Here is a 144179-nt window from a genome sequence, read left to right on the forward strand (position 1 = left end):
GCAAAACACTTTTGAAATTCATGCAGTTTTTTCATCATATGTATTTTCAATAACTTTTTGAAAATCTCTCATATGAATAGATTTCAAAATTTTGAACCAAAAATAAGCTTATTTTTCAATTCCATTTTCCACAAACTTCTTGAAGTTCTCATGTATCTCTCTCCTATTCTCTTTTTCCAGAACTGTGAAAATCCTTTGGTAACAGAAAAAGTGTCTCCTGCATCGATCTATTTCTTTCTTTCTTTTTTTTTTTGACAGGCAGAGTGGACAGTGAGAGAGAGAGACAGAGAGAAAGGTCTTCCTTTCCGTTGGTTCACCCTACAATGGCCGCCACGGCCGGCGCACTGCGCTGATCCGATGGCAGGAGCCAGGTACGTATCCTGGTCTCCCATGGGGTGCAGGGCCCAAGGACTTGGGCCATCCTCCACTGCACTCTCTGACCACAGCAGAGAGCTGACCTGGAAGAGGGGCAACCGGGACAGAATCCAGTGCCCCGACCGGGACTAGAACCCTGTGTGCCAGTGCCGCTAGGTGGAGGATTAGCCTAGTGAGCCGCGGCGCCAGCTTATCTATTTCCAATATACAAAATATTGTGTGGGACATAGTAGTTTTCCAATAAAATTTACAGAAGAGTGAGTACATTTTAATATTTATTTATACTCCATGTAATCAGCTGTAGGTTGACTAGGCAAGTTCAAATTGAATTTTGACTGGTAAACTGATATTTAAAAGTTTAAGCTTCCGTTTTCAGGTGAATTCGTTATTTTTGAGAAAATAAGTTTTTTTGAGAGGGAGTTTGAGATTTCTAAAACTCTTCATAGTTAGATTCCCTCCTGACCAGTCCTGGAAGTTATCTGAATATTCCCCAAAGGACAGGGCTATTTTTAAAAGTTGCTGGAGAGGCTGGTGCTGTGGCTCACTTGGCTAATCCTCCGCCTGAGGTGCCGGCACCCCATATGGGCACCAGGTTCTAGTCCCGGTTGCTCCTCTTCCAGTCTAGCTCTCTGCTGTAGCCCGGGAAGGCAGTAGAGGATGGCCCAAGTGCTTGGGCACCTGCACCCACGTGGGAGACCAGGAGGAAGAACTGGCTCCTGGCTTCAGATCGGTATGGTTCCAGCGGCCATTTGTGGGGTGAACCAATGGAAGGAAGGCCTTTCTCTCTGTCTCTCTTTCTCACTGTCTCTCTAACTGTCAAATAAAAAAAAAGTTGCTGGAGAAATGGAATTAAAAGATAAATTCATTTTGGTGCAAAAATTTCTGAAATCCAAGCATAGTTTTTTCATTTTATACACTTTCCATGAACTTTTTAAAGATCCCCTCTCGTATTTATAATTCTAACACTTGCAACTAAATAGAAAGGTCTGAAAACCACTTAGAAATGTGAAAATCTACAGATTCTTCAATTTCATCTCACAGATGAAAACAAGATCTGTTTGAGACGATTAAAATAAGATCGGCAGAGAGCTTTGTGGATCTCCAGTGACCCTCCAGTTCCCGTGATTCTGATGGCATGACCTCTCTTGATTCACTGGATCCCTTCCCATTCTCCAAGATGCTGCCCATAGGTTGCCAGGCAATGCTAACAAGACTGGTCTTTACTCTGCATTTAGGCATCAGCTGCTGTCATCACATTTTAAGTTATTATTACTATTTAACAAAACAATGGGCAAGCCTTGTGTAGCTCTCAGTGGGGTACCTTCTCTGGAGAAAATGCTCATGTAGATTTCCTGGGAAACTAATTTATTTTCTTTTCTTAAAACAGATCTCAGTTAAGTCTGCAAAAGATAGAAAGGTCCAGGATGGGGTTTAGGGTAGTGTGGTGCTGGACTGATGAAAAGACATAACACAGGCAGTCTTGAGCAGATAAATAATCAGGATGTGCAAATTATACATAGGAATGGAGCAGAAGACACGTTTATTTTCTGACAGTTGCTAAGACTACTAATGTTTTGGTAAATTCCTGGGTGAGACTGAACTTGAATGGACTGAACTTGAATCATAGAAACCATGTATCCAGGAACCAACCTTTTACTGTTGAGTGTGGGCTCAACAAGTAGTGCTTCAATTCTTAGAGTTTTAGGGGGTATTTTTGTATTTTTGCATTTAACTACTTACCTATATTTGGCCAACAGAATCACTGGCACATTTTCTTGATCATAGTCCCTACTTGAAAAATATTTGTGGATTTGAGTTGTTAATGTAACAAACATGTCCCATTGTGTTTAGAGCTTGAGCTCCTCAATCAGCCAAGTTCTCACTATTTGTCCTTCAATGCGCCAGAGACTCTGAGATACATGAAGAAGTAAAAGACATGGCGGGTGCTCCTGAGTGCATAATTTATTTGAGACCATAATTAAAACAATAGTTGACACTTAATTGAGTACTTCCTAAGGACTAGGCACTGTGGTAAACCTTTTTAGACTGTGTCTCTAGAACAGCCCAGCATGGTAGGGGTTTGTTGCCTGTGTCTTCGTGTCCAAAGTCATACAACTTGTTATGGGGGAGGAGGAGGATCAAGTTCTATACCAGATTGGCCTGGCTTGAAAACCCTCATATGGGCCGGCGCTGTGGCTCAATAGGCTAATCCTCTGCTTTGTGGCGACGGCACACCGGGTTCTAGTCCTGGTTGGGGCGCCGGATTCTGTCCCAGTTGCCCCTCTTCCAGGCCAGCTCTCTGCTGTGGCCAGGGAGTGCAGTGGAGGATGGCCCAGGTCCTTGGGCCCTGCACCCGCATGGAGACCAGGAGAAGCACCTGGCTCCTGGCTTCAGATCAGTGCGCTACGCCGGCCACAGCGCGCCAGCCGCAGCGGCCATTGGAGGCTGAACCAACCGCAAAAGGAAGACCTTTCTCTCTGTCTCTCTCTCTCACTGTCCACTCTGCCTGTCAAAAAAAAAAAAAATTAAAAAAAAGACCTATTGGACAGCACAAAGTCCTTGCCTCAGTGGAGCTTACATTACAGTAACCAAGAAAACTAGCACACACATGAGCAAGAAACTAGCCACCTATAATTTTTGAATATTTTCTGTGATTTCTGAGGCAGAGTGAAAAAAAAAAAAAAAAGAGTGGCTTCCTCCAGTTGGCCTATTATAGACCCAGAATGGCTGCCTTGTAGTACAGGGTACTTTCTATTTCATGATATCCTAGGAAAGTAAGAAATTTGCTAATGTTGTTAGCTGTGGTAATAGCGGTAATGAAACAATAAACATTTTTGAGTTCAAAATATGATAGGTTATGTGCTACTAGTAAACACAACAATAAGTAAAAAAAAAATCTTGCTTTCTCCCACTGTCTTGTGACTCTGAGGAGAGAAGAGTTACTAATGAAAGTCTTTCAATTCCATCGCCTATCACCCTAGCTCTCCTACCCCGCCAAGTAATGCAAAATTGAAAGTAGAAAGGCAGACAAACATTGCTGCAAATATAAAGAGTAATTCTCACATTAAAGAAGAACAACCCAGGAAGATACAACCACTAACAAGCATTAAAAACAGGCAGAACAAACCCTTGTATAGAATCTTGCTGACAAGTGCTATTAAATATTAATTCTATAGACCGTGGAGACATCATTAAACAAACATATATACCCTGATGCTGAATGTGCACTGGCCCAGGCATTTGTTTTACATGTGGTTGTTGACTAGGTGTAGTCTTTTGTGTTGCTTTACCAGGCAGAAGACAATTTTCTTCTGTTTCCATTAATTGTATCCTCACACATCACTGAAATTCTCATTGCCTTTTTGGTTATTTGTCTTGTCCTTGCCTTTCATTTAATTGGAAAGACAATTTTTAGGGAGAATGAAAAGAGGTACCTGTTTTAAGGCTGTCAGGCATGAATAAAAATGCATGTTTAGAGAGTGGTCTCTGAGATTTAAAAAAAAAAATGGGACTACATGCAGGGTATTTAGAGATTTGAGAGCACTGGGTGAACTTTGCCCAATTTAATTCCGCTTTCAAACTTCTTTTCCCTAAGATTCTTTAAAGACCTAAAAATAAGGAAAAGGAAATTCTTGTAAACAGATTCTAACCAAGTTTATCTCTTCTGTTTATTCCTAAAGTGTGGATATTCACTCATCCCTCCCTCATTATCATGAAGTCTGTGTATGCTTAAATAAAATGGCATAGTATTTATATGTAATCTATATATGTTCTTCTGCACACTTTAAATCATCTCCTTGATTACTTTTAATACTTAATACAATGTAAATGCTATGTAAATAGTTGTTATACTGCATTGTTTAGGGAATAATAACAAGATTAAAATGGCTGTACATGTTCACTACAGATGCAAGTTTTTTTTTTTTTTTCAAATATTTTCCATGTTCAGTTGGTTGAATCCATAGACAACAAACTTACAGCTACGAAGGGATGACTATAAATTCTAAAAATGTTAAGAAATAGCTGCATCAAATTTGAAATCATAGTCATGGAGCTACGGAGTGTTTTAGTGAGCATCCAGGCCAGTGTTCCTCAAACTTCAGGGACATCGGAGCATCCTTGGTAAAGCACAGGCTGCCATTTCCCACTCTTGGAGTCTCCCATCTGCTGGGTTGGGGCAAAGGCCCCAGAACCTGTGTTTCCCACAAGCTCCCAGGTGACACCGAGGCTGCTGGTTTGGGGCCAGAATTTGAGAGCCACTTATCTAGTGTGACCCACATGTTTTATAGATCAGGGAACTGAGATTTGGAAAATTTGTCCAACTTTATATCTTTGATGAAAAACTGATTTTTTTTTTTTCTGGAGCATGTCTCCAGCCTAGACCACATCTTTTTCACTGTATCATGCAGAATTTAGATACTCTAGGAAAACTTCAATCCTGTGACTGTCTCAGGAAATCACAATTTGACTTGTTCCATCTATGGAGACATCTGAGAGCCACTCAGTGGAACAGTTGGAGGGGTGTGGCTAAGGGATCTACAGGCCAACTGCCCTCTTGCAGGGCGGTGGCCCAGCCTGGAATGTCACATGTCCAGGGCTACCTCACTACCAGCAATGGGGATGGAATCAGAACTCAGCTCTCCAGAATCCTGGGGTGGGCCTTCTCTCACCTCACCAGACAAGACAACTGCCCTGCCTTCTCTGCAGGATGTGGGGCTCAACTAGAGAGCCAGTGGCCAGTGTTTGCCTACTTTGAAGGAAGAGTGGGTTTCAACAGAATTGCTTGATTTGTGTTTTCTAGCCTCTCAGAGTGTGCATCAGGTATAGGAGCTTTCCAGGGCTGCCTTATGGCTTCAGGAGCTTTTTGTCATTGTCCATTTCTCTTCCATTTAAGAAGTCACAAATACCATCTTTTAAGACTGCCTTGGTGACCAGTGCTATGGTGCAGCAGGTTAATGCCCCGGCCTGAAGTGCTGGCATCCCATATGGGCGCCGGTTCTAGTCCCGGCTGCTCCTCTTCTGATCCAGCTCTCTGCTATGGCCTGGGAAAGCAGTGGAAGATGGCCCAAGTCCTTGGGCCCCTGCACCCACGTGGGAGACCTGGAAGAAGCTCGTGAACCATCGGACGGAAGACCTCTCTCTCTGCCTCTCCTCTCTAGGTGTAACTCTATAAGAAAAAAACTGTCTTGGACAGGCCTGTCTCATAGCAGGGTGCCTGACTTCAAGTCCCAACTCTTCCACCTCCATCAGTCTCACCCAGGATGGAGTTCTTGGATCTTGGCCGGTCTCAGCTGTTGAAAGCATTTTGGGCAGTGAACCAGTGGGATGGACAATCAGTGCCTCTATCACTTTCTGACTTTCAAATAAATAACAACAAAGCAAAAATTGAAGAAAAAAGAGAATGATATCATATCATATATCCGTTATTATTTCTCAGGGTTTCAGGAGAAAGAAACTAAAATGGAAACATTTTCGTGGGTGCTAGGCAACCCCTGGGTTGTCCATTCGGCTTCCAGTCCTGCACTGGAGACAATGGGGAGGGCCTTTGGGCCCTAATCTGGGGACAGCGACAGCCCTCAGCCGGCACTCCGCAGCTGTCAGGTGGACCAGCCCGGGCGCCGGCGGACTCCGCGAGGGCTCCGCGAGATGGCGCGCGGGGAGGCCTGGGCTCGCGATGCTGCAGGCTGCGGGCTGCGGAGCGCGGCCCCCGCACGGAGCGGGCGGCGGCCCGGGCGACCCGCGAGCGCCTAGGAGGCGCGGCCGGGCTCCCCGGACGCGGCGCACACAACAGAGGCGAACGCGGCGCAGTTTTTTTGCATACAATTATAGTGATGGCATCATTTTTTTTGAAACAAACTGTCCATAAATGTCACTGAAAATCCGGGTCTCCTTTTATTAAAACTGAAAAATGTGTATAAATGTAAATAACAAATGACTGATACAGGGATAAGAACACCACAGCGGCTGCTGGCGTCTCTCTCTTTCTCTCTTTTTTTCTCTCCTCCTCATGTAATTTGCATTAATAAAGAGGCTGTTCCTTGTCGGAATGTGTTTCATCCGGTTTAAAATCCCAGGGCGATCCACTAGGAAGAGCTCTGGGAGAATCCAACTGTCAGAGCCGACAAGACAAATGAATCCCGGTGTCAGGAGCTTGTGGTTCAACGATGACAGATTGAGAAGAACTGTCCCCCTCTCGACAGGCGGGCTTCATTTTCAAATTAATAAATCTGAATAAAATATTTTTCCTTTCATTACGAGCGGAGCCTGTTTGACAGTTCCAGTGACAGCAGGGAGTAGCAGTGTTGATGAGAACAGTTTGCATGAATTCCACCTGGGCTTTTTCTGTTTTATTTTTACCTGCAATCTCTTCCCCGTTTGCCTCTCTCCTTACCCCTCCCGCACCTCCCAGGCTTTCCTTCTCCCCTTCCTTTCCATCTTGGGTGCCCCCTCCCCATGTTCTTCTCTCGCGATTCTTCCTTAGGCTCCATTCTTCCCTTTGCTGTTCTCTGAAATGTCACCGGCTCCTATTTTCTGCTATTCTTGTTATTCACCTTCGGGCTATTACCTTGAACGAAAGACCAGAGCATTGTTTCACTTTTAAAAAGTCCACAGCTAATTATTATAAAATGTTTTCCTGATTCATGAGGTCACTGATCACCAATCATATCAGGACAGCAGCCCAGGCCGAGGCTAGAGGAAATAGTGGATTTCTCCCATTTATATGACTTCTCCTTAGGAAACCATCCTCCTCCTCTCTCTTCACAGAAACATAAAAGCAAAGCTCCCAAGCAAACAGATAAACAAAAAGAAAAACGCTTTGTTGTTCATTTCCCTCCATAAGCCGAAAGAATGAAATGGAGTGCACCTTAGGAACTGGATATGCACAGACAAATCTTAATGCACGCGGTGACAGGCTGTTCCTCTTAAATAATTGAGGAGCACTTTCGGGGAAACAATATGGGATCATTAGAGACTTACTATTGAGAAAAGTGACTTCTTGATAACAGAGGGCGTTTTGATTTTGCATTTGGTAAAGAAGTCAGCCAGAGCCGGCAACTTTCAACGCCCGGGTTCTGCAGCCTGACATCCACAGAGTCGAACAGAAAATAATCTGACTTCAGCAGTCAGTGCCTTTCCAGTCCCCGAATTCTCCTTTTCCTCTCTCCTCAACCTGGGAGGAAAGAAGGAGACCTGCAGAGCTGCCTGGATGAAGCGGTGTGGGTGTCAGAGGGCTATAGCCCAGGGTCGCTGGCCAGGGTCTCCACCCCCGCTTTGTTGCTGTCTGCCCATCTGTTGATCCTACTCCTCTTCATCGCTCCACAAGCCTATGACTCCTCAATGTCTGTTTTGCCATCTTATAGAACTTACTGAGGTCCTACAATTTTACATCCAACCTACAATCTTGAAAAAGCTACCACCCTTCTCAATATTCTTGGAGAACACAGCATAAAGATGAGATCTTACAGGTGTAGAGGCAAAAAATACATACAGGGTGCCCACTTGGCCCTGCAGTTAAGGCACTGCTTAAGACACCCACATGCCATAGCAGAGTGTCTGGGCTGAGTCCCACTCCTCCACTTCTAATCCAGCCTCCTGCTGTTGTGCCCCTCGGGAGGCAGCAGGTGATGGCTCAAGTGCTTGGGCACAACTACCCACATGGGAGCCCTGGACTGAGCTTTAGGCTTCTGGCTTTAGCCTGGCCCAGCCTTGCTTATTGCAGGCATTTGGGGGTGAACTAGTGGATGTGGGATTTCTCTAGTTAGTTTTTCTTTCAAATAAAAGGAAAATAAAAGTATTTTTCAAAATTAAAAAATATATTTGTATTATGTTTATCATAAGTATACACATATATTCATGTTACATATATAAATGTATGACAATTAGGAACTGATACTTGAAGTAAGTGATTTAAGTGATAGAAATTAAAACAAAGGAAAAAACAGAAAGATATTTAGAAAGGTATTTCTAAATATCTACATTTAAGTGTGCCAAATTGTACTAAAGAGAACAACAGAGTGTACTACTCGTATTTCTCAGGGAGGTGACTTCCAACTTTAATTTTGCTGAAATTGCAGGGTACTTACTATGATAAATGAAAGTGACATCTACTAAAATGTTCAAAGCAAGACATCACTGGGTGGATGGGAGGAAGTTTGATGGTCAGTGTCAAGATTATAGAAGTTTTTGCCTACATTGTTATGACTGTCTTATCATACTTTTATCCATTTGTGCATTTTCTTTATAGAGCAAAAATATCCTGCTATGACTTTCCACTACTGATTCTAAAACTCAGTTTCCTATAATCTAGATTTTAATGCTTAAGTAGCTATTGTGAACGTATAGAAATATTAGAAAACAAAATGTGCATCTTCCAAGATTTTTACATGTGTTAATTCATTTAATTTTTATAAACAACTCTAGTAGACAAGAAGGGTTTTGTAATTTTGACTTAAAAGAGTTCACAGTTCATAGGAATTGGAGTGTCAGGATTGGGTGACTTAAAGATCTTCTGGTTCACAAATAGATCACTAAATGATAAATAATACTATACTCTCTCTGTGTAGAGAGATAATCAGGTAAAACACACAGTAGTTAATTATTATTTCCCATGTAAATTATTGTTCTTGAATTTTATCATTTCACTTCCAGTTTGCTGACTGATTTGTAACTATATATATATTTTTTTAAGATTCTCTCTTCTGGGGCCAGCGCTGTGGTGTAGCTGGTAAAGCCACCGCCTGCAGTGCCAGCATCACATACGGGCTCCAATTTGAGATCCGGCTGCTCCACTTTTGATCCAGCTCTCTGCTATGGCCTGGGAAAGCAGTGGAAGATGGCCCAAGTCCTTGGGCCCCTGCACCCACGTGGGAGACCTGGAAGAAGCTCCTGGCTCCTGGCTTCGGATCAGCATAGCTCTGGCTGTTGCGGCCATTTGGGAAGTGAACCAGTGGATGGAAGACCTCTCTCTCTCTCTCTCTCTGCCTCTCTTTCTCTTTATGTGTAACTCTGACTTTCAAATAAAGAAATAAATTAAAAAAAAGATTCTCTCTTCTGTCCTATTTCTGGAGAATAATCGGAAGGTTAAGAAATAGTACCATCAAGACCATCAGTGGTTATTATTGATTATTAAATGAAAAAGGTCTACAAAAATTGAGATTCTTCTTTTGAAAGAAAAGACAGTCTAAATATATAAGATAATTTACATATTAATTTTTTAAAATTGTAGTTAACTTTCAAAGTATGTGAGGATAGCGAGTTGAGTTGTGTCATCATGACTCAGCAGTCTGGTTACTTATAGAGTATTAGATTTTTGACAATCTCACTTCCTTGAGATCAACAAAAACAGAAAGTAATTGTTTTTAAAGGAATACTTTGAAGTCATTTGAGGATAATATAAGATCTTATGTGTACAACTTACAATTTTCAAATAAACACAAAAATATTCAACATTTTTCTTTCATGACCAGATAGACACTGAAAGAATGAGTAAATAAAAAGGTAAATAAATTCCTTTGTCGTTATGACAGCCCTGTAAAGTGTACATGATCATCACTATTAAATGCTAAATGAGAATAGGGAAAAATTTAATTGTTTAGAGTAGCCATAGACTAAATATGAGGCAGAATCAAATTCAAATCCAGGTTGTCCCAGTTTAAGATTCTTTCTACTTATACTGTTAATACTTTATGAAATAAATTTCTGAAATGGGAGAAAAACCTTTTACTCTGAGGTTGGGTCTTTTATGTTACTAGAGCAATCAGCTTGACTTCCTAGGAAATGAACTAAAGTAGCAAATTGTATTTGGCACTAAAACATACCAGGTAACAGGGAAGTATGGAAAAGACAGAGTGGATCACCTTATTCCATAGGTCACTGTTCCCATTTAGAATCCGTTAAGTACAACTCCAGGATTTATTCATCAGGTCTGGCTACAGGTTTAATTTAGTTGTAACTCCCTGAGCCCAAGGCCACTGGGAATAGCAAAGACACTGGGAATATGAGAATCCATGGCATAAATCAGCTCAGTCCAGGACATGACCTTCATCCTGCCACGTCTCCGAAGTGGTGCTGTGGAGAGTCAAACCATAATGACTTTTTTTTTTTTTAAAGATTTACTTTATTTATTTGAAAGAGTTACAGACACATAGAGCCAGAGAGAAAGAGAGAGAGAGAGAGAGAGAGAGAGAGAGAGATACTCTTTCATCCATTGGTTCACTCCCCAAATGGCTGCAACAGCCAGAGCTGAGCTGATCTGAAGCCAGGAGCCAGGAGATTTTTCCAGGTCTCTCTCCTGGGTGCAAGGGCCCAAGTCCTTGGGCCATCTTTTACTGTATTCCCAGGCCATAGCAGAGAGCTGAATTGAAAGTAGAGCAGCCGGCACTGGAACCAGCATCCCTCTGGAATGCTGGCAGTGCAGGCTGGGGCTTTAACCCACTGCGCTACAGCGCCAGCCCCCACAATGACTTCTTTTGCCTGCTTGCATCAGAGAGGGAAAGCAGCCAAGCTCAGTAGACCCATGCCTGTCCTCAGGTAGCTGACGGTCACACAAATCTTTGTTGTTGTGCTCTGTTATTTAACAGAGGTCTGTTTCTTATGCTCCAAGTCTAAAGGCTAGAAAGTTAACTCTGTGTGGAGGTCATCAAGCTTTGCTATTTTGGTTGATGATGAACAATAGGAGAATTTTGTCGTTAGGCCCATGTATTGTATGGAGGGATGTGAAGGACTTTCTGAGCTGCCTTTCTGTTATTCTTTTACATATGAGAGCACTTCAAAATTGTTTTGGAGAAAAGGGAATTAAAACACAAGTATTTTAATGTAGTTTTTAAAAAATTTTGCATATGTTTTTCATAATATGCATATTTCCGTGAAATTCTTATATTCAATTTCCATTTAAATTGAATCACTTTTTTAAAAGATATACTTACTCGTATTGGTATTATCAGTGTGTTATTTATTAGGCACCCTCTGTGGGCCTGCCACTGTGTTCTGTCTCTTGCTTACTACTCATTAAGCCTGGAAATAGCTTTGTGAAAACACGTTTAATTTTTTTTTCCTCATTATATCAGGAAATCAAGGCTTAGAAGCCAAGCAACTTGTCCTACATCATGTGACTTGTGAGGTGCAGAGCTGGCATCAAATCACAGAATTAGTAACTATGAAATCTAAATCATTTATTACAAGGTGAAGTTATCACTTCATGTTTTCATTCCATCTGTGTAGAATTGTCTTTCCCAAGATTTCTACTCGTTAAAATCTCATTCAGGAATCAGTTCAGATGCCAGTTTCACTGTGAAATCATTCCTGATTTTGTACCACCAGCATGATGTCTCCACATCAGGGAGATCCTTGAACTTGGCCGTCAAGGCCATCATTTTAAGGTAACTAAAATCATGACCTGACAGCCCAGGGTCCTGCTGTTAGACGGATTTGAGTTAGCGCTTGTGTTTCTCCCAGGAGATTTGATTCTCCCTTCTTTAAGCATCTCCAGGGATGGAATTTTTAGCCATTCTAAGTTGTCTGTTTCTTTTGGCAGATCAACATTTCCCCCACTTAATCCAAATGCATTCTCTCTGGTTTGATATTCTGCAGCGTTAGAGGCTACCTGCTCATAGATAATGCACCATCTGAAAACCGTCCCTAGGCTGGAAAACAGTAACCAAGCAACCCTTTTGCCTTCCTTTCTCTGACTAACCTTTCGTAATTCTTGTGACCTTTCTTCCAAAGTCTATTTTTCATCCCTTTAATCTTTTTGTCACTGCCCTTTCTCACCTCCAGCATCAACAGCAAGGAGACCAGGTTCTGACACAAAAATGCTACGAGCAGGTGGCAAGCAAATTGGCATGCTTAGCACAGCTCCGTGTACCCTCCAGGGATTAATAATAAATACTATTTGATGATGAAATCTGAGTGCATTTTCTTTTCAATGAGACAGTGTCAACTGTTTTCTTCTGAAATAGAAATGAGCAGAATACAAAATTGAACAGCCTTCATTTCTCCCCACTCAGGAGGCTGTTGCTACTGATCTGGTTGGCGTTCCTCCTGGGTCAGCTCAGACGGGAAGAACCATAGCGGGTGCTTTTGCACCTTCCCTTGATAACTAGCTATTATTTATGAAAAATTGGAGATGAGTACTTTGAATGCTTTTTTTCTTTAGATCCTAGTCTGACTCGTGTACCTTGAATTATTAAAGTAGATGATTTTAACTGTAAACCAGAGCTCTAAAGCAAACTTTTAAAATCATATATGGCTGTGTGTGTATGTTTTTATATATATACATATATATATATATGATTTATACCAAAGTTGGCAATATTCATTCCTTTGATATGTAATGAATGAGCACTTTCTGTTTTCTGGGTTTGGCATGGTTTTGGGAGATGGGTGTGATGAGGAAAAGGAGGGTGGATATCTCCAAGAAAAACAGATCCAAATCATTTATTTCCCAAATAAGAAATTCAATGCTCTCGTAGGGTACTGGATGGGGTGGGGGTTGAATGACATATACCTACATAGCATAACAGAGAGGCAAAGCAGAGAGAAAGAGAAGTCTTCCATCTGCAGGTTCACTCCTCAAATGGCTGCAATGGCCAGGGCTGGGCCGATCCAAAGCCAGGAGCCAGGAGCTTCTTCCAGGTCTCCCACACGGGTGCAGGGACTCAAGGACTTGGTCTATCTTCTACTACTTTCCCAGGCCACAGCAGAGAGCTGGATTGGAAGTGGAGGAGCCGGGACTTAAACTGGCACTCATATAGGATGATGACACTGCAGGCAGCAGCTTTACTTGCTACACCACAGTGCCAGCCCAATGTATATTTTAATTCTGCTTTTCCATGAATATTTTGAAGCCATTTTGTGTTATTATGCTAGGTCTGTTTTTGCTCAAAAAGCACTAGGTCAGTGATATGTCAAAAAAAGGGCGTAAAGTTATGGTTATGACACTCAAGAAACATCTACTCCAAAATATAGATAGGGCCAGTGCAGTGCTCACTTGGTTAATCCTCCGCCTCTGGCACTGGCATCCCATATGGACACCGGGTTCTAGTCCCGGTTGCTCCTCTTCCAGTCCAGCTCTCTGCTGTGGCCCAGGAAGGCAGTAGAGGATGGCCCAGGTGCTTGGGCTCCTGCACTCACATGGGAGACCAGGAGGAAGCACCTGGCTCCTGGTTTCGGATTGGCGGAGCGCCGGTCATGGCAGCCATTTTGGGAGTGAACCAACTGAAGGAAGACCTTTCTCTCTGTCTCTCTCTCTCATTGTCTATAACTCTACCTCTGAAATAAATATAAAAAATAGATAAAGTGAACTTGGCATTAATCTGCTTGAATGTGGAATGGCGGACTGGATACCTGCCTACCTCATCTCCCTGTGCCTCTTCCTCCTATAATCTAGAGCTTTGGAGAGCACATAACAAAATCTTTTTTTTTAAAATTAATTAATTTATTTGAATTGCATTGTTACAAAAAGAAGGGGAGTGAAAGAGAGCAAGAGAGATCTTTCATCTACTGATTCACTCTCTAAATGGTCAGAACACCGTGGGCTGGGCCAGTTAGAAGCCAGGAGCCAGGAGCTTCATCTAGATCTCTCACATGGGTGCAGAGGCCCAAGCATTTGGTCATCCTCTGCTGCTTTCTCAGGCGCAATAGCAGGGAGGTGGCTCAGAAGTGGAGCAGTTGAGACCTAACAGGAGCACACATGGGATGCTGGTATTGCAGGTGGCATTTTAACCTGCTACGTCACAACACCGGCACCAGCTGAATTCTTTTTACATTGAGGTGCAAAGACAAGTACAAAACTCATCTTGTGTCAAGGAGGGTCTACAGTGGTTAATGGTGAATACCATAAAATGAGTTAAATAACACTGCCAGAGGTAAACAAACAAGTCTTTAAATTGTATAAGGGTCCGGCGCTGTGGTGCAGCAGGTTAACGCCCTGGCCTGAAGCGCCAGCATCCCATATGGGAGCCGGTTCGAGACTCGGCTGCTCCACTTCCTATCCAGTTCTCTGCTATGGCCCAGGATAGCAGAAGATCGCCCAAGTCCTTGGGCCCCTGCACCCACGTGGGAGACCTGGAAGAAGCTCTTGGCTTCGGATTGGCACAGCCGTGGCTGCTGCAGCCAACTGGGGAGTGAACCATTGGACGAAATACCTCTCTCTCTCTGCCTCTCCCCTCTCTTTGTAACTCTGATTTTCAAATAAACAAATAAACAAATATTTTTTAAAAATAAAATGTATAAAAAAGTATGAATTCCTGATTAATTGCCACATTAGTGATATTATATATGCTGTAAGAATTGAAATGTTGGAGAAAAAGTATGGGAACAATTTTAGCCATAGCTGTGAGAATGCATATAATCTCAATTTATAAAAAGGGAAGGGAAGAACCTTTAGGCTGATGTGGGAAGGGCTTTGAACCTAGAACATGTGAAGTGTGTTCGGATAATAACGAACAAATCATTTATTATACTGAAGTGTTCGATAAAGTGAGGTGTTAGTGATACTATTGGAAAGGCAGGTTTGGGGCAGATGGTGAAACATACTGAAAGTCAAGCCAAGGAAAATGGAATTTATGTAAATTCTTTAGTAAAAGATTGCTGCAGTATGACCCAAAGAGACAACCTATAGGAACAAATCCATAAAAGCTCCCTAGATAATTTTTTCAATGATTTTCATATGGTTTTTAATTTATGAGCCTTTATGACGTCTACCCATTTTCCTAGTTCAATATGATGGGTATTCCAAGGTATGCCCGCATCTCAATTTTGTGCTGCAACAGACATTGTTCTCCAATTCTGTCACAAGAACAAATGCTTCTTTATAATCTGCTGCTTCTAGTCACAAAGGAATGACACAAGGAGTGAAACCAGTCTGCTGGTCTAACTCTAGCTGTTAAGCCATAATGTGACTTCTCGAGCAACACAGCTACTTCTTCCTATCCTTATGATGAAACTGGGGGCCTAACGTTTAGCACTGGTTAAGATGGCTGCCTTCCATTTCCACAAGAGTGCCTGGGTTCCAACCCGGGCTTTTGACTCCATGTTCCTGCTAATGTGCACTGTAGCAGGCTGTGGTGATGGCTCAAATAGTTGGGTCCCGGCCACCCACTGGGAGACTTAGATTGTGTTCCCAACACCTGGCTTCAGACTCTGGTCCTGGGGTGTTGTGAGCATTTGGAGAGTGAGCCAGTATGTGAGATATCTCTCTACTCTCTCCTTATCCTCCTCTTAAATAAATAAATCAAAAAAAGTGATGCTCTGATTGCATTCTTATTGTCAAGCATGTGACTGTTTTAATTCATAATAATTAAATGTTAGTACATATATAAAATGATCAATGAAGATATAGAATGTTTAAAAAATCTAGAGCCTATTGGCAATGTGAAAGGAGATTAAGAAAACACACATCATTTATCATGGGATGTGGTAAACAGAAATAGCAGACATGAAAACATCAGAATTTCTTGGGATTTAGTTGTAAATGGGGTACTGAGAAGAAAGATACAAATCTAGGTTGGAGAATTGTGTGGTTGAGAATATATGATTATATTGAATAGCCTATGCAATGCTTTTGATTGTACTATTTGCCTGTGGTCAAAGACAAAAAATGTTGTCAAGTAGTAGCTACAGTAAAATATTTTCATAACAAACATCAGAACCTAATAAGTGAGATGTAAAATATTAGCAGGAACATATACAGTGGACTACAGGGAAAATAGAGTTAGTAGCAACCACTGCATTTTGGTAGTGGTGAATCTTTAAGAGGAATAATTTAGGAGTTTCCCTTATACACTGATAGGAAATTTAAAAGGCACTGGAAAAATTATTGACTGCCCATGTGAGAGAGACGGAGTTCTGTTAAAAAATGTATGCTTTGTAGTTAGTCACTTTAAGGGAACCAGGTGATTTTCTGGAGATCATACAACATGTATTCTAAGAGAACTGTCTACTCAGTTTACCACACAACACTAAAAAGCTGTGAAGCGCTTGAGACTAATTTTCAGCTCAAACTCTCAAATTTTGTTGCTTTGCTAATTCCTGTCATGCAAACCTGAATAATTTTTTCCTCCATAGAAGATTTACAAGATGGCTTTTGGGAACACTTTTATGTGGTTCTGATTTTCTACCGCTTTTTAAAAAAGACATATCAGCAGTTTGTCAATATAGTATACGCATATATTTTAAGTAATAGAGTCTAAACAGTAACAACTGAAAAATATTTGGATTATTTTATCATTTATCAAAACTTTTATATACATTTTGTTGAATCCTTATGAAATAACAATAATAAAAATAAAAATTTATGTCTTAAGGTGAGGAGTCTAAAGCTCAAATTATTAGATCCAGAGTCCATAACTTTCAGAGGTCATAGAATTTTAACCCAAGTCTGGGCTCAAATTCTATGTACTCTCCAATCTGTGACCATTCCATGTATCATATATACTTTACAGTCCAATGCTAGAAACCTGAAAGTTTAGTTGAGATTTTCAGGTTATTTCTCTGCCTGGCATTATCAATATCTAAGTAGAATCCATAATATTTATATTCAGAGTAAATGTCAGAAGATGCCAGAAAAATGAAATATTAAAGTCTACAAGAATTCAGTGATGACAAATCAAAATCAATGATTCCTAAGAACAAATTTGTTAACTAAAAGTAATCTCTTTTTTAAAAAAGATGTATTTATTTATTTGAAAGTCAGAGTTACACATAGAGAGAAGGAGAGGCAAAGAGAGAGAAAGAGGTCTCCCATCCGTTGGTTCAGCCCCAGTTGGCCGCAATGGCCAGAGCTTTGTCGATCCGAAGCAAGGAGCCAGGAGTTTCTTCCAGATCTCCCACGTGGGTGCAAGGAGCCTAAGGACTTGGACCATCTTCTACTGCTTTCCCAAGCCACAGCAGAGAGCTGGATTGGACGTGGAGCTGCTGGGCTCGAACTGGTGCCACTATGGGATCCTGACACTGCAGGCAGCAGCTTTACCTGCTATGCCATGGTGCCAGCCCCCAAATAATCTCTTCTTTTTAAATTCCTGGAATCCTTTCTTTTTTAAAATCAGCATCACTTATGATTTTTAAGTTGGTTGGGTGACAGACCATAGACAAGATTCTGTCTCGCCTTTCCCATCTGTGAAATGGAACAGGGTGATGGAGCCTAACATCTCATTCTATTTGCAGGGCCGTTGTGAAGGTAAGTGAAACAGTGGATGCAGCACTGCTCCTTGGAGTACAGAAGCCATATAAATCTAAAGTGTAATCATCAAAATGCTGACTGATATTTGCATAGCTCTATTTTCCAGGGCACAGCAGTCTTTTATTGCTTCACAAAGCTCTAGGAGGTAGAGCAGTAATGTGCTCTCTGAAAGGAAAGCTGACCAATAGAGTGGATAAGTGACTGCCCTCCACATGGCATAGTGAGGTGATAGCCTCATTGCTGAGTGATGTTGATTGATGCTTGTCTGACCTACAATTAGCTCAGTTAGTACAACTTGCTGCTGGCTCTCACTACCCTAATAAAAACCCTCCTGTTACAGAAAAGTCCATGGTTCCCAAAATGGGATTTCAACTGAACTTTAATGTTTTTCCTGTGGCTCTTAAATTCTCAGATCACTTTCCCCTACTTACTTTCTGGTTTCAACAGAAATAGCACAAAAATGCTGACTGTGAAATTCTTGGCCGTTAGAACGGGAGAGGGTTTGAATGTCGCAAGAAATATTGGTTTCCTTGAGGCCTTCAGACATTTTTTTTCCAAGCTACATAAATAGCTTGGGGATGCAAGAAAGACAAGCAAGTGATGGGGAAAGAGTTGACAAGAGGGTTAAAAATGGTACCTTTTCAAATGAGACGTGGGTAGCACATCTGCTTTGTCTCATATAAAATAATGTGTGTGAGGATTAGGTTAAGTTGTGATGGTAGGATTGGCAATGGAAACTTGTGTTAGGAAATGACTGCTCATGATTAACTCTTAGAGCAAAGTCTTTATTTTGAAGTTTATTTATTTATTTTTATTTGTTTTAAAAGCAGAATGGCAGAGAGAGAGAGAGAGAGAGAGAGAAAGAGAAAGAAAGAGAGAGAGGCGGATAGATAATTAGATGATAGATATCTCCCTTGTGCTTATTCACTCCCCAAATGCCCCCACAGTCAGAGCTGGACCAGGATGAAGCCTTGAGCTGTCCATCTAGTGCTTGCATGTGAGTGACAGGGATCCAAATGCCTGAGCCATCACCAGATGCCTCCCAGAGGCATTAGCAGGAAGCTGGATTGGGAGCAGAGGCAGGACTTGATTCCAGGTACTCCAGTATGGTACATGTGTGTCCCAAGCCGCAGCTTAACCCATTGCACCACAATGACTGCTCCCTTATATAATATTCCTTTTTTAAATGATTTATTTGAACAGAAGAATTACAGAAAGAGAGAGAGAGAGAGAGAGAGAGATCTTTCATCTGCTGGTTCACTACCCAAATGGCTGCAACTGCTAGAGCTGAGCCAGACCGAAGTCAGGTGCCAGAGCTTCATCCAAATCTTCTAAATGGGTTCAGGGGCCCAAGGACTTGGGCCAATCTTCTGCTGCTTTCCCATGCACCTTAGCAGGGAACTGGATTGGAAGTTTTGCAGCCAGAACTCAAACTGTCACCCGAATGGGATTCTGGTGTTGCAGGCAGTGGCTTAATCCACTACACCAGAGTGCTGGTCCCATCCTTTATATATTATTCTTTTTTTCTTTACTTACTTTTAGTTTTTTTTAGCTTTTAACACAATAAATATAGTCCTTGGATACAATCTAAGACTATAATATTTTCTTTCTCTTCCTTTCCCTTCCACTGTCCCTCCACTATCTTTCTTGCATTTGTTTTGTAATTGCTTTAGCTGTACAGGAACTGTTATATTTTCATATAAAGCAATCTTAAACAACAAAAACAAAACTGGAGGCATTACAAAACCAGTTTTCAAGACTTACTACTAAGCAGTTATAATCAAAACAGCCTGCTACTGGCATGGAAACCCCATGAACAGTACATGAACAGAATAGAAACCCCAGAAATTGATCTATTCATCTACAAGAAACTAATCTTTGACAAATGAGCTAAAGTCAATCCCTGTAGAAAAGGTGGTCTCTTCAAAAAACGATGCTGGGAAAATGGGAAAATTGGATCTTCATGTACAGAAATATGAAACAAGACCCCAACCTTACACCTTACACAAAAATCAACTCACAATGAACCAAGGATCTAAATCTATGATATAGCATCAAAATACTAGAGGAGAATATTGGCAAAACTCTGAAGACATTTATATGGACCAAACCTTCATAGAAAAGACCCCAGAAACACAGGCAATAAAAGCAAAATAAGACAAATGAGTTTACATCAAGCTAATTAGCTTCTGCACTGCAAAGGAAAACTCAACAACGTGAAGACACAATCGACAGAATGGCAGAAAATATTTTCAAGCTATGCAACTGATAAAATGTTAATATCTAGGTTCTATTTAGAGCTCAAGAAACTCAACAACAACAAACAATTCAATTAAGGAATGGATAAAGGACATGAACAGACATTTCTCAAAGGATGAAATACAAATGGCCATCAGAAAAATGCAAATAAAAAACACAATGAAGTTTCACCTCACCCCAGTTAGGATGGCAATTAACTAAAAATCAAAAAAACATAAATGATGATTAGAATATGGGGAAAAAGGACGGAACCCAGTATACTATTGATGGGAATGTAAACTTCTACAACCATTACGGAATATAGTATTAAGATTTCTCAGAAATCTGAAAATTAATCTAAGACCCATCCATTCTACTCCTGGGAATTTACCCAAATGAAATGAAATCAACATTTGAAGGAATCATTTTACCCCCATGTTTACTGAATCTCAATTCATGGTAGCTACAATAAACCCAGATGTCCATCAACAGATGACTGGATAAAGAACATGTGTAATATTTGCACTATGGAATATCACTAAGCCATAAAAAGAATGAAATCCTGTCTTTTGCAACAAAATGGATGAAATGGAAACCATTTGCTTGGTGAAATAAGCCAGTCTGAAAAATACAGATTCATATGTTTTCTTTATATTTGGCAGTTAATATAAAATTCAAAAATTGTATAGGAATGAAATGAACATTCTGTGATATGATTGTCATTTTTAGCCTTTGTTTATACTCTTGGGGAATTGTGGTCCTCCTACATTTTACTTTTTGAATATTATGGTTAGTGGCAAATTAATCCTGTGAATATAGATTTGATCAAAATTATGTCTTTGCAGGGGCCAGCACTGTGGCATAGTGGGTATAGTCACTGCCTATAGTGCCAGCATCCTATATGGGAGTCAATTTGAGACCTGGCTGCTCCACTTCCGATCCAGCTCTCTCCTGTAGTCTGGGAAAGCAGTGGAAGGTGGCCCAAGTGCTTGGGCCCCTGTACCTGCATGGGAGACCTGGAAGAAATTCCTGAGTCCTGGCTTCAGATTGGCCCAGCTCTGGCTGTTGTGGCCATTTAGGGAGTGAACCAGTGAATGGACAATCTCTCTCTCTACCTCTACCTCTACCTCTCTGTAACTCTGCCTTTCAAATAAATAAACAGATCTTTTAAAAAAATTATGTGTTTGCAAAAACTTGTGAGAGAAAGAGGGGAGGTAGGGAGGACGATTGGGAAAGTGGGGAGGAAGGGATGTGTGGTTGTCTTCTTGGAACTGTACCTATGGAATGCATAAAGGTTGTTCTCTTTATATTAATTAAAAAAAAACTTTGCTAGGCTTTAATGCAGAAACCTACAAAATTCTATACCTTTTGATGTTTTATGCCAACAACAACAGAAATATAAGGAACAACACTTCTACAAACAGAAATTCTATGAGAATACGGAACAGAATAGATATTTACAGTACTTTCTGCTTCCTAGATGAGATTTCAAGACTCCTGTGTGAATGGGAGCATAGTGTCTTCTGAACTGCAATTATGAAAACATTTAATAACCCCTATAGCCTTAGAGAGGAAAAAGAACAATTCTGGGAGCATCTAAAGATATTTGCCTCAATAATTGAAATGTGCCGGTGCCCTGTAAATTTTTTCTTGCCTCTATGTGCCTCTATGGCTGTTTTGCATAGAATGTTTAATTCATTTTGAAAGGGAAGAAAACCTACTAGTTATACAGACAATCCTTAAAATTCAGTATCAGGTGGCAGGTGTTTAGTACCACATTAAGTTGCCGCTGTGACACTCAAATTCCAAATCAGAGTGTCAAGGTTTGAGTCCTTGCTCCACTACCTATTTCAGTTTCCCGCTAACGTATACCCTGGGAAGCAGCAAGAGACGGCTTAAATGAAGTCCTTGCCACACATGTGGGAGACCCAGATGGAGTTCTGGGCTCCTGATTTTGATCTAGCCTGGTACTGGCTGTTGAAGTCGTTTGGGTAGGAAATCAATAGATGGAGGCTCTCTGCCTGTCTCTATTTTCTCCTTCCCTGTCTCTCTGGTTTTCAAATAAATTAAACAACCAAACAGACAAAAAACCAAAAATACCAGCATTAGAATAAGTGTGATAAAGGAGTTATGCAAACAGTGGAGAGGACAGCAGAGTTGGCAACCCAGCTTGGATTCTGTCTTTCTGAAGCACAGTGAGAATGTTTTTGGAGAGCAGAGCGACAGATTCTCAACGACTTTATCCTTGCCTGTATTTTCACACCTCAGCCACCATATCCAAGGCTCTTATCCTGAGTTGTTTTCTTTCTGTTCCTGGGACACAGACAGTTTTAAGGTCACTGGTTGCATTTTTATAACACTTAGAGTTGTACAAGAAAGATTCTGCCATATTTCTTTTAATGATACCACACTTTTGTAAGGAAAAAGAGAAACTATTCACCTCATTTTAAGAAAGCATTTTTAAAACAGTGGTGGAGGTAGGGCTTTGGTCAAAATTATCCTGACTCTGAGTCAAAAGTTTTTCCAATAAATTGTGGATTTACCTCTGTCCTGAATAACCCTGATTTTCAATGTGAGAATGGTTAATCCAATTTTCAGTAACGTGAGGTTGTATAATTAACAGATGCGTATAAAGAGATTTCTCCTTCTCTTCCCTCCTGAATCACAGTGAAGCCATTTGTGTTTGGTATAATCAGCTCTCACCATCTTTACGATGGAGGGAAAGGCAGAGACCTAGGAAGAATTTTGTCTTCTCCTCTTGCACAGATTACTCTGTGGCAATGTACATACACGAGATAATAATTATCAGATAAGCAATTGGAACTTTGAATAGAAAGCATTATATAAATCTAAAGCATTATTATTTTTATTGCCTGGATTAATTGAATCTTAACATAATAAAACAACAAAGATCTTGTCTGGGTATAATTTTGTTATCTGTTTTGAGGTGAAAATATGTCAAGTATGCAAAAGTATAATTTGATGCTCGGGTCTGACAATTGTGCAGCTGCACAGCATATATGGAATCTCTAATACTAATACTAATACTAACAGAGTTTAATACTCTGTTATTTCTATTTTAATCTCAACTTCTGTAATTATAAGTAATATATTCTTTTTTTTTTGACAGGCAGAGTGGACAGTGAGAGAGAGAGAGAGACAGAGAGAAAGGTCTTCCTTTGCCGTTGGTTCACCCTCCAATGGCTGCCGTGGCTGGTACGCTGTGGCCAGCGCACTGCGGCTGGCGCACTGTGCCGATCTGAAGGCAGGAGCCAGGTGCTTCTCCTGGTCTCCCATGGGGTGCAGGGCCCAAGCACTTGGGCCATCCTCCACTGCACTCTCAGGTCACAGCAGAGAGCTGGCCTGGAAGAGGGGCAACCGGGACAGAATCAGGAGCCCCAACCTGGACTAGAACCCGGTGTGCCGGCGCCGCAAGGTGGAGGATTAGCCTATTGAGCCATGGCGTCGGCCTAGTAATATATTCTTATTAGGTATCTTCGCATATGTTATTGGGATATTCAACTTTAAAAAAATCCCTCCATTGTTAATTCAGTAGTTTCAAACTATCTATCTATGTCTGGCTTGGTTCTCCTCCCAGATAAACACTGCACCTGCTACAGGCTGCCAGACTCCCTCTCCCTGTATCCCTGGCTCAATAATCAGAGGGGATGAAGACAGTTTCCTGGATTTGAATACCAGTTCCAGTACTTATTTTTTTATACCGAGTTATCATATTGCTGATTTGCCTTCTGAAATCTCAGCTTTTTCTTTTCTGCCAGCAACATTAATAGTTTTGCTGTGCACTCTCAAAAGGGTCATGGCCACCCTGCACATGGGGCACCCAGGAAATTAAACCTTATTTAATCTTTATATTTTTCATTGGAAAATACTGAAAATTTTAAACTCCTAGCACAAAGCAAGTGCTCAGGAAATATTAACCTTTCTCTCAGATACTGTAGCTAATATAAAAACTTCTTCCTTCATGGCAATAATTTTCATACCTGCATATCTTATCATAACATATTATAATAAATACTGGGCACCATCACAACACTGCTCTTCTGTTAATGCTCTGGTTGTCATTGACAGGCAAAACCATTTTGGAGTATCATACTTTGGAAAGGTCTACTTTCTCCAGAAACATAGTTGGTTCTTCTCAGCTAGGTCAAATGCTATAAGAAATAGGAAGATAAACTATTATCCTTTAATGATTTTAGGAGTTGGTTCCCAGAAAAGTGGCCTATATCTGCTATGAGGATGTACTGACTTGAGCATGAGTATGTTAGGGAAGGGGCTGATATATTGTGACAGTTTTTGACTAATTGAATGGATGGTCCTTTTAATGATTTGTTAAGTGCACAATTAAGAAGCCTATAAATTCTTAGCTATGAGCCATATAAGCAACCTTGCCATTGAGCTAGTTTTAGGATATGTAGAGAAATAATGATTAAAGCAACTTTTGGTGAGCAAACATTTTCGGCAAAGGACCAAACAGTAAATTTGGATTGTTGTCTGGACCATAGATATCTACAAAAACTATTCAACTGTGCCATTGTTCTGTGGAAGTAGCCATACATAATAAGTAACTTACAGGCATTGCCATGTTCTAGTAAAACTTTATTTGCAAAATGGGTGTCAGGTTGAGTTTGACCTGTGGATTTCCCAGTCCTGTCTGTAGAAACAAAATATCTATATTTGCATATGTTTATCTACGTAGTTATAACATGCTAGGATAGGGTTTCAAAAACAGGTTTTTGGCTTGAATTTGGTCTTAAAAAGAAAATATAAAGTTTTATTCCAGGCGTTAACCACCTGAAATGCTATTGTAATTTCCTATTTCTTTTCTTTTTCTTCCAATGTATAGGCCATTTGAAAGATTTTACTATCAATGTCCTGACTTTCTATGCCTGAAATGCTCTCATGGGCTTTTTAGCCATATCCGAATGCCTTAAGAGCTGATTCTGAGGTCAAAGTGCTGTTTAAGGTGATTGCCATTCTGTGAGTCTGCTGTGTGGATTGCTTCCTTGTTGGAACATTCTCTACTTTTTAATTCTATCTATTGTTATTACCAGACACTTGGTCTTATTTATGTGATCCCTTTGACACTTAATCCTATCTATATGATCAATAACTCACTTAATATGATCACTTTCATACATAAGATGGCATTAGTACCACCCAACTTAATGGGATTTGGAGTCCAATGGCAAGTTTTTAGCTTTTCCCTTAGGGGTAAGTCTGTGGGAATGTGTGCCAAGCTGTACAGCTCCTCCCTCTAATATACCTACTCTTATTTTTTTTTACTGGGATCTATTTTCAATTGAATTTATACACTTATGATTAATTCTGTGTTAAGTAAATACTTCAACCACTGGTATTAAGTAGTAGAAAAAATAATAAAAAATAAAATAATAAACTGTTCCTTGACAGTCAAGACAAGGGCTGCTCAAGTCATTGTTTCTCATAGTGTCAACTTGTACAGGTTTCATTTTAGGTGCTCTGTTAGTTATCACAGATCAGGGAGAACATATGGAATTTGTCTATTTGGGACTGGCTTATGATATTTTCTAGATTCATCCATTTTGCGGCAAATGACTGGATTTCATTGTCTCTTTTCCCTTTTACCACTGTGTAGTATTCCATAGAATGCATATTCTATAATTTCTTCATCCAGTCTTCCGTTGATGGGCATTTAGGTTGACTCCATGTCTTAGCTATTTTGAATTGAGCTTCAATAAACATGGATGTGCAGATAACTCTTATTTGCTGATTTCATTTCCCTTGGGTAAATTTTGAGGAGTGGGATGGCTAGATGGATTGGTAGGACTATATTCAGATTTCTGAGGAATCTACAAACTGTCTTCCATAGTGGTTTTACCAGTTTGCATTCCCATCAACAGCGGATTAGGGTACCTTTTCCCTACATCCTCGCCAGCGTTCGCTGTTTGTTGATTTCTTTATGAAAGCCATTCTAACTGGGGTGAGGTGAAAAAAACAGACACTTCAAGGAGCAGCCACATGTGCCAGAACCAGCCCTCTCTTAGATCATAGCTCTCTACACTGTAGTGTTGAACCTGGATCACCTTCCTTCATGATGGATTCATCTGGGCACCAATCTCTAGGTCCCATGCATCTTGACCAAATCAATGTCAGTTTGTCAGAGACATTCTAATAATATGGAAGTCACCAGGACTCCCAGCTTTTCCCTTCCACTTGGCTCACTATTCCCTATATAAAACATAAACATCTTCTCCTTGGAGAGGACTTATGTACATTTGAGATCAATATTTCTTAATGCAAAATGGTTTCTTTACATCCTTCAAGACAGCATTGGTAGCCAGATTAGCTTACACTTACATAATGAAGACTGGAAATACATACATGTAACAGATCAGTAGCATTTGCTGTGAAATGGCTTTCTGCCTATTCATAGAGGAGCACTGAGCAACTTTCACACAATTTGTTTCTCTCTGAAGTTTCACTTAGTCTGGTCATTTGTTAAATCGTTTGGCTATTCAGCTAAAAGGTAATCCAGTTTCTTGAAATTCTCACTAAATTATATTCTTTTCAGTAAATGTGTATAATTGTCATTTCATTTGCCTATAGCTTAATACCCTTGCATGTGGTTATGACTAATTTCAACTTATTACCTAAAAGCTGAAACAGTTGTCGATAACAAAGCTTTCATGCAAGTTTTTGAAAGGGCTATGAGATCTTCAGCTTGACAGGATAATAGAAATCCAAAAGACTATTTCTTGTATGGTTTTGAAAATGCCTACACATTCCATTTATTTTTATTTAATTGACAAGGTAAAGGGCATTGCTTCTGTGGTCAGTGAATACTTCTCTGGGAAATTTGAACAAATATTCAGGTTGTGACTGTTTGACTCTTTTCACTGTAAATTCCATTAACTCTCAAGGCAACAGTATTTCTCTCCTCTAACTTCCTAGGACATTACAGTAAGAAAGAAAAAGTGGGAGGATGTGAAAACAATGGGATATATGACTCACAAAACTAAAATCCGCTTACTTTATAGGATGAAAGGGAAGGAAATAAATGAAATCTCACCAAAAGTTAAAACAGTAATCACAGAGCAGCTGTTCAGAAGGAAGAGATAAAAGCAAATGGAAGAAAGGCCAGGGGAAGCCGAAAACCAGAGCTGAGGGGCTACGTAGGCTTTGAGTGATTGGCTCAAAGAGAGCGAGACATTAAAGAAGGCTTTGAAAACACCTCAAACACAGCATAAAAAAGGCTAGTTAGGCAGGGATTACTTTACCTTGAAGAAGTCCATGTTTTATGTATGTATACAGAAACGGAAGTAAAATGTTGATTCACTTTGCTGATTTCTTTTTCTTGCTAGAAACAGTGCTGTTTTGTAAAGAAGGTCCCTTGGCTTGACTGGAGATCAGATATGATATGACCCTGATTTAGTCTGGAGGAATCCCTGAAGCTCAAAGCAGGAAAGATCGTCATCAGGGTGCTCTGTAGAGAATGGAGTGAATCCATTGTCCTGTGTAGTATGGGAAAATGATAACAGCTAAATGCACCCAGAACTGGAGGTACAAAGTGGGTGCCTTGGGAAGAAAGGAATAATGGAATTAAATGTGAGACTCTCTCCCCCTCTCCCAACTTAATGTTTTTAAAGATCTCTTGCATGCTTCCAAGGATGCTTCCAAGAAATGCAGCTCCCTGAGGGGAACAACTCTCCAGATTCTTCCTGCTCTTGGCTCTACTGCAGGAAGAATGAAGTATTAGTCTTGAAAATATACCTTCCCCAATTCCTATCCTCAAGCAAAAGTCCTCAGAACACTGGGTATGAATGTGTATGTGCGTGCGTGTGTGTGAATTTACTTTAGCCTAAAAGTACCAGCCAGCAGCAATTTTAAAAATAAGGGTCTGTTTTCCCCAAGGGTCAGTTGGAGCTTTATTTTTTTAACTTCATGAGTTCTTGTAGAGAATCAACTCATAAATTAATACAATTACCACAATCACTACTACTATTTCTACTATTATGACAACCACTATAGTTAGCTGAAACTTATCAAGAACTGACTAAGTGTCAAGGACTATACCACACTCTTTCTGTGTGTCATGCAAGGGGACCTCAAAAAGAGCATGGAACAATGGAAGTAAGAGAAGTCCATTTTGGTTCAAAAAATCTTCAAAGTCCATGCCTTTTTTCATAATATGTATTTTCCAAGAATTTTTCAAGTGATCTCATAAGTCTTAACAATCTTTTAAAATAGCAAGGCTACACTCAACAACAATAAACTTTCAGAGCTGAGCCTCAAACAGTGATACACTTTTTCATTATTGACTTTGCTTTGTTATTTGATGCCTTTTCCAATCAATGTGGGTGTTTGGTTTGGTGTCTGTTGGCACTGCCTTGTCCATGGTTCTCCTGTACCATCACTCCCTTGTTCGTCTGTCACAGATTACCTTCCTCAAAATCCTGGGGCCTTGGGTATATAGGTTTTTATTTAGCTGATGGGGTTTGCCTTCACGGCTGAAAGATAACTGTTTTGAGTCATTTGTGCAATGCTTGTAGTCCTCTTGAAAGTCTTGCTGTTCTTATCCAATTATGGCATGCTAATAAGGATCACAGTCTATCTGATGGAGTTTGGTGACTCTGGTGGGTTCCACAACAGGGCTTGGCTAAGTGTGTCTGTCTCTAAACCCCTTCTGTGCTAGGTAGGTCAGCATTTCCTAGAGAACCGTCATGTCACTTGATTTGTTGAAATAAAATTATATTCCCGCTGATGTTACTTCCTGTTAAGAAGTTAGCAGTTTCTTCCTACGTTCTTCACCCCAATTCCACCTCACTAAAGAGCCTGGACTCTGTTTTCCAGTTTTGGAAATGTGGCAATTGGAGGATGTGGAAGGCAGGAATGGATCGCTGAACTTAAGATGTGCCTGATGGAATTGGGTACTGCCACTGCTACACTGGCACCCCAACCTCACTAGGGTATTTTTCAGAGGAAGTGATTTCTTCTCCTCCTTCTCTTGCCCATTCTCGGTAGAAGCTAGGGATAGAGTAACTTAATCAACATCACTAGTCACTGGTATTAACTGCCACTGAATCTGACACAGTCACTCATGATCTTTGGATAGAGGACAAAGTTACCCACCTGAATATTCCTGATAGTATCTCGTATTCCTCGCACTCATATATGACCATGGGATTTCCCTCAAGGCAAACAATCACGCTACATTTGCTTTTTTTTTTTTTAATAAAGATTCATTTTATTTATTTATTTGAGAGGTAGAATTACAGACAGTGAGAGAGAGAGAGAGAGAGAGAGGGAGAGAGAGAGAGAGGTCTTCCTTCCATTGGCTCACTCCCCAAATGGCCGCAATGACCAGAGCTGTGCCGATCAGAAGCCAGGAGCCAGGTGCTTCTTCCTGGTCTCCCATGCGGTGCAGGGGCCCAAGGACTTGGGTCATCTTCTACTGCTTTCCCAGGCCACAGCAGACAGCTGGATTGGAAGAGGAGCAGCCGGGACTAGAACCGGTGCCCATATGGGATGCCGGCACCACAGGCGGAGGATTAACCTACTGCGCCACAGCGCCAGCCACTACATTTGCTTTTAAATACGTGAAATTCCAGTTCTCAGCAATTGTAGCTGTGATTGGCATCAAATTAAGTTCCCTTTCTCTGGGGGACAAGACTAGACCGACTTTTTTAGCCTCCCTTACTGTTAGGTTGAATTCTAGTGAATTCAGTGAAGGCAAAAGTGATGTTTGCCATTTCCAGACACATCCATAAATCCCCATTGCTATCCCCTTCCAGATGTAAGGGCTCCAGGGAAAAGCCCTGAGGCCTTAGGAATGGCGGAGTCATTAGATATGAAAAATCTGCATTGTTAAGTGAACTCCTTCATTCCCACCTGTTTACTGTGTCAGATGACAATAGAAAGAAGTGAATCTTCATTTTGTTAAATTACTGAGCCTGTTTTTTTTTTTGTAATTGTAGCTGGTATTATTTATTTAACTAATGTATCTGGATCTTTATTTTATTTTCACATATTTAATAAAAGCTTTGGATTTCACCAGGATAGAAATAATATAAGGGAAGGAAAGAGGAGATATAAGGAAATGAGAGAAGAAGCAAAGAGGAGAGAAGAGAAAGGGCTGAATAAAAGAAAGAGAGAGGAAAAAGGAAGATTGGTGTTGAGATAAGTCATTTCAACAGGAAAAAAAGAACTGTAGCATTTGTATCGGTGCCAATCATGGTTACTTTATCCAGATCTTGTATACATTCTGGTTTGGGGCTCACAGGTAGGGACATCAGCCAGTTGACAGATAAATACTACTAGGGATAATTGGAGACCAGCATTGAGAGAACCTTTTCTAAAATATGTTACTGTGACTTTTGAGTCCTTATCCCTCCTGGGAACTATCACTCCTCTCCATGTTACTCTGGAAAAATATTTTCTCTTGCTCTTTTTAGTTTACACTGATGTTATCTTTTTTATTTTTATTTTTATTTTTGACAGGCAGAATGGACAGTGAGAGAGAGAGACAGAGAGAAAGGTCTTCCTTTACCATTGGTTCGCCCTCCAATGGCTGCTGCGGCTGGTGCGCTGCAGCCGATGCACCGTGCTGATCCGATGGCAGGAGCCAGGTGTTTCTCCTGGTCTCCCATGCAGGTGCAGGGCCCAAGCATTTGGGCCATCCTCCACTGCACTCCCTGGCCACAGCAGAGAGCTGGCCTGGAAGAGGGGCAATCGGGACAGAATCCGGTGCCCCGACCGGGACTAGAACTCGGGGTGCCAGCGCTGCAGGCAGAAGATTAGCCTAGTGAGCCACGGCGCCAGCCTAATGTTATCTTTAGTGCCCAAATCAAACTGAATCTGTTTTATGATGTCTTTGATTTCAATGTACATTGAACTTTTATTTATATTTGACAACACACTTTGTTTATACCTATTTGTGATTTAGTTATTTACTCTGTTGCTTGATATTCTCAACTGAATGCATTTAGTTTCTGTACCTCAATCAGAAGCTCTTTGAGGACTGAGAGGGTGTCTTGTTCTTCATTCATTGCATTCTCTGACATCATATAGGTTTTGGATACCTAATTGGTTGCTTTATTAGCTTACAGGATTCCTATCTACTGTGATTATATAAAACCTTGCCACATTTACATGTTGATGAAAATTAAATAGTAGGCAATGTACTATAATAGGAAAAGAGCTCATTAGGAAATTCATGAATCATGGTCCTAGAGACAAGATTTCTATTATTTTAGGAAAGATCTAATATTGAGATCACAACTTTCACTTTGTTAAAATTTTAATAATTCTAGACATCTGTGGGCTTTTTAAAGACATTAATAGTCACAAAAAAGGACGTTAACTTTAGTTCAAATAAGTAAATGATTAGTGATGACAATAGAAATGGAAAAAGAATTCTCATGAATGTAGTCACAGCTCTGGATATTGTTCTCTGTTCTATTATCTGTAACGTTTACACATTCATACACTTCCATTCACAAAGCTCTAAACATTATATTCTAAGGGATATTGTGGGTAGATATAGAAGAGGTCTCTGAAAATCTCCTACAAAAATCATCTTAATCATACAAAAATAAAATTTTCTAGCTCTCTTTGCACCCTGCTTTATCAGCCCTGCAATGGAAGTTTTTAGGAAAGACAAAAGTTAGGAGCAAAGGAAGCCCAAGCACAGAGATACTGGGGCAAGTCCAGGAGCGTCTGGGGAGCCAGAGTGTGTCTAGGGAAAGGAGATGATGACAAGAGATTGCAGTTCTCTCTGCACTCTGGAGAAATAGGTCGAGAGAGTTATAGGCTTCCAGAAGCCTCTGACGATTCTAAGGGCTCTTTACTTAAAAGCAGAAACCAATGCCTGGCCCAAAGTGCTGTTTCAATTTAATCGTGTGAATGGGAGGCATTATGTCTGCATCATATTAATTTGGGTAGTACCATGTAAAGAAGATCTGAAAGAGTCCTATTTTCTCTTCTCATGTGTCCGAGTTTCTTGATCTATTTTTAGCTTTTGTCCTTTCAGCTCAGCCAGGAGCTACCCTGAGACTCAGCCTATGGAAATGTGCCGGGCTCTGAACTGAGCTGTAAAGAATGAAGGTGAAGCTTTGAGCTGCTAGATTCATGGCTGGGGTTTTTACACACACATAAAATATGAATCTCAGTTGTATACAAAGCTGAACCCATCGTGCCAAAAGGATCCCAGTCAAGCAGGCCTGTAAAATGAAATCCTCTTGGACTAATTTAAGGAGACTTTAGTGATATAAATTGTGGCCTGCTCAAATGTAGGAAATAAAAAAAAATTCCAACCTGAATCCTTGCTTCTCTCTTGGTGCGGTTGGCAGCTTTGGCGTATGAGAAATGGGAACAAAAGGCAGTCTGAGAAGTTAGCTCCCGATTCATTTTCCAAATAACTCTGCAGCTCTCTGTTTATACCGGTCTTGTGGGCCTAATGAAAAACTCCTCAGTAAGAATTTAATACAGAGATAAACTTTTCAATAAATAAATGGCTCTGAGTTGGCTGAACTCTAATGCCTTTCATTCTGGTATGGCTGCTTTTCTGGAATTGATATGCATAGAAGGGAAAGGCTCATAAAACCATTCCTGATAAAAGAATTAATTCACACAGAACACTGAACTGGAACCTCTGCCTATCAGATGTGAAGATTTCTCTATTTCATTCGATTTTTCACTAACCATCTTATAGGTCTTTTGTTATCTTACTGAATACAAACGATGAAGGTCTCTCTGACCTTCTTAGGCAAGCATTTAAATGGCTATTAGAGCAATTAAATACAGTTGTAAGTAAAAACCTTTCAATACCTTGTTTAGGAAATTTCAGGCAATAGAAGTTAAACTACAAATAACAGGTATGACCTTGAGGATGAATTTTACTTGGAACAACACTCAAATTCTTATCTGTTGTAAGAAATTAACTTGTTAGGACTTGAGGAGTGAAGTGCACACTTTTCAGTATGCCATTAGATGTTTTCTATGGAATATAGAAAATAATTTCTGTAAGTATCACTTAGGCAAATTTCTAGAGAAAGGTACTTCCGTCATGTCATTGACTTACTAATTTAAGGAATATTTTCCTATTAAAATTATTTTACAAATACTGCTTGAGCATTAGATAGTGTTATGGATATTGATAATATTCAGGAGTTAATCCTTTACTGTGTAAGTCAACGAATACAGAGAGAAGACAGAATTGTTATGGATATTTTGGAGAAAATTATATCTCCACTTTCTTTTGGTACATTTGAGAATATTAGAAGTCAAAATGTGCAGGCTTTATTGTTTCAAAAATAACAGAAAATATGACTTTATGTAAATTATCACGGCTTACAAACTGCTTTTGTTTCTTGAAATGCTGGGTAAATTGTTTTCTTTGAACTTCATCTGATTACAAAAAAGTAGCATAGTTAGTATTGCAATCAATTATATAAATGGGTCATAAGTATTTAACCAGAAGTGTAAGAGTAAGTAGTCATTGTTTCAAGAAGCCACAATGAAAACTATATTTTATATAAATACTGTATGTGGGATCTGTCCTTAATGTGTTGTCCAATGTGAAGTAATGCTATAACTAGTACTTAAACAGTATTTTACACTTTGTGTTTCTGTGTGTGCGCAAACTGATGAAATCTTTACTTAATATATACTGAATTGATCTTCTGTATATAAAGATAATTGAAAATGCATTTTGATGTGAATGGAATGGGAGAGGGAGCGGGAGATGGGAGGGATGTGAGTGGGAGGGAAATTATGGGGGGGGAGCCATTGTAATCCATTAACTGTGCTTTGAAAATTTATATTTACTAAATAAAAAAAAAATAAATAAATAAACAAAAACATTCAAAAAAATAAATACTGTAAAAGACATATAATTATTGAACACAATATATAAACACCTGACCATGAATTTCTTTGTGTCTAAGAAGTTAATTTCCCAAAAGAAAATGTGCATCTAAATGTATAATCACAATATTAAGTACTAAAGGTGGTTAAGTACACCAAATAAGATTTTTCAGGAGATATTTGCTATTGAGTCATGTGCTACATACATTAAAAAAGGCATATGGAAAGATCTAAAGTAGAATATATTTCTTTTAATTTGAATATCTATCTCAAATGTCAAAATTTCTGACCCTCCCTTGGGGAGAGTTTCTGTTGTTTATAATCTCTATAAGAGAAGATTTTATTTACTAATACATTTAATCAAAACTTTAGTAGTTATTATTGGTAGACCATTTTCATAATGCCTTTTACAAAAGTGATAGGTGTGAACTCTGAAGTGCAGGTGTGTCAGGCCTGTCAAGTTGTATGGCTTCAGGGCAAAGTCACCCTCGTTCTGGTGTAACATGTGCCTGCCTGCCTATGATGAGAAGCATACGCAAATCTTACTACCCGGTCCACTCCCATCAAGCTCCTGTTACTACAGAGTTTGAAATTTGCTGTTAATGACTTCTTTTTCTGCTTTAGCCAGAGATGACACTAGATTTCATTCCTTCTTCCAATGTTAATAGTGGCTACAAGGACTGCCTTTTTAAGATTACTTGCTAACAAGAGCATTTGAAAAGAATAATGCAATTATCTAATAGTGTCTGCCATGGGCCAGGGCTAGGATGTGTCTTACAACCTTGTGGGTTATTAATTTGATCATATAAAGCACAAATCCTCTGCTTGCCTTAGAAAGGCACTACATCTATCATTTGATCTGTGACAGCCTTTTCATTTGGGTAGGTATGCACATACCTATGCTCGTATACATAGGCAAACACACATATATGGTATACGTTTACTTATATAGGAAATAATTCCACATAATGTGAACATATTAATAAATGTATAATATAGTGTATAAGACTTCTAGATGCTCCAAATCCTGGCTAACACTCTGTACTGTCATCTTCTAAGATTGTAGTAATTCAAATAGATGTGTAATCTCATTGTGGTTTTAATTTAGGTGTCTCTAATGATTAACAATGGTGAGCACATTTATATATACTTACTTATACTTTGATATTCTTCTTTAGTGAAGTATTTGTCTAAGGCTGTTGCCCAGTTTTCTGTTATTTTTCCCTTATCGATCAGGGGAAATGAAAAATATGTTCCTGGTATAAGTTATTTGATAGATACATGAATTTAAAAAAATCTTCCAGTTTGTGCCTTCATTTCACTGTTAATGAAGGCATTTGGAAAATAAAGTTCTTGCTTTAATAAGGTTCCATTTATCAATCTTTACTTAATAATGTACAGCTTGGATCTGATTAAGAAAATCTTTTCTTACTCTCAGGTCCTGAAGATATTCACATTTAGATCCATAAACACCTAGAATTGTGGTTGTGGTCTATGTTGTGTGGTGGAGGGGGAAAGATCTGTACATAAAAATCCATTTCACTGAATGTAATTACTGAAAATCTGTCCTTTCTCAGTGCAAACAGTGGTTGGCACTTTTGTTAAGTGGTCAGAAGTAATTGAGTCTCTTTCTGTTTCTTTCATATTCTCCTTGCTCATTATTAGTCTGTCTCTCTCCACCAATACTACAGTCTTATGTACAAAGTCTCATCATGTCTTGATTTCTTGTAGGTTTAAGTCCTCAATCTTTTTAATATATTATTAACTCTATTTTTAATATACTTTTAAGAGTCACCTTGTCAATTTCCCTATTAACATCTTAACCATGTATAAACACCACACATTCTGTGAGAAATTTTATTTGGATTACATTGACTGTATACTTAAATTTGGGGATATCAATGTTCCTATAATACTGATTTTTTTTTTTTGACAGGCAGAATGGACAGTGAGAGAGAGAGAGAGAGAGACAGAGAGAAAGGCCTTCTTTGCCGTTGGTTCACCCTCCAATGGCTGCCGCAGCCGGCGCACCGCGCTGATCCAAAGCCAGAAGCCATATGCTTCTCCTGGTCTCCCATGCGGGTGCAGGACCCAAGGACTTGGGCCATCCTCCACTGCCTTCCTGGTCCACAACAGAGAGCTGGACTGGAAGAGGAGCAACCGGGACAGAATCCGGCACCCTGACCGGGACTAGAACCCGGTGTGCCGGTGCCGCAAGGTGGAGGATTAGCCTATTGAGCCACGGCGCGGGCCAATAATACTGAATTTTTAAACCCATGGATAAGATATATCTTATCATTAATTTGCATATCTTTTAATTTATTAGAATAATGTTTTAGCTTTCCATGTGGAGATTTTACTTATCTTTTATTAAGACATTTCAGGATTTTTGATGGTTTTTGATGCTATTACAAATAGTAATTTTATAGTATCATTTTCTAACTTTTTCATAGAGACAAAATTAATGATTTTATTGATCTTGTACCCAAAGAATGTGCTAAATTATTAATTTTCATAATTTTCCTATAGACCTTTTAGTATCTTTGCATATACAAGAATGCTGTCTTTAGATAATGATGTTTCCTCTCCACTCATTATTTTTTCTTACCTTATGGGATTGAAAGAAATTTCCACTACAATGATAAATAGAAGAGATTGGTATCCCTACCTTAAAATATTTTCAATATTTCATCATTACATAGGTGTTTATAGTAAACTTTTAATGCAAACAAAAGTTACCTACCATTTCCATTTTGCAAAACTTCTTAAAAATTATGCATGAGTGTTATAGTTTATTAAGTGCACATTTTCTATCTACTAAAAAGTCATGTGAATTTTTTCTCCTTTATTCTGATGATGTGGTGAATTATATTAATTGATTCTTTTTAAAAGTTTAGTTTATATTGTACTCCTATAATAGGTGAAGCTTGGTCCAAATGCATTTTCCTTTCATATATTTTTTGATTTTTATAGGGTATTTTATGTCTATTTCCATAAAAGATTTTGGCCTATCTTGTGTTTGAAATTTTCCTTTCCTGTAATGTTCTTATCTAGTTTTTGTGTCAAGAAACTTTAGAATAAATTAGAAAGTATTCCTTTTTTTACCTTTTTTTAGTTGCTAGGGGTTTATAAATTATATTAACATTTGTTTAAAATAATTAACTTGATCCTTTGAGTTTTCTCAGTTGTATACTTTTTCTATGTTATTGACTTACACCTTCCTTTTTTTGTTTTTACAGATTTTTGTTTAATGTGCTTTATTCTCTCCTAACTCCTAGAGATTGATATTTAGACCAGAATATTTTTCTTACATATGTGTTTAAGAACTTAAATTTCCTTCTAAGCTTAACTCTAACTTCATCCCATAAAATTTGATTTGTTATGGTTTTATTTTCACTCAGTTGAAAATATTTTTTAATTTCCTTTAGGATTTCTGTTTGACCTAAGGGTTAAGTAGGAATATATTGCCTAGTTTACAAACATTTGGGAAGTTTCCCCTTATATTTTGGTTAGTTTCATTCCACTATTTCCAGAGAACACACTGTGTATGATTTCAATACTTTGAAATGGTTTGAGACTTGCTTTATAGCCCCACATATGGTCAGTTCAGGTAAATGTTCAGTTTACATTGGAAGCAATGTGTTTCATGCAGGTGTTGTGTGTGAGAATCTACCAGTGTCAATTAGGTCAAGTTTGTTAATAGTGTTTTCAAATCCTTTAATTCACTACTGATTTTTGGTCTGCTTTTTAAATGTTACTAAAAGAAATGTACTACAACCTCCAAATGTGAGTGCATTTTATCATTTTTTCTTATATTTCTACCTTTTTTGAGTCCTATTTCAATATTTCCCTCACATCATTTCTCATGTGTTTTAACATAGCTTTTTTATTACATTAGATAGTTTGCTTATTAAATTAAGATTTATTTTATTTATTTGAAAGGCAGAGTTATAGAGAGAAAGAGAGGAAAGGAGATAGAGATAGAGATAGAGATAGAGATAGAGATAGAGATAGAGATAGAGATAGAGATAGAGATAGAGATATCTTTCATTTGTTGGTTCACTCCCCAAATGGCCGCAAGGGTCATGGATGGGCCAGATTGAAGCCAGGAGACAGGACATTCTTTCAGGTCTCCCATGTGGGTATAGGTGCACAAGCACCTTGATCATGTTCCATTCTTTTTCCAAGGCATGTTGGCAGGTAGCTGGATTGGAAGTGAAGCAGCCGGGACTGCAACTGGTGCCCACATGGGATGCCAGTATCTAGACAGCGGCTTAACCTGCTGTGTTGCAATGCCGATCTCTATTTTATTAAACTTTAAAAATCAAGATTTTTGTTAAGATTTGCTATTTTTCTATGATATGTACATTTCTTATTAATTCTGCTTCTCTTTACTAGTTTCTCTCATGTGGCGTGTATGTGTGTATATGTGTTTAGTTTATTTTGCTGCTCTTTTTCTGATTTTCAAGCTGAGGATTTAATTAGTCTATTTTTATTTTTTCATTTATATTGATAAATATATTTAAGGTTATATATTTTTCTCTGAGTACTAATTAAAATATATCCTGGCCAGCACCGCGGCTCACTAGGCTAATCCTCCACCTTGCGGCGCCGGCACACCGGGTTCTAGTCCCAGTCGGGGCGCTGGATTCTGTCCTGGTTGCCCCTCTTCCAGGCCAGCTCTCTGCTGTGGCCAGGGAGTGCAGTGGAGGATGGCCCAAGTGCTTGGGCCCTGCACCCCATGGGAGACCAGGATAAGTACCTGGCTCCTGCCATCAGATCAGCACGGTGCGCCGGCCGCAGTGCGCCGGCAGCGGCGGCCATTGGAGGGTGAACCAACGGTAAAGGAAGACCTTTCTCTCTGTCTCTCTTTCTCACTGTCCACTCTGCCTGTCAAAAAAAAAAAAACAAAAAAAAACTTAAAAAAATATATCCTATAAATTCTGTTATGTAGTGCTTTCATTATCATTATTTTTAGGTATTTTATAATTTCTGTTTGTATTTTTGCTTTTATCCAAGAATTATTTAATGGAAGGCTTTAAATAGGAAATTTAAAAAATTCTGTTAATGATTCCCAGTTTTACTGCACTGTGATAAGATACCATGAATTGTAATGCTTCTGATATTTGAAACATACTTTGGGTTGTGACTTCATATATAAGTTTTTGTGAATATTCCATGTGCATTTTAGAAAACAGTGAATTCTTCATTATCAGGGTAAAAATTCTGATGTATATATATATATATATACAATAGATATGTATATATAAATATATGTTGTACTATATGTATATGTCATTTGAAGCATATTTTAATTTTGATGTTCAATTTAGTCATATTTATTTTTATTGCTAATGTTTTTTACCATGTATAAGAAATCATTACTTACTCCAAGATCACAAAGAAATATTCTTCTACTGAACCCTATATTTTCTTGAAAGAATTTTGTAATTTTAAAACTTACTAGCCTGCAATCCATTTTGAGTTAATTTTTGTTTGTGATATAGAACAAGGAATTCACATTAATATTCTTGCATGTGGGTAACCAATTGTTTCATCACCATCATCTTAAAAGGCTTGGGAAAGCAGTGGGAGATGACCCAAGTGCTTGGGCCTCCCCACCCCCACCCCTATGAGAGACACAGATGCTCATGGCTCCTGGTTTTGGATTGACCTGGCTTCTGCCATTGTGGCCATTTAGGGAGTGAACCAGCAGATGGAAGATCTCTCTTTCTGTGCCTTTGCCTTTCAAATAAATAAGTAAATTTTTTACAAAAAGGCTATTCTTTCATCATTGAATTGATTTGGCACTCTTGTCAAAAATCATTTCATCCTAAACATAAGGATGGATTTTGGAGTTCTCAATTGTATTACATTTTTTTTTAAGCCAGTACAATGTTGTCTTGCTAACTATTGCCATGTGATAGATTTTGGAATGAAGAAGTGTGATTCCTCCAACTTTCTTTTTCAAAATTGTTTTACATATGGTAGATTCCTTGCTTTTCAGTATGAATTTGAGGATCAGTATTGCCATCTCTATGAAAGAGGCATTTGAAAATAGTTTTACATTTACAGAAGAAAAATTGTGAGGCAGTAAAACAAAGAGTTCCCATATACTCCTCATTGCACTTCCCCTGTTGTTAATATCTTATGATTCTTTTTTTAAAGATTTATTTATTTATTTATTTGAAAGTGTTACACAGAGAGAGGAGAGGCAGACAGAGAGAGAGAGAGAGAGAGAGAGATCTTCCATCCGCTGGTTCACTACCCAATTGGCTGCAACGGTTGGAGCTGCTCCGATCTGAAGCCAGGAGCCAGGAGATTCCTCTGGATCTCCCATGTAGATGCAGGGGCCCAAGCACTTGGGCCATCTTCTACTGCTTTCCCAGGCCATAGCAGAGAGCAGCTGGACGGGAAGTGGAGCAGCCGGGTCTGGAACCGGCACCCATATGGGATGCCGGTGCTTCAGGCCAGGGCGTTAACCCACTGCGCCACAGCTCTGGCCCCAACATCTTATGATTTTATTTGTCACAGTTAATGAACCACATCCAGCTTCCCCTCTATTTTTTAATCCAAACTCCTTTTATTTTTGACAGGCAGAGTGGACAGTGAGAGAGAGAGACAGAGAGAAAGGTCTTCCTTTTGCCGTTGGTTCCCCCTCCAATGGCCACCGCGCTATGGCCGGCACATCACGCTGATCCGAAGCCAGGTGCCAGGTGCTTCTCCTGGTCTCCCATGCGGGTGCAGGGCCCAAGCACTTGGGTCATCCACCACTGCACTCCCTGGCCACAGCAGAGAGCTGGCCTGCAAGAGGGGCAATCGGGACAGAATCCGGCATCCCGACCGGGACTAGAACCCCGTGTGCCAGCGCCGCAGGCAGAGGACTAGCCTATTGAGCCGCAGCGCCGGCCTCCTTTTTTTTTTTAACATTTATTTTTTTTATCTGAAAGTCAGAGTCACAGAGAGAGAAAGAGAGCAAGAATGAGAGAGAGAGAGAGAGGTCTTTCATCCGCCGGGTCACTCCCCAATTAGCCGCAAACGCCTGAGCTGTGCGATCCAAAGCCAGGAGCCAGGAGATTTCTCCAGGTTTTCCCATGAAGGTGCAGGGGTGCAAGGACTTCGTCCATCTTCTACTCCTTTCCCAGGCCACAGCAGAAAGCTGCATCAGAAGTGGAACAGCCAGGATTTGATCCAGCACCCATATGGGATGCTGGCACTGCAAGCGGCAGCTTCACCCGCTATGACACAGCACCGGCCCCATATCTAAATTCCTTTTATTCCTCCTACCACTTCAATTTCTAGTAATCAACATTTTGTGTTCAGATTGAGCTATTTTTTTTTTTTAATTTTAGCTACCACATATAAGGGACAATACATTTTTGTCTTTGTATGTCTGGCTTATTTAACTCAATATGATGTCTTCCTTTCCATTCATTTTGATGCAAATGATTAAATTTCATTCTATTTTCTTCATTACTGAATATTGTTCTATTATGTATATATTCTCACATTTTCTTTTTTTTAACTTTAATTTAATGAATATAAATTTTCAAAGTACAGCTTATGGATTACAATGGCTCCCCCCCCCATAACTTCCCTCCCACCCGCAACCCTCCCCTTTCCCTCTCCCTCCCCCCTTCCATTCACATCAAGATTCATTTTCAATTCTCTTTATATACAGAAGATCAGTTTAGCATATATTAAGTAAAGATTTCAACAGTTTGCACCCACACAGAAATACAAAGTGAAAAATACTGTTTGAGTACTAGTTATAGCGTTAAATCACAATATACAGCACATTAAGGACCGAGATCCTACATGAGGAGTAAGTGCATAAGGACTCCTGTTGTTGACTTAACAAATTGACACTCTTGTTTATGGCATCAGTAATCACCCTAGGCTCTTGTCATGAGCTGCCAAGGCTATGGAAGCCTTTTGAGTTCACCAACTCTGATCATATTTAGACAAGGTCGTAGTCAGAGTGGAAGTTCTCTCCTCCCTTCAGAGAAAGGTACCTCCTTCTTTGATGACCTGTTCTTTTCACTGGGATCTCACTCGCGGAGATCTTTCTTTTTTTTTTTTTTTTCTCGAGTGTTTTGGCTTTCCATGCCTGTGATACTCTCATGGGCTTTTCAGCTGGATCCGTGTGACTTAATGGCTGATTCTGAGGCCAGAGTACTGTTTAGAACATCTGCCATTCTATGGGTCTGCTGTGTATCTCACTTCCCATGTTGGATCATTCTCTCCCTTTTTTATTCTATCAGCTAGTATTTGCAGACACTAGTCTTGTTTATGTGCTCCGTTTGGCTCTTAGTCCTATCATTATGATCAATTGTGAACAGAAATTGATCACCGGGACTAGTGAGATGGCATTGGTACATGCCACCTTGATGGGATTGAATTGGAATCCCATGGTATGTTTCTAACTCTACCGTTTGGGGTAAGTCAGTTCAAGCATGTCCCGAATTGCACATATCTTCCCTCTCTTATTCCCACTCTTATATTTAACAGCGATCACTTTTCAGTTAACACTTGAGAATAACTGTGTATTGATTACAGTATTCAACCAAACGTATTAAGTAGAACAAACAAAAAAAAATACTAACAGGGATAACGTATTAAGTTGTTCATCAACAGTCAGGGAAAGCGCTGATCAAGTCACCGTCCTCATAGTGTTCATTTCATTTTAACAGGTTTCCTTTTTTGTGCTCAGTTAGTTGTCACCGATCAGGGAGAACATATGGAATTTGTCCCTTTGGGACTGGCTTATTTCACTCAGCATAATGTTTTCCAAATTCCTAACAGGGATCACTTTTCAGTTAAAATTGAAACACCTAAGAATAATTGTGTGTTAATTACAGAGTTCAACCAATAGTGCTAGGACAAAAAAAATACTAAAGTGGATAAAGTATTACATTGTACATCAACAGTCAGGACAAGAGCTGATCAAGTCACTGTTTCTCATAGTGTCCATTTCACTTCAACAAGTTTCCCCTCTGGTGCTCAGTTAGTTGTTGCCGATCAGGGAGAACATATATTTGTCCCTTTGCGAATGGCTTAATTCACTCAGCATGATGTTTTCCAGATTCCTCCATCTTGTTGCAAATGACCAGGTTTCATTGTTTTTGACTGCTGTATAGTATTCTATAGAGTCCATGTCCCATAATTTCTTTATCCAGTCTACTGTTGATGGGCATTTGGGTTGGTTCCAGGTCTTAGCTATTGTGAATTGAGCTGCAATAAACATTAAGGTGCAGACAGCTTGTTTGTTTGCCAATTTAATTTCCTTTGGGTAAATTCCAAGGAGTGGGATGGCTGGGTTGAATGGTAGGGTTATCTTCAGGTTTCTGAGGAATCTCCAGACTGCCTTCCATAGTGGTTTGACCAGTTTGCATTCCCACCAACAGTGGGTTAGTGTCCCTTTTTCCCCACATCCTCTTCAGCATCTGTTGTTGGTAGATTTGTGTATGTGAGCCATTCTAACCGGGGTGAGGTGAAACCTCATTGTGGTTTTGATTTGCATTTCCCTAATTGCTAGTGATCTTGAACAGTTTTTCATGTGTCTGTTGGCCATTTGGATTTCTTCTTTTGAAAAATGTCTATTCAGGTCCTTGGCCCATCTCTTGAGCGGGTTGTTTGTTTTGATGTTGTGGAGTTTCTTGCTTTCTTTGTAGATCTGGTTATCGACCCTTTATCTGTTGTGTAGTTTGCAAATATTTTTTCCCATTCTGTTGGTTGCCTCTTCACTTTCCTGACTGTTTCTTTTGAAGTACAGAAACTTCTCAACTTGATGCAATCCCAAATGTTAATTTTGGTTTTGACTGCCTGTGCTTCTGGGGTATTTTCCAAGAAGTCTATGCCTGTACCTATATCTTGCAGGGTTTTTCCAGTACTCTCTAGTACTTTTATGGTGTCAGGTTGTAGATTTAAGGCTTTAATCCATGTTGAGTAATTTTTGTGTACGGTGAAAGGTGGGGGTCTTGCTTCATGATTCTGCACGTGGAAATAAAGTTTTCCCAGCACCATTTATTGAATAGACTGTCCTTACTCCAGGGATTGGTTTTGGATCCTTGATCAAATATGAGTTGGCTGTAGATGTTTGGATCGATTTCTGGTGTTTGAATTCTGTTCCATTGGTCTATCCATCTGTTTCTGTACCAATGCCATGCTGTGTTGATAACAACTGCCCTGTAGTATGTCCTGAAATCTGGTATTGTGATGCCTCCACCTTTGTTTTTGTTGTACAAGATTGCTTTAGCTATTCGAGGTCTCCTGTGTTTCCATATGAATTTCAGCATCATTTTTTCCAGATCTGAGAAGAAGGTCTTCGGTATCTTGATTGGTATCACATAGAATCTGTAAATTGCTTTGGGGAGAATGGACATTTTGAGGATATTGATTCTTCCAATCCATGAACATGGAAGATTTTTCCATTTTTTGGTATCCTCTTCTATTTCTTTAAGGTTTTGTAATTTTCATTGTAGAGATCTTTAACGTCCTTGGTTAAGTTTATTCCAAGGTATTTGATTGTTTTTGTAGCTATTGTGAATGGGATTGATCTTAGAAGTTCTTCCTCAGCCATGGCATTGCCTGTGTATACAAAGGCTATTGATTTTTGTGCATTGATTTTATATCCTCCTACTTTGCCAAACTCTTCTGTGAGTTCCAATAGTGTCTTAGTAGAGTTCTTTGGATCCCCTACATAAAGAATCATATCATCTGCAAAGAGGGATAGTTTGAGTTCTTCATTCCCAATTTGTATCCCTTTAATTTCTTTTGCTTGCCTAATAGCTCTGGCTAGAACTTCCAGAACTATATTGAATAGCAGTGGTGAGAGTGGGCATCCCTGTCTGGTACCAGATCTCAGTGGAAATGCTTCCAACATTTTCCTATTCAATATGATGTTGGTCGTGGGTTTTTCATAAATTGCTTTGATTGTATTGAGGAATGTTCCTTCCATACCCAGTTTGCTTAGAGTTTTCATCATGAAAGGGTGTTGTATTTTATCAAGAGTTTTCTTTGCATCTATTGAGATAATCATATGGTTTTTCTTCTGCAGTCTGTTAATGTGATGTATCACGTTGATTGTTTTGCGCACATTGAACCATCCCTGTATACCAGGGATAAATCCCACTTGGTCTGGGTGGATGATCTTTCTGATGTGTTGTTGCATTCTATTGGCGAGAATTTTATTGAGGATTTTTGCATCTATGTTCATCAGGGATATTGGTCTGTAATTTTCTTTCAATGCCACATCTTTTTCCGGCTTAGGAATTAAGGTGATGCTGGCTTCATAGAAAGAATTTGGGAGGATTCCATCTTTTTCGATTGTTCTGAATAGTTTGAGAAGAATTGGAGTTAGTTCTTCTTTAAATGTCTGGTAGAATTCAGCAGTGAATCCGTCTGGTCCTGGGCTTTTGTTGTTGGGAGGGCCTTTATTACTGTTTCAATTTCTGTCTCAGTTATGGGTCTGTTTAGGTTTTCTATATCTTCCTGGTTCAATTTAGTTAGGTTGCATGTGTCCAGGAATCTATCCATTTCTGATAGGTTTCCCTGTTTGCTGGCATACAGGTCCTTGTAGTAATTTCTGATGATTCTTTTTATTTCTGTGGTGTCTATTGTTATGTTTCCTTTTTCATCTCTGATTTTATTGATTCGGGTCTTTTCTCTTCTTTTTTTTAGTTAGTTGGGCCAATGGGGTGTCAATTTTGTTTATTTTTTCAAAAAACCAGCTCCTCGTTTGGTTGATTTTTTGTAATGTTTTTCTTGATTCAATCCTGTTGATTTCTTCTCTGATTTTAATTATTTCTCTTCTCCTACTAGATTTGGGTCTGGTTTGTTGCAGATTTTCTAGATCCTTGAGGTGCAGTGAAAGCTCATCTGTTTGGTGTCTGTCCACTTTCTTGATGTACACACCTATTGATATAAACTTTTCTCTTAACACTGCTTTTGCTGTATCCCATAAGTTTTGGTATGTGGTGCTGTTATCCTTATTTACTTCCAGAAAATTTTTGATTTCTCTTTTAATTTCTTCTATGACCCATTGTTCATTCAGGAGCATGTTGTTCAATCTCCATTTCATTTGCATATGCTCTAGGGATTCCTGAGTTGCTAATTTCCAACTTCATTCCTTTATGGTCTGAGAAGCTGCATGGTATGATTCTAATTCTTTTGAATTTGCTGAGACTTGCTTTATGGCCTAGTATGTGGTCAATCCTAGAGAAGGTTCCATGTACTGCTGAGAAGAATGGAAATGCTTTCTGTGTAGGGTGAAAAGTTCTGTAAATATCTGTTAGATCCATTTGGGCTATAGTGTCGTTTAATCTACTGTCTCCTTGTTGATCTTCTGTCCTGTTGATCTGTCTAATCTAAGAGTGGGGTATTGAAGTCCCCCAGTACTATTGTATTGGGGTCTAAGTCTCCCTTTAAGTCCCTTAACAAATCTTTTAAATAAATCGGTGCCCTGTAATTAGGTGCATATACATTGATAGTCATTATATCTTCCTGTTGAATTGATCTCTTAATCATTATATAGTGCCCCTCTTTGTCTCTCCTAACAGTTTTTGTGGTAAAGTTTATGTTGTCTGATATTAAGATGGCTAGGCCTGCTCTTTTTTCATTTCTGTTGGCATGGTATATCTTTTTCCAGCCTTTCACTTTCAGTCTGTATGGATCTTTATTGGAAAGATGTGTTTCTTGTGTTTCTTGTAGGCAGCAAATAGATGGGTTTTGTTCCTTTACCCAATTAGCCAATTCGTGTCTTTTAACTGGACAGTTCAGTTCAGGCCATCAACTTTCCTTTTTTTTTTTTTTTTTTTTTTTTTTGACAGGCAGAGTGGACAGTGAGAGAGACAGAGACGGAGAGAAAGGTCTTCCTTTGCCGTTGGTTCACCCTCCGCTGATCCGATGGCAGGAGCCAGGTACTTATGGGGTGCAGGGCCTAAGGACTTGGGCCATCCTCCACTGCACTCCCTGGCCACAGCAGAGAGCTGGCCTGGAAGAGAGGCAACCAGGACAGAATCCGGTGCCCCGACTGGGACTAGAACCCGGTGTGCCGGTGCCGCAAGGCAGAGGATTAGCCTAGTGAGCTGAGGCGCCAGCCTCAGGCCATTAACTTTCAATGTGACTATTGATAGGTAGTAGCTTTGCCCTGCCATTTGCCAAAGATATCTTCTGATATATGTTTTGAACTTCCTGTGATCTTTTGGTGTGAGATTTCCTTCCTTTACCTTCTTTCATATTGATGACCGTGTTTCTGTGTTTCTGTGTGTAACACATCTTTAAGCATCTTTTGCAGGGCTGGATGAGTGGCGACAAATTCTTTCAATTTCTGTTTGCTGTGAAAGGTCTTTATTTCACCTTCATTCACAAATGAGAGCTTTGCAGGATATAATATTCTGGCTGGCAGTTTTTCTCTCTTAGTACCTGGGCTATATCTCGCCATTCCCTCCTAGCTTATAGGGTTTCTGATGAGAAGTCAGCTGTGAGTGTGATTGGAGATCCTCTGAGAGTAATCTGACGTTTCTCTCTTGCACATTTTAGGATCTTTTCTTTATGTTTCACTGTGGTGAGTTTAATTACAACGTGTCATGGTGAGGATCTCTTTTGGTCATGTTTATTAGGGGTTCTGTGAGCTTCCTGTACTAGGATGTCTCTGTCCTTCTCCAAACCTGGGAAATTTTCTGCTAATATCTCACTAAAAAGGCCTTCTAATCCTTTCTCTCTCTCCATGCCTTCAGGAACTCCTAGAATGCGAATGTTGTTTTTTTAATAGTATCCTGTAGATTCCCCACAATATGTTTTAGATTTCTAATTTCCTCTTCTTTTCTTTGGTTTGATTGTATATTTTCCTGTGCTCTGTCTTCTAAGTCTGATATTCTCTCTTTTGCTTCACCCATTCTGTTTTTAAGGCTCTCTAATGTGTTTGTCATTTGATCTATTGAATTCTTCACTTCATTATGATTTCTCATCACTATCACAGTTTCATTTTCTACTAGTTGTTTCATTTCATTTTGATTCCTCCTTAATATTTCATTTTCACGGAGAGATTTTCTATCTTGTCCATTAAGGATTTCTGTAGTTCGAGAATTTGTTTTTGAGAACTTCTTAATGTTCTTATCAAGTTTTTGAGATCCGCTTCTTGCATTTCTTCTATCTCATCATCTTCATAATCTTGAATTGGGGTGTCTATTTCATTTGGGGGCATCATAGTGTCTTCCTTGTTCTTGTTACCTTGGCTTTTGCATTTGTTTGGCATATTGGAGATATTCTTTGTTTTTTTTTTCTCGTTATACTGTGACTCTAGATTAAGAGGACTGTCTGCTTTTGATGGATCCTTAGAGGCTGTGATGGGTGTGGCCAGAGAGCTCTGGTTCTACAGGGTTAAGGGAGTGCCAAAGGTGATTCACCCTGATTGTTCTCTCTCTCTCTCTCTTTTTTTTTTTTTTTTTTGAGTGGGAGCAAAACTGTATTAGAGAAGGCCATGAAAATAAGGGACAAAACTCATATTACTAAAATCAAGAATTAAATAAAAGACTTCACAGAGATCTTGCAGACTTTATATACATATATGATATATCAACAAGTTATATTAAATGGACAGATTACTAAAAAAACCATACAATAAAAACTATTTAGAGGCCGGAGCTATGGTACAGTGGGTTAAAGCCCCAGACTACACTTCTGGCATGACATATGGACACCCGTTCAAGTCCTGGCTACTTTTCCAATCCAGATAATTGCTAATGCATTGGAAAAGCAGCAGAGAATAATCCAAGTGCTTGGGACCCTGCACTCATGTGGGAAACCCAGAATAAGCTCCTAGCTCCTGATTTCATGTCAACTCAGCTCTGGCCATTGCAGTTATTTGGGGAGTGAACCAGCAGATGGAAGTCCTGTAATCTCTCTGTCTCTACTTCTCTTTAAAATTCTTTCAAATAAATAACAAAATAAAATAAAAAATTAAAATTCACAGAATAATTTATTAATGACAAGCAAATGGGAATAGTAAGTAAAGATATTGAACTAGTTATTAAAAGACTTCACTAAGGGGCTGGCACTGTGGCATAAAAGGTAAAGAGACTACCTACAGTGCTGGTTCAAGTAAAGAAAATCACCCTGATTGTTCTCTTGCTCGCTCTTGCTCTCTCTCTCTCTCTCTCTTTTTTTTTTTTTTTTTTTTTTTTGACTCAGTTGGGAAGTAATTCCACACAGCTGAGTGGAATTGAGAGTAGTTGATGTATGAAATCTGGCCCCTGTGGGTATTCGTTTGCTTACCAGAGTCAGGTTTTTCTGCTTGGCTAATGAGGGGCACCTGCTTTACATATGCAAAATGGCGCACAGGGCTTTACTTACGTAAAATGGCGCCTGCCCTTTGTCTTGCTGGGCTTTGTAAGGTGAGTGGAGAGAGAGGCTAAATGTCCGTGCCAGTTCCCCTTATTTATTCGATTTTTTTCTCTCCTCCCGCCAGCCTGGTGAACTTTCCCCAATGGGGTTTCAGGCCTCGTTCTCTGCAGGCTCTTTCTGCCATTCCCCGCCAATGTCTCGGGTTACCAAGAGGTTTTTTGTCTCACCTCCCCTTCCAGCGCTGGCGTGCAGACTCTGCAGCTCCGGCGGGTCCGGCGGGTCCGGCGGGTCCAGTGGCCCTGGTGGCCCCGGTGGCCCCGGAGGCTCCCACGGCTTGGCTTCCATAAGGTGGGCGACCTTGCTCTCCCCATAGGTTCTCCGAGTCACAGCCACTAGGTCTGTAAGAGTTTCCTCTGCAATTTTTCGCTGATCCTTTTCCTGAGGCTACCGTAACTCCACTTTTATGAAACTCTCTTTTCCCAGACTATCGGTGCGCGCCCTCACTATTCCGCCATCTTGGCTCCGCCTCTATTATGTATATATCTCACATTTTCTTTACCAATTCATCTGATGATAAACACATTGGTTAATTTTACCTGTTGCTATAAGCATGGTAAAGCAGCTATCTCTTCGATTGAATGAGTTCATGTCTTCTGGTGTACCCAGTAGTGGGGTTGCTGGATCAAATGGCAATTTAATTTCTAGTTTTGTAAAGAAGCCACCATATTGTTTTCCACAGTGACTACACTAATAATTTATATTCCTGTCAACAGTGTATAAGAGTTCTGCTTTTTCCACATTCTTGCCAGCATTTGATAGTCTCTTTCTGATAAAAGCCTTTCTGGCAGGGGTGAATTGAAATCTTGTTGTGGTTTTGATTTGCATTTATCTGATGTCTAGATATGTTCAATATTTTTTCATGTTTTTTTTGGCCATTTGTGTTTCTGCTTTTGTGAACTGTCTGTTCAGGCCCTTCACCCCTTTCTCAACTAGATTTTGTTTTGTCAAGTTGAGTTGCTGATACATCCTGGTTATTAATCCTTGGTAGGATAAGTAAGTAGCTTGCAAATACTTTCTCCCATTCTTCCAGACATCTTTTCATTTTATTGATTATTTTCTTTGCTGTGCAGAAGGTTCTGAGTTTGGTATAATTCCATTTGTCTAGTTTGATTTTAGTTGCCTGTGCTTTTGGAATCTTATCCAAGAAATCATTACCAACATCAGCGTCTTAAAGTGTTTCCACTGTGTTTTCTTATAGAAATTTAATAATTTTAGACCTTAGATTTAGGTTTCTGATCTGTCTTGAGTTGATTTTTGTATATGGTGAGAGATAGGGATCTATTTTCATATATATATGTATCCAGTTTTAGCATCTTTTCTCGAATTTATGTTCTTTATGCTTTTGTCAAAAATTCATTGGTTGTGTGTATGTGTATTAATTTCTGGGATCTCTATTCTGTTCCATTGATCTGTGTGCCTGTTTGTATGTTAGTACCATATTGTTTCATTTCCTATAGCTTTGTAGTATGCATTAAAGCAGGGATTGTGATGCTGTGGCTTGATGTTTTTGCTTAGCATTGCTTTGGCTATTCTGGGTCTTTTGTGATTCCATATGAATTTTAGAATTATTTTTTTCTAATTCTGTAAATAATGTCATTTTCCTAGAGATTGCACTGAATATGTAGATTGCTTTAGAAAGTATAGATACTTTAAAAATATTAATCCTTCCAATCTGTGAGCAAGAATATCTTTCCATCTTTTTTGGTGTGGTCCTTTGGATTTATTTCTTTTTTTCTTTAAAGATTTGTTTATTTACTTCAAAGGTGGGGTGACAGGGGGAGAAGAGAGAGAGAGAGAGAGATTGAGAGAGAGAGAGTTGGCTCACTTTCTAATTGGCTACAAGAGCCAGGGCTAGGCCAGGTGTACTCCATCTAAATCTTCGTTACGTGTTTCAGGGTCCCAGGCACTTGGACCATCATCTACTACTTTCACAGGTGCACTAGCAGTAGCCGATCAGAAATTACTAAGCAGGACTTGAATTGGCACCTTGAATGGCAGCTTAACCCACTGAGCCACAACATGGGTCACATCATTAATGATTTATTTAATCAATGTTTCATAATTTATATTCTAGAAATTTTCCAATTCTTTGGGTAAGTCAATTCCTAAATGTTTGCTTTTTTTGAGGCTGTTGTGGATGGGATTTCTTTCTTGAGTTATCTTTAAGTGAGATCATTATTGGTATATAAAAATGCTACTGGGGGCCAGCACTGTGCCATAGTGGGTAAAGCTACCGCCTGCCGTGCCAGCATCCCATATGGATGCTGGTTCGTGTCCCAGCTGCTCCACTTCTAATTCTAGCTCTCTGCCATGGCCTGGAAAAGCAGTGGAAGATGGCCAAGTTGTTGGGACACTGCAACCGTGTTAGGAATGTGGATTCGGATTCGCCCATCTCCATATGTTGAGGCCATTTGGGGACTGAACTGGGTGGTGGGAGACCTCTCTCTGTCTCTCTGTCTCTCTCTCTGTCTCTGTCTCTTTCTCTCTTTCTCTCTGCCTCTGCCTCTCTGTAACTCCACCTTTGAAAAAAAATGCTACTGGTTTTTGTATGTGATTTTTGTATGCTACAACTTTGCTCATTTGATTTACCAATTGTTTTTTGTTAATGTTACCGCAGTGCTTTTTTTAAAAAAAAGATTTATTTATTTACTTGAAAGGCCAAGATATCGAGAGAGAGAGAGAGAGAGAGAGAGAGAGAGAGAGAGAGAATCTTCTAGCCGCTGGTTTACTCCCCAAATGATCACAACAGCAGAAGCTGAGCCAATCCAAAGCCAGAAACCTGGAGCTTCTTCTGGATCTCCTGGCATTGATCCATCTTCCACTGCTTTCCCAGGACATTACCAAGGAGCTGGATTGGAAGTAGAGCTGCTGGGACTTGAACTGGTGCCCATATGGGATGCCAATACTTCAGGCAGAGGCTTAACCTTCTATGCCATAGCACTGGCCCTGATTTATTAGTTCCAGCAGCTCAGTGTTTAGGTTTTTCCATGTATAACAACATTCTGACATCTGCAGACATGGAGAGTTTTACCTTCTCCTTTCCAATGTTGATGCCTGTTATTTCTTTTTTTTTGCCCTAATCTTGCTAATACTTACAATACTATTTAGAATAACAGTGGGCATCTGAGATTTTGACAGTGATTGTATCTGTCAATAAATTTGGAGAGTATTACAACCAGAAAAATATTAAGCAACCTAACCTTGGAACATGTTATTTCTCTCAGTTTAGTTAGGTCTTCTTTATCTTTTTTCAATGACATTTTGTAATTTTCAGTGTGTAATTCTTAAATTATTTCACTAAATATTTCTTAAGTATTTTATTATTTTCCTGCTATTATAAATTGTTTTAATTTCATTTTGGATTTCTCACTATATTGTATAGAATATTTATTGTTTTTATTTGGTCATGTGTACGCTAACCTTGCTGAGCTCACATATTAGTCACAATATTGCTTTCAGTAGAGTTAAAAATGATTTTCTACACACAAGATACTCTTACCTCAAGAGGTGGTATTACATCTTCTATTCTATGTTAGATGCCATTTATTTATTTATTATTATTTTTACTTGCTTAATAATGCCATCTAGAACCTCCAGAGTGCTACTGTATAGAAGTCAGTAGACATCTTTGTCCTGTACCTAACTTGGAAAGAAGTCATTACCAAAGCAAAGATCATCCAGATTTTTCTTCCATGTTATCTTCTAGGGGGTTTATTGTTTCCTGTTTACATTTAGGTATGTGACTTATTTTGGACTAATTTTTGTGAAAAGAGTAATTTATGAGCCCAGATCACTTTTTTCAATGTTTTTTATTTGGGTGTCTTGTTCGTCCAGTGGTATTTGTTGAAAAGATATCTCTGCTCCATTGCAGTGCCTCTGCTCCTTTATCAAAGATCAGCTGACTCCATATTTCCAGGTCATTTTAAGGGCTCTATATTCTGTTCTGTTTATTTTCCAAATACCACACTGTCTTGATTACTGTAGCTTTAAAGTAAGTCTTGAAGCTGTGTAGTGTCATTCCTCCAGCTTTATTTTTCTTCAGTATTGTAGTGGCTGTTTTAGTTCTTTTGATTATCAGTATTAATTCTAGAATTAGTTTGTTAATATCCAGAAATAATTATGATCTTTTATTGATTTTGCACTTAATGTATAGATCAAGTTGGGAAAAATGGACATCATCACACTATTGAATTTTCCTCTTCATGAATGTGGAATGTTTCTCCAGTTACTTAGCTTTCCTTTGATTCATTTCATTAGAAATTTGTAGTTTTCATTATGTATAGCTTATACTTATTTTGTCATATTTATTTCTATGTATTTCATTTTTAATGACATTAAGTTTTTAATTTTAAGTGCCACTTATTCATTGTTGGTTTATAGGAAAATGATTAACTTTTATGTATTAATCTTTGTGTTGCAACATTGTGAAGTCTCCTTTTCTGTTCGTTTACACATTCTGCATAAATGACTATGCTGTTGTAACAATTACAGTTTTATTTTTTCCTTACCAATATATATTCTCCCCTTCTCTTTTCTTGTCCTATTGCATTAGATAAGACTTCCAGTATTATGAAAAAAACAGTGCTGCAAGGGAAACTCCTTGCCTTGTTTTTAACCTTAATAGGAAAGTTTTGAGTTTTTTCCAACCATTCTTTTTGTTAGATATTTTTATTAGGTTTAGGGAACACCCCTCTATTTTTAGTTTACTGAGACTTTTTATTGTGAGTTTCAAATGTTTTCCATACATGCATTGGTGTGACCATGTGGTTTTTTTCTTAGTCTATTGATGTGATGGATTTATATTTATTATTAAATGTTGAATCAACTTTGTGTACCTGGGATACTTTCTTTTGGCTACGGTATATAACTAATCTTATTCATTGTTGGATATGAGGCAATAATATTTTGTTGAAGACTTTTGCATCAATATGTGAATACATTAGAGATACTGAACTATAGTTTTCTTATAATATCTTCATCTGATTTTGGAATTAAGATAATGCTGGCCTCATAGAATGTGTTAGTAAGTATTCTCTCTTCTTTGTCTTAAAGATAGAGTATTGTAGGTTTTCTCCTACTAAATGTTTGATAGAATTTGGCTGTAACCCCACTGCACCTGATGATATTTATATTTGAAGTTTATTAATTATTGATTAAAAATGTTAATAAGTATAGGCTTATGAATCTTGTCTAGTTCTTATTGTGTCAATGTTAGTAGATTGTATCTTTTAAGGAATTGTTCTATTTCATCTAGGTTGTCAAATTTCCAGACATAGAATTGTTCATAATGTTCCTTTTTTTGCCCTTTAATGCCTATGGTAACTGTAGTGATTTTCCTTTCTGATGTTAATAATCTGTGTTCATTTTTTCCCTCAGTTTACCTGGATAAAGGCTAATAAATTTTACTGATAATTTTTCAAAAAAATAGCATTTGATTTAATTGATTTTTTCCACTGACTTCCTGCTTTCAATTTCATTTATTTGTCCTCTGAATTTTACTATTTATTTTCTTCTGTTAACTTCAGATTTGATTTGTTCTCCATTTTCAGATTTCCTTAGATGAAACTTTAGATGAAGGGTTTTATATCTTTCTTCTTTTCTCTTTGCATTCAACACTATAAATTTCCCTCTTAACTTTATGGCATCTCATAAACTTTCATATTGTATTTTCAATTTTATTTAATTCAAATTGCTTTCAAAATTTTTCTCAAGATTTTCTCTTTGACCCATGTGTTGTTTAGATGTGCATTGTTTAATCTCCAACTATTTTGGAATTTTCCAACTATCTTTTTGTTGCTGAATTCTGATTTAATTCTAATGTGATGTGAGGACTGACATTGTATGGTTTAATATTCCTTTACACTTGTTAAGGTGTATTTTATGGCCCAATATGTGGTCTATCTTTGGAGTAGCCCATGGGAACTTAATAAATATGCATATCTTGATCTTGCTTGATGGAGTAGCATATACATGTCCACTATGTCCAATTTATTGATGGCAGTGTTGTGCTCAATTATGAACTTACAGATTTTCTGCCTACTGGATATGTCCATTTCTTATAGATTGTTGAAATATCCAACTATAATAGCAGATTCATCCACTTTTCCAAATAGTTCTATTACTCTTTGCCTCACATAGTTTGATACCCTCCTAGTGTATACACATTAAGGATTGTTATGTCTTCTTGGAGAATTCATTCCTTTGTCATTATATAATTTCTTTCTTGATCCCCAAAAACTTTCTTAGAGCTGAGTTTATTATCTGATATTAACATAACTATTTATTCTCTCTTTCTAAAAATTTTTATTTATTTGAAAAGGGAGAGAGAGAGAGAGAAAGAGAGATAGCTCCTACCAATTGCTTTACTCCTCAAATGGTCACAGTGGCAGAGGTTAAGTAGGGACTAAAGCTAAGAGCTGGGAACACAATCTAGGTCTTCCACATGGGTGGAAGGCACCCAATGACTCAAGCCATTGCTACAATTTCCAGGTCTTCATTGACAGGAAACTGAAATCAGGAGCTGGAACCAGGAAGTAAACCTTGGCACTCTGAGGTGTCTTAACCACTAAGTCAAATTCCAAATCCTATACTTTCTTTTGATTTGTGTTAACAAGAAACATTTTTTCTTATCTACTTTGTTTTTTAAAAATATGTATTTATTTGAAAGAGTTACAGATAGGAAGTGAGAGAGAGAGAGGTCTCACATCTGCTGGTTCACTCCACAAGTGGTCATAATGGCCCGGGGTGAGGCAGACTGAAGCCAGGAGCCAGGAGCTTCATCCAGATCTCCCACGTGAGTGGCAGGGGCCTAAGCATTTGTGCCATCTTCTGTTGCTTTTCACAGGCCATTTGCAGGGAGCTGGATCAGAAGTGAACCAGCCAGGATATGAACTGGATTCTAAATGAGAAGCTAGTGTTGCAGGTGGCAGCTTTATCTGCTGCACCACAGTGCTGCTGCCTTTATCATTTTCTTTTACTCTATATAAGTATAAGCCTTTATATTTTAAATGGGTTTCTTATTGACAACATAAGTTAGTTTTTTTTTTTTTTTTTGGACAGGCAGAGTTAGACAGTGAGAGAGAGAGAGACAGGTCTTCCTTTTTCCGTTGGTCCACTCCCCAAGTGGCCGCTACGGCTGGCACGCTGCACCAATCCGAAATCAGGAGCCAGGTGCTTCTTCCTGGTCTCCCATGTGGGTGCAGGGCCCAAGGACCTGGGCCATCCTCCACTGCACTCCCTGGCCACAGCAGAGAGCTGGACTGGAAGAGGAGTAACCGGGACAGAATCCGGTGCCCTGACTGGAACTAGAACCCGGGGTGCCGGCACCGCAGGTGGAGGATTAGTCTAGTGAGCCGCAGCTCCGGCCCATGTTAGTTTTTATTTATAGACTTATTATGGCAACCTGCTTTAATTGATGAACTTAGAACACGGATGTTTCAAATTATTATTGCAGATCATCACTGCTGCCTCCCGGGGTCTATATTAACAGGAAGTTGGTGTTAGAAACTAGAACCTTGTACCCAACCCAGTACTCCACACGGGAGGTGGTCATTCTAAGCAGAACCTTAACCTCTAGGCCAATTGCTCACCCCATCTTTCACTTCTAAAGGATAATTTAGTTGGCTCCCAAACTACTATCTACAGTAGTTGATATTACTTTCTACTTGATGCTTGTTCTTTCTATTTTAGTCTTCCATTCTACTGTCCTTTAAATGTTAAATTGAGCATTTTATATCATTTCATATTTTCTTTCTTAGCAAATCAATGATACTTCTTTTTTTAACCTTGTTTACTTAGTTTCGTATAGTTTGCAATATGAGAGTACTTAAGAATGTTAGTAGAAAATAAAATTTAAACGTACATTTATTTTAGTGCAAAAAATTTTGAACTCCATGAAGAAAAGTGTTCCTCAAAACATTTATGGAAAAAACATATATAGAAAAACTATAAATTTCAATATTTTTTGTTCCCCAAATAAACTTACTTTACCATTTTCATGAACTCTATGAAGCACTTCCATAGAGACTTATAAGTTGTCAAAGCCTACTTTCAAATAGCATTCTTCTACTTCATAAGCAGTATGAATAGGTGATAGTGACAAAATAAACCTATTTCCATTTGTCATTTATATTGCTGTTGTCATCCATTTCACTTACACATAAATGTAAGTCTTTTTATTGTATCTACATGGTATGTATAAGCATACAGAATCAAAATATATTGCTGCTATTGTTATTTTGAATGAACCATTATGTTTTAGAGCAACAATTGGAAAAATAAAAGTTTCTATATGAACTTCATCTACTCCTTCTTCAATGCTCTTTCTTCTTTATGGATCCAAGATTCTGATCTATGTTACATTTCCCTCTCTCTAGAGTACATATTTTAGCATTTAGTGCAAGATAGGCTTGCTGGCAATAAATTCCCTCAATTTGCTGTCTGAGATTTTCCTTATTTATTTTTCACTTTAAAAATCATGGTTTGGACATTTGTTGCAGTGGTTAAGGACATTTGTTGCAGTGGTTAAGTCGCCGTGAAGTGCTCATGTATACCGTATCAGGGTGCCTGGTTTGGGTCTCAGATACTTTGCTTCTGTTTCAGCTTCCTGTGAAGGCTCACACTAGGGCATAGAGGGTGATGGCTCGAGTACTCATCACTGTGGCAGACCTGGATTGAGGTCAGTGTTGTTGGCATTTGCCGTGCTCAATTCTGGCTGTTGTGACATTTGAGAAGTGAACCCATGGCCAGGAGACCTGTCTGCCTTTTAAAAATTAAAAAAAAAAATTTAGTTGAGAGGAAGAGAGAGAGAGAACAAGCACACACGAGCATTCCTATCTGCTGGTTCAATCTCCAGATGCCTGTAAAAGCTAGTAGACCAAAGCTGGGAGCTGGAAACTCAGTCCGGATCTCCCATAGGGAAGGCAGGAATTCAAACACTTGGATCATCACTGCTGCCTCCCGGGGTCTATATTAACAGGAAGTTGGTGTTAGAAACTAGAACCTTGTACCCAACCCAGTACTCCACACGGGAGGTGGTCATTCTAAGCAGAACCTTAACCTCTAGGCCAATTGCTCACCCCATCTTTCACTTCTAAAGGATAATTTAGTTGGCTCCCAAATTGTGGGTTGGTGTTTCCCTTACAATGCTTCAAATATTCACTCCATTCTCTCTTTGTCAGCATAGGTTCTGTGAAGTTGAATATAATTCTTACCTTCGCTCCTTTGTAGGTAAGGTTTTTCCCTCCTCTGGTACTGCTAAGGAATTTTTTTATCTTTGATTTTTTTTTATAATTTAAATAAATCCCAGGTGTGGTGTTCATTATTTATCCTACTTGGTGCTCTCTGAATATCTGGATTTGTTATTCAGTTTTTTTTTTCATTAAATTGAGGAAATTGTCTGTAGTCATTGTTTCAAATATTTTTCCTGTTCCCTTTTCTTTGAAATTTCCTTTACACTTCTATGATTATTCCATAGTTCTGGGCTATTCTGTTCTTTTTTTGGTCTTTATTTTTGCCTTAATTTGGGTGATTTTTATGGAGATATTATTAAGTACAGAGATTATTTTCTTAGATTGGTCCTGTCTGGTAAGAAGGAATCAAAATTTTTCTTCATTTATGTTACAGAAATTTCTTTTGTTTTTCATTGCCAGCCTTTTTCAGCTCTTACATAGAATCTTCATCTTTCTTCTTGCAATGTTCAACATCCTTGAATGCTGTCTACTCTGTCCATTAGAATATTCAGTATCTTAATACTTGTTGCTTTCTATTCCAGGTTAGATCATCTAACATTTCTGCCAAATATGCATCTTGTCCTGATCCTTCCTTCATCTCTTAACACTGATAGATATTTTACCCTTTCAGTATGTCTTGTAATTTTTTTGATTCATTTATTTGACAGGTAGAATTACAGATAATGAGAGAGAGATAGAGAGGCAGAGAGAAAGGTCTTCTTTCTGTTGGTTCACTCCCCAAATGGCCGCGACGGATGGAACTGCACCAATCCAAAGCCAGGAGCCAGGTGCCTCTTCCTGGTCTCCCATGCAGGTGCAGGGGCCCAAGCACCTGGACCATACTCCACTGCTTTCCCAGGCCACAGCAGAGAGTTGGACTAGAAGAGGAGCAACCGGGATTAGAACCTGCACCCATATGGGATGCTGGCGCCTCAGGCAGAGGATTAGCCTAGTGAGCCATGGTGGCGGGCCCTTGTAATTTTTTTTTTTTTTTTTTGATAACTAGACATGATGTATAGGGTAAAGCAATTGCTATAAACACTCTTAGCAATGTAGTGGTTATTCAGCTTCATTACTTTAACTAAAATACTTTAGAAAAGCTAATTAATAAAGCAAAACATTTATTTTTGCTTAGCCCATTGATCTGGTATCTGATGAGAGTGATAGATTGAAAAATATCTGCAGAGGAAGGATTACATGATGAACCAGGAAGCAGAGAGGGAACGGATGGATCTGACCCAGGACTATATAACCAGCCCTCTTGTAGGAACTTAGTTCTGTGGTCATGCTTCAGTGATGTAAAGGTTTTCCCCCACTCACCTCTCAGACATTAAATCAAGTCTTCACACTTAATCCATTAACCATTAACGTAAAACTTTGGTGACCAACTCCAACACATGAACCCTTGGGGCATATTCAAACTGTATACAAACTGTAACAGATGGTTAAATGTGGGGCTAGGGTAACTATTTTGTACCTGTAGGGTTAGGTCTGAGTAAGACCGCTCTCGTGGGCTCCTTCTTAGCCCTCTCACCTTCTGTGGGACAAGAGGGCTAGACTGGGTTGGGGGTGTTTGCTTCCTTTCTACCAGATGGACAGTTAGAGGCAGCTGGAGTATTTCTCTTCCTTCGAGTGGGAGGCTCCTTGGAGTTGGGTACTTTCTTTCCCTCAGGTAAGTTAGGCCCTGATAAGACTTCATGAGGTAGATCTATTTAAATGGTTTTACTGAAGGAGGGTCCTGTGAAAAGAACAAACTACTGTGGTGCACTTAAAAATCATCACTTTTTCTCTCCCTGCTGGAAGTGTGAGATTTTTCCTTGATAGGCACAGTGAGAGCTTTATTTTGTTTTGCAGGCTAAGTGTATGAAAGTGTGTCCCCTCAAGTTTTTTTTATTTTAAAATTTATTTATTTATTTGAAAGTCAGAGTTACACAGAGAGAAGGAGAGGCAGAGAGAGAGGTCTTCCATCCGCTGGTTCACTCCCTGATTGGCCGCAATGGCCGGAGCTGTGCCTCTCTGAAGCCAGTAGCCAGGAGGTTTTTCCAGGGATGCCGGCACTGCAGACAGTGGCTTTACCCACTGTGCCACAGTGCCGGCCCATACCCCGGGAGTTTTTATCCCTCACATTTATCCACGCTGAACCTTTAATAAGTTGTCAGTTGTAACTCAAGTTTCCCTACATTGGTACTGATTTCTGCAGAGGTTTGTGCTGCAATTCTCCATTTTCATGCCACTTTATTTAATTTTGAAGGAAGTAGTTTGTCCTGTGATCCTTCTCTTTGATGAATTTAAGAATTGTTGATATTTCAGATTGTTCAGCTTTTTGCTTGTTAGGATGGAGTTGTGGCTTTTAGGTTCTTACTTGATTAACTGGACACAGGAACAACATATTATTTAAATCCATTTGGTCCTTTTCTGACTTTGATGGGAGTGCATTGTCCATGTAAATGTCATTACTGGCATGGTAGGACTTATGTCCCTGTAGACATCCATTATTGCCATCATTTGTATTAAGTAGATATTTTCCAATGTATTATTATTAATCCCCTGTTTGTTTTGCTGTCTTTTTAAAACTTATTTTAAGAGCATTGACCTGGGGATTGAATTATTTTCATAATTTAAAACAGTATAGTAATATCAATGCTAAAAAGAATTAAACAATGTGCAAAACTTTGTTCTAATATATCTGCATTTTCTCTTTTCCTGCTTTGTAGTTTCATTGTTATACAAAATGACTCTTTAAAAACACATTTAACACAATTTTAAAATCACTGCTTTATTCAGTTGTCTTTTAGTCTGACAAGAGAAGAAAAGAATAACAATTAAAATGCATTTATGAGAATGCTCTCTTAATTTAGCTATTTAGTTACCATTAGTGGTGCTTTCCTTTGTATGGACTTCACTTACTGTATAATGTCTTTTTATTTCTGCTTGAAGAACTTACTTTAGCACTTTTCACAGAAAGTGTACTGTGATAAATTTTTCTATATTTGCATACCTGGAAATTTTAAAGTACATTTTGATTTTTGAAGGTTAGCTTTGATGGGTAAAGAATATTTATTTTTTCATTTCTTTTCTTTCTTTTTTATTTTTCTTTTCATCCATTTGAATATTCTACTGTCTTTTGCTTCCATTGTTTCTCACTAAAAGTCTGTTGTTGATCAAACTGGGAAACATTTATATTTAATGAATCATTTTGCTTCCATTTGGCTACAAATGCTGAACCACACCTATGTTCCTGAGATTATTTCTACTCATTCAGTGTGCATGAATCTTTTAATGCGCTGCTGCATTTGATTTACCTGTATATTTTTAAGGATTTATGTATTTATGTTTATAAGGAATTTTGATCTGTAGTTTCCTTGTGGTATCCTTGGCTTTGGTTATAGGAAAATATTGACTTTACAGAATATGATAGGAAATTTATCCTACCATATATAGCAACATATATATACCCTACTATATTTATCTTTATTTGGAGCAGTTTGAATAAGATAAGTGTTAAATATCCATTAAATATTTAATGAAATTTATCAATGAAGACAATTGGTACTGAGGTTTTCGTTACTGATTATCTTTACTTGTTATACCTCTTTTGAGATGTTTCTAAAATTCTTGAATCAGTTTTGGTGATTTGCATACTTACAGGAATTTGAACATTTGATATAGGTTATTTATTGTGCATAAATAATTATTTGAGTATTCTCTTATAGTCCTATCAATTTTTCTCAATTTAGTAGGAATGTTATTTTGATTTATGATTTTAGTTTTTGCATGTTCTCTCTCATTTTATTTCTTTTAGTCTAGCTGAAGGAATATCAATTTCATTGTTCTTTTAAAGGGACTGATTTTTGGTTTTGATAATATTCCTTATTGTTTTTCCATTCTCTGAGTGTTTTTCTCTCCTTTAAATTTATTTTAAAATTTTCTTCCTTCCACTGTATTTGTATTTAGTTTGTTCTTTTTGCAATTGTTTAAAGTGTTAGTTTCGGTTATTTATTTGCAATCTTCTTTCTATTTTAATGTACAAAATTACTACCCAAAATTTCCACTTGGGTATTATATGTGCTGCATTCCACACATTTTTGTATGTTGTGGCTTTGTTTTCTTTCATCTTCAAGTATTTACTAATATTCATAGTGATATCTTCTTTAATTGTAAGCCAATCCAGGAGTGAGGTGATTTGAAGCCTGATAACATTCTATCTGTTATGCTGTACTTATTGTTATTATTATTATTGAAAAAGAGAGTGACAATGAGAAAGAAAACATTATCCAGTCTCTGGTTCATTCCACAAAATCCAACAACAAGAGCTGGGCCAGCCTTAAGTCAGGAGACCAAGCACATTCTGCGTCTATCATGTCTGTACCTGGAACTTAAATGCTTCCTCTCTTGGTAAGCATTAGCTGGAAAATGGCACTTGAACCTAGGCATTCTGATATGGGATGTGGGCATCTGAAGTGGTGTCTTAACTGCTGCACCAAATGCTTGTGCCATGTGTTATGCTGTACTTTCAGTTACTTTCATTCTAGGGCAAGGTTCAATAAGCTACTGTACCATAGTTAATGCAAACAAAGTACTATTGGGGATACAGGAACTTATCATTAATTACATTCTTATACATTTTTGAGCTATTCTCAAATAACATTTAGTATATCATAAAACTAGTATTTCTTTTTAAAAAAGGAGTTATATTAATTAATTTATTTATTTGAAAGACAGAGTTGGGGATGGGGAGAGAATCTTCCATTTTGGTTCACTCCTCAAATGCCCCTAACAGCCTGAGCTAAGCCAGGTTGAAGCTAGGAGCCTATAACACCATCCATGTCTCCCATGTGGGTGACAGGGGCACAAGCAGTTGAGCCATCATGTGCTGCCTCCTAGGATGCTGTATCAGGAATTTTCATCTAAAGTGGAGGAGCCAGGACTTGAACTCAGATACTTAGATATGAAATGTAGGCATACCAAGCAACAGCTTACATTACTGTAGCAAGCTAGCCTTAAATTAGTATTTCAAATGAACATGGCCATTTTATATAATAGTGCTAAGTAATTTTAAAAAATAGGAAGATCAATGGCCTATATCAAATAAGGTAGCCAAATGGAATTCCAAATGTATTCAGTTAAATAAAAAATAAAGTCATGAGAAATAATAAGATACAAGTAAAAAGTTAAATATTTGAAAAACAAGACAGGACTGCCTAAGGCTAATTTCAATAGAAAAACTAAATTATAAAATAAACTGAAAATATGTCATTGTAAAAATTAAAACAATGAAAAAGGAAGGAGGAGAGAGGGTGGTAGTGTGGGTAGGGGAGAGGGTAGGGTGGGCAGTATCACTGTGTTCCTAAATTTGTATATATGAAATGCATGAAATTTGTTCTCCTATATAAATAAAAAACTGAAAAAACAGTAAATGTTATTTCAATAAAACAAACATATTTAAAACAACTAGCTTATATAATTTGTATAATTGGTGTAAAAGAAAAAAATCCATTGCTTGGTACAGAAAAGACTTATTACAAAACAATAGAAGAAATAAGAAACAAAAGATGAGAATGACACAGAGCAGTAATTCACCAAACAAGTAAAGCATAGATTGCTATCACTAATAATGAAATCTGTGTAAATTAGAAACAAACAAGACATCACTTTTCAGCCTGACAAATTAGTGAAGATTTAAAGATGTAATAATCATTGTTGCTTTGGGAAGAGTGTAAGATAATTTGTTCTTTTTGCATTCTGAATAGAAAATGATACCAAAACAACAGAAAATAGATTAGATTATAGTAGATATTTAGCTAAAGATTTAAAAAATCTGAATAAATATTAGCAGTCATAATGTGGCAGAATTTTTGATGCATAGAAAACTAACCATGTTCTCTTGGTGTGTGACATGTGTAGAATGGCCTTAAAATAATTTCAGCTATTACTGAAGATATATCTATATTTCAGAAAGGATGTACACCAATGGTAAGCTTTGTCAATATGTTGTTCAATTTTTTAAATTTTGATAATTAGCATTTATGTCTTCTATAATCAGAAAAAGTTATTGGTAGACACAGAAAAAAATCAGGAAGCATATATAGCAAAATTGTAATAATTTATCGCATCTAAATGGGTGTAGCAGCCAAAGGACTTGAGCCATTTTCCACTGCTTTCCCAGGCCATAGCAGAGAGTTGGATTGGAAGTAGAGCAGCCAGGACTAGAACTGGCGACCATATGGAATGCCAGCGCTTCAGACCAGGGCTTTAACCCACTGTGCCACAACACTGGCCCCCAACTTTTGTCATTCTTAAATTTTGCTTCATTTAAAACATTTTCTAAGTATTGAATATGTTATTTATAATGAGAATAAATAATCTGTGAACCTAATTATGTAGAAATATGGGCAAATATGTTTAATACAGAAGAAAATTATGAACAAATATATGAAAATAGCTTTAATGCCTTGTGGTTAGTGCAGTTTTGATGGTTTGATTTTTTTCTCTTTACTTCATGGAATTTTATACTATATATGTTTGAAAATATTGTACAAAAGTAAGTATAACCTTAAATAAAGTTTAAGTAGCCTTGCTATATTCTCTTTAGATATTGTACAATATTTATACTTTTTGTACTTGTAACTAGAAGCAGAGTTTCTTTGCATGGAGGTGGTGATTATTTATGTATTTAAATTATTGGCAAATTAAAGCACCATCTAACAGCTTGCATTTCTTGCTGGAATGGAGACATTAAAGCCTGATGTGAGACAGGAGAGAAATATTATGACTGTCAAACAGTTAATCACATGGGGTCCCAATGACAAGGGAATTTACTTCCTCTGCATTTCGCCCTTTCTATTCCTTTTTTTTTTTTTTTTTGGTGGCTGGAAAAATGGTGAAGACAGGACTTGCAAAGTGAAAAACAATGTGGATAGTTGGCTACATATCATATTTAACTCTATTAAATAAACGGGGATGAGTTTCTGACTGACAAATATCAAAACAGCACACAAATAATAGAGGAAACCAAAGACAGCTGAAAGTTTGAATACTGCTACTAAGAGGTCACTTAACCTCAATCTAGACTGAAATTGGAGAACAGTGTTAGGAGGATTTTTGACATATCATAAAAATTCCAGGTGAGTGGTTAAAAGTGACTCTTTCAACATTGTATATAAACTCAGTTTCAATTAAGCAGAGATTGATAAATTTTGAAGACTAATTGAAAAGGTAGTAGGAGGTGGGACAGGAGTGGGGGTAGGAGGGCGGGTATGGGGGGAAGAACTGCTATATTTCCTAAGCTGTACCTATGAAATTTGTATTCATAAAATAAAAGCTTTCTAAAAAAGAAAAAAAGAAATTTGTTTCATAGAGGCATTAACAGTTGTTGTAGTAGAGATATATATATGAAATATATATATCAAAAATTTTCCATTTTAAATATATAATTCAGAGCTATAAATTATATTCTGAGTGATGTGCAAACATCATCACTATCTATCTACCAAACTTTTTCATCACCCCCAACAGAAACTGTAACCATTAAGCAATGATTCCTCAGTCTCCCATCACTGTCCTCTTAGTAGCTTTTTTCCAAGAATAAAGCAGTTATTTATTTTAGAATTTAGTCATATTGTAAAATATGGGGGAAATTTATAGTGCTTGATTGAGTATAAAGAAAATAAAACTATTGGAGTCCCCTAATAATATTTCTTTTTTCTCTTTTGTGTGTGTGATTTTATTTATTATTTTTTCTCATCAATTCTCAGGTTAATGTGATATAAATAGATTTAATGTGGCTCCTAGATGCAATTCTAAGAATACAATGATAATAACCTCCCTCCCTCCTCCTCCCTTCTTTCCTTCTTTCCTCCCTTCTTTGCTTCCTTCCTTTCTTCTGATATTTGAGATAGATATTTTTAATTTGGATTGTAGTAAGAAACGTAATGCTCCACTAAATGAAGTGTTAAACAAGTGAACACTAAAAGACCACTGTTCAGCAGGAATATAGGCAAGAACTGCAAATAAGAATCAAATGAAAAGATGTCAATTTCATTCATATACAGCAAATTTTAAAATAATCATAGATCATTAAGATTATAGTAGCATATCTTTCTTAGACATTAGTTTGACAAATATATAAAACAACGTTTGACAAAGCTATATTTGTGGAAATACTGATACACACAGGCATTTCTTTCGTTTGATGTTTTGTCTTTTTCTTCTTTTTGTTGTTTTTTAATTCTAACTCCCACATATAAAGGAAACATGTAGTGTGTGTCTTTCTGTGCCTAGCTTATTTCATTCAACATTATGTCCCCCAGTGGCAACTATTTTAATGCAAATGGTAGAATTTTATTCTTTTATATAGCTGAATAATATTCCATTATATATTTATATACTGCATTTTCTTTACCCATTCATTTGATGGTAGACACTTTAAGTAATTTCATATTTTCGCTACTGTAAACAGTGCTTCTATAAACAAGGTGAAACACATAAATCTCTGATACCATGTTTTCCAGTCTTTTGGGTATATACCTAGAAGTGGGATTGCTGGATCATATGTCAAGTCTTTTTATCCTTTGGAAGAAATCTCCATGCTGTTTTCCACAGCAGTGGCACTAATTCACATTCCCTACAAGATTGTTTAAGAGTTCCCTTTCTCCACTTCCTTGCCAGTATTTGTTATCATTATCTATTTTCATTTTGATAATAGATACTCTGACAGGTGTGAGGTAAAATCTCACTGTGGTTTCGGTATGCATCTCTCTGGTGACTACTATTGTTGAACATTCCATATATTTGTTAGCATTTGTATTTTTTCTTTCAAAAACTGTCTATTCAGGTCCTTTGCCATTTTGTTAAATTTGATTGACTTTTCTGTTGATTTTTTTTGAATTATTGATGTATTCTGAATATTAATCCTTTGTTGCATAGATAGCTTCCAAGTATTTCATTTTGTCGGATGTTTCTTTACAATCCTGATTACTTCCTTTCCTATGCAGAAGCTTCTGAGTTTGACATCCCATTTGTCTAGTTTTGCTATTGTTGCCTGTGCTTTGGGGATTTTATAAAATAATTCATTACCTCCATCAATAATTTGAAGTATTTCTTGCAGCAAATCCACATTGTCAGGTCGTAAATTTAGGCTTTTGATCTATCTTGAGTTAATTTTTGTGTATGGTGAGAGGAATGGATCTAATTTCATTCTTCTACATATATGCATCCAGTTTTTCTAGCACTATTTGCTGAAGAGTTCTTCCTTTCTCTAGTGTATTGTCAGAGCATTTTTGTCAAAAATCCACTGCTGTACATATGTGTGCTAATTTCTGAGCTGTCTATTCTGTTACATTGGTGCATGTGTTATTTTTATGCCAATATCATGTCATTTTAATGGCTATAGTTTTGTAGTATGCTTTGAGGTCTGGTATTGTGATGCCTCTAGCTTGACTTTTTTGTTTAATATTGTTTTGGCTCTTCTAGGTCTTCTGTGACCCCATATATGTTTTAGTATTGTTTTATCTAATTCTGTAAAGAATATCCTTGGTGTTTTGATAGGCATTCATTAAATCTATTAATTGTATTAGGTAGTATGGACATTTTAATGATAGTGATTCTTCCAGTCCATGAGCAAGAAATATCTTTCCTTCATTGTGTCTTTGATGACTTATTTCATTTTCACTGCAGAGATCTTTCATTTCCTTGGTTAAATTCATTCCTAAATATTTGATTTTTGGTAACTTGTAAATGGGATTTCTTTTGTGATTTCTCTTTTAGTAAATTCATCATTAGCATATAAAAAGCTACTTTTTTGTATGTTTCTTTTGTAACCTATGACGTTATTGAATTTGTTTGTTATTTCTAATGGCTTTTTGGTGGACTGTTGAGGTTTGTCCTTGTATAACACCATGTCATTTGCAAACATGGATATTTTGACTCTCTCCTTAAAATTTTGATGCCCTTTATTTCTTTCTCTTCCAGAATTACCCTTGTTTTTCTTCCAAAAGATGAAATTTGTGAAAGGAGACATCCTTTTTTTTTCCAGTTCAGAATAGAAATACTTTTAGCTTTTCCACGTTCATTATGATATCGGCTGCTGGCTTGTCATATATAGCCTTTATAATTTTGAGGTACATTTCTTCAATACCTAATTTTTATGGTTTCTATCATGAAGGAATGTTGAATCTTATCAAACACTTTCTCTGCACCTATTGAGATGGCCAGTGGTTTTGTTTTGTTCTTCATTCTGTTATGTGATTTATGAAATTTATTGATTTGTGAATGTTCAACTACTCTTGCATGTCAGAGACAAATTCCACTTGATTGTGATGTATGATCTTTCTGATGAAGTTTTGGACTTTGTTTGCTAGTATTTTGTTAAGAATCTTTGCATCTATGTTCATCAACAATACAGGTTTGTAATTTTCTTTTTGTGTTATCTGTTTGATTTTGGTATGAGAGTGATGCTGACTTCATAGAAAGAATTTGGCTAAGTTCTATCCTGTTCAATATTTTGGAATAATTTGAAAAGCATTGGAGTTACTTCCTCTTTAAATATATTATAGATTTCAGTAGTAAGGCTTCAAGTCCTGGACTTTTTCTTGGTGGGAGACTGCATCCCTGCTTCAATCAGATTGCTTGGATGGGTCTGTTTATATTTTCTATGTCTTCTTAATTTAATCTTTGCAGATTATATGTATCCTGGAAGTTGTCCATTTTCTCAAGGTTTTCTAGTGTGTTAGCATATAATTTTTCTTAGTCTTTTGTTGTTACCCTTTGTCTTTCAGTGGTGTAATGTCTCCTTTTTCATGTCTAATTTTACTTAATTGAGTTTTTCTCTTTCTTCTTTGTTAGTCTACCTAAAGGTTTTTCTATTTTGTTTATCTTCTCAAAATCCAGTTTTTTTTGTTTTGTTGATCTAATCTATATTTTCAATCTTATTTATTTATGCTATGATTCTTATTATTTCTCTCCTCCTACTAATTTTGTGTTTGGCTTGCTCTTATTTATCTAAGTCTTAGAGATGCATCATTAGATGACTTATTTGAGACATTTCAGCTTTAATTATAAGCACATTATGCTGTAAACTTTCCCCTTGATACTATTTTTGCTGTATGTCACAGGTTTTGATATTTGTTTTCATTTTCATTTATTTCAAGTATGTTTTCTATTTTCCTTATAATTTCTTCACCCATTGTTCATTTACTAACAGGTTATTTAATTTACCTGCGTTTATAAAAGTTCTATGGTTCTTGTTGTTGAATTCTAGTTTTAATTCTTTCTGGATAGAGAAGATACATACCAAGTTTTCAATCATTGTAAATTTACTAAGATTTGATTTGTCGCCTGATACATGGTCTATCTTAGGAAATGTTCAATATATTGAAGAAAAGAATGCATATTCTATAGCTGATGAGTGAAATGTCCTGTAAATGTTTATTGATTTTACTTGCTCAGGTTAGTGAAATCGGTAGTGTCATAGATTTTCATAATATTTAATTATAGTTTAGGGCTTCCCTTAGAATTTCTTGTAAGGCTGGTCTGGTGGTCATAAATTCTCTTAGATTTTGCTTATCTTGGAAATATTTTCCTTTTCCTTCACTTCTAAAGGATAGATTCACTGGCTATAATATTCTTAATGTTTTAAAGATTTATTTATTTACTTGAGAGGCATAGTTACAAACAGAGAGAGGCAGAGATAGAGAGAAAGGTCTTGCATCTGCTGGTTTACTCCCCAGATGGCTGCAACTGCGAGTTAGACTGATCTGAAGCCAGGAGCCAGGAGCTTCCTCTGCGTCTCCCACATGGGTGCAAGGGCCCAACCACTTGGGCCACCTTCTACTGCTTTCCCAGGTCATTAGCAGGGAGCTGGCTTAGAAGTGGAGCATCTGCAGGATCCCTAGCCATCAGGGAAATGCAAATCAAAACCACAATGAGGTTTCACCTCACCCAGTTCAGAATGGCTTACATACAGAAATCAACTAACAACAGATGCTGGTGGGGATGTGGGGAAAAAGGGACACTAATCCACTGTTGGTGGGAATGTAAATGGAAAAGCCACTATGGAAGACAGTTTGGAGAGTCCTCAGAAACCTGAATATAGCCCTACCACATGACCCAGCCATTCCACTCCTTGGAATTTACCCAAAGGGAATTAAATGGTAAAAAAAAAAAGAGCTATTTGCACCTCAATGTTTATTGCAGCTCAATTCACAATAGCTAAGACATGGAATCAACCTAAATGCCCATCAACAGATGACTGGATAAAGAAATTAATTATGGGATATGTACTCTATAGAATAATATACAGCAGTAAAAAACAATGAAATCTGGTCATTTGCAACAAAATAGAGGAATCTGGAAAATATCATGCTGAGTGAAATAAGCCAGTACAAAAGGGACAAATATCATATGTTCTCCCTGATCGATGACAACTAACTGAGCACCTAAAAGTAAACCCGTTGAAGTGAAATGGACACTATGAGAAACAATGACATGATCAGCCCTTGTCTTGACTGTTGAGGAACAACTTATTATTTTATTCCTTTTAGTATTTTTTTGTTATCGTTTTTGTTCTACTTAATATCGCTGGTTGAACTCTGTAATTAATACACAATTATCCTTAGGCGTTTAAAATTAACAGAAAAATGATCTCTGTTAAATATAAGAGTTGGAATAAGAGAGGGAGGAGATATACAGGTAGGCACATGCTCACTCAGACATACCTCCAATGATAGAGCTAGAAATGTACCAGGGGATTCCAATTCAATCTTATCAAGGAGGCATGTACCAATGCCATCTCACTTGTTAAAGAGATAAGTTTAAGCACATAATTGATCAAAAAGATAGGGTAAGTGTTAAAAGAGATTTTACAAATAAGACCAGTGTCTGCAAATAATGAAGGATAGAATTAAAAGGGAGAGAATGATCCTGTGGGGGAAGCAGGACACACAGCAGACTCATAGAATGGCAAATGCCTTAAACAGCACTCCGCCCTCAGAATCAACCCTTGGGGCATGCAGATCAGGCTAAAAGGCCCATGAGAGTCTCACAGGCATGGAAAGCCAAGACACTGTGGCAAAAACAACCTGAATGAAAGATCTCTGTGAACAAGTTCCCAGCAGAAAGAATGGGCCATCAAAGAAGGAGGCACCTTTCTCTGAAGGGAGGAAGGAACCTCCACTGTGATATGGCCTTGACTAAATAAGTTCAGAGTTGGTGAACTCAAGGGGCTTCCATAGCCTCGACAGCTCATGACAAGAGCCTCAGGTGATTACTGACGTCATAAATAAGAGTGTCAATTGTTAAATCAACAACGAGAGTCATTGTGCACATGCTCCCCATGTAGGATCTCTGTCCTTAATGTGTTTTACTATGAGAGTTAACTATAAAACTACTAGTCGAACAGTACTCTATATCTTGTGCGGTTGTGTGGGTGCAGTCTGTTGAAATCTTTGCTTAGTATATACTAAGTTGATCTTCTGTATATAGAGATATTTGAAAATGAAACTTGATGAAGAGTGGGATGGGAGAGGGAGTGGGAGATGCGATGGCTGTGGGTGGGAGGGAAGTTAGGGGGGAAAAGCCACAACAATGCAAAAGTTGCACTTTGTAAATTCACATTTATTAAATTAAAAAAGTTAAAAAAAAAGAAGTGGAGCATCTGGTACTCAAACTGGTCCCCATATGGGATGCCAGTGCCACATGTGGATGCTTAATCTGCTATGCAACAACACAGGCCCCAAGGATAGAATATTCTTGTTTGGAAGTTTTTTTTTTTTTTTCTTTCTTTTAAGACATTCAATATGCATCCCATTCATTCTCTTCTGGCCTATAGGATTTCTGCTGACTATTCTGCTGTTAGCTTAATTGGTTTTCCTTTATATGTTAATTTGATGCTTTTCTCTTACTGTCTTTAGGATTCACTTTTGTCCTTGGCTTTTGACCATTTGACTATAATATGCCTTGCAGAAGATCTTTAATGATTGAGTCTGCTTGGTGTTCTTTGAGCAGGTTAAGCTGCCATCAGCATCCCATAGGGGTACCTGCTCAAATCCTGGCTGCTCTACTCTGATCCAGCTTCCTGCTTATGCTCCTGGGAAAGCAGCAGAAAATGGCCCAAGTCCTTGGGTCCCTGCACCCACATAAGAGACCTGGAGGGAGCTCCTAGCTCCTGGATTCAATCTGGCCTGGTTCCAGCCATGTGACCAACTGGGGAGTGAGCCAGCAGATAGAAGATTTCTCCCTTGCAATAGCTCCCTCTCTCAATAAATCTGTCTTTCAAATAAAATAAATAAGTCTTTTAAAAAATTCTTATCCTCCATATCATAAATTCTTTCCTCCATTAGGTCTATTCTGCTGTTAAGTCTCTCAGTTATATTTTTTATTTCATTGATTGATGTTTTCATCTCCAAAACTTCTATTTGATTCTTCTTTTTTTAAGATTTATTTATTTATTTAAAAGACGTGAGAGAGAAAGAGAGAGAGATAGATATCCTTCAACCACTGGTTCACTCTCAAATGGCTGCAACAGCCAGAGCTGAGCCAACCCAAAGCCAGGAGCCAAGAGGCCCCTCCTCCCAGGTCCCCTCCACAGATGCAGTGGCTCAAGAACTCAGGCCATCCTCCACTGCCTTTTCAGGTTGCAGCAGAGAGGCAGATTGGAAGTGGAGCAACTAGGATTCGAACCAGTGTCCACATGGAATGCGAGAACCACAGGCAGCAGCCCTACCTGCTACACTACAGCACTGGCCACATCTATTTGATTCTTCTTAATTAGTTCTATCTCCTTAGTTAATTTTTCCTTCATTTCTCATATGGGTTTCCTAATTTCTTTAAGCTCTCTGTATTCTCTTTCTCTCTCTCTCTCTCTCTCTTTTTTTTTTTTTTTTTTTTTTTTTGACAGGCAGAGTGGACAGTGAGAGAGAGACAGAGAGAAAGGTCTTCCTTTTCCGTTGGTTCACCCTCCAGTGGCCGCTGCGGTCAACACGCTGTGGCTGGCACACTGCGCTGATCCGTAGCCAGAAGCCAGGTGCTTCTCCTGGTCTCCCATGCTAGTGTAGGGCCCAGGGACTTGGGCCATCCTCCACTGCACTCCCGGGCCATAGCAGAGAGCTGGACTGGAAGAGGAGCAACCTGGACAGAATCTGGTGCCCCGACTGGGACTAGAATCTGGTGTGCTGGCGCCGCAGGTGGAGGATTAGCCTATTGAAGCTCTCTGTATTCTCTTGTATCATATTGAGTTTTCTTACATCAGAAGTGGAACAGCCGGGTCTCGAACTGGTGCCCAAATGGGATGCTGGCACTTCAGGCTAGGGTGTTAACCCACTGTGCCACAGCGCTGGCCCCAACTTTCTTACTTTCATATACAATGTACAGCAAGTCTGATTGCAGTCTTTCATGGATTTCTGAAGAAATGGACATTTTTAATGAGAATTCCGAGTTCCTATTAGTTCTAGGGTAATTGTGAGTTAAGAAGTTTTAGAAGATAGTTTGTGTAGAGGCTTTAGAACACGCTTGCAGAGATTCTAAGGTAGCTGAATAAGGGAAATATGCTGATTTTGAGCACAGGAAAATACCATAAAATAAGGGAGGATCTGTGTTCCTGGAGAAATTGGAGAATTTGCAGTGAAAAGTCTACAGAATGAAGACAGAATCCACAGAGCAGCAAAGACTGTACAGACATTCAACAGCTCATGGTACAGCACCAATAACTCCCATTGCTGGTGACAAGCAGAGAAGTCATTTTCCCAGTGCAACGTGAAAAGAATGTGTGGTAGCCTGTATTTCACTGGAGATTTTGTCTGAGGAAGAGATTAGTGGCCCCCACTGAGTGAGTCCAGGCAGGCGAGTTGGGGTGGAGTAGGTTCCCCCTTGACTTTGTTTTTTTTTTTTGTTTGTTTGTTTGTTTTTTTATTTAATGAATATAAATTTCCAAAGTACAGCTTATGGATTACAATGGCTTCCCCCCCATAACGTCCCTCCCACCCGCAACCCTCCCCTCTCCCACTCCCTCTCCCCTTCCATTCACATCAAGATTCATTTTCTATTCTCTTTATCTACAGAATATCAGTTTAGCATACATTAAGTAAAGATTTCAACAGTTTGCTCCCACACAGAAACATAAAGTGAAAAATAATAGATGATTTTTTAAATGTAGAACAAACAAGAAAAATACTAAAAGGGATAAAGCATTAAGTTGTTCATCAACAGTCAGTGCGAGAGCTGATCAAGTCACTGTTTCTCAAAGTGTTCATTTCACTTCAACATGTTTCCTTTTTTGTGGTTGGTTAGTTGTCACTGATCAGGGAGAACATAGGAAATTTGTCCCTTTGGGACTGGCTTATTTCTCTCAGCATGATGTTTTCCAGATTCCTCCATTTTGTTGCAAATGACCGGATTTCATTGTTTTTGGCTGCTGTATAGTATTCTATAGAGTACATGTCCCATAATTTCTTCATCCAGTCTCCTGTTGATGGGCATTTAAGTTGATTCCAGGTCTTAGCTATTGTGAATTGAGCTGCAATAAGCATTAAGGTGCCGACTGCTTTTTTGTTTGCCAATTTAATTTCCTTTGGGTAAATTCCAAGGAGTGGAATGGCTGGGTTGTATGGTAGGGTTATATTCAGGACATTCACATCTCATATCAAAGTGCCTTGGTACAACACCCACCTCAATTCCTGACTCTAAGCTTTCTGCTATTGCAGAACCTTAGGCAGTAAATGGTGGCTAAAGTAATAGGGGCCCCTCCATATACATGGGAGACTAGTATTGTGTTCTGGGCTCCCAGATTCATGCCAGCCAAGTCTTGGCCACAGGGAGCATTTGGGATAGGAAGCAGCAGGTGAAATCTCTCTCTCTTTCTCTCTCACTCTTTTTCTTTCTGTCTTTCTGCCTCTCTGACACTCAAAAAATATTTTATATTTCATTTTAATTTGTCCGGATTTGCTATAAATGCTTCAGGTTAAGACAATACAAAATAAAATAGATATCACGGGTAAACCTTGATGTGACTCCCGTGTTTAAGTCAGCATTCCTTAGAGTGCCCTTATGGTTGGCCAGGCCTGAACTGCCCCTTTGCAGAAACGGGTTCAGCTGCCTCCTGTTGATGTCTTCCGACTGCTTCCAGACAGACTCTTTTACCCAGGCATCTCCTTCACTCCAAGTGAGTTGGGAGGGTTTTACCATTTCAGAATATTTGGGCAGAAAATACCTAAAGACATTCCTGCAACTACTTGAGAATTTTTACAATTTTCTCACAATATAAGACAAAATGCACTTTAACTTTTAATATTTAAGATAGTATTTAACTGAAGACTTTCAGGAGAATTTGCAGAATAAAATTACAAATATCCCCTCTGGCTGTCTTCCTTTTATATAGACTTCCTGTGAATATGTCTAGCTTCCTCCAGTCTCTGATTGTTTTCTTAAAGGACCTTAAACCCTTATGGCTGCAAAGTTGAGAGTTTCAAAGTCCATGTCTTAAAATTTATAGTATGGCTGCTTGGATCTTATAATAATATAGGAATGATGTGGGAGTTGATGGTGTAAAACAAATTATAGAGTTGTAGCTCACAATTTATGGAAACCCTAGTGTGGTGTAAAAGATCATGTTTCCCATAAAGTAAGTGTCAATTTCTCAACTAAGCCTTCTTATACACATGCTTGAAAAGAAGTGTAAGAGATGCTAAAGAATTATTATTTGTAATATTAGTAAAATGCCACTATACTGATATATAGAAGCATTTGTTCAATAGCTTTATTATATTTGTTAGGTACCCTTCAAAAGTATTATTTAGAGGCAGGTTATTAGGGAACATTTTCAGAAAATGAAAGAGGAATGGTAACCTAAATAATTTTGGAGGCAAATTGTTACCATGTGTTATATATTCATTAGCTGGACCACACACATGGGATAGCCAAGAAATGAGTGTTAGATTGTATGTTAGTCTAGACACTTTTTTTTTTTGAGACAGAAAGAAGCAGGGAGACAGACCAACAGAAAGAGAAATAAAGGCGAGAGTGCACACCAATCCACTGAGTCCTTTCACAAATGCCTGCAATGGCCAGGACTGGGCCAGACGAAAATCAAGAGTTAGGAGTTCAATCCAGGTCTTTCATGTGGGTGGAAGGAACTCAAGCACTTGAGCCATTGTTTTTACCTCCTAAGGTGTGCATTAGCAGAAAGCTAGAATCCATAGCAGAGACCACACTTAATGTCAGGCACTCTGATACAGAATGCATGTGTCTTACTGGCATCTTAACCACTAGGTTAAATGTACACCCTAATCATTTAATCATTATATATATATAATCATTATATATATATAATATAATCATTAATCATTATATATATATATAATCTCTCTCTCTTTGTGTGTGTGTGTGTCTGTGTGTGTGTGAAAGAGAGAGAGAGAGTGAAATAAAAAGGCAGAGGATGAAGTGAAGGTGAATGCTGTTAAGAAAATAGAGCATTTATTTTAAGGTTATTGGAAGGTGACATGAGACTGTTGTGTCACAGAATTTAGAGCTCATGGCTGTTATCCAGCCTCCTCATTTTATACACAAAGTTAAGGTAAGATCTAGAGGACAGATGATGTTCCTAAGGAACCCTGATAAACAGGCACAATGCCGGGAAATGATCTGAAGTTTCATGTATCCAATGCAAATTTCTTCCCCTTGTCCGGTAGCCAGCCTCTTTCCTTGGATATCTTTCCAGGTCATTTAACCCAATGGCTCACCAGCAGGTTGAGGAATGGATGGATATTAAAGTGGTTTTATTATTTATTTATTTGAAAGGCAGAGAGAAACACACACATACGCAGAGAGAGAGAGAGAGAGCAAGAGAGAGAGAGATCTTCCATTTGTTGGTTCACTTCCCAAATGAATGCAAAAGCAAGGTCTGGGGTAGTCTGAAACCAGGAACTCCATCCAGGTCTCCCCCACCCAAGTGGAAGGGATCCAAACAGCTGGTCCATCTTCTGCTACCTTCTTCTGTTGCACATTAGCAGGCAGCCGACTTGGAAACAGAGCTTCCCGTTCTTGAACCGGCATGCCATATGGGATGGTGGAGTCATAGGCATGGCTTAACTCACTGCACCACAACACCAGGGCACTGGTCTGCACGGGTCTTGGATTTTGTCAGAGATTTAGGTGAGTATTCTTTGATTTCCAATACCTGAGAGTGCTAGAGCAATGGGAAATGAAAGCACACTCTGCCTAGATTTGAAGTTTCAAAACTTTTTTATCTTAAAAATTGGTGCACATCTACACATGGACCTCATCTTCTGACTCAATAGAAGAAAGTTGTGCTTGTAGTTAAGAATTTTTCATAATTACAAAATTGATAAAGAATCATTTTAGAGAAATCATAGCCCATGAACTGAGGTCATAAGAGTAAACTCTTTGTAAGCTAAGCACATTGAACACAATCAAAATCAAGATTTATGACTCAGATTTTTGTTTCTTCATGTTACATATGCTGGGAGGTTGTTTTCTCTGAGAAGGCTGAATTTTAATTGACTTGTCACCTGTACTATCCAGTTCCTAGTGAGCAAAAGGCCTGCAAATACAGCTTGGAGGATTTGCCTGAGGCAAGGTGTCATAACCATTCACAAATCACCACTGGTATCCTGTTTACACCACCTTTGCCCTACTCAAGTCTGTGTAAGTGATCTCATTGGCCTTTTGCACAAAGAGAGAGCTAGAGTCTGTGAAACCACTGTTGCATAACTGAAGATAGCATAATACTGTGCTGAAAGAAAATGATGAAATAAATGGGTCCACTAACCTGAATAATATGTGAACAAAGGTTATACGAGTAAAAGTGAGTAATTCAAAGCCATACAATACTAACTGCCATTTATTAAATATGCTATTCTGTGCCAGCATATCCCATAGTTGTTTTACTTAATGTTCTTATAATCAGCCTTTGAGAAAAATTCTGCTATACATATTTTATAGACACATATACTGACCAGCATGACTCAAGTCACACGTCTAAGAAGTGACAGAACTGGTATTTAAAATCAGGCACATTTTTTTCTTTAAAACTCATGGATTCTATTAGCCAATACATTATTCTGTCTCTCATATGACACAGACGCTGGCAGTCACAGAAACTTGTAATACTACTTGACCCATTAAATTAGAATATATAGAAAAACAGCTGCTTAACAGAAGAATTGAACACAACTGCCCAGGGCTCAATAAATAGACAATCCCGTTTTGATACCTACATTCTGTGGGACACCAGGCAGGTTCCAGTAAGTGGATTAATCAGGCTTTACCTTCAAGGACTGTAAAATGCAGTTGGGGCAATAAGATGTGCACATCAAGGGTAAGTTACAACACAGAACTTATATAATAATAGATGACAAGAAATACCTTCAGGGTGGGAAAGAATAATGAGAATATGTGAGGTCATCTTTCCCCACTGAAGAACAGATACTTGAAATACAAACTATGCCAGGAAAATCTTTATGGAACTGACTAATTTCATTTGAACTATAGATGATTTCTGGGTTGCTGGGTTGCTGTCCCCATTCTGGCTCTAAAGTTAAACTTTATGGAAAATAGTGTATCAGCAAAATAGTAGAAGTGTGTATCTGGTCTGCCATTCACCACAGAGTCATGTTGACCAAGAAGAACACATATTTGAGTATGATCTTATCCTCTTGGACTCACTGTTGTTGAAGATTGATGTGTGTACAGCAGGTAATTACTAACTGGGGGGAGCTTTGTACACTGTCCCCTAGAAGCAGGATAAGATAACTGGGAAGCATTCTTTCAGTTTTCTAATTCCCATCAAATCTACTTTACAATTATGGAAAAGTTGCTTAAATTTCCTTGCTCTGTCACCTTCTTAGGTGGTCTCCATGAGTGAGTAAAATGGTATTTAAAGTGAGTAATTATAAACCTCCAACAATTAGCCTGTGATGTCTAGTAATCTTTGTCTAACATCTCCTCATGAAACGGCCCATTGAGAAACAGAGCAGACCACCGCCACAAAGTCCTGGTTGTCTGCATCCCCTCTTTGTGTCCTAAATATGTCACCCTAGCATGCCAGGCTGACATGTCTCGGCCCCACTGTCAGGCTTGTTTGTAAAATCTACCCACATCCTTGTTTTACATGCTCCATGTAGTCTTCCTATGTCTGGCTTTATAGTGCGATGTCATCAATCAATGCCACACTGCATTCACCCAACTCCGTCAGCACCGTGTTTACCTTCATCTTAAATGTAACTAGTGTGTTCCTCTCAACAGAAGGGAGCCCCTAGAACATAGATGTTAAACTGAGTGTGGCCAAGGCTCCTTGTGCAGTGACATCCCTAAAATTACCACATCTTCTTTAAGGCCATGCTTTATTCAATCATATACTGGCCTTTGTGACTGTATCTTGCTTTTGGTATTCAAGGCAGAATTCACATGTGCAACACTCAAATTCCCATTTAACCATGTGAATTCTCATGTGTTACTTTGGTTAATCACATTGGTTATTGGTTAAACTGAGAGTATCCATAGCCGTTCTCTCACTGGTGTCAGAGTAGAATCCAGCGTCAAAGAAAATAGTAGTAGGATTGTGATCTCCCTTCCTCAAAGGTGAGGAAAGTGACAGTATGATTGCTAGGAGGAAATATACGGTTGAATGTGGGAATCTTGTCTTCATTGAAACATGAAAACATGGAGCTTAATACAAGTTTTTGGGCTGGCGCCGCGGCTCATTAGGCTAATCCTCCGCCTGTGGCGCCGGCACCCCAGGTTCTAGTCCCAGTTGGGGCGCCGGATTCTGTCCTGGTTGCTCCTCTTCCAGTCCAGCTCTCTGCTGTGGCCCAGGAGTGCAGTGGAGGATGCCCCAAGTCCTTGGGCCCTACACTAGCATGGGAGACCAGGAGAAGCACCTGGGTCCTGGCTTCGGATTGGCGCAGTGCGCAGGCCGCAATGCGCTGGCAGTAGCGGCCACTTGGGGGGGGTGAATCAATTTCATCATCATTTAAAAAAAATCATCTATTATTTTTCACTTTATGTTTCTGTGTGGGAACAAACTGTTGAAATCCTTACTTAAGGTATACTAAGCTGATCTTCTGTATACTAAGATAATCGAAAATGAATCTTGATGTGAATGGAAGGGGAGAGGGAGTGGGAAAGGGGAGGGTGGTGGGTGGGAGGGACGGTATGGGGGGGAAAGCCATTGTAACCCATGAGACGTACTTTGGAAATTTATATTCATTAAATAAAAGGAAAAAAAAATCAAAAAAAAATGGAAATAGAAAAGAAAGACCTTTCTCTCTCTCTCTCTCTCTCTCTCTCTCTCTCATTGTCTAACTCTGCCTGTCAAAAATAAATAAATAAATAAATAAATAAATAAATAAATACAAGTTTCTGTGCCTGAAAGACAGTGTGAAGGACACATTGAATTTTGTGTACCTGCTAAAGGCTGACTCCAGTCCTCTACCTGCCAGGTGCCTAGTGACTTAATTCTTTAGTCAGTGCTTGAAAGGATACTCTGAGTGCTAATTCACTTACATTGTCCCCTCTGTGGGACATTTTGATAGATAACTGAAACTTTGAATATAAAAGTGGCTATTTTTATCCACCATCCCTAGTCCCCTTTCTAAACTCATTAAAAATGAGGAAGGTCTTTTTATTTACTTTCCCATCACCCACAAAATATTCTAAAAAGGTGGTTGATTTGAGCTGTAGTGTAGAACCTTGAGGTCTACAGAATTATTTCACTGGCACATTATTCTACAGAACAACCCTCTGTTTCGTTGAGTTCTTGTTTCTTTAAGCAGTCCCTTACAATACAGTCTGAGATTATCTTCTGATTTTTCTTTCCAGTAGGCTCGACTTAAACCTGTTAGCTTTATGAAATTGCTATTTGATGCCCAGCGAGCCAGTTTCTAAGTAAAGTGAATTAAAAACTTACATTTCACAGAAGGGCCTTTGTCATAGTAGCCAGTGACACTTTGATTGCTAATTTTACTGTCTTGTAGTCTCTTTGCTAGAGCAATAAGAAACCATGTGGGCTACTCCTTTTGTTATCACCTTATGAACTTATTCCTCAGCTTCCCTGTTGGCTAGTTTTCTATTCTCCCCACTTCCTGACCCTTGCAGGGAAAACTCTTAGTTCTTGACCTGAACACAGCCAGAAATCAATTAGTAGAACCTGGAGAATATCACTCAGGTGGCATTTGCCAGCTGCTACTGAAAACATGCAGAGAGAGCCTCAGTCATTACCCATTGTTTTCTTTTTCTCTTGTGCATAGTACAGAGTTAGGGAAGGGAGGCCAGGAGGTGTGCAGAACAGCATTAGGTGGTAAAGGGCTATTGCGACAGAGCACACTGAGCAGCATACTTTTCTTGGTTTGGGTATATGTTCTGGTTATTTTGGCTTATAGTGAAGAGATATGAATCTCTACTCTGGGTTTGGAAGTTGAAATTGAGTAAATAATTGAGGGAACTGCTGTGTCTTGTGATAATTCTATAAAATTACCTGCATGTCTAATAATCCAGAAAGAAAATTTCCTTGGAGAAAAGAAATTAGCATTCTTGAATGTTGTCACATTATCAGAGTCCTCCTCTCTCTTCGCTGCAGGAGTTGCTTTTACAGATTTTTTAAAAGATAAAGTGAGTTAGAGAATTTTGGCATGCATCCTTGAGGCAAAAAATTTGTCCTCATCCTAGGGTAAAAGAAAGTGTGAAGGGAGCCTTAAAGGGAATTCAAGAAGTATTCATTAATCAGCAAGTATTTATTTAGCACCATTTTCAGAATTGTGCTTGGGGCTCTGGTAGGATAATAAAATAAGTGTGAAATAGAATGCATGCTTTCAAATAATTTATGCTGTAATTGGGGTGAGAAGAAATAATAAAAGACAGTTTGGAATAAATATTCAATTCTATGTTTCATATTAGAAGAATTCTAAGAGAGAAGCAGGTTATTACTGGGACCTGGAAAAGTCAGAGATGCCTTTACTGCAGTGATAAGGATTGAAAGATGGGTTAAATGTAGTTAAAATGACCCCCACATTAATTAATTCACAGAATTAATTAATTCTGATGGTGGAAAATGTGACCTAGGATACACACTACTGTCACCATCCTCTTTAATTACAAAGAGGAAGAATTAACCTATCCCATGAAGACATTTCAAATGCATGGGCACCTTTGAGACAATTTATAGGCATGTTTCTTAAGTAGCAAGGCTTTCGCTAATTGACATCATTTCTTCTTTCTATTATTTTTCTGTAGGCATTGTAACCTTTAAAGTTTTTTTTTTTTTAACTATGACTTTGGTTTAATCTTCTGTGTACCATGTGAATATTCTCTCAGCTTTAGGTTGGAGATGGGTCTGAAAACTCAGACTAAGAAACCCTTCCATAACCGATAACCCAGAGACGAGCTACCTGACACACAGCACCTTAGTGTAAGTCAACCGGACAACTACCTCTTGTTTCCTAGGTGACAGCCAAATGGCATTGCTTCTTGTGCAATGTCCCTTGCAGGGGGAGCCAAGCTGCCACTTCCTTTACATCTCTTTGTATGCCCTGGGAAAACTTCTTTGCCATTACTCCACGTCATCTTGAATTAGTTTATAGGTTTCAAAAGAGAGCAACTGTACCCCTCCCATGTTACCTCTCATTTTGTTCCATAACATTCACAGACAATGACTTGAAGAGTCCAAGGAGTAGACCTTCAATTTGTTATATGTAGAAGGAGAGTTATATTAACACACATTGGTGAAATGCCTTCATATTTTTCTTCTTTGAATGATTTACCAATTTCAGGAAGCAAGTAGGGAAATAGAGAGTATGATTAGAAATTATGTCTGCATACACAGAAATGCTTTTTCTTTTTTACTTTATATAAAAGGATGTAAAGAAATACTTTAAAACAAAGCTTTACAAAGAATTTTGGTCTTTCTTTTAATAAATGTTTTTTATTTATGTAAAAGTCATACTGGATAATGATAAAAATGCATGAAACATATTTGAACCTACCTACGTTTAGTACATTTAGAAAGAAAGAAAAAAAGACATATGGAAAAATCCGAGCCTTTAAGAGGTTAAGACTTGCCCAAGGTCACATTCCTAAATAAAAGACAAGATTGGGCACAAACTCCAACTGCTTGAGGCCAAATGCTATGTCACTGGGCCAGTCAGGACGTTACTAGAGAATGGCAGGAGCTTTGCCACCCTTGATATTCAGGAGGGTATATAATTTTATCAATACAATACAAAGGTTAATGGGATTGCCTCCTTCCAACTCTATCATAGTAAACGCAGGCTTTATGGTAACGTTAAAAAGTGACCTCTCTCTGCTTTATGCTGATCATTAGCTAAGATTATCTCTCACTAGAGATTTACTATACCAAAGAGCACTGACATCACTAACTGCTATTAAGTGTATGATACTTATACTCCATAAAGTGGAGCAAAATACCTTTGTCAGCAATGTAGGGAAAACAGACATGGCCAGAAACATTCATCCCATCCAAAACTGAGCCAGTGTCCATAGGAATTTGTCTAGAAGGTTCGAATTCTCTCTGGGCATATCCACCTGATGAAAATCTCTGTAAGGAAGAGAAAGTCTACCCTTTACTTTCACACTTTAATCTGCTAAATGAGGTTAACTATCCAATAATTTAAATAGGTTGAAAGGAATAAAAAAAAAAAGACAGGCGTGATCACCATTATCCAGCTTCAAGAAAAAAATTAGGAGCAGGAATACTTGAATTGATAGATCTGGATATGGTTTGAAAATTCACGTTCCTAAAATAATAACATCATGATGTTACTCGTTCTGTGTTTTGTTTCCAACAAGAAAGTAATAAAAGAGAAAGATACAAGTAGGGTGATTCTTCATATAGGCAATTTTACATTACATTTCTCAATAAGAATTCTTTTTAAAAATATTAATTTTATTTGAGAGGCAGAATTATGGACAGAGAAATGGAGAGACAGAGAGGTCTTCTATCCCCTGGTTCATTCCCCAAATGGCCACAATGGCCGGAGGTGGGCCTATCCGAAGCCAGAAGCCAAGAGCTTCTTCTGGGTAACTCACATGGGTTCAGGGGTGCAAGTACCTGGGCCATCTTCCTCTGCTTTCGCAGGTACACTAGCCAGGAGGTGGACTGAAAGTGGTACATCTGGGACGTGAACGAGCATCCATATGGATTACCAGCCCTGCAGGTGGACGTTTAACTTTCTACACCACATGCTAGCCCTATTTGTTTTTTTAATTTGTGAAGCAGATAGAGTTCTCATCTGTTACTTCATATCTCCAATGCTGGGAACCAGGAACTGAATCCAGGTCTCCCATATGAGCGACAGGGATCCAATCACTTGAGCCATCACTGCTGCCTCCCAGGATCTGTATTAGTAGGAAGTAGAGTCACGAGCAAGAGCTGGGGATCAGTCTCTGGTCCTCTGATATGGGATGCAGGCATCTTAAACCCGGGTCCAAATACCTACTCTCATTCTTTTTGTTTCTGAATTATCAGCATGGGCTCTGAGGACATTAGCAGGAGAGGCATAGGTGCTCTCTGGGAGACTTCAAGTTAGTAACAAGGACACATAAACATGAAAGCAGTAAGAATAAAGAGCGCTATGTACTCTGAAGGAGGACATTTTGGGGACCTAGTCCTGGTTGATCTCAAAAAACTCACTGTGGTAAGGAGTAGGGGAATCATGTAAAAGTGGATATTCAAGGGCCAGCACTGTGGTGCAGTGGGTTAAGCCACCACATACGGGCTCATGTTTGAGTTCTGGATGCTCTATTTCTGATCCAGCTCCTTTTGCTAATAGTCTGGGAATGCAGCACAGTGGAAGATGTCCCAAGTGTTTGGTTTCTGCCACCCACGTGGCAGACTTGGATGAAGCTTCTGGCTTCAGCCTGGCCTACTCTCGGCCACTGCAGTCATTGGGGAGTGAACAGTGGATGTAATTCTCTCTCTCTCTCTGTCTCCAGATCTCACTTTCAAATAAGTAAATAGATCATTAAAAAGTAGATTTGTAAGGAGTTTTGCATACCATATTTGGGGTTCCATCCAAACCTGACGAATACGGTCTCCTTCTGCCCTCACAGGCCAGCCATCTGTTGAGCAATGCCTGCTCTCTTCTACAAGCTTGGCTTCTGATTCTCTGAAAGATACTGGGGATTAGCAGAGCCTACTAAAAATTCTGGCCATCTGAAAGGAGAGTAGAGACTTGTTACTGGTAGTATAGAAGAAGTGATATTGAACATGATACTAATACATTTTTTTCCTCATATTGCCTCATATTCCAATATGTATTTTCTGCCTACAAAGTTATTTTATTGCATAACCACAACACAACCTTCTAATTGGAGAAATCAACATTGATGCAAGAACAGTCCCAATAGTTTCTTTTTCCCTTTTTGTCCAGGATTTGTTCCAGGATAACCCTTTACATTGTTCTTCAGTCCAGAATAGTTTGTTGATTTTTCTATATACTTCGTGAACTTGAAAGTCTCTGGTATTTCATTGAGTAGAATACCCCCAAACTGAGTCCTCATGGCGATGCTCGGACCACATATAATAAGTATGACTACCGTAGAAATAATGGGGTGCGTTTCTCAGGATGCTTGTTATGTTGAGCAGCTTTTGCACACATTGTATTAATCTTCACATCTGAACAAGACGATGCTGTCTTTTTTTCCTACCATAATGCCATCACTTTTATCTTTGTAATTGGTTTTTACATTGTGAGAAAGTATGCTGACATTAGTGAGTATGCTTTCCTCCATAAAACACACAATTTATTGTAATATGAACAAAGTGTATCAATAATAAGGGAGACATCTCATGAATGTTGAAACTCCAGGGGATTTAGTTTGAATTTCTAGTGAACAGAATTTGTGAACGAAGACACATCTTACTGCTCCCTGGAAATGAAATATGATCAATGCTCAATAATCTGGAAAAGAGCAGATTAATATACAGAGAGTTTGATAATTTCAGAAGCAAATATTGGAAGTTTGCTTCTGGAGTAGAAAACAGAATGAAAGTTATGCAGATACAGAGTCAGTGAGTGAGTCATTTGTTTAGGGTGGTGTTATTCTATTGAGGCTTGCATGCCATCATATGAATGGACTTTCACCTCGAACACACAGAGCAGTTTGTGTTACTCGGCCTATTTCACAGAGAAGCAAGCTGCAACATCATAGGACGTGTCATGTTTGCACAGATAATTTATGTAGGTGGAAATTTCAGCGGAGGAATTTTTTAGCATATTGTCTGCTGCTCATACCGTAATCCTCCCGCACACTTTGCAAATGAGGTTTGAGGCCACAGGGTAAGATGTGCCTCACATCTTATCTTTCTGGAATATGCATTGTTCTAAAGAATAATCATATATAATGAATATTATATATTTCTACATTACATGTAATACAAACTATATTGAGTATACTTGAGTCTATTACATTACAGCTCTACTACATTTCAAGCATTCCCTGTTGAATCATGTGACTGATTCCTGAGCAAGAGAACGTGGCTAGATATAGTCTGCTACTTGTATGTGTGAGTGCCAGCGAGTCCTCAGTGTTTTTCTGCTTTTCCCACGAGCACGTACTGATTATCCAGTGGAATATCCCAAGTCCCTTTGAGATGGTGGAACCATGGAGAATTTGATCTGCCTGAACTGACAGATGAACAAGAAATTAACTAATACTCTTACATTTGGGGATTGCTTGTTTAGTAACTATAATTATTACTTAGCTGCATGGCACAAATAAAGATAAACACTATGTATTAATTTTAACAAAAGTTAGCTTCAAATTGTGCTTGGGGCTTATTGGTTTGAACTCTGCCTTATAAGTTGCTGGGTACACGTTTCAATCTTCTAATAACCTATTACATAGATGTGTTTATATTTTATAGCCTTTATTGTGTACAAAACAACAGTAACATGTATGAAAATGGATTTCCAAAAACAAAAAAACTGAATTTTGACTTAATACAATATATTTTCATGAATACAATATGTTTTGCATGATGGAAGTCTAAAGTAATTTTTTAAAGAGTTTTATTTATTTATTTATTTGAAAGACAGAGTTACAGAGAGAGGTAGAGGCAGAGAGAAAGGTCTTCCAACCACTGGTTCACTCCCAAGATGGCCACAACAGTCAGAGCTGCACTGATCTGAAGCCAGGAGCCAGGAGACAGGAACATCTTCCTGGTCTTCCCACGTGGGTGCAGGGGCTCAAGGACTTGGGCTGTCTTCTTTTTTTTTTAAGATTTATTTATTTATTTTAAAAGTCAGAGTTACACAGAGAGAGGAGAGGTAGAGAGAGACAGAGGACTTCCATCCGCTAGTTCACTCCCCAGATGGCTGCAAGGGCCAGAGCTGCGCTGATCCGAAGTCAGGAGCCAGGAACCTCTTCCTGGTCTCCCACTTGGATGCAGGGGCCCAAGGACTTGGGCCATTCTCCACTGCTTTCCCAGGCCATAGCAGAGAGCTGGATGGGAAGTAGAGCAGCTGTGTCTCTAACCAGCATCCATATGGGATGCTGGGTGCTTCAGGCCAGGGCGTTAACCTGCTGCACCACAGTGCTGGCCCCTAATTGTTGATATTGACTTGGTCTCAATTTTTTTGAATCATTATTTACTCAAAGACTTTTCTTGTAGTTTAGTGTCATCTGCTAAAGCTCTGCTCTTTCTTGTTTTTTTTTTTTTTTTTTTTTTTTTTTTTTTTTTTTAAGATTTATTTTTATTTATTTGAAAAACAGGGTTACAGAGAGAGGTAGAGACAGAGAGAGAGGACTTCCATCCATCCACTGGTCCACTCCCCAGATAGCTGCAACGGCTGGAGCTGTGACAATCCAAGCCAGGAGCCAGGAGCTTCTTCTTGGTCTCCCATGTAGGTGCAGGGGCCCAAGGACTTAGGCCATCTTCTGCTTTCCTAGGCCATAGCATAGAGCTAGATCAGAAGTGGAGCAGCTGGGACCAGAACCAGTGCCCATATGGGATGCCGGCACTTCAAGCCAGGGCTTTAACTGGCTGTGCCACAGCGCTGGCCCCAGCTCTTACTCTTTCATCCTTCTTAATTATTCCAATGTTCATACTGATGTCATTTTTAATACTCTGGCTCTTTAGTTGTATACCCTTATCTCTATGAATGATATTATTCTTTTCCTTACATAAGGCATTTACTTTAAGGCAATGTCCTAGATCTTGTCATTATCAACAATCATGACACTTCCACAATCTCAATTTGATATACTTCATTCTTTGACTGCTATTTTCTGTATTCCTAGATTTTCTCTCTCTCTTTCTTTTTCAGCGTTCTATGAGTCTCATAAGCATTGAATCTAATTGCCATATATCAGTTATTGCTGCAAGTATGTTATCTTGCAATCTTATTTACCTTCTCAATCAGATTAAATCATCTGATTAATTATTTTAATTAACCCATTGAATATGCCTTCCGTTTCCTTACATTTATTTTGCTTTATTGTGAGATTTAGGCCACATCACAATCCTGAGTATTTCCACTGTCCAACTATCCTGCTCACTTCCAAACAAAATGGCAAAAAGATTCATAACTGTGCTGAATGATCTGACTTTGAAATCATTTTTTACTAATCTGGAATGCGCTCCTAATTTGATCTAGCAACCAATTGATATTTTGTGTCCCTTTTTCAATCTTTTAAAACATTTTTATGCCTTCTCCTCTCTCCTGAAATCTCTAATAACCTCTTACTCTCTTCTCTTAGTTGATGATTCTTTTTTCTATTTCATTGCAAAAATAATAGCAGTAGCAACAGCAGCAGCAACAACAATAACAACAACAAACACTCCAAAATCTTCTTTGAGCACATCTACCTGCTGGTTATCACCTTTCCTATGTATTCTCACTCTCTGAACTGCCTGTGTTCCTAAGGCCATTCCCTCCATGTACATCAGATGTGCCCTCTCTTACCTTGTAAGAACAGGCTGTATTTTCTCCCAGATTCAAAACACCAACTAATAACCTTCTTTGCCCTACTTCCCATACCGAATCCAATCCTCCTTTTTCTCTTTAAAATTAAACTCTGTAGGGTGTATAGCTTATCAATATCATTTCACATTTTTACTTGAATTAAGAATTCCACATAGGTTGATTGTTTTCTTCAGATCTTTTTAACATTTAGTCCTGACATTTTCTAATATCATGCTTGGATAGTTTACTACTTAAATGTTAATCATTGCCTAATATAATATACTATGCTTTACTTACTAATTCTGTTTAATTTCTTTCTTCTCTATAGTATTTTAAATATTGTTTTAAATATGTTTGTTGGTTTATTTACTATGTTACTTCTGGTCCTATGAAGAGCACAAGACAGTAGATGCTCACTAAACTTTAGATATAAAAATAACAAAAATATAATGGCAAAATTTGTATAAACGCACATTATGACTTATATATGGCTGACATTCTGGCCCTGATCTGATACAGATATATGGGGGTGTTTCTTTTAGTAAAAGGTTTAGCAATGAGAGAGCAATGGGAGTCACTGCTTGCCTTTATCTCCCTGCACCTCAGATGTTCCACATCAAATATTCTAGCCTGTCCACTTTATGCTGGGGATTGCTAATGGTGTCAGGGACATGAGTCTATTTTGTATCTTTTTTTTCCTGTTAACATCCTCAAAATTGCAAATCAAATCTATACAACCTTGCAGTGAAAACTATTTTATATATTATTATTTTTTAAACTGGCTAGGATAGCACAATGGATTGAGGCCCAGAAACATATGATACAGAAATCAGGCTTTGATTTCAGACTTGACTGTGGCAAGATAGTTGAGCATCATGACAGAGTAGCTCATTTCTGTCCTCTGTTCACACTGCTCTAAGGGGCATGTGCCCTCCTGTCCTGTCCCTACATCACCCTCCCTCCTCCTTTTCTTTAACTCCTCTCCTATTGCACTCTGCCTTATTTTCTTCCCCTGCTCTTTAGTGTGGTGGTTGTTCCTTGGCAGTGGCATATTTGTTGACTTGCTCTTTTGGTGACATCTTCTTTTAATAAGGAAATCTGTCTCTTGGTGTCTCCTTGCCTAAGGGTGTGCTTACTTAAAGTGTAAAATGTCAAACTCTACCAAGGATGACAATAACCCTCTGGGTGAAGAAGAATCAGCCACTGCATTATTAATCACTCAAGAGGTAGACAAGACACATCAGGCATCTTCAAGGGAAAAAAAAGCCGGAAATTAGCTAGCTTCTGCATTCTCTTCATTTCATCATCCAATGCAAAGGCTTAAATGATCACCTTATTCTCCATTGCATTCCAAAAGTCAACAGAAAAAAAATAAAATCAAAGTTTAAAAAAAAAAAAACACTCAGTAACAACTTTGTGGTTCCAAGGTAGGTGGAGCTTGAATTTTACCAATTGAGAATCATACTGGCTAATAAAACATACAAAATATTTCCTTTACAGTGAGTTAAGACTGGCTTCAGAATTAGTGTCACCATTTGTGATATGAATGAAGGGATGGAAGAATGGGCAGGTGGCTACCCTCTGACCCTTCCTACCGCTTGACTGGCAGAGCTGGCATTCCTGACTGTCCTGACTTAATGTCCCTGTAGCACTTCAGCAGCCTGACCCTTATGAAGCTTCAGAGAATTGTAGTCCACAGTTTAACAAGGATGAAAACTGGGTCTGATGACATCCTACATGGTCATGATCTTTCTAGGCAGTCACACAAGCATGAAGAAGTAGGGAGGGATTTGGTTTGTACTATAGTAGACCAACAAGTTAGTGCAGATGTATTCTATATATATTGAAATAATCTGGCTACCAACCTTATATTTGCACATATCTATACATCAGTATTCTTTCTATATACTTTCAAAACAGTTGACAGTCTGTATGGAATGCTAGCAACAACTTTCTAAATTCTACGTGAGTGAAATTGAGACCAGACTATGTATTATGTAAATTTCTTGTACTTAATACTATTCTTGCTTGTTATAACCAAAGCACAGGTTTCAGACTATCTTAGCATAGTGCCAGAAACATCAAAACAACTTGAATTTTCACATTGATGAATTATCTTAAAATTAAAACAAAAAACTCTGAGTTATATTTTCCATGTGTAAATTTTATTATTTATTATAGTATTTGGACTTATTCAAAATAAGCAGTTATAAAAAATCAAGTTTAAAAACTAGATTATTTTACTTCCAAACAGAAATCTCAAATATCAGTTCAAAATTAATGGAATAAATTTGAGTGGAGGAGTGATCAGCTATACATGTGGGAATTCAGCTGCACGTTATTTCACACTAAGAATTGCAGCAACTTAGAGCTCCCTCTAATTAGAAGAACTACCTGCCTCCATGTAGAACTGCACCTGAGTATTTAAAGAAATAGAATTCAGTGGTAGGTGTCCTATTTATCTAGGGCTGCCAGAACTAAAGGCTTTGACTGGGTGCCTAAACAACATAAATTTACCTTCTCACAATTCTGGAAACTGGAAGTCTGAGATCAGCATGGTCAAGCTGTTCTGAGGAATCTTTTCCCTGGTGTTAGAAGGCAAATTTAAAGATTTATTTTATTTTTTTGAAAGAGTTACAGAGCGAAGTAGAGACAGAGAGAGAGGTCTTCCATCCGCTGGTTCACTCCCCAGATGGCTGCAATGGTCGGAGCTGCGCCAATCGGAAGCCAGGAGCCAGGAGCTTCTTCCGGGTCTCCCACATGGGTGCAGGGGCCCAAGGACTTAGGCCATCTTCTACTGCTTTCCCAGACCATAGCAGAGAGCTGGATCAGAGTGGAGCAACCAGGACTAGAACCAGTGTCCCTATGGGATGCCGGCACTTTAGGCCAGGGCTTTAACCTCGCTGAGCCACAGTGCTGGCCCCTCTCCGTGTATTTCACAAGCTCTTGTCTTCGTTCATACCTTGTGTGTGCCACACACACACACACACACACAGGGAGAGAGAGAGAGAGAGAGAGAGTGAGAGAGAGGCTGTTTTTCTTCTTATAAGGCTATTAATACCATCATTAGGATCCTACTGTAATTACCTAGTTATACCCTGATTATCTTCCAATAGTCCTATCTCCAAATACTATTGCACTGGAGATTAAGACTTCAATATATGATTCTGGGACATCACAAACATTCAGTGCACATCCATAGGAGTGGTTCTATTAGCCAAACATTACACTAGTATTTCACATACACTATTTCATTTAATTCTCATGATAATCATATGAAAGAAGGATTGGCATATCATGTTGAAGACAAAGAAACTCTATTTCATAGAGGATAGCTAACTTGGAAGTAAGAAGAGTTGAGTTTCAATTCTAGCACTGTCTGAAAGTCCAAATTCATTCTTATTTCTGAAACTCATCTTACAAGAAAATGTTATTATCTCTTACTGTAAATAGTAGTTGCTGATTTATGCACATAGAATATACCTGCATCTTTGGCATTGGATTTATAGACATCCATTTTTCCTTTATTTCCGAATGCCAAATCTTTAGCTTGAGTTTGAATCTTTTATAAAAGAGGAATATGCTCAAGGAATACATTGATTATATAAAGTCCTTTGAAGCTCTGAGATGTGACAGACTTTCATAACCAAACATGCAAGAAACTATGTTCATTTCAGTGGAATTGGTGAGGTGTTATATAATTTTGAGATGTGTTCAAATTTAGAGGACAAAACAAAATCCAGCCTTCTGAGCTTGGAAGTTTTTGGTTCCATTTGGAACTAGAATGTGCAATTAAATGTCAGCCAGGTTTTTAAAAATTCAGCATACAATTACTGTACTGTACTTTAACACAGAGTAAGAAAAACCGAGTCCTTGTTTTTATGGATGTCACACATTCTGAAAATCATAACAAATTCTTTTTAAAAAATCTCAAAAGCAAAACCTTCCAAAGGGAATAATTAGAAGTGCTATTTCTTTCTGATAAATGAAGTTTTAATGATATTTAGTAAGTGAGAATGACAGTATCATGGGTTCATCTGTTTTTACATTTATTGTTTGGGCAGCATGGATAAGACTAGAAAATCAGTGATTAGTCAACTGATCATTTATGTGTATGTGAGGAATATGTAATAAGTGCAAGTCATCTAGTTATTTTCTCCCTATACTGTTTTGAAAATAATTCAAAATGATATGCAATAGAATTGTTATAATTATTAAACTTGGGGTTTAAAACTCCTGAGCTATTTTTGATTAATTGATGAACTCTTTCCTATAATTCCGATCATCCTCAGTTTTGGTGGCTTAGAGACTTGCATTCACTCCTTTGAGTGTCTTAGTTTAACTAATATTAAGGTATCAGTTTATTTGATTGAACAGTCATGCTAGATAAAAGTATGGTGGAGTTTCTTGAATCTTTAGTTTTCATATTTGGGAAAGGATAAATGCAGTTGGTGACCTATAGAACAATTTCTGTTTGCCCAACCAGAAGGATTGCAAAGGCCACTGAACACTCCTCTAATAAACCAATAAACCACAGTGTTCAAGCCTGAAATAAGTATCTTTCAAAGTTTATATTCAGATGGATGTGAGGTTTGTGCTTACTGTTAGGCAGCCAATAGACCTAATTTTTAATTTAATTTGACCTTTCAATGTCTCCTAATGAGAGCTACCAGTGAGGAGAACCTCTGATATCTGCAGAATGTAGTGGTGCTTCCCCATTCTCCACTCCCACTGAATGCTCTTTATATCTGTGATGATATTTATAGAGCCAAACCAGGTGGATTATATAGCAATATTTGTCATAGTCAATCAGAACAACATAAAACTGCCATTAAAATTATCTTGGCATAGGAGGTATATTTGGTATTTTGGATTTACCACTGTCTGATTTCCTAATTTCTTTGCTTCTTGCTTCTCTATCAGCCCTCTTAAATCAGCTTAGAAGAAAGTGAGCGTATTGATATATCAGTTGGCATAATAGATAATAATGTCAATGTAAATCTCCCCAGGTGTTGAGTACCCACTAAACTCTTGTGTTAATCTTAGAAATACAACTTCAAGCCCCTTTTTGGGATCACCAGCTCCACAGAGCTGGCCACTTCCAATTTCACCCAGGCTACTTGCATTAATCTCTTCCTTGTTCAATAGTTCCAAGTTGAAAGCTGTATTTTCTTCCCATAGATTTTACAGTACTCTCCAAACACATGACTCCATTTTTTTCTTTTTGCTATTTGAGTCTTCAACACATAATCAAATTTATCAACATATGTCTTGTCTAGTTAAGAATCAAAGAAAATGACTGATACCAAATATGACCACCATGTCATTAGTAGGACGCATGAGAGGTAAGAAAATAAACTCAATAGCACATTTAATGAAAACAATAATTTTATCATTTTTGTCCAATAAATTTGAAAACAGGTTTTCAGAATGCTGTGCAGTCCTAGTAAATTACATGAAGGCACTATGGTTGTGCATTATGATTTATAAGGAAATTAATAAAATATTTAAAAAATAAATTTGTATATACTCATGTTCACACAAATGAAATAGTAATTTCATTTGTAACAATATTTCATGAATGCTAATTCTTATACAGAAAATGTTATATGAAAGAGGATGTTAAATACTTAATTATTTCATAGTTATCAACAAAAGGTAAATAACAGAATTATATCAAAAGAATTCATTATATGATTGTGTGGAATAACTTGCTATTTCATGAATTTTTACACTGATAATAAAATAATAAATAAAATACAACATCATGGTGGAAGTATTCTTAAAATGATAGAAAATTTAAAAATTAAAAAACTGAATATCAGTATGATTGCAATTAAATACCTTTGTAAGCATATAACAGCTTATTGTATTTAATTATTATTTAAAGTAATAAAGTCTGAAATTGTAGTGGGTTTCTTTCTGTCTCATTCTTACACTTTCCTTTGTATTCTATATTAATTAAACATATTGGAGAAAACATGATATTCATCTTTTTGTAACTGGCTTATTCCAATAAGCATAATTATTTCCAGATGTATCCATTTTGTTGCAAAAGATAGGATTTCATTATTTTTTTTATGACTCAGTAGTATTCCACAGTGTGTATATACCCCATTTTCTTTATCCAGTGGATTTATAATAAAAGATTATTTCTCACTCATATAAGACACTATTGTTGGATACTGGTGTTTGGGGAACCTTCCAGGTGATTTAGGGTCTTAGGTTCTTTCCACGCTATGACTAATTCAAGACATTGGGGCTTCATCATTTGCAGTTCACAGATATAAAAACAACTCAGGAAGCCACACCTCTGCTTAACCACCTCATGCCTACATTGACACAAATTACTGCCAGTCAGATTCCATTGGCAAGAACTACTGACATGGCCCATGTAGGCAGACTGTGGAGAATGTTGCTTAGCTTGCTGAAAAACTTATTTTAAGCAATAATGCTACATTAAGGAAAACTTTCGTTGGAAAATGGTTGTCCCTCCTATGCTTATCATAGAGATCAAGTACTCAGGCTCTGCAATCACACAACAAGGGATTAACAGGAATTCTAATAGTATCTCTTTCTTAAGCAGGTTTAGAGAATTATATGAAATAAGCTCTGTAAAGCCTTGCATACTGTATTTCATGATGGCTATGACAATGATGATGCTCTTGCATTCTCTGTTTATGACATATATAAAAACTATTAGAGGGTAATACAAAATATTGCTAGTGGTAAGAATAAGACATTTTTCCTTCCTTTTTTATTTTCCAAAGTTTCCATATTGTGGTTTAGTAACTTTTATCATAAATACTAATTTGAGAATATGAATATAGGTTATGAAAAATTGAAATCAATGTATTTAGTGTACACATATATAGTGTTAAATATATGATAGGTGGTCTTTTAAACACTTGACAAATCTGTCTGAAATAAAGAACTTGGAAAACATAGCAGGTGATAGTTTGTGAATTCCACATGAGTAAACCTTGCTGCAAAATATTATAGATTTCAGTGAGATTTTCCAACATGCATGATTTTCAATACACAAAATACTGAAACCAAATCATGACTAATTTTTGACCAAATTTGTTTTACCAGGATACCTTAGACACATGCTTGGTCTGATTCACAAGGGTGAAACCCTGTCAACATAAGTACTTTTTCCACTTACGTTTTGTAGCAGGGAGAAATGAGGTTTAGAGAAGTGATCTGCCTTCATTCATACCCCAGGGATTATCTTGGTGCTGGTGGCATTAATGGTCAGGAAGTGATAGAATGGGGAGTTCTGAGAAGCTCTTTTACTTATGGCTAAAGGGCAGCATCATAAATGCATTAGGCAACTAAGTAATGGGAGACCAGTTAGATAATGGTCCATGGGTGAGCAATAAAACAAGATAGAAAGGACTCAAGACTCACATTGCTCATTTATGGATTTTGCTTAAGGAAGCCAAAATTTCTAAAATCTTAAATAGCAACAGGAAATTGATGCAACAAGTTCAAGTAGGCCAACCCAAAAAATGCAATTGAAGAATACATTTTCATTCACTTGATAAACATATCATGAACATTTGGCATGCAGACAATAAGAATACAAAATGAATAAGACAGCTTCTTCCATATAGGAGCTCAAAATATAAGGAAAAGGAAACACAATTACAATACACAGTGCTAAAGAGAGCCCTATTTCTATTTAAATTGTAATTTGAAACTATGAAAAAACTTCTTTTATAGAAAGAGTAAATCTTTAAAATACATAGAAATGTAATAAGGAAAGTTCTCCAAGAGTCAAAGTAAATTTCTCTAAATTTATATTAAATGATTTACAAATATTTGGCTGTTTTCAACTATGTATCCAGAATATTCCACATATTAGACATTCTGATGACAAGTATTTTTGCAAAAAGGGACACTTAAGATTTTCAAAACCAAAGTGCTTCAGGAGATGATGGTTCAATGAGAATATGGCTACTGTTTATTGAATATACCCATGTGCTCAGCAAATTATCCTATTCACCTCACTGAATATCAAGATAGGATTTATAAAAAAATCATAGTAAGGGCTGGTGCCACGGCTCAATAGGCTAATCCTCCGCCTAGCGGCGCCAGCACATTAGGTCCTAGTCCCGGTCGGGGTGCCGGATTCTGTCCCGGTTGCCCCTCTTCCAGGCCAGCTCTCTGCTGTGGCCAGGGAGTGCAGTGGAAGATGGCCCAAGTGCTTGGGCCCTGCACCCCATGGGAGACCAGGATAAGTACCTGGCTCCTGCCTTTGGATCAGTGCGGTGCGCCGGCTGTAGTGCACTGGCCGCAGCGGCCATTGGAGGGTGAACCAACGGCAAAAGAAGACCTTTCTCTCTGTCTCTCTCTCTCTCACTGTCCACTCTGCCTGCAAAAAAAAAAAAAAATCATAGTAAGAAATAAATAAATAAAAATGCTTTCTAAACAATGGATTTATTTGTGGGCCATTTTAACATTTGTAGAAATGATCAGTTCTCTCTCTTGTTATGTGTTTTCCGGTCTAAGATACAGAAAAGTTGCTACTAATCACTATCCAACTCTTTTGGAACATTTTCCTTTGCTGTGTTTCTGTACTTCTTGCCTGATTCCTCTCAGATGTCAAGTTAACCTTCTGAAACTCATTATATAAACTCTCCAATGAATAAAAAAAAAGCCTTTATGAGTGTGAATGTGATGTGTGTGTGTGTGTGCATGCACATGTGTGTGGGGTGTTTCCTGGCAAACATGTCAGGATCTTTTGAAGCCTTTTGCTTTGTGTTCAAATGTCACCCTGCCAGAATTCATTGCATCCTGTTTATTAATTAATTAAAATATATTCATACAGAACAGACTTTATGAGATGGAGTAAAAAATAACGTTATGAGAGGCATCCTCCAGATGGAGTGGCTTGTCTCCGATGGCAACCAGGAGTGGAACACCAGCATTCCCTCTCAATGCCACTGCAAGGGTTGAAATGATATGAAAACTTGGTGACTACAGGTAGAAGATGAAAGGAATTATTTTAACTCTGGAGCTGGATATAGGAGAAATACGTCTTTCCCAGACAGTTATAAGATTATAAAGACACTTGAGTTTTTCCATAAGCAGAAGCACATACCTTCCTGCCATCCCCAACCCTGCACTCACACACAGCCAGGTCACACTAGCCAAGGTCTAATGAGGACATGAGTCATGGTGCTAAGCGAGCCCTGAAGATTCATCTAATGCTACTGACCTACTGACACCAGCTACTAGACCTGGTGCTCTTATGATCTTTGCTTACCTTCTGCTTACTGTGTGATGCCAGGACATTGACCTCACCAATCAACTAGTTCCTACCTTCCCTTCCAAATGGGTTGAAAAAGACCTTCTCCATCTCTCACAGTTACTAAGAGGGTGAAATTGAGGGTGAGAAGTTGTTCTGGAAAACAATTCATGTAACGCAGAAATCAAGTATCATTATGACACAACCCTTCCAAGGATCCTCTCAGGAGCAATTTGGGGAGTCAGTATATGGGAAGTTGTATGGGGCTCAGTCCTGAGTATATTTCTTTTGAATTTTGAGTCTTTATTATCTTTTCTTTAAACATAATTCATTTAAATGTACTTTGCATTTTTAAGAATGGTCATGCCTAAATAACTGGCTCATATAATCCCCCAGATTTAAACAGTGAACCTAAAAAGCTGGTGGCAGTCAGCTGTGGTGAACTATAAGCACTATCAGCTTTATAACAGAAATTCAAGAAATTACTGTAAAATGGAGTTAAAAATGGGTATATTTTGAAATCCATGCACAGTTTTTCATAATATGTATTTTCCTTGAATTTTTCATAATACCATGGTATTTTAAAAAAGAGGCTTTAAAACAAGTAATTGTTTCATTGGTCAGTAGCTGAGTCAAGATTCAAACTGGGTCCAAAACTCTGAGCTAGTTTGGATTTCTTAGTCTTATTAGAGGAGATCAAGGGCCCTTATGAGTTTGATGTTTTGAAAATAAATTTTAGAGAGAAGCTTCCATGGTAATGCAGTTTAAACCACTGCTTTCAACACCAGCATCCAATATCAGAGTGCCAGCTTGACTCCTGGCTACTCCAATTCTGATCCAGCGTCCTGCTGTTACTCCTGGGAAGACAGTAGATGATGGTCCAAACACTTGGTCCCGTGCTACACATGTTGGAGACCAGGATGGAATTCCTGTTTCCTGTATTCAGTTTAGCCTGTCCTGACTTTTGCTATTACTTGGGGGAGTGAACTAGTGGATAGAAGATCTTATTTTCTCTGTGTCTCCAGCTTTCTTTGTTGCTTTGCCTTTCAAATAAATAAATATTTTAAATAATCTGGAGATATATACATAGAGAGAGGCAGCTCTACATGGAATTGAGTGCAATTTTCTGCAGAATTATTCTATATTTCTGTCATATGTGCTTTAACATTTCCATGTTACCTGTAAGTTTTGCTGGAGAATCTTGATACTTGATAGTTTTATAGCAAAATAAGCACTATACCACTAGCCTGGAGTTGTTTCCATATCCAGAAAACAATTTAGAACTTGGAGCTGTTAATTCTGAGTTGAGTTTGAATTATTCACAGACAGCCAACCAGTTATATAGCTAGGAAACTTCTGTGTGACCATATCCAAATATGGCAAATGTCTTGCAGTCAATTAGTTTCTTAAGTTTGCTGTGTTTCATAAAAAATACTGTTGTACAAGCTGATGGACCAGAGGTCTATGAACTTCTGGTTTGAGTGCTGCCCAATTCAAGAATCTTCTAGTGCTCAAATAGATTGTTTTAAAGCTATTGTGTTTAAAGTTTTTCCTTTAACAGTATCTACCCAGGAATCAGTCTAGGCTAGACATTTGAGTGAAGAAAGGAACAACTAGTTGTTCTATTAATACATCATTTGCAACTGAAATTTATTTCTCCTTAAATATTTTCATTAACTTTCTGAAGGAGTTTAAATGCAAGTGTTTATCACCACTAACTCTTTCATAAGAGTCAAGCTGAATGAATCAGACAAAACTTAAAAAAAGAGCTTGTAGGTTTTTTTGAAACCTTAACTACACTTGAGATATAGGAAAGTAGGACAGTATTAAAGAGTACCACGTAGCAGCATGGGGCCGAGAGCAAGAAACTAGGGGAAAGACAGGCAAATAGTAGGCCTCTTGAGGTCTGCAAACATTTCACATGGCTGTACTCTGATTTTAGGAATACAACAGGGAGGCAGGCATTTATCCTAGCAATTGAGACACCCGTGTCCAATATTCGAATATCTGGGCTCAATTTCCAGCTAAAGCTTCTGACTCCAGTTTCCTGACAATGAGGGACCCTGGAGACAGTAAGGATGACACAATTGATTGGAATCCTGCCACACAGGTGGGAGACCCAGATTGAATTAGTAGTTTCTGGGTGCAATTGAGCCCAGCCCTAGCCGCTGTGGGCATTTGAGGATTGAACCACAAGATGGGAGCTAACTTGTTCTGTATTTCTCTGTTTCCATCTATCAAATAAATGAGTACAAATTATAAACTAAAAAAACAAAACAAAACAAAACAAAACAAAAACTACTAGAGCTGTTGGAGAACTTGGAAATCATCTGCATTATCCAGGCTTTTCAATCCTGAGAAAGCTCAGCTCTTGAGAGATGAAGTGGATTGATCAGTCAGGTGACAGGTGACTAAGCCGGTATTAATCTAGAGCACTTTCCACTGTACCATGCAACTGCCTCTAAAACACCCTACTTGCACAGAACTTACCTGGAATGTACCAGGAAACTCTTTGGTTTACAGATGAGATGAAGACAATCCTCTGAGTGTCTTCTGAGTCAAATTGTGACAAAAGTGTTGAGGCTAACGTAGAGAAGCACATGGCCCAGGAGCACCCACATGTGAAGATTCTGCAGAAAGCAGTATGAAGAGGTAGACAGGTACCAGGGGAAAGAGACTTGACTTTGGTGATTCTAGTACCCCACATCACAAGGGCAATGCCCTGGCCATGAGCACAGTATACCTTGGTCTTGACTTTGAATAGGCCTATACGGACAGATCAAGATCTTGGGTACAAAAATTGGGAAGGAAATCAGCATTCAGTAATTTCTTGAGATGATCTTGTTGTCTTGAAGTTAAGATGAATTGGTGAGAATATTTACTGCAAAGAAATACACATATGTGGGTACTTTAAAAACTGTGGAAAAATAAAATTAAAAGATATTTTTGGTGCAGAATATTTTGAAATCTATATACAGTTTTTCCATATTATACAATTTTCATGAATTTTTGAAGACCTCTCATGTACATAGATTTCAATTATTTTTTTCCCTCTGGGACAGTGTTGTCACATTGTGGGTAAAACCACAGCCTGCAATGCTGGCATCTCATATGGGTGGTAATTTGTTTGTGTCCAGTCTGATCCACTTCTGATCCAGCTGTCTGCTAAAGACCTGGGAAAGCAGTGGAAGATGGGGTAAGATCTTGGGCTCCTGCGCCTACATGGAAGACCTGGAAGAAGCTCCTGGCTTTGGTCTGACCCAGCCTAAGCTGTTGTGGCCATCTAGAGATTGAACTAGTAGATGTTCTCTCCCTGTCTCTCTGCAACTCTGATTTTAAAATAAATAAATATATCTTTAAAATTTTTTTCTCTCAAACTAAGCTTATATGTTAGTTCCTTTTTCCATGAACTTTCAGAAATACCCTCACATATGTGGTGTGATATGGAGGCATCCTTGCAAAGCAGTAATATGAAGATAATGGGAAAAACAAAAACTTCATACACATCAAAACCAAAACCAAGTATAATAGTAATAATAATGAATGGTAGTGACAAAAACTAAGGCATATAAAGTGCCTGAGATCAGGACTTCTTAGCTTCATCTTCCACAAAATGCAGAAACAAAACATGCTACCTAAAATAATGTTAATACATATTTTTGAATGAAATATCTCAGTAAGCATTAACAGGGAAGTTAGTTCTGTCCAACCCATGAGGAGAAAATATTTATCTATTCTGACCTCCATACCTTAATGAAAATCAATGTGAAAAATCAAATTTGATTTATTTAAATTCTCATTAAAACCTTTTTCAGGTACATATGTATTTTAGAGTATGATGCACAGCTATTTGTGATAACCAGACTGTTGCTTGTTCAATGAGACCAGCAATGATTCTGAGTTGTAATCATTGGTTGTCCAATTCTAGCCTGAGAGTTATGTTTAATGTAAAATTAATCCTTTTTAAAAAATGTTAGCCACCAACTCATGACTCTATAATACATAACTATCAGAACTGTGGGTTACTGGTTTCATAAGGTTGATTTTCCTTTCCTCACCTATAGAAACTTTTTTTTAAAGATTTACTTATTTATTTGAAAGGCAGAATTACAGAGAGGCAGAGGCAGAGAGAGAAAGAGAGGGAGAGAGGGATAGAGAGATGTCTTTCATCTTCTGGTTGACTGCCCACATGGCCTCAGTGTCTGGACGTGGCATCTGAAGCCAGAAGTCAGGAGTTTCTTCTGGGTCTTCCACATGGGTACAGGGACCAAGGACTTGGGCCATCCTCTGCTGCCTTACCAGGCCATAGCAGAGAGCTGGATTGGAAGTGGAGCATCTGGGACTCGAACTGGTGCCCATATGGGATGCCGGCACTGCATGCAGCAGCTTTACTGGCTACGCCACAGTGCCGGCCTCAGGAACTTCTTAAATAAGTCAGAAAAAATAAGTCTGTCAATTTGAATATTGCAGGTTTTCTTTAGGAGACAGATATATAAATTGAAGTTGATATTACTCAGGGAGTGATGTTTCTATCTGCTTTATATAATGCAAACTTCCTGAGAACTCAAACTGTTGCAGTTATGTTCTTCTGTCCCATCTGATAGGTCAGGGAGCAGGCTCATGGAGATGTAGTCAGCCAGCTCCAGCTCATGAGAAAAGATCCTGAATCTACACTTTCAACCTCATCAGACCCCTATGTCTAACATGGGCTGTTTCTATAATAAGTGACCTCGCAGAGATATCAGAAAAATAAGCTCAAGTTTCCAAAACTTACCTAGAATTAAACCCATGTATCTTCAGCTTAAAACTCTGAGTATTTGTTAGGATTTTAAGCAAGATATTATTTGATTTACAAGTGAAGGTTCAGTCCTAAGTAGAAAAAGGAATACTTCCTGATTTAAATTATGTCTAGGTGTCTTCAATTCAATGGGATTTTACATTGAGAGGAACCTAAATGTAAATGTAAAAATAATGTAAAAAGGGGCCGACACTGTGGCATAGTGGGTAAAACCACTGCCTGCAGTGCCAGCATCCCATATGGGTGCCTGTTTGAGTCCCGGCTGCTCCACTTCCGATCCAGCTCTCTGCTGTGGCCTGGGAGAGCAGTACAAGATGGCCCAAGGCCTTGGCCCCTGTACCCACGTGGGAGACCCTGGAAGAAGTTCCTGGCTCTGGCTTCTGATCGGCCTAGCTCCAGCTGTTGGCCATTTGGGGAGTGAACCAGAGGATGGAACACTTCTATCACTTTCTCTCTCTCTGTCTGGCTCTCCTTCTGTCTGTGTAACACTGACTTTCAAATAAATAAATAAATCTTTAAAAATATAATATAAAAATAAAAATATAGTTTAAGGTAACTTATGTTAAGTGTAATAGAAGGAATGATCATTTTATCTACTCCTATTTTTCTTTTATATGTTCCCAAATCTAAGGAGTCCTTGCATACGCAGAGCCAGTCCAAGGTGGTTAAGTGCCAGCATGTCTCTATTCTTCCCTTTTATTGCTATGACCACCTTAGAAGTACTTAGTATTAGATGGCATTGCTGCAAGATGGCATGAAACTACTTGGCCCAAGTGAAGCTTTTCAAGGAATGAAATGTTATATTAAGCTGTACAGATTTAGGGTCTTGTCAGATGGAAGTTGGCATGAATCTCTCATTCTTAAAATCATCATTTTGACTCCCCTGTGCCTGTTTTCCATTCACTACCTGGGGTCTCAATTATGGACAAATTGACTCGTATGTCTTCCAAGCAAACAAATGTAGAATATTCAGTAAGAACTTTCCATTATCCAAGGCTAATACTATTAAAAAAAAAAAAAACCGTATCAGGAGATAGCTTGTGAAGTTTTATTTCTTGATGACTATCTTATTCTTACAAAATGCAATCTTTTGCTCTAAAATGTTCTTTTAAATAGGAGCACTCTGGTTGTAGTTGAAAATCCTTCTTTCTGTTTAGTATGTTTGGGTTTGAATTCCGTAACCATAGAAAGGCCAAAATTACAATGTTTTTCCTATTGTGAGTGAGGTAAATCCATTCCATGACCACATTATCCCATCTTTCATAATAATAAATAGTTATAACAAAACACTTGTAAAAATGTTGGCCTAGAATGGGAGATGCCCTCATTTATTTTTCTCCTGTCCCTTCTCCCATACCTCAGATGGAGTTTCAGGTTAGAATATAGCCAACAGATGACATCAGCTTCAACAGATGACGTCACCTCCAATAGAGACTTGCTGGGACTCCTTTGAAGTTCCGTGTGGTCCAACTAAGTGGAAGGACTCTGAGAACTCTGTGTTAGTTTTGAATAAGGAAATGGCTACTCTTTACTTTCCCTGTCTTTTTTCTTAAGTGTGATGCTGAATGAACAAAATTTATCAAGCACTTGAGGACAATCCCCTTAAGCAGCCCCCCCTCAAATAGTTGCTTAAAGGGAGTCTTCAAGGACAAATTCTGATTGAGAAGCTGTGGAGAGTCTGAGATTTCACATGCTTAATACAGTCCTAATGTTGCTGGTCCAGATACCACACTTGAATAACCAGATCTTAGAGGATGCTAGAGATACAATGTAGAAGGAACCTACCTAGGCCACTGCATGGCCTCTGTGAGAGATTCCCTACTTTACACTAGACTTCTCTCCTCTACATTGCTTAGATGGAGTTAAATTAACTGCTACTACAGCTACCATGCTTCTGGGTTTATTGCTTAGCTGTAGAAGATATTCCAATACAAAAGAACTATAAAATTAATAATGAGGGAATGGGTGTTTAGCCTAGTAGTTAAGATTCCTTATCCCACATAAGAGCATCTGGGTTTGAGTCCTGGCTTCGGCTCTTGATTCTAGTTTCTGGCTAATACAGACCCTGGGAGATAGTGGATGATGACTCAAGTGACTGGGTTTCTTCCAGCCATGTAGAGAGACCCAGATTAAGTTCCTGGCTCCCAGTTTGAGTCCTGCCCAGTCTTGACCATTGTGGATATTTGTTGGAGAACCAGCAGATTTTGGGACTCTGTGCATATCTTTTTCAAATAAAATTATAAAATGCTAATAATAAGTATCATTTTCTGAGTGTTGACCATGTGGCACACTTACAGTCAGGTGTTTAATATACAGAAAAATCCTGATGAATTCTTGTAATCATTTTGTCATCATGGAAATTATGCAATAAGGGTCAGTTACTGACCTAAAGTCAATACAATTTGTAAATAGTAACACGGATATTAAAATTTGGATGTTTCTTCAAATGAGGTATTTGTTACCAAATAGACCAGAGTTTGACAAGTGCATTTCAACTTGAGATAACTCAAATAATGTCAGGTTTGGAACCCAATCAGCTTTCACCAGAGCTTTGACTTTGAAGTGTTTCAACCAGTGTTGACCTGTATCTTCCAGTCAGCAAGTCAGAGAGGACAGTTCTTCACTATGCAATGGAACGAGGACACTGTAGTACCATTCTTTCTGCCCAGCATTCATTCTCAACCAAGATTACAGGCAGAATTAGATGAAGGCCATCAGGGAAGGCATTAAAATTCATACTACATCTGAAAATAAAGAAAAAAATTCTTCTACTGCTTCACTGTATTAGGTTCTCGCCTTCTACTGATCAGCTCTTTTGGATCCCTGGGGAGCTATGAGAGACAGGAAAAGAAAGAGATGCTAATGGATTACAAGCCTGGAAAATGTCAACTGTGGCAGAAAGGGGGAAACTAGCACACATGCTTCATATTCCACTGGCCTTCAGGCTCCGTTGCCGGTCAGGATGGTTAGACTGATTCAATCAGAGATTTGCATAGCCTAGAGAAGCAAGATTGAAGCACGCTGGACACTTCCTACAATTGTCTCATCCTGGGGGTGCTTAGCTCCATGGAAGCAAAGTCAAGTGACACACCACATTTGTGAAGCAGAGCATGGTAAGAATAATAGATGGATTAAGACATTTTCCAAATACAATTCTTGATTAAAAGCCAGACTTTTAAAGGAGAATCTTAGTATTCCTAACTCCAGATGGAAAGAATACACCCCTGTGCAGGCAATTTAAGCCCTATTTTTGTGGCAGAATAAGGATGACATTTCTACTTAAAACTCCATATGACCTTTCTAAGGGAGATGTTTGTGCTTCACTTGTTCTGTCATTTTTCTCCTTTCCCTTCGAGAGCACCTTGATTTTATAACTATAAGAGGCTAATGGAGGAGTATGAAAGGGGTAGAAAGAGTGAAACAGAGAAGAGATAAGAGAGAAGTAGATGGTGTGAAATAATAATAGCATAACAAGAAGTGAATGAGGATAACAAGAGAAAATTTCCTCTCTGATAAATGTAAATTTTAGCTCTCCAAGCTAAAAAAAAATCAGAAAGCCACTTCTTGCTTTCTGATAACTGTACAATTATAAGAATCATTCCAGTGCAGAAAATATAGGGAATTGTTAGCTGAATGCCCGGCTCTATAACAGGGGACTGATTTTTTTCTGCACTACTGTTCCTTTATCCAGTTTCACTGCCTCTTACTCTTCTTGGGCACAGTTTAGCTTGATTGTCTGCGTCTCTGCAACAAAGCAGCCTCACTGTGACCCTCTGCTTTCCTGAGATTCCCATTGACATCTCAGAGGAGATTTCCAGTTCTTGCCTTTCTTCTCCTTCCATTCTAATCCAAAAGTACTTGCTACAGGTTCCCTTCCTTCAAAATTCCATTCACACTTCTGAAAATGATCTACTCAAAGTAAGTCATTAGTGGTAATAATTAAACCACATATTAATCTTCCCAAGTAATATTTTAATTTGTATACACAAAGGAGTTTTAGATATCCTGATTTGAATTTTGAATATGCTAGCAGGCTTTGAGAGGAATATTTTTAAATACAGAAGTCTTTCCCAGAAACTTGGTCATATAAAAATATATAGTGACTGAATCTGAGTACCTTTTTAGAAGAGGGCTAGGCAAAGAGAAAGAGTGAAAGAGAATTATTTAATTTTGATTTCTTTGGGATTAGTTTGACAGAAAAGTATCCTATTTCATTTGCATAGATAAAATAATGAATTTCATTAAACAGCACTAATAAATGAGAAAGTTCTTCAAAAAACTACACTGAACTCCCTATCATTTTCTAATGACTTCTAATTGCTGCAAATGTAATGCAGTTTAAGGCAGTTGACTCTTCAGCATGGTGAATGGACTTTATCAACTCAACAGCTGATAAATATGGTACCCAAAGCACTACACTCTTGCAAGCTAAGGGAGGACTAGTTGACCCTTAACTTGTGGGCAATAATAAGCATCTATTTAAGTTGCTGATTTTGTGGTGAGTCTTTATGCAGCAGTAGCAAAGTGAAAGTTCTCCTTAGCTGAAAGCTCTGTCAGACTCCTTTCATTGATAATCCAAGCAAATCAGTTACTCCAGGTTTAGCAGAATTGGGAGGTAGGACTAAGCTATTACTAACTCATTTTCATTCTGTTGTAGATACTTAAAAGTGATTGAGGCTTTCTCAGCCTGGGCCACAGCCATGAGTATGCTCAGACTCCAAAAGAGGCTTGCCTCCAGTGTCCTCTACCACGCCAAGAAGACAGTCTGGTGGGACTCCAATGAGACCCATGAAATCCCATGCCAACTCTCCGCAGCAGATCTGGAAGCTGATCAAAGATGGGCCGATCATCCACAAACCTGTGACTGTCCATTCCCGAGCTCAGCGCCCGAAAAAACACCTTGGCACACTGGAAGGGCAGGCACATTGGGCATAGGTGAAAGAAAGGGTACAGCCCCTGCGTGGATGCCAGAGAAGGCAGCTTGGAGGTGGAGAATGCGCATTTTGCACTGGCTGCTGAAAGACACCGCGAATCGAAGCTTGTACCTGAAGACGAAGGGAAACGTGTTCAAGAACAAGCAGATGCATGGAACACATGCACAAAATGAAGGCTCACAAGGCCTGCAAGGGGCTCCTGGCTGATCAGGCTGAGGCCCGCAGGTCTCAGATCAAAAAAGCCCGCAAGCGTGGTGAAGAGCGCCTTCAGGTCAACAAGGAGGAGATCATCCACACTCTGTCCAATGAGGACGTGACCAAGAAATAAAGCTCCCACTCTCTTGTCTGTACATAGTGGCCTCGGTGTTTACCGTGGATTGGTTATCAAAGTAAAACAAGTCTTCATCTGAAAACAAAAACAATAAAAGTGATTGAAATGGACAAATACATTTTCTTGAAGTGTCCCCTTCCTTCCTCTCTTTCTGCTTTTATAACATCTATCAAGCACCTGTGCTAAAAACGCCGAGGGAATTTTTGAGAGAGCCCTGGCATGTGCCCCAAAGTTGCTTACAGTGTATTGCGCATGTGCGTGTATAGTGAGGCAGACAAGTAAATGAATAATTAGCTGATGCACCATGTTTAATTCTGCCAGAAAACACAAGGAAAGCACTTACGGATGATAACTCCATTTAAGTTTTGAAGGAATGGGTTAGGCTCCGTGGGCCAGTACATCGCATTGGGCTTGCCTAGGAACTCACAGATGTGGAATCTCTGGTTCCATACAGACTACTGGACAAAAATATGCATTTTTAAAAAAAAAGATTTCTAGTTGGTTTATAAGTACATTAAAGTTTAAGAGATAATTATGACTTGGATGGTGGTTCTCATTTTATCTGCATTTAGCATTATCTGGGAGTTTTGAAAAAAGATATTACTATCTCAAATCACTATATTTAGAGTTTCTCATTGAATTGTCCTGGGATGGATTCCAAACATAAAGGTTTATAGACTATCTAGGCACCAGTGAAAAGTCTGCTTCAGGAACATGCTATATTATTCAGGAACTTCATGCTGCTGAACCTTAAGGTACCAAAAAAAGGGGTGGGGGGAGGAGGAGGAGAGTGGAAGATTGGTTAGATAGATTTCCAAGACTTTGAAAAAACCTTCCTTTCCAAGCTGTGAATATTAAAGTCCTGGAAATAACCCTGATGACTTAAGCAAATTTCCAAGCCAAAAATCTTACAAATCTTGAAGACATGGGCAAAAATGGGATTACAGAAATTCCCAAATTGCAGGGATTGGAAGTAACAGGGAAGGATGACGGAGAGAGATCATTTTTTGAAGATCTACTTGCCAATGTTGAAATGAGCAAATGCAACTTTAGGGTGAAGTTCTATATAAGAACTTAATTTACACATTTTCCATGTGACTTTTGTGCAATTCTGCATCTTCCTGCTCTTGCTCTGCTTGGAGAGGGAATTTAAACCTCAGAATCTGTCCCTGATGGATATTACAGGTCCCATGGCATTCCCACTGTATTCATTGCAATGTTTGGGCCAAGTTCCAATCAGAAAATTGCTTCCTGTTGACTGTAAATTTCACACTTCTAACATGAAGACTTCTCATAACACACACTCTCTAAATTGGCTGTAGGTCCTGCCTGAGACCAAGTATGACACATACCCTCAAATGGGCTTCAAATTGAGCCACAGCCTTGGCTAAACATATTTTAATGGCAACACATAACATCCAGGTCATTGCAAGAATATTTCCCCCTCCATATGATACATGTGTTGCTGGCATAAAATTATATGACTTACGTCCCCTTTCAGCATTGGGAGGGTCGAGAAATCTTTTTCACTTTCAGTCTGAAATTACTCTGTGGTATAAATTATTACTCACAGTTCAGCACTTGCCGTGTTCAGCCCAGAGGTGACTGCCTTCTCAAAGGCTCTGTGATTTATGGGTGGAGGCAGAAGGGCGAGAGTGCCTCTGAGCAAACATGTACCTGCCTAGTGTTGCCTCTGTCAGATGCAACAGAAGGTCAAGGAGATGGATCCCACCAAATCACACAAATCAGACAAAGAACAGAGAAGCTTTTTAACTCCACTGATGTGGAATAATTGGTGAGGGGAGGGAGAGTCACTGGGGGAATGTCTATTCTGCTCAGCCAATTCTTGATTTTGTTTTTTTTTGGGTCCCTCAAGACTAGAATCAATGAGAATCTGGAGCATTTTGGTGGTGGCCAATGCATTCCAGTGCTGGATCTGCCCCTTGCTCACTCTTGTGAGTGAGCAGTTAACATATCTCAGCTCCCATTGCCTCAATTGTATAGTACAGATAACATTTCTTGTTTCATTGATTTAGTTGTTTCACTCACGTGAGATCAGTTTGTGGAAATAATTTCTGAACTGTACAAGTATAAGATATTTTTTACATGAAAAGACTATCATAAAATATAGTGGGGTCACCTTAGAAAATTTCTTCTAGGGGCCGTCGTGTGGTGTAGTGGGTAAAGCTGCCGCCTGCAATGCCAGCATCCCATATATGTGCTGGTTCATGTCCAGCCTGCTCTACTTCCCATGCAGCTCCTATTAATGGCCTGGGAAAAACAGCAGAGGATGGTACAAGTGCTTGGGATCCTGCACCCATGTAGGGAACCCGAAGGAAGCTGCTGGCTCCTGGCGACTGTCTGGAGAGTGGCTGTGGGTGCAAGATCTCTCTGATTCTCCCTCTCTGTAACCTTAACGTTGAAGTTAATCAATAAATCTTTTTTTAAAGAACGATTTTCTTTGAGAGTTCTAACTTCTTTATAATCTTACACCTAGAGGTGTTTAAACAATAGTCTGTTGGAATCCTTTGCAATATCACATTCTCCCTTTTTTCACAAGAAAATGCTCAGTTTTGATTGTGAAGGAAACATATCGCAAGCATCTAGCATCCCTCAAAACCAGAAAAACCCAAGTTGACAATTGTGAAAGCATAATAGACAATGATAAAACTAAAAAAAAAAAGTTGTCTGCCATTTTTGTAAACTCTATTACTTGCATTAAATTTCAAAAGGTGAAAGAGCATATCTTCTGAAAGGCATCTAGAAATTTGGTTAGTGATTTAAGAAAATGGAAGACAGGAACTGGGCTGTTTTCTACCAAAAATTAGTACCCCTATGACAACCTTATTTGCATTATGAAAAGCTGAGACTTACTCTGGTTTACAGAACACTGGAAGTAAAGCCAAACTATGTTGTAAGCAGGGTTGCTGAAGGTCTGAGTGTTACCCATCCTACAGGAATCATCGACTATCCAAATTTGATGGATGCAGGTATTTATTTAGAGAGGAATGTATTTCTGGTAGAATTCATGAATGTTCTCAGCCATACAGAACAAAAGATAATCTGGCATGTACTAATGACTCTTCTCATGCAATTGGGCCCAGTGGGGAGAGGTATCCTGGATGGCAGAGTGGCTGCAGGGCTGATGTCTCCGAGGGTGGAACTTTGGGAATTTAAGGGTTTTTAAGTAAAGGTCATCTTCCTATAAACCCCTGACCATGTACATTGAGATATTTCATTTTTTTCTCTCTTTCTTAAATTGGATACTCAATTTGATATTAAATCTCCCCTTTCTAAGCATTTTAAAATATTAATTTCATTTTTCACTGTGAGACAAAGTTTGTTTTGTAGAGTTGGCACCTGGAGGAAAAGTGACTTTCCTTGGGTCTCCCAGTGGACCCTGGTAGATTTTAAATGAAGGTACTTTCTCACAACTCACTTTGAATTTCAAGTCTTTTCACTCTATGTCCACTCAATCTTCTATATGTAGACACATTTCTCAAAAGTAAATTACTTTTCAATGATTACCAGATGGTCAGTGTGCAAAATTCTAAGGGCTACATTGGAAATTAGAAGATTTTGAGAGCAATTATAGCTGGGACTAAAAATTTTGAAGGTTGAGATGTCCTCCATCTAATGACTTTGCTTGTGGATCTACTCACAGATGGAGCGAGAAAAAAAAAAAAAAACAGCTAACAGCACCTATTAGTGCTTGCCAAATATTTTTAATGCTGTTTAATCAAAATTTTAAAATGTGAAAAGGTACATTTACTATCGTATGCATGTATAATAATATATGGTGCTAGAATATACAAAAATTATGTATTTATGTGATATAATAAATATATATATAATGATTGTTATAATAAATGGAAAGGGTTTTGTTAGAACTAAATTCATAATTTGGTTTGTTTACATTGATCTTACTTACTTATATTTATACTTATAATAGATTTATAGAAATTCTACTGGGAACCGATGCTGTGGTACAGTAGGTTAATTCTCCACCTGTGGTGCTTGCAATTCATATGGGTGCCGGTTCTAGTTCCGTCTGTTCCACTTCTAATTCAGCTCTCTGTTACGGCCTGGGAAAGCAGTAGAAGATGGCCCAGGTGCTTGGGCCTCTGCACACATGTAAGAAACGTGGAAGAAGCTCCTGGCTCCCGGCTTCAGATCAGCTTAGCCCCAGCCATTGGGGCCATCTGGGGACTGAACCAGCAGATGAAAGACCATTTTCTCTGTCTCTCCCTCTCACTGTGTGTAACTGTACTTCTAAAATAAATAAATAAAAAATAAAAAAAGAAAGTCTGTTGACACATTAACTCTCAGAAATACATTTCACATGCTGAAGAGCACATGAAGAGACTGTTTAGAAAAAGGCCACTTAGAATTTCAACTCTCAGGATGCTGAGGAACACATTAAAAGAGAAGGTATCAGTTTTGAAGCTCAATGTGTATCTCAAGGAGGATTTAACAAAAAATATGAAAAGCATAAATGGCTGGTAAGTTCAACAGGCTAAAAAAGAGAAGAGATATTACAGGAAGAATCCTCGGTGGAATGAGTAGTCACAAATATCCCAGGGTCAGAGAGTAGACAGGGTGCTACATAAAGCTGTAGACATACATTGGGATCAGGACAGGGGAGAAAATGTGGTTCAAATCATGGCCATTTGAAAGCTTTAATACAGGAAGTAACTTGATGAGTCTTTATTTCTGTCCGGATATTCACGCATGTGACTTTTTGCCATTTGCATACATATCTAAGTAGTTCTTGCTTCTACCTCACCCAACACATATTAACTAATGTTTGGGGACAGTACTAAGCAAAGGGTCAGAATTGATGGTTGTCATCGTGCAAAAAGAAGGGCAAGAGGTTCTGCAGCATGGTAGCAGAATCTTTCTTTCCAGAAACATCTGGGTCTGTGTAGCCGTAGACGTTGAATTGAGTGAGCGCTGTCTGTTAAATACCTCCTTGGATTAGCAAAGCTCCTTGAGTGGCCTTGAAAATCACTGAGGTGCCAGAAAGCTTTATAATGCAGAGCTTAAGTTTCCTTCAGTGATATGTCGCAGGAATTGTTAAGAGAACACAAGCCTGTCTGCTCCCCTCAGCAAGGGAAAGAGGCCGACAGTCTCCCACATCAGAAAGGTTTGTAAGAGCAAAAATGGGAAAGGAAGGCATCCTGGGTGACAAGAGTCACATGCGAGGACAGTCTGAACCACATGCTGGGGTAGAGTTAAGCAAGCCTCCTGGAAGAAAGAAGTTAAATTCCACTTACAAAAAAATCAAGCTGGTGCCAAACATAACTAAATGACTCCTGTATAATTTTGGTTTGTGTGGTTGTGGGATTTTATGGGCTCTTGGAACCAAGACGGAAGACCAATGAGGAAACTGTCAGCACATGTTTTGAAGGAAATCATACATTTCAATTCAATTGGTAATCAGGCACAGTGCTGACATAATAGTTCTCAGGCAAAGGTGTGCGATACAACTTTTTATACAAGGCCTCAATGTTGTGAGGGAAGAGAAGCAAATGTGGGTTAAATGAGAGTCATTTAATTAAGGAAGGAGGAGCCAGTGTTAGCTGAAGCAGTAGCAACAAGTGGGATTTTTTAAAGCCACAGACTATATGATCTTAACTCCAGATTATACACTTTCTTCCTTCTATTCACCCAAAAATGTCTTCAGATAAATATACTGGTACATCTACAAGAAAAATGTTGACAGTGATGCATTGTCACTAGGTCATATATCTCTGTTGTAGAGACATTTGCAGTTAAAGTCAATGAAAGGAACTCAAGAGTGGTATTGCTTAACAACTATGGGCTGGTTACTCCAACCTGAGGAGCTGGATACTTAACTGTTTTTTGGTAAACACAGTGGTACAACACTTTGATCATTTCTGAGTACATGCTGGGCACTTATAAGTTCCTAATTTCCACAGCGATTTTCCAAGACAGGCAATTTTTCAGATGGATAGTTAGAGGCACAAAGTGGGCCCGTAGCCCATGCAAGGTGATACAGCCCTCACATGGCACACTCAGGCTTAGAATTCATGACTGCTTGATCCAGAGCTCAAGTTTTGTTGTGCTAGATTATGTGTTCCATCTCTTTTTTGTATTAAAGACCCTAGTTCATGGATGGCCTGAACGTCATAACCTTGACCTTTTTGCACTTTGCTCTTAAAGTCACTAGGCAATAAAAATTCATACACAATCATGATAACATAACATAACAAAGATATTGCCTCAAGGTGAGTTATTCATCTCTAAATTCTAGATTCCTGTATAGTGATTGACATTTCAGAAAACTGTAAGGGAAATTCAGGAACAAGTCTCTCTGTGGATGAAGAAAAAATATATTTTCAGTTTTAACCTAAATGTTGGTTAACATCTAACTCTATTTCAAATTTTTATTCATTTATTTATTTCAGGAGTAGACACACACACACACACAGAAAGAGAAAGAGAGGGAGAGAGAGAGAGACAGAGAGAGAGCAAGCGAGCATTCCTATCTGCTGGTTTACTACCTGAAAGCCTGCCCCAACTATTGTGTCAGGGCCAAAACACAAGCCAGGTCTCACGTGAGTGGTAGAAACCCAATTACTTGAACCAACACTGCTGTTTCCAAGGAACTACATTAGCAGGAAGATAGAATGGAAGTTGGAGATAGCAATCAAATCCAGTTATTCTGAGTGCTATGTGGACATCTTAACTGCCAGGCTAACGGCCCATGCCTTTTTATTTATTTCAAACAATTTTTTCAAAATTTTTATTTAACTTCCTGAAATATAGGATTATATATTAGAGATTATAAGAAATCAGGGAACAAACTAATCAAGCCGTCTAAACGTTGTAAAACATTTCTTTTTATTTATTTATTTATTTTTATTTATTTTTTTAATTTTTTTGACAGGCAGAGTGGACAGTGAGAGAGAGAGAGACAGAGAGAAAGGTCTTCTTTTGCCGTTGGTTCACCCTCCAATGGCCGCCGCGGCAGGCACGCTGCTGCTGGCGCACCACGGTGATCCAATGGCAGGAGCCAGGTACTTATCCTGGTCTCCCATGGGGTGCAGGGCCCAAGCACTTGGACCATCCTCCACTGCACTCCCGAGCCACAACAGAGAGCTGGCCTGGAAGAGGAGCAACCGGGACAGAAGCTGGCGCCCCTACCGGGACTAGAACCCAGTGTGCTGGTGCCGCAAGGTGGAGGATTAGCCTAGTGAGCCGCGGCGCTGGCCTGTAAAACATTTCTACCTTTAGAAATATCCATGAACAAGGCCCATTGAACTCATCACTGACTACAAGACTATTTTTTTATGGTAGTGTAACATTCTTTTTTTATAATTTTATTTTTTAATTAATTTTTAACAGATTTAATGTTATTTGTAGATACCATTCTAAGACCATAATGATATTCCCTCTCTCTCTTCTTCCCTCCATTTTTCTCTCTCCCTCTCACCCACCTTCCTTCTCCCTTTCTTTTTGTTCTGTAGTTTTTGAGAAAACATATTTTAAATTTGCACTACAAGAAAAAGGCTTAATACTTTACTGAATAAGTTTAACCAGTAAAAAGCAAAAAGACCCTAATTTAGTGATACAGACAATGCCTCTAAACAATAATTGAATGTAAGAATTTCAAGTAATTGCAGATGATTATAACTACATGAATTTTAACAAAGTCCTTTACTGGAGTGACTGGAGTGTCTTAGTCTTTTTGTACTCAGATTGGGTCACTTAAATTAATAATTAATTGATTAATTAATTAATTTTTTTATGTTTCTGGATGTCGGAATTCCAAGATCAAGGTGCTAACAGGTTTGGTGTCTGGTGAAGGCTTGGTTTCTGTTTAGAAGATGGGTCCTAGTTATTGCACCCACTAGAAAGGAAAACTGCTGTGCTTTGTGTTGGAATCATTTTCTGGAGAATGACAAAACTATTTCCTCTAGCACTTGTGTCAGGCATGAATCCATACTTAAGGGCAGAGTCTTCCTTATTTAATAGTCTCCTGAAAGGACCTGCCATCTGATATAGCCACAATAGGAATTAAGTTCCAAAAAGTGAATTTTGGAGAGGACATATTGAAAACATAGTGGAGAGGCTCCAACGTTTTTGTATAAAAAGAATTACATTTAGGTGATTTTATATCATATTATATTATAGCCAAGAAAGGTCTAATGTTCTGTATTTCCCCATCTCAGTAAATCTGAATGCCTGTTATCCTGTTCCTAAGATGAAAAACTTTGATGTGTTGTCTTTCTTGACTTCCTTCTTTCTCCAGTCTGTCAACTCTACCTCTGAATTACAGAGTTTAGCAATGTCTCACCACTTCCACTACTGCTGCCTAGTCTGAGCCGCCATCATTTCTCACCTGGACTATTGCAATTGCCTCCCAGCTAGTCTCCCTCTTGTCTCTCCACAGTCTATTTGTCACAGAGGCTAGAATGATCCTCTTAAAATGCAATTTTATTCATGTCACTCATTTGTTCAAAGCCCTCTGGTGATTTTCCATCTGACTCAGAATAAAATTAAAACTCTTTACAATGTCCTATAAAATTGTACACGATCTGATGTACTGAAAATGCTCTGATCTTGTCTCCTACTTTTATTTTCTGTATTTATCATAGTACAACCATATTGTTCTGCTAGCATTTGCACACCATGTTCCTTATACAAGTCAAGATCTTCCATCAGCTGTCTACACAACCACCACCTTTTCCCTGTTTTCTAGTTTTCACTCAAGTTCTCTTTATCAAAGAGGATTTCCTTAATAATAGCATGCAAATTATTTAGTAAGATATTTAAATGTAAAGTATTATCAGTATTCAATTGCAAAATAATTTCCAATTTACTCATTCCATCATTTATCTATTTTAAAAGAATTTTGAGGGCCAGTGCTGTGGCTCACTTGGTTAATTCTCCACCTGCGGCGCCAGCATCATGTGTGGGCACCGGGTTCTAGTCCCGGTTGCTCCTCCTCCAGTCCAGCTCTCTGCTGTGGCCCAAGAGGGCAGTGGAGGATGCCCCAAGTGCTTGGGCCCCTGCACCCACATGGGAGACCAGGAAGAAGCAGCTGACTCCTGGCTTGGGATCGGCGCAGTGCTGGCCGTAGCGGCCATTTGGGGAGTAAACCAACAGAAGAAAGACCTTTCTCTCTGTCTCTCTCTCTCTCACTGTCTATAACTCTACTTGTCAATTAAAAAAAAAAGAATTTTGAGATTGTGCTTTATGTAACATACTACAGAAAAGTGCACTGAAAGTTATACAATTGATTAAAGTATCTCAAAGAAAACACTTGTATAACTACCACCCAGTCAGAAATAGAACACTGTTAGCACTCTGGAGTTGTAGGACTCTTACCACTTGCTCTTAATACCAACTTCTCCCCTTTCCATAAATGTACCAATATTTTAACTTTCATGGAAATTATTTCCTTGTCTGTCTGCAAATTTTACTACCTGAGTGTGCACTCCTAAACAATATAATTAAATTTGCATGCTATTTGAATTTCACACAAACTGGAATCATACTGTGTATTGCACATTGTTTTCTTGATTAACTCCTTTTACACTTGATCTTAGCCAAAAGGACAAGAAGTGATGATTAACTCCTTTTGTTCAACATTGTGTTTTGAAATCCAACCATTCTGTTGTATACTGAATTCTTTTTTTATTACAATATATTTTATTGTATAATTCTTGATGGTGTACGTATTTTTTATTCTATTGCTGATGTGCATTTGGGTTGTTTTCGTATTGAAGAATTATGAATACTGTTTGAATTTATATGTATGCTTTTTTATGTGTAGATGCATGGGGTTCTATGGATGTATATCTTGGAAGGAAATTTCTGAGGGATAGATAGGGCATAGAATCTTAAATTTTAGCTGTCAATTACAAAATGTTTTTAAAGTGGCCATGCCAATTTGTACTCTTACAAGACATGAGAATAATAATTAATCCATATCAATGCCAGTAGTCAATATTGCCAATGTTTTAAAATTTGGGAAATTTTGTAGGCATAATGTTTTATTTCATTGAGATTTTATTTCTAATTTCTCTTATTGCTAGTTACATAGGGCAGTGTTTTTTATGTACTAACTGTTTGAATACACTTCTTTTAAGTACTGCCTCAAGTGTTGCCCATGTTTGCATATGTATTAAAGAATAGCATCGCTCTTTAATTTCCTGGGAGCTCATTATGTGTTACACCTTTACCATTGTATGTGCTGAGAATTTATTTCTCTACTCCTTATATCAACTTTTCATTTTTATGGTGATTTAAGATAAAAAGAAGTTTAAAATTTTAATATACTATAATTATCAATCTTTTCCGTTTTTTTTTGTTGTTTTAACTTTTATTTAATGACTATAAATTTCCAAAGTACGATTTATGGATTAAAATGGCTTCCCCCCCATACCGTCCCTCCCACCCACAACCCTCCCCTTTCCCACTCCCTCTCCCCTTCCATTCACATCAAGATTCATTTTCAATTATCTTAATATACAGATGATCAGCTTAGTATACATTAAGTAAGGATTTCAACAGTTTGCTCCCACACAGAAACATAAAGTGAAAAATAATAGATGATTTTATTTAAATGATGATGAAATCAGATCAGACCTATTGTCATGTTTAATCCCAGTGAGAGTCAAGTTGGGAGTTGATAATTTCTTTTTTTTTTTTTTTTTTTTTTTTTTTACAGAGGATCAGTTTAGTATGCATTAAGTAAAGATTTCAACAGTTTGCACCCCCATAGAAACACAAAGTGAAATATATTGTTTGAGTATTCGTTATAGCATTAAATCTCAATGCACAGCACATTAAGGACAGAGATCCTACATGAGGAGTAAGTGCACAGTGACTCCTGTTGTTGACTTTACCAATTGACACTCCTGTCTATGGCATCAGTAATGTCCCTATGCTCCAGTCATGAGTTTCCAAGGCTATGGAAGCACTCTGAGTTCTCCGATTCTTATCTTGTTTAGACAAGGTCATAGTCAAAGTGGAGGTTCTCTCCTCCCTTCAGAGAAAGGTACCTCCTTCTTTGAAGACCTGTTCTTTCCACTGGGATCTCACTCACAGAGATCTTTTGCCAGAGTGTCTTGGCTTTCCATGCCTGAAATACTCTCATGGGCTTTTCAGCCAGATCCGAATGCCTTTAGGGCTGATTCTGAGGCCAGAGTGCTGTTTAGGACATCCACCATTCTATGAGTCTGCTGAGTGTCTCACTTCCCATGTTGGATCACTCTCCCCTTTATTTATTCTATCGGTTAGTGTTAGCAGGTACTAGACAGGTTTATGTGCTCCCTTTGACTCTTAGTCCTTTCATTATGATCAATTGTGAACTGAAATTGATCACTTGGAATAGTGAGATGGCATTGGTGCATGCCACCTTGATGGGATTGAATTGGAATCCCCTGGTATGTTTCTAACTCTACCATTTGGGGCAAGTCAGGTTGAGCATGTCCCAAATTGTACATCTCCTCCCTCTCTTATTCCCACTCTTATGTTTAACAGGGATCACATTTCAGTTAATTTTCAACACTTAAGAATAACTGTGTGATAATTACAGAATTAAACCAGTCATAATAAGTAGAACAGACAAAAAAACTACTAAGAGGGATAATGTATTAAGTTGTTCATTAACAGTCAGGGCTATGCTGATCAAGTCACTGTTTCTCATAGTGTCCATTTCACTTCAACAGGTTTCCTTTTTGGTGCTCAGTTAGTTGTCACCGATCAGGGAGAACATATGGAATTTGTCCCTTTGGGACTGGCTTATTTCACTCAGCATGATATGTTCCAGATTCCTCCATTTTGTTGCAAATGACTGGATTTCGTTGTTTCTTACTGTGGTATAGTATTCTAAAGAGTACATATCCCATAATTTCTTTATCCAGTCTACCGTTGATGGGCATTTAGGTTGGTTCCAGGTCTTAGCTATTGTGAATTGAGCTGCAATAAACATTAGGCTGCAGACCGCTTTTTTGTTTGCCAATTTAAATTCCTTTGGGTAAATTCCAAGGAGTGGGATGGCTGGGTCGAACAGTAGGGTTATATTCAGGTTTCTGAGGAATCTCCAGACTGACTTCCATAGTGGCTTGACCAGTTTGCATTCCCACCAACAGTGGGTTAGTGTCCCTTTTTCCCCACATCCTCTTCAGCATCTGTTGTTGGTAGATTTGTGTATGTGAGCCATTCTAACCGGGGTGAGGTGAAACCTCATTGTGGTTTTGATTTGCATTTCCCTGATTGCTAATGACCTTGAACATTTTTTCATGTGCCTGTTGGCCATTTGGATTTCCTCTTTTGAAAAATGTCTGTTGAGGTCCTTGGCCCATCTCTTAAGTGGGTTGTTGGTTTTGTTTTTGTGGAGTTTCTTGATCTCTTTGTAGATTCTGGTTATTAACCCTTTATCTGTTGCATAGTTTGCAAATATTTTTTCCATTCTGTCGGTTGTCTCTTCACTCTCCTGACTGTTTCTTTTGCAGTACAGAAACTTCTCAATTTGATGCAATCCCAATAGTTGATTTTGGCTTTGACTGCCTGTGCCTCCCGGGTCTTTTCCAGAAACTCTTTGCCTGTGCCAATATCTTGAAGGGTTTCTCCAATGTTCTCTAGTAACTTGATGGTGTCAGGTTGTAGATTTAGGTCTTTAATCCATGTTGAGTGGATTTTTGTGTAAGGTGTAAGGTAGGGGTCTTGCTTCATGATTCTGCACGTGGAAATCCAGTTTTCCCAGCACCATTTATTGAATAGACTGTCCTTGCTGCAGGAATTAGTTTTAGATCCTTGATCAAATATAAGTTGGCTGTAGATGTTTGGATTGATTTCTGGTGTTTCTATTCTGTTCCATTGGTCTATCCATCTGTTTCTGTACCAGTACCATGCTGTTTTGATTACAACTGCCCTGTAGTATGTCCTGAAATCTGGTATTGTGATGCCTCCGGCTTTGTTTTTGTTGTACAAGATTGCTTTAGCTATTCGAGGTCTCTTGTGCCTCCATATAAATTTCAGCACCATTTTTTCCAGATCTGAGAAGAAGGTCTTCAGTATCTTGATTGGTATTGCATTGAATTTATAAATTGCTTTTGGGAGAATGGACATTTTGATGATATTGATTCTTCCAATTTATGAGCATGGAAGATTTTTCCATTTCTTGGTATCCTCTTCTATTTCTTTCTTTAAGGTTTTGTAATTTTCATCGTAGAGATATTTAATGTCCTTGCTTAAGTTTATTCCAAGGTATTTGATTGTTTTTGTAGCTATTGTGAATGGGATTGATCTTAGAAGTTCTTCCTCAGCCAAGGCATTGCCTGTGTATACAAAGGCTATTGATTTTTGTGCATTGATTTTATATCCTGCTACTTTTCCAAACTCTTTGAAGAGTTCCAATAGTCTCTTAGTAGAGTTCTTTGGGTCCCCTAAATAAAGAATCATGTCATCTGCAAAGAGGGATAGTTTGAGTTCTTCCTTCCCAATTTGTATCCCTTTAATTTCTTTTTCTTGCCTAATAGCTCTGGCTAGGACCTCCAGAACTATATTGAATAGCAGTGGTGAGAGTGGACATCCCTGTCTGGTACCAGATCTCAGTGGAAATGCTTCCAACTTTTCCCCATTCAATAGGATGTTGGCTGTGGGTTTTTCATAGATTGCTTTGATTGTATTGAGGAATGTTCCTTCCAAACCCAGTTTGCTTAGAGTTTTCATCATGAACGGGTGTTGTATTTTATCAAATGCTTTCTCGGCATCTATTGAGATAATCATATGGTTTTTCTTCTGCAGTCTGTTAATGTGGTGTATCACATTGATTGTCTTGCGCACATTAAACCATCCCTGCATACCAGGGATAAATCCCACTTGGTCTGGGTGGATGATCTTTCTGATGTGTTGTTGCATTCTATTGGCGAGAATTTTATTGAGGATTTTTGCATCTATGTTCATCAGGGATATTGGTCTGTGATTCTCTTTCAGTGCTGCATCTTTTTCCGGCTTAGGAATTAAGGTGATGCTGGCTTCATAGAAAGAATTTGGGAGGATTCCCTCTTCTTCGATTGTTCTGAATAGTTTGAGAAGAATTGGAGTTAGTTCTTCTTTAAATGTCTGGTAGAATTCAGCAGTGAATCCATCTGGTCCTGGGCTTTTCTTTGTTGGGAGGGCCTTTATTACTGTTTCAATTTCTGTCTCAGTTATGGGTCTGTTTAGGTTTTCTATGTCTTCCTGGTTCAATTTAGTTAGGTTGCATGTGTCCAGGAATCTATCCATTTCTGATAGGTTTCCCTGTTTGCTGGCATACAAGTCCTTGTAGTAATTTCTGATGATTCTTTTTATTTCTGTGGTGTCTGTTGTTACATCCTTTTTCATCTCTGATTTTATTGATTTGGGTCTTTTCTCTTCTTTTTTTAGTTAGTTGGGCCAATGGGGTGTCAATTTTGTTTATTTTTTTCAAAAAACCAGCTCCTCGTTTGGTTGATTTTTGTAATGTTTTTCTTGATTCAATCCTGTTGATTTCTTCTCTGATTTTAATTATTTCTCTTCTCCTACTAGATTTGGGTCTGGTTTGCTGTAGGTTTTCTAGATCCTTGAGGTGAATTGAAAGCTCATCTATTTGGTGCCTTTCCAATTTCTTGATGTAGGCACCTATTGATATAAACTTTCCTCTTAACACTGCTTTTGCTGTGTCCCATAAGTTTTGGTATGTTGTGCTGTTATCCTCATTTACTTCCATAAGTTTTTGATTTCTCTTTTGATTTCTTCTATGACCCATTGTTCATTCAGGAGCATGTTGTTCAATCTCCATGTGTTTGTGTATGCTCTAGGGATTCCTGAGTTGCTAATTTCCAACTTCATTCCTTTATGGTCTGAGAAGCTGCATGGTATGATTCTAATTCTTTTAAATTTGCTGAGACTTGTTTTATGGCCTAGTATGTGGTCAATCCTAGAGAAGGTTCCATGTACTGCTGAGAAGAATGTAAAATCTTTAGCTGTAGGATTGAAAGTTCTATATATATCTGTTAGATCCATTTGGGCTATAGTGTCATTTAAATCTACTGTATCCTTGTTGATCTTCTGTCCTATTGATCTGTCTATTTCTGAGAGTGGAGTATTGAAGTCCCCCAGTACTATTGTATTGGGGTCCAAGTCTCCCTTTAAGTCCGTTAACAAATCTTTTAGATAAACCGGTGCCCTGTAGTTAGGTGCATATACATTGATAATCGTTATATCTTCCTGTTGAATTGATCCCTTAATCATTATGTAGTGTCCCTCTTTGTCTCTGTTAACAGTTTTTGTGGTAAAGTATATGTTGTCTGATATTAAGATGGCTACGCCTGCTCTTTTTTCATTTCTGTTGGCATGGTATATCTTTTTCCAGCCTTTCACTTTCAGTCTGTATGGATCTTTGTTGGAAAGATGTGTTTCTTGTAAGCAGCAAATAGATGGGTTTTGTTCCTTAACCCAATCAGCCAATCGGTGTCTTTTAACTGGACAGTTCAGGCCATTCACGTTCAATGTGACTAATGATAAGTGGTAACTTTGCCCTGCCATTTGCCAAAGATAAGTTCTAATATATGCTTTGAATTCCCTGTGATCGTTTGCTGTGAGGTTTCCTTCCTTGGTTTCCTTCCTTTACCTTCTTTCATATTGATGACCGTGTTTCTGTGTTTCTGTGTGTAACACATCTTTAAGCATCTTTTGCAGGGCTGGACGAGTGACAGCAAATTCTTTCAATTTCTGTTTGCTGTGAAAGGTCTTTATTTCACCTTCATTCACAAATGAGAGCTTTGCAGGGTATAATATTCTGGGCTGGCAGTTTTTCTCTCTTAGTACCTGGGCTATATCTCGCCATTCCCTCCTAGCTTGTAGGGTTTCTGATGAGAAGTCAGCTGTGAGTGTGATTGGAGATCCTCTGAGAGTAATCTGACGTTTCTCTCTTGCACATTTTAGGATCTTTTCTTTATGTTTCACTGTGGAGAGTTTAATTACAACGTGTCGTCGTGAGGATCTCTTTTGGTCGTGTTTATTAGGGGTTCTGTGAGCTTCCTGTACTAGGATTTCTCTGTCCTTCTCCAAACCTGGGAAATTTTCTGCTAATATCTCACTAAAAAGGCCTTCTAATCCTTTCTCCCTCTCCATGCCTTCAGGAACTCCTAGAACCCGAATGTTGGGTTTTTTAATAGTATCCTGAAGATTCCCGACAATATGTTTTAGATTTCTAATTTCCTCTTCTTTTCTTTGGTCTGACTGTATCCTTTCCTGTTCTCTGTCTTCTAAGTCTGATATTCTCTCTTCTGCTTCACCCATTTTGTTTGTAAGGCTCTCTATTGTGTTTTTCATTTGATCTATTGAATTCTTCACTTCAGTCACTATCACAGTTTCCTGTTGTACTAGTTGTTTCGTTTCATTTCGATTCCTTCTTAATATTTCATTTTCACGAGAGAGATTTTCTATCTTGTCCATTAAGGATTTCTGTAGTTCAAGAATTTGTTTTTGAGAACTTCTTAATGTTCTTATCAATTTTTTGAGATCTGCTTCTTGCATTTCTTCTATGTCATCATCTTCATAATCTTGAATTGGGGTGTCTTTTTCATTTGAGGGTGTCATGGTGACTTCCTTGTTTTTATTTCCTCGGTTTTTGCGTTTGTTATTTGGCATATTGGAGATATTTGGTTTCTTCACTGTGGTGCTTTTTCTTGTTATACTATGACTCTAGATTAAGTGGACTATCTGTTTTTGATGGAGCCTTAGGGCTTGAGATGGGTGTGTCCTGAGAGCTCTGTTTGGTGTGCCAAAGGTGACACTCCCAGGTTAGGCGTGGTAAACCTCTCTCTCTCTCTTTCTTTTTTTTTGATTCAAAAGGGAAGTAATTCTGCACAGCTGAACGAAGTTGGAGGTAGTTAGCAGGCAAATGATATACCCACAGGAGCCAGAGATCGGAAGCTCTTTCCCAAGGACCACACAGGAAATCTGTTCGGCCCTCAGAGTGGGCTCAAATTCTCCTTCAGTCTCCCACTGGGTTGCCAAAGTTACGGAATTGTAGCGTCTCTGGAGAGTACTCACGTGAATTCCGTGAGTTCTCTCCCCCACCGTCTCTTTTTTCACAGTCTCAGTTCAGTAGCACCACAAATTTACTAGGTCCTAATCTCCTGTTAATTCGCCCCGCCCAGAGTCAGGTTTTTCTGCTAGGCTCAGGGCCGGTGCAGACCTGAGGTCGCTCTGCTTATGACGTATGTCCAAGATGGTGCCTGCTCTTTGTCTTGCTCGCCCTTGAGAGGTGAGCAGAGAGAGAGAAACCCGTGTCCATACCAGTCACCTTTTTTTTTTTTCTCTCTCTCTCTTCCAGTTAGCCTGGTGAACTTTGCCCCCCCCCGGGGGGGGGTCGTTCCCTCTAGTCTCCTCTCTCTGCTTGCCTGCCGGTGTCTCGGGCTATTGAGGTTCGGCTCACCTTGCGTTCCAGCGCTGGTGTGTTGAGTCTGCCGCTGGTGTCCCGAACTGTGGGCTCCCACGCTCTCCACGCAGGTCCGCTGTGAATCACGCGTTCCGGAAGAGTTTCTTCTGCTGTTTCCTCCCCTACTCTTCCTTGAACCTGCAGTATCTCCCCTTTTATTAAACTATCTCTCCCCGGACTATCAGTGCGCTCCCTTCCTATTCCGCCATCTTGCCTCCTCCCCCTCAATCTTTTCCGTTTTTTGGTTTGTGTTTCTAACATCCGATTTAAAGCTGCTTCTATTGCTTGTCTTCTTCTATTGCTTAGTTTAATGGCTTGTAATTTTCATTTTAGAGATCTTTCACATCTTTGGTTAAATTTATTCCAAGGTATTTAATACTTTTGGAGCTATTGTGAATGGGATTGATCTTAGAAGTTCTTTCTCAGCCATGGTACTGTCTATGTATACAAATGCTATTGATTTTTGTATGTTGATTTTATATCCTGCCACTTCACCAAACTCTTTTATGTATTCCTATAGTCTGTCAATGGAGTCTGTTGGGTTCTCTATATGTACATTCATGGCATCTGCAAATAAGGATAGTTTGACTTCCTCCTTTCCAATTTGTATTCCTTTGATTTCTTTTTCTTGCCTGATGGCTCTGGCTAAAACTTCCAGGACTAGACTAAACAGCAAGGATGAGGGTGGGTTTCCATGCCTGGTTCCAGATCTTTGGGGGAATGCTGTCAGCTTTTCCCCATTCAGTAATATGCTTCCATGGTTTTCTCATAAGTTGCCTTGATTATGTTGAGGAATATTCCTTCTATTCCCAATTTGCTTAAGGTTTTTATCATGAAAGGATGTTAAATTTTATCAAATGCTTTCTCTTCATCTATTGATATAGCTATATCATTTTTATTCTTGGTTTGTTAATGTAATGTATCACATTTATTGATCTGTGCATGTTGAACCATCCCTGCATACCAAGGATAAATCCCATTTGGTCTGGCTAAGTGATCTTTCTGATGTGTTGTTGGATTCGATTAGCTAATATTTCATTGAGGGTTTTTGCATCTATTTTCACCAGGGATATTGGTCTATAGTTCTCTTCCTCTGTTGTATCTCTTTCTGGCTTAGGAATTAAGCTGATGGAGGCTTTATAGAAGGAGTCTGGGAGAATTTCCTCTTTTTCAATTGTTTTGAATAGCTTGAAGTGAATTGGAATTTTTTTCTTCTTTAAATGTCTGGTAGAATTCAACAGTGTCTGTTACTGGACTTTTTTTTGTTGAGAGAGTCTTTATTTCTGATTCAATTTCTGCCTTGATTATTAGTCTGTTTAAGTTTCCTATGTCTTCATGACTCAATTTTGGTAGTTTGTATGTGTCTAAAAATTTATCCATTTCTTCTGAGTTTTGCAATTTGTTGATATGCAGCTCTTTGTAGTAATTCCTGGTGATTCTTTTTATTTCTCTGGTCATTTTTGTTACATGTCCTTTTTCTTCTCTGATTTTATTGATTTGGATCTTCTCCCTCTTTTTTGTTAGTTTAGCCAATGATGTATCAATTTTGCTTATTTTTTTTAAAATACTTGATTTCACTGATCTTTTGCATTTTTTTCAATTTGTTTAAATATTTTCTAATTCTAATATTTTCTTTCCTCCTACTAATTTGGGGTTTGGTTTGTTCTTGTTTTTCTAGGTCCTTGAGATGCATTAATAGCTCATTTATTTGGTACCTTTCCAATTTCTTCATGTAGGCACTGATTGCTATACACTTTACTCTTAACACTGCTTTGTCACATAAGTTTTGATATGAAGTTTTGTCATAGTCGTTTGTTTCCAGAAATTTTTTTGATTTCCCTTTTGATTTCTTCTATGACCTACTGCTCATTCAGGAGTATGTTGTTCAGTCTACATATATTTGCATATTACCTAGAGATTCTTGAATTGTTGATTTCCAGCTTCATTCCATTGTGGGCAGAGAAGATGCATGATATGACTTCAGTTTTTTTCAATTTGCTGAGACTTGCTTTATGGACTAGCATTTGGTCCATCTTAGAGAAAGTTGCATGCTCCTGTGAGAAGAATGTGTATTCTGCAACTGTGGGGTGAAAATTTCCTTAGTACAAGTTAGATATATTTGGTCCATAATGTTAATTAACTCTGTTGTTTCTTTGTTGATTTTCCATCTAGTTTATCTGTCCATTGATGAAAGTGGGATGTTGAAGTCCCCTGTTATTACTATATTGGAGTCTATGTCTCTCTTTAGATCTGTTAACCCTTATTTTAAATAACCAGGTGCCCTGTAATAGGATGTGCATACATTTATTATAGTCACATCTTCCAGTTGAATTGATACCTTAATCATTGCATAGTGGCATTCTGTGTGTCTTTTAACAGTTTTTGTGTTAAAGTTTATTTTGTCTGATATTAGGATGGCAAAACCTGCCCTTTTTGCTTCTGTTAGCATGAGATATTTTTTCCATATTTTCACTTTCAGTCCGCATGTATCTTTGTTGGTGAGATGTGTAGGCAGCAAATACATGGGTCTTTTTTTAAATTCATTCAGCCAGTTTGTATCTTTTAACTGGAGAGTTGAGGCCATTTACATTCAAGGTGACTATTGATAAATAATGATTTGGCCCTGCCATTTTTCCATAAATATTCCTATTGTTTACTTTGGATTTCTTTTTTTCCTATTACTGGGGGATTTTCTGCCTTCACATTATCTTATAATGATGGCTACCTCTCTGTGTTTCTTAACACATCCTTAAGCATCTTTTGTAAGGCTGGACAAGTAGTAACATATTCTTTCAATTTCTGTTTGTTTTGGAAGGTCTTTATTTCACCTTCATTCATAAATAAGTGCTTTGCAGGATACAGTATTCTGGGTTGAAAGATTTTTTTCTCTTAAGACTTGGACTATATCTCACATTCTCTTCTAGCCTGTAGGGTTTCTGATGAGAAGTCAGCTGTGAATCTAATTGGAGATCCTCTGAAAATAATCTGCCATTTCTCTTGTACACATTTTGAAATCTTTTCTTTATGTTTTACTGTGGAAAGTTTGACTACAATGTGTCATGTGAAGATCCTTTCTGGTCATGTCTGCTAGGAGTTCTATGTGCTTCCTGTAGTTGGATATCCCTTTCTTTCTCCAAATTGGAGAAGTTTTCTATAATTATTTAACTAAATAGGCATTTTCCCTTTCCACACCTTCAGGAATTCCTAAGACCCATATGTTGAGTAGTTTGATAGTATCCCATGAATCTCCAGCACTGCTTTTAAGTTTTCTAATTTTTTCTTGTTTGTTTTTGGTCTTACTGTAAGATTTCCAAAGATTTGTCTTCTAGTTTGGATATTCTTTCTTCTGCCTCTCCAAGTTTGCTGTTAAAGCTTTCCACCGTATTTTTTATATGATCAATTGAATTCTTCCTTTCTAATATTTCATTTTGATTTCACTTTAAAATGTTAATTTCATGTGGAAAATTTTCATTATTTTCATTCATGTCATGTATGGTTTTTTTTTTTTTTGTTCATGGATTTTCTTCTGATTGGTTTTGAGTAATCCTACGATTAATTTTTTTAATTCCACTTACGGCATTGGCTAAATATCTTCATCTTCACATTCTAATATTAAAATATTTTTGAGTTCTTTTGACAGCATCATTCTTATTTCTTGTTTCTTGAATTTCTACATTTATTTTTAGGCATTTGTGGAGTTGATTTTTGTTTCTCTGATGGCTTTTGTCTTTGACCCATGCCTCTGTGGCTTAGTGGAATGTCTGTACTTTCAGTGAATAACAAGAATTTGGTGTGTGGCCGGGGAGCTCTGGTTAGTGCTCCAGGGTGGGGCAAGTATCCAGGGTAATACCCTGTTGAGTGTGTTAGATCTCAATGCCTGAGTTTTAGTCCCTAGTATGAACCAAATAAATGATCTGTGCAGTCCTCATTGTGAGCATAGTTCCTTCTGCAATTGACCTGCTCTAGACAACCAAGGCGCTTGGAGCATATGGAGTCACATTCAGTGATTGCTCAGAACCATAGCTTCACTCTGCATTTTCTCATGTAACTACTTAGTCCCCACGGTCTCATCACACAAGGCTCCCACAGTCTCTGGGTCCAGAGGTTTCTCTTTGCACTGCCAGCTTGTCCAGTCAACAGAGAGGCAGATCTTCCACAATACAGCTCTGCCTTGGTGTCTTAATCCTGGGAAGCTGTGGGCACCTCACCGTCCTCTGTAGTTGCCCAATGACCTCCCATCCAGGCTCAAAGTCAGTGGGGACTGCAGATTGTTCCTGCACTAGAATCTCTGGATCACAGGCACACGCTGGAGCCACTGGCCGAATGATGCTCTTTCCTCCTCACTGCTGCCTGTACTGCCGAGAAGATGATATCCTGACTCATTATGTATATTGATGGAAATATTTCTGCCTTTGAAACTAAGACTTTTAGGACATCAGAACACAAGATTATGAGAACACAAAGGAACATTTTTGCTGTTGGTACTAAGGATAAAAGTAAGTGATGTCATTCCCCATATCCACTCTCTGGTTCCTGGACCCAAGAAGCTTGGCTTTGGGAGAAAGAGCACCAAATATTGGAAAGTGCTATAAAGCATATACAACTTTCTTCGCAGCCTTTTCCTAGCCCTGAAAGATATGACTATTTGGCTAATGGTGTTACTGGGTCTTCAAAGAGTCGTTCTATCATGGGAAACAAGGTGAGACCAATGAATTTCACGAATAGGATCAATTCCTACACTTCTGTCCCTATGAAGTGAATATCTTGCTCAGATACTATGTTGTAGGGAGTAAGTATTCTGTGATTCCAGGAATGATAACTATGGCAGAAGCATTATAAACATGGAAAGTAAGGCCATATCCAATGTAAGAGTCTATTCCAATAAGAACAAAATCTTATCCCCTTACCATGATGAGAGCAATTAAGTGTAATCAATCTGCAACCAGGTACTTGGGTGACCTGTGGAGAATACAGCTATATCAGGGACTTGGTATTGTTCTCTACTGCTAGAAGATAGGGCACTTACCTACGGCTGTAGTCAAGTCAGTCTTAGTGAGTGGAATCTGTCCTGCATAACCTGTGTATAAGCTTCATCCTGGCCACCAAGGCCTATAGGATAATGAAAAGGATGGCTGGGGAAAAGAGGATGACTGGTATTAATAGAGAAGGTCATTCTATCTGGCTAGATTATTAAAATCCTCTTGAGTTCAAGCCACCCCTAGATGAGTATTCACATGGTTCAAAGACATAGTCACAATCTTTGCCCATCTGGGGAAGTATTTTCTCATATCTCTTTCCTAAATTTCCATGTCACTAATTTTATAATCTTATTCTTTCTAAGTCCCTCATCATCCAGTTGATGAATGGGTATATAATTGCACATATGATAACCTTTCCTTCCAAGCAAAGTGAGCAGTGAGGTGCATTGCTCAATGTTCTGCCTTCTGGGAGAGTTTCCTTTTACCATTGTCCTTCAGGAAGTTACCAAAGGGGATTTAGTGATGCAGCTCTGCACTTTCAGATGGTATCTGCAGGTAGGGCAGAACTATCTGTAAAGCAAGCCTGAGTCTTCTCTTTCTCGACCAATTAAATATAGAGGCAGATTGGGAGATAGAAAGCAATGTAACTGAATGAGGATCGTAGGTATTGGAGACATTTTATGTAGCTTACTTGTGTCTTTGGAGCTTACTTGGGTCCATTCACTTGTATACATCTTCTATTTGATAATGGAAGTCCGACCTTATGGCTTAGTCGGCTACAAAACATGTGGTTCATGATGATCTGCTCGTATATGATGGTAACTTGTTGGCCTATGATTAAGTGTTAAATTTTTACTTAGAGTCAAAGGTCAGGGCAAGGGAAGTTTCTCAAAAAAAAAAAGCAGTTTTTTTTTCTAGAGGATGACAGGGTGTGGCTTCAAAAATCCTGAAGAATCTGTACTGCAATTCACCAATAGAGGCCTGTATAAGGAGCCAAACATCAACTATATTTTTCATTGATAGTTCAAGTACCACTGTATTGTGTGATTGTATGCCTAAGTGGCATAGTAGCTTGTATCTCTTGGGAAAATCTTCTCTTTTGAGGGGGATGCCTCTCAAAGCTAGCTTCTTTCAGATCAGTGCATGATTGTCAGGAATAGCAAACCCAAAAGAAGAATATGTTGTCTCTGAATTTCAAACAGGGTTACTAGGCATTATTTCTCTTTTTTGTTGGCAAGAGGAGTCAGATGTAACAATGTATTCTTTATCTTGGAAGAGATAGCTTTCAAAGCATATCACTTGGAATTTCACTGAAACAAAAGGTCTTTGCATTTTTGTAAAATTTATTTCCCACTACTTTAGTATGCAAATATCTTACCAATAAGTCTATAGTACCTGACACTTCTTACTCACTAAGCCAAATCAGCATGACTTCTTCAACATAATGGGTCAGTGTAATATCTTGAGGAAAGGAAAGGGGATAAATATCTCTGAAAACAAAATTATGACTTAAAACTTGAACACTGATACAGCTACAAAGTTGGATAATGATGATATATTTCTGGACTTATTAGAAATATATGGAGAACATGTCATTTGTCAGATCAAAAACAATATTGCAGGTATCAGGTGATATGTTAAGTTACTTAAAGTATATAACTACATTGGGTCCAATGGCTTTAATTAGGGTTATCACCTCGTTAGACTTAAAACAAAAATTCACCTTCATAGTACAACTTCTGTTTGTCTTCTGAACAAGCCAATGAGCAAGTTGAATGGGAATATCATGACAGTTAATATATCTTCATCTTTCAAGTTGTTGGTGGCACTAATCTCTGTGATCTCTTTAGCAATGTGGTAATGGTTTTGATTTACTGTTACCTTGGTGAAGAAAATTCCAATGACTTCTACTTGGTTTTATCTACTATAATAGCCTCAATTCATAGATTTGTATAAACAATGTGAAAATTCTGCCAGTTACCAACTATATCTTTTGCAAGGATGCATTCTAGAACTGAAGAAATAAACACAGGATGGGCTCAGGGACTCTCTGGACATACTTTGAGATGTACCTGAACTGAAACCCCATTGACTACCTGATTTCTACAGTTTCTACTCTGACTGGTAGGCCATAGCACATTTTGGATCTCCTAGAATTAGTGTCAACTCTGAGACAGTAATTCCTGAAAGGTCTGGTTATTTCACTTTCTTCAATGCACAATTACCATGGTAAACTTCTGTTGGGACTCTTAGGGAAAGGCTAGGAGAGATACTAACTGTATATACCTTTTCTCAAGGGAACAAGACTCCCTTTTGTTCAAGAGTTCTGAGTCTAATTAGGCTGGCCAAAGTGTAAAGATTTGTTGAAAGTCTGTGTTCCTCGACCAGTGCCATGGCTCACTTGGCTAATACTCTGCCTGCAGCGCCAGTGCCGGCATCCCATATGGGTGCAGGGTTCTAGTCCCGGTTGCATCTTTTCCAGTCCAGCTCTCTGCTATGGCCCGGGAGGGTAGGGGAGGATGGCCCAGGTGATTGGGCGCCTGCACCTGTGTGGGAGACCAGGAGGAAGCACCTGGCTCCTGGCTTCAGATCAGTGCAGTGCACCAGGCCATAGCAGCCATTTGGGGAGTGACCAACGAAGGAAGACCTTTCTGTCTCTCTCTCTCACTGTCTAATTCTACCTGTCAAGTAAGTGGAAAAAAAAAAAAAAAAGAAAGTCTATGTTCCTCTGTTTTTATGATTCAAGCCAGATTTTTGTTCATTTGATCCAAAACTTCTGCTTATGCTGATAAGTAAGAATAAGTAAGAACATTACTGAATATTAGTAGTAAAGGTCAATTAATGAATGCCAGAAGTCCATGTGAATCAGACTCTTGTGATTATTGCTTTGACTCTGCTGCCCAGCAGGGTAACTGTGCCCATGTTGCCGTTAGTGGTTGTGTGCCACAACTTGGCTCCTGCACCACACCTGTGATATAATTACTCTCATTGTGTTTAAGTTCCCCAATTCTGTTCTATCCTTCCCACTGTAAGTTCTGGCCTATGAGGAAGATTGATCACGTTGCCCACTGTTATCCTGCATTCTTAGCAGCCATTCTTACAGTTGATTTCTATCTATTTGAATTTAAATGTATAAATAAATATAAATCAATATATTCCCAGAGAAATATATACATATAGGTATAAAGATAGATAAAGATATATATAAAGATTTATATAAATATATATAATTTTTATGTATAATACAATTATAATTATATATAATACATTATATTATATATTATTCAATTATATTATTGTATTTTATATCATTTATTATATTTTATATATCATATTATTATGATTATTGCAATATATTATATATTATATAATAATATATTACTATATGTTATTATAAGTATATATAATATGTGTAATTTATATATACTTATATAAATTATATATAATATATAATTTTTATATATTTATATAAATATAATTATTTAATATATACATATTTAATATGTATAAAGATTTATAAAGATATATAAGGAATTGGCTCTTATGCCTTTTTAGGCTAAGTGCTCTGTTCTATTCTCTGTATGATGGGAGTCCCAAAGGAGTCAGTGATGTAGTTTCACCACAAATGTGAAAGACTGAGACTAGGAAAACAAACATTGCAAGTTCTATCCTGAATCATAAGAAGAATTGTGTCACAGGAAAAAAAATTCGATAGGGAGAGTAAATTCCTTCTTATCCCTACTTTTAATGTATTTAAGTCTCCAAGATACAGGATGAGCCTAACTCTATTGGAATATGGGGTTGGCTTACTCAGTTTATGGATTTCAATGTTCGTTTCATCCAGTAACACAAACAGAAGCTCCCATATCTTTAAAAAGTACCTGGTATTCCATGACCAATCATTATATTGCATTAATAATTTTATATGTTACATTTTTATTAACATTTAAAATCAATTATTTTGTATTAGTATTTTTTCTTTTACCTAGTAACTACTGAGAAAGATATGTTATAAATTCGCACTGATTCATGAAATTTTGATTCTTTTCTTTCTGTTTTTTTTTTTTCCCATTTTCTCCCACATTTCTTAGGTGTAGATAAATTGAGAATAGTTATTTTGTCTTACCTTTCAACTCATATTTTTTGTTTTGCTAATATATCTAATATGTTATCAAAGTAACAGTAAATATTCTGAACTCTAGAGTATGCATTCAATTATTTTTATATTTTGAAGATGGGTACCTATTTTTATTCATGAAAATCACAAGCATAGTTAAAACTGATGTCTAATGGCTTCATTAGGGACATGTCCCATTGGCTTGTTTCGCATCTGCTGCTTCTGATAGCTTTTGTTGAGAATATTTGATTTCTTTTTATGGTTACTGTTGATTTTATGCTGAATGTTCTATTTACAAATTTGTTCATCCAAAACATTTGTGTATTACCTTCTTTCTGAGGGAATGTATGAGTATTTCAACCAGGATTTGGCTGTACTAGTAATTCACTGTCTTAATTCAAATTCAGCTGTAGTGGAACTTCATTCCCTTCAAAAATGGTCTTTTGTAAATTTCTCATTCTGTGTGTGACTTTCAGATCTCAACTCGAGGAGTAGGAAATGGTTACTTGGGCACATTCTTTTAGCTTAATAGGTTTCAGAGTCTAACTCAAATCTCTGGTCTTGCATGGCTTTCAAAAACACAGCTCAGCCATTTAGTAGTCCCTCTGAAACTGACTACAGCCTTCCATAAAAAGGTGATAGCTAACACAGATTTCTTTTCTGTTTATTTGTTACTTAATTTTCCTTTCATAATCATAACTTTAGTTCTGCATCCAGTTAGACTTCCAGGAGAGTAAGAAAAACATGGAGAAAAGAACTGCAGGGAGAGCACAATTACAGGATATTGTGAGCAGGTGCATGGAGGGGTGCTCTCCTGAGCTGCAGGAAGAATTGTCTGGTAGTTAAGATAAAATGGAAATCAGGGGCCGGCGCTGTGGCGCAGTGGGTTAACGCCCTGGCCTGAAGTGCCGGCGTCCCATATGAGCGCTGGTTTGAGACCCGGCTGCTCTACTTCCCATCCAGTTCTCTGCTATGGCCTGGGAAAGCCATCTTCCACTTCCACATCTTCCCAGCAGTGGAAGATGGCCCAAGTCCTTGGGCCCCTGCACCCATGTGGGAGACCCGAAAGAAGCTCCTGGCTTCAGACCGGTGCAGCTTTGACCATTGTGGCCAATTGGGGAGTGAACCATCAGACGGAAGACATCTCTCTGTGTGACTCTGACTTTAAAACAAATTAAAAAATCTTAAAAAAAAAAAAAAGGCACAGAAATCAGAGTTGTCCACAGTTGACAATGGACATCTTTCAGTGGTCTTTCTGTTCTTGGACCCAAAGTGCTCCATGGCTTGCGCAGTATCCATGCCTTCTTTCATTCTGCCAAGATCACATACTTATTATCCAATTATTCATTCTTGGTAATGAAGCTGCAAAACAGAACCATTTTGTTGGTTCCAGCATTTTCCATGGACAAGATGCTAGGACCTGTATGCTTCAGGATGAGTTCCCATCATCAAATTTCTCTGAACAGGTGGACTAGACATAAGTACCATTATGGGGTGTGAATTCACTACCCTGAAACATAAATCCTGGGATAATCCAGTGCTCAGAGCACAGAGGTTTTCTGCTTAGAACTCTGCAATAGCTCCAAGGAGACATGGTCAAAAGACTTGCAGTTGATGGCAGTATTTAAGAACACAATGAAGTTGAGTGTGGCTGAGAGCAGGTAGCTTTGTGAAACAACAGCATTTGTCAAGCTCTAACATAATTTTGTCATCCTTGGTTTCTACTATCCTCTTAATAAAGTAGAAAATTCTGGGGCCAGTGCCGTGGCTCACGGTTAATTCTCCACCTGTGGCGCTGGCATCTCATGTGGGCGCCGGGTTCTAGTCCCGGTTGCTCCTCTTCCAGTCCAGCTCTCTGCTGTGGCCTGGGAGGGCAGTGGAGGATGGTCCAAGTGCTTGGGCTCCTGCACTCACATGGGAGACCAGGAGGAAGCACCTGGCTCCTGGCTCCAGATCAGCACAGCTCCGGCCTTAGTGGCCGTTTGGGGGGTGAACCAATGCAAGGAAGACCTTTCTCTCTTTGTCTCTCTCTCACTAACTCTATCTGTCAAATAAATTTAAAAAAAGTAAGTAGAAATTTCCTCTCTACCTTTTTTTATTTTTAATTTCATCAGGCAATTTTTGATAATATTTTGTCCAGCTGTTATTTTTCCCCTTTGAGTTAGATTGTTTTTCATTTACTTTATTTATATGGAACTATATATTTTTTCTCTACATTACTTATTACCACTGCAATTCAAGTTCATTTTTTTCTTTTTTGTCTCTTCCACTGAAATGTAAGCTACATGAGAACAGGACTGTCTGATTCATTCAATAGTAAATCCCAAGAATCTAGAATGGTTCCTGGAACACTGCGTTTCCAATGAGTAAGTCCTTAAAGTTGTATCAACCTATTATTTGACTATTTTATTAGAGTATTGATTTCTCCTAAATCCACTCAAACATAGACATCATTCAAAAATGAATTATTGGGGATGGCGCCGTGGCACAGTACGTTAATCCTCTGCCTATGGTGCCGGCATCCCATAAGGGGGCTGGTTCTAGTCTTGGGTGCTCCTCTTCCAATCCAGCTCTCTGCTATAGCCTTGGAAAGCAGTAGAAGATGGCCTAAGTGCTTGGGTCCCTGAACCTAAATGGAAGGCCAGGAAGAAGCTCCTGGCTCCTGGCTTTGGATCAGCACAACTCTGGCCATTGTGGCCATTTGGGGAGTAAACCAACAGAAGGAAGACCTTTCTGTCTGTCTCTCCCTCTCACTGTCTGTAAATCTACCTCTCAAATCAATAAATAAAATCTTAAAAAATTTATTGCCAATTTGACAAATAATAATAATATTCTTTGTTCTTTAAAAATTTGCACATTTTAAAATATCTTTTAAAATTGTCTATGTTTTCATTCCTTTGGCTATTTGTAGTCTATGTTTACATATACAAATTTTAATGTGTATTCTTTAATAATTTAATCTTTAATGCCTTGATTCAATTTTTATGTTCTTATTCTTTTGTGTTTAAGAAATGTTTCAGAATAGTGAATGTAGTCTTTATGTAGTAGATATATTAATCTTTTTCTCATATAGATTAAAATTGATTTGGGTTAAAATTCTGAAGCACAATTTCTAGTGCCATAACCCAAAGTGTTGAAATCTTGAAAGATCAAATTGCTAAAGTCCCAAAGTATCAAAACTCAAAATATAACTCTATGCAATCATTTTTTATTTTATTTTATTTTTGAAGGTTTTTATTTAATGAATACAAATTTCATATGTATAGCTTTTAGGGATATAGTGTTTCCTCCCCCCCTTCCCACATTCCCACCCCCACTCCCATCCCACCTCCTACTCCCTCTCCTATTCCATTTTCCATTAAGATTCATTTTAATTGACTTTATATACAGAAGAACAACTCTATAACAAGTAGAGTTTTCAACTATTTGCACCCACACAGACACACAAAGTATAAACTACAGTTTGAAGACAAGTTTTACTGTTAATTCTGCTAGTACAGCTCAATAAGGACAGAGGTCCACTATGGGGAGCAGGTGCACAGTGACTCAATCATTCTTTAAAAGACATTACTGGACCCCATATTGTGAGCCTGCAATGCTGTCATCCCCTATGGTCGTTATTTGAGTCCCATCTGCTCTGCTTCAGATACAGCTCCCTAGTAATGCACCTGGGAAAGCACTGGAAGATGGCCCAGGCTCTTCAGCCTCTGTCACCCATGTACCATAAGGGCACTGATATGCAGACCACCAATTTCAAAAAACAGTATTGGTGAACAAACAGTATCACTGTTGTGTGTCTTCTTATTCTACTGTGCATATAGCTATTTTTGAACCATACAGTAACTTCACTGGCTTTTCAAGTAAATACAACTTTAATTCATTAACATTCCTGGAAGGAATGCCAATGCAGATAAACAATATCTTTCTAAACTGTGCCAATCCCTTCCCCAGAATTCAGGTTTCTATTCTTGTTTAGCCTTTTTTGTTTTTCCATGGAAATTGTGAATTTAGGGATTTTGGCTTTCAAGTTGTAAACATTCAGGATTTTAATCATTCAGGAGTGTGAATTTGGTTTTTTTTTTCTCTTCTTTTTTTTAAACTTTTATGTAATGAATATAAATTTCCAAAGTACAGAATATTGATTACAATGGCTTCCCCCCCATAACGTCCCTCCAACCCACAACCCTCCCCTTATCCACTCCCTCTCCCCTTCCATTCATATCAAGATTCATTTTCGATTCTCTTTATATACAGAAGATCAGTTTAGCATACATTAAGTAAAGATTTCAACAGTTTGCTCCCACACAGAAACATAAAGTGAAAAATACTGTTTGAATACTAGTTATAGCATTAAATCTCAATGTACAGCACACTAAGGACAAAGATCCTACATGAGGAGTAAGTGCACAGTGACTCCTGTTGTTGACTTAACAAATTGACACTCTTGTTTATGGCATCAGTAATCACCCTAGAATTTGGGGCTTTTAGAAGTTAGGGATCTTTCAGGATTTCAGCATTCAAAATTGTGGTCAATTCAAAATTGCGTCCTTTGAGATTATTATCAGCACCTTGTTAAAATTTTTCTCCACTTTCACACTTACTTACTTACCTTTGGGTTTTGTTTATCATGTTTATTTTCACATGTACATACCTATAAGTATTTTAGTTTTGCATATAAGAGTTTTAAAATATTCAGATTTTGTTTCTTTTTCTTTATGCTTAGAAAAGCAATATAATTATTTAAACCTAGGATCATATGCTATTTCATGTATTTTAGTAGTTTTGCTAAGATTTAGTTGATGTTAGAGAAAATCTTAACTTACATTTTATAAATATCTAATTTTTCTAGAACCAATTAACTAAATAAACTTATTATGTAATCAATCCTTTTCTGTATTTTATTGCTGCATTTTTGTATAGTTATTCTATAATCATTTATTGAACTATTACAAATTTCTTAGTTTTTAATGATACTGTTTTATTCTTAAAAATGTAAATCACTTCTATCTTACGAAGATTATCTTTGTGATTTCCAAATGTCACATCCTCTCTTTTATTTTGAATATTGATGTAGTAATTTAAGGTAGTTAGGTATACTGAGTTCATTTTAAGTATTTAGATTAGAGTTGGAATTCCTGGTTTCTAGAAGTATAAGTGGCCATTAAAGTGGATTAGGCATTGAACAAAATTATTGGAAATATGGATGCAATGTCATCTCTGGAAATGAAAGAGTATATCAAAAAGTTCATGGAAAATGTATACTCTTAAAAGCAGGTATGCATGAATTCCCCCAAAATTTTGCATTCTCCAAATTATCTTCTACTTTTATTTTCCATGAGGTACTTTCATAGAGTTATTGGAAATGCAATGCAAAATCACTTTATCAAGGTGGAGTGTGGTAACGGAGAATTTTGGAGCAGTAGTTAATTATTTGAGCTGCTAATTCATCCAAGAAATTGTACAATCATTTGTAGCACATGCACAGATTGAGGTTTAATTATGGGGGCTCAAATACTTGGCAAAGGAATTGGTAAAAAAATGATGACTTAGATGGGAAACCGTGATCAGGTGTTTGTCCTAGGAGTTAAGATGCTGCTTGGATTCCCCCATCCCATATCAGAATGTCTGGTTCAATTGCTGACTCATCTGCTTCTGATCCAGCTTCCTGCTAGTGGACAACCTTGGGAGCAGATGCTGGCTCAAGTATTAGTGTCCCTGCCACCCACATGATCAACTGAAATGGAGTCAGAGCTCTTGGCTTCAGACTGACCTCACTGTCATTGTTACAGGCATTTCGGGAGTAAACAATCAGATGAAAGATATCTGCCTCTGCTTGGCTCTCTGCCTTACAAATAAAATGAAAACAAACAAAGATAAGAATCCATTTCTAAAGGATGTTTGACACAATTCAAGCTTTACATCCAGGGACTCAGAAACAGCAGAACCAAATATTCAGAATATTCAGAGTGAGAGTGTGTACACAGAAATATACTTGAATTCTTCAGTTATGAGCTATATATCACTGGAACTGACTCTAAGGAGAAGGATGGCAATAAAACTCCAAGAGGTCAATTACCCCTGGGTTTGGAAAGGTAGAAAGATAGTATGTGAGATGCGGGAGGTTCATAATAACTCTACATATAACTATATATCTGTATCCATATCTGTTTCTACCTAATAGATATTGATATGGATACAAATGTAGATATCTATACACATACACTCACACACATGCATATAATTATGAAATGAATAAATCATAATGGATAATTAATGGGAAAAATTACATGTTCAACCACTCCTTAAAGTTGTGTGACAGGGGCCGGTGCCATGGCTTACTTGGTTAATCCTCTGCTTGCGGCACCAGCATCCCATATGGGCACCAGGTTCTAGTCCCTGTTGCTCTTCTTCTAGTCCAACTCTCTAGTGTGGCCCAGGAGGGCAGTGGAGGATGGCCCAAGTACTTGGGCCCCTGCACCCACATGGGAGACCAGGAAGAAGCACCTGGCTCCTGGCTTCAGATCGGCGCAGCACTGGTCGTAGAAGCCATGTGAAGAGTAAACCAATGGAAGGAAGACCTTTTTCTCTGTCTCTCTCTCTCACTGTCTATAACTCTACCTGTCAAATAAAAAAAAAAGTTGTGTGATAATATTTATAGAAGTTGTTTTTATTTTTTGGAGAGTGCTTTTAATTCATTGCTTAGATTACAAGACTAGCTCTGTTGTTTCTTTGTTGATTTAAATTGCCTCACTGATCTGCCCATTGATGAAAGTGGATGTGGAAATCCCCCATTATTATTATATTGGAGCCTATATATCTCCCTTTAAATCCATTAACATTTGTTTTACATAGCCAAGTGTTTTAGTATTGGTTGCATTTACTACAGTCACATCTTGCTCTTGAATTAATTGCTTATTCATTGCATAATGTCCTTCTTTATCTCTTTTAACAGTTTTTGTTTTAAAGTTCTTATATGATATTAGAATGGCTTCTGTTGATTGTGTTTGATTTGTCTGTGCATGCAACTTTTTTGCATCCTTTTCCATCTTGTGTGTATTTTGGTTGATGTGGTGTGTTTCTTGTGGTCAATATACATATTGGTCTTTTTTTTTTAATGAATTCAGCCAGTCTGTATATATTTTTTTAAGATTTATTTTATTTATTTGAAAGGCAGAGTTACAGAGGGAGAGGGAAAGACAGAGAATAAGCGAGGTCCTCCATCCATTGGTTTACTCTGCCAAATGGCTGCAAAGCCAGGGTTGGGCCAACACGAAGCCAGGGGGCAGGATCTTCTGGGTTTTCTTTGTGGGTGCAGGAGCCCATGCATTTGGGCCATCCTCTGCTGTTTTCTCAGGCACATTAGCAGAGAGCTGAATCAAAGTGGAGCAGCCAGTACTTGAACTGTCGACTATATGGGATGCCAGTGCTGCAGATGTTGGTTTAACCTGCTATGCCACAACACCAGCCCCAGTCTGTATCTGTTAATTGGAGAATTTAGACCTTTTACATTGAACAATATTCTTGATGAGTAATGAGTCGGTACTGCCATTTTTCTATAAATTTCCTATTGCTTGTTTTCGATTTCCTTTGTACTTTTACTAGGAGTTATTCCGTCTTCACATTCTTTCATAATGCTGATTATCTGTTTCTGTGTCTAGCACATCCTTAAGTACCATTTGTAAAGTTGGCCAGGTGACAAATTCTTTCCATTTCTATTTCTTTATGCCTTTGTTTAATCTTCATTTATAAATGACAGCTTTACTGGGTACCATATTCTGGGTCAGCATTTTTTTTTCCTTTAGTAATTGGATTATATCTCTCCCTTCTGTCCTAGCTTGTAGAATTTCTGATAAGAAATCAGCTTTCAATCTAATTGGAGATCCTTTGAAGGTAATCTAAAATTTCTCTTGCACATTTTAAGATTGTTCCTCAATGTTTTACTTTTGAAAGCTCCACTACAATGTGTTGTGGTGAAGACCTTTTCTAATCATGCCACTAGGGGTTCTATAGGCTTCCTGTACTCCAAATCAGGGAACTTTTCTGCTATTATTTCTCAAATAAGTCTCCTAAGCCATTCTATCTTTCCAAATCTTTAGGGACTCTCAAGACATGTATATTTGCTCACTAGATCATATCCTATAAATATTGAACAGTGTTTTCAGGATTTTTTTTTTTTTTTTGGTAATACTGAGGCATTTCTAAAGATCTGCCTTCTATCTTGGATGTTCTTTCTTTTTTTTTTCTTTTTAACTTTTATTTAGTAAATATAAATTTCCAAAGTACAGTTTATGGATTACAATGGCTTCCCCCCCCATAATTTCCCTCCCACCTGCAACCCTTCCATCTCACCCTCCCTCTTCCATTACATTCACATCAAGATTCATTTTCAATTATCTTTATATACAGAAGATCAATTTAGTATATATTAAGTAAAGATTTCATCAGTTTGCACACACACAGAACACAAAGTGCAAAATACTGTTTGAGCACTAGTGACAGAATTAATTCACATTGAACAACACATTAAGGACAGAGATCCTACATGAGGAGTAAGTACACAGTGACTCCTGTTGTTGACTTAACAAATTGACACTTGTTTGTGGCGTCAGTAATCTCCCTAGGCTCTAGTCATGAGTTGCGAAGGCTATGGAAGCCTTTGAGTTCACCCACTTTAATCTTATTTTGACAAGGTCATATTCAAAGTGGAAGTTCTTTTCTCCCTTCAGAGAAAGGTACCTCCTTCTTTGATGGCCTGTTCTTTCTACTGGGATCTCACTCGCAGAGACCTTTCATTTAGGTAATTATTTTTTTTTTTATTTTTATTTTTTTTTTTGCCACAGTGTCTTGGTTTCCCATGCCTAAAATACCCTCATGGGCTCTTCAGCCAGATGTGTATGCCTTAAGGGCTGATTCTGAGGCCAGAGTGCTGTTTAGGACATCTGCCATTCTATGTGTCTGCTGTGTATCCCACTTCCCATGTTGGATCATTCTCTCCCTTTTTTGTTCTATCAGTTAGTATTTGCAGACACTAGTCTTGTTTATGTGATCCCTTTGACTCTTAGTCCTATCATTATGATCAATTGAGACCTGAAATTTTCA

At 38.2% G+C, this 144179-nt stretch overlaps 1 pseudogene across 1 annotated transcript; it reads left to right on the forward strand.

Annotated features, from left to right (window-relative positions):
• Positions 1-48931: 48931 nt before the first annotated feature.
• LOC100344924 (large ribosomal subunit protein eL19-like) lies at positions 48932-108825 on the forward strand (annotated as a pseudogene). Its single transcript, XR_016211407.1, has 2 exons — positions 48932-49050; positions 107931-108825. The product of XR_016211407.1 is annotated as a large ribosomal subunit protein eL19-like (transcript).
• Positions 108826-144179: the final 35354 nt, after the last annotated feature.

This window comes from Oryctolagus cuniculus, chromosome 7 (genome assembly GCF_051225735.1).
Source record: "Oryctolagus cuniculus isolate XC-2025 breed Fujian yellow rabbit chromosome 7, ASM5122573v1, whole genome shotgun sequence".
NCBI lineage: Eukaryota > Metazoa > Chordata > Mammalia > Lagomorpha > Leporidae > Oryctolagus > Oryctolagus cuniculus.